At 52.4% G+C, this 144,179-nt stretch overlaps 2 protein-coding genes across 2 annotated transcripts; one reads left to right on the top strand and one right to left on the bottom strand.

The window, feature by feature from the left end:
- The first annotated feature begins 25,024 nt into the window (after window positions 1-25,024).
- Window positions 25,025-136,634, top strand: LOC143219307 (uncharacterized). Its single transcript, XM_076445313.1, has 4 exons — window positions 25,025-28,196; window positions 28,305-28,403; window positions 28,518-28,741; window positions 136,503-136,634. The coding sequence occupies exons 1-4, from the start codon at window positions 25,025-25,027 to the stop codon at window positions 136,632-136,634; spliced, it is 3,627 nt and encodes a 1,208-aa protein (XP_076301428.1).
- Window positions 136,635-136,674: 40 nt separating this feature from the next.
- LOC143219306 (uncharacterized) lies at window positions 136,675-141,960 on the bottom strand. Its single transcript, XM_076445312.1, has one exon. It carries the CDS (start codon window positions 141,958-141,960, stop codon window positions 136,675-136,677), a length of 5,286 nt encoding a protein of 1,761 aa, XP_076301427.1.
- Between the last annotated feature and the right edge of the window lie 2,219 nt (window positions 141,961-144,179).

Below are 144,179 nucleotides of genomic sequence, written 5' to 3'. Positions count from 1 at the left end.
GCCCGAAAGAAAATAACTGATTCAAACGTTCGAATTTAACGCCAATTTCGCGACGCTGACTTCGCATCGGTGGTGAGTGCCGCTACAGTCGCCGCATTTACTCTCCCCTGATAGTTGAGCGAATCGACTTGTAACTTCGAGGTTACGAATCCAATTCTACGTTTAGGTTTACATTTCCCATTAATTTTAAAGGGCGGGGGGGGGTGGTTGGCGATGACAGACCAATCGCGCGCCTCTCCGCCACCATCGTCACTACAGACGACCTCGACCTCGAGCCGAGCCGAGCCCAGCCGGGCGGGGCCGAAGGCCCGACAGGCTCCGGGAAAATTCGGAAAGGCGATATACCTTTAGTTCCCAGTTGGCCGTAACTTTTTCGGTGACGTCAAATTAGTGAAATTTTGCGATTTCTTTGTCGCCGTATAGCTCGAGAACGGGCCGACGGGTGCGGGCGAGAGTAGGCTCGTCGGACGTAGGACGTTGAGACGAAGGTTTACCGCGCGAAAAATTCGAGAAAAATTGCCGAAAGATTTTTTACGTGTGCATCGGTGACGCGTCGACCTCGGCGGAGGATAAGTTACCGACCACCACCGGCAGTGGTCGGTAACGCTCGGGGGATATAAGCTGCCGCGTTAAAAATGAAACCCGAATCTCGGCGCTTCCACGGTTCAGGGCTGAAAAGGGCCCGAAAGAAAAGAACTGATTCAAACGTTCGAATTTAACGCCAATTTCGCGACGCTGACTTCGCATCGGTGGTGAGTGCCGCTACAGTCGCCGCATTTACCTCCCCCCGGATAGTTGAGCGAATCGACTTGTAACTTCGAGGTTACGAATCCAATTCTACGTTTAGGTTTACATTTCCCATTAATTTTAAAGGGCGGGGGGGGGGTGGTTGGCGATGACAGACCAATCGCGCGCCTCTCCGCCACCATCGTCACTACAGACGACCTCGACCTCGAGCCGAGCCGAGCCCAGCCGGGCGGGGCCGAAGGCCCGACAGGCTCCGGGAAAATTCGGAAAGGCGATATACCTTTAGTTCCCAGTTGGCCGTAACTTTTTCGGTGACGTCAAATTAGTGAAATTTTGCGATTTCTTTGTCGCCGTATAGCTCGAGAACGGGCCGACGGGTGCGGGCGAGAGTAGGCTCGTCGGACGTAGGACGCTGAGACGAAGGTTTACCGCGCGAAAAAATCGAGAAAAATTGGCGAAAGATTTTTTACGTGTGCATCGGTGACGCGTCGACCTCGGCGGAGGATAAGTCACCACCGGCAGTGGTCGGTAACGCTCGGGGGATATAAGCTGCCGCGTTAAAAATGAAACCCGAATCTCGGCGCTTCCACGGTTCAGGGCTGAAAAGGGCCCGAAAGAAAATAACTGATTCAAACGTTCGAATTTAACGCCAATTTCGCGACGTTGACTTCGCATCGGTGGTGAGTGCCGCTACAGTCGCCGCATTTACTCTCCCCTGATAGTTGAGCGAATCGACTTGTAACTTCGAGGTTACGAATCCGATTCTACGTTTAGGTTTACATTTCCCATTAATTTTAAAGGGCGGGGGGTGGGGGGGTGATTGGCGATGACAGACCAATCGCGCGCCTCTCCGCCACCATCGTCACTACAGACGACCTCGACCTCGAGCCGAGCCGAGCCCAGCCGGGCGGGGCCGAAGGCCCGATGGGCTCCCGGAAAATTCGGAAGGCGATATACCTTTAATTCCCAGTTAGCCGTAACTTTTTCGATGACGTCAAATTAGTGCAAAATCAAAGTTTCTTTGCCGCCGTATAGCTCGAGAACGGGTCGACGAGTGCGGGCGACAGTAGGCTCGTCGGACGGAGGACGCGGAGACGAAGGTTTAAAAATTCGCGACAATTCTCGAAAAATTTTTTACGTGTGCATCGGTGACGCGTCGACCTCGGCGGAGGATAACTTACCGTCCACCACCGGCAGTGGTCGGTAACGCTCGGGGGGTATAAGCTGCCGCGTTAGAAATGAAATCCGAATCTCGGCGCTTGCACGGTTCAGGGCTGAAAAGGGCCTGAAAGAAAATAACTGATTCAAACGTTCGAATTTAACGCCAATTTCGCGACGTTGACTTCGCATCGGTGGTGAGTGCCGCTACAGTCGCCGCATTTACTCTCCCCTGATAGTTGAGCGAATCGACTTGTAACTTCGAGGTTACGAATCCGATTCTACGTCTAGGTTTACATTTCCCATTAATTTTAAAGGGCGGGGGGTGGGTGGGGGGGGTGGTTGACGAAGACAGACCAATCGCGCGCCTCTCTTCGCCACCATCGTCGCAACAGACGACCTCGACCTCGAGCCGAGCCGAGCCGAGTCCAGCCGGGCGGGGACAAAGGCCCGACGGGCTCCCGGAAAATTCGGGAATGCGATATACCTTTAATTCCCAGGTGGCCGTAACTTTTTCGGTGACGTCAAATTAGTGAAATTTTGAGATTTCTTTGTCGCCGCATAGCTCGAGAACGGGTTAACGCCCGGGGGCGAGAGTAGACTCGTCGGACGGAGGACGCGGAGACGAAGGTTTACAGCGCGAAAAATTCGCGACAATTCGCGAAATATTTTTTACGTGTGCATCGGTAACGCGCGTCGACCTCGGCTCAGGATAAGTTACCGACCACCACCGGCAGTGGTCGGTAACGCTCGGGGGGTATAAACTGCCGCGTTAAAAATGAAACCCGAATCTCGGCGCTTGCACGGTTCAGGGCTGAAAAGGGCCCGAAAGAAAATAACTGATTCAAACGTTCGAATTTAACGCCAATTTCGCGACGCTGACTTCGCATCGGTGGTGAGTGCCGCTACAGTCGCCGCATTTACTCTCCCCTGATAGTTGAGCGAATCGACTTGTAACTTCGAGGTTACGAATCCGATTCTACGTTTAGTTTTACATGTTCCATTCATTTTAAAGGGAGGGGGGTTGGGGGGGGAGGATGGCGATGACAGACCAATCGCGCGCCTCTCTTCGCTACCATCGTCGCGACAGACGACCTCGACCTCGAGCCGAGCCGAGCCCAGCCGGGCGGGGCCAAAGGCCCGATGGGCTCACGGAAAATTCGGGAATGCGATATACCTTTAATTCCCAGGTGGCCGTAACTTTTTCGGTGACGTCAAATTAGTGAAATTTTGAGATTTCTTTGTCGTCGTATAGCTCGAGAACGGGTCGACGGGTGCGGGCGCGAGTAGATTCGTCGGACGGAGGACGCGGAGACGAAGGTTTACCGAGCGAAAAATTCGCGAAAAATTTTTTACGTGTGCATCGGTGACGCGTCGACCTCGGCGGAGGATAAGTTACCGACCACCACCGGCAGTGGTCGGTAACGCTCGGGGGGTATAAGCTGCCGCGTTAAAAATGAAACCCGATTTTCGGCGCTTCCACGGTTCAGGGCTGAAAAGGGCCCGAAAGAAAATAACTGATTCAAACGTTCGAATTTAACGCCAACTTCGCGGCGCTGACTTCGCATCGGGGGCGAGTGCCGCCACAGTCGCCGCGTTTACTCTACCTTGATAGTTGAGCGAATCGACTTGTAACTTCGAGCTTACGAATCCGATTCTACGTTTAGTTTTACATGTTCCATTCATTTTAAAGGGAGGGGGGTTGGGGGGGGAGGATGGCGATGACAGACCAATCGCGCGCCTCCCCGCCACCATCGTCGCTACCGACGACCTCGATCTCGAGCCGAGCCGAGCTGAGCCGAGCGGGGCCGAAGGCCCGATGGGCTCCCGGAAAATTCGGAAGGCGATATACCTTTAATTCCCAGTTGGCCGTAACTTTTTCGATGACGTCAAATTAGTGCTAAATCAAAGTTTCTTTGTCGCCGTATAGCTCGAGAACGGGTCGACGGCTGCGGGCGAGAGTAGGCTCGTCGGACGGAGGACGCGGAGACGAAGGTTTACCGTACGAAAAATTCTCGAAAAATTTTTTACGTGTGCATCGGTGACGCGTCGACCTCGGCGGAGGATAAGTTACCGTCCACCATCGGCAGTGGTCGGTAACGCTCGGGGGGTATAAGCTGCCGCGTTAAAAATGAAATCCGAATCTCGGCGCTTGCACGGTTCAGGGCTGAAAAGGGCCTGAAAGAAAATAACTGATTCAAACGTTCGAATTTAACGCCAATTTCGCGACGCTGACTTCGCATCGGTGGTGAGTGCCGCTACAGTCGCCGCATTTACTCTCCCCTGATAGTTGAGCGAATCGACTTGTAACTTCGAGGTTACGAATCCGATTCTACGTTTAGGTTTACATTTCCCATTAATTTTAAAGTGAGGGGGGTGGGGGGGGGTGGTTGGCGAAGACAGACCAATCGCGCGCCTCTCTTCGCCACCATCGTCGCTACAGACGACCTCGACCTCGAGCCGAGCCGAGCCCAGCCGGGCGGGGCCGAAGGCCCAACGGGCTCCCGGGAAATTCGGAAAGGCGATATACCTTTAGTTCACAGTTGGCCGTAACTTTTTCGGTGACGTCAAATTAGTGAAATTTTGCGATTTCTTTGTCGCCGTATAGCTCGAGAACGGGCCGACGGGTGCGGGCGAGAGTAGGCTCGTCGGACGGAGGACGCGGAGACGAAAGTTTACCGCGCGAAAGTTCGCGAAATATTTTTTACGTGTGCATCGGTAACGCGCGTCGACCTCGGTGGAGGATAACTTACCGACCACCACCGGCAGTGGTCGGTAACGCTCGGGGGGTATAAGCTGCCGCGTTAAAAATGAAACCCGATTATCGGCGCTTCCACGGTTCAGGGCTGAAAAGGGTCCGAAAGAAAATAACTGATTCAAACGTTCGAATTTAACGCCAACTTCGCGACGCTGACTTCGCATCGGGGGCGAGTGCCGCCACAGTGGCCGCGTTTACTCTACCTTGATAGTTGAGCGAATCGACTTGTAACTTCGAGCTTACGAATCCGATTCTACGTTTAGTTTTACATGTTCCATTCATTTTAAAGGGAGGGGGGTTGGGGGGGGAGGATGGCGATGACAGACCAATCGCGCGCCTCCCCGCCACCATCGTCGCTACCGACGACCTCGACCTCGAGCCGAGCCGAGCTGAGCCGAGCGGGGCCGAAGGCCCGATGGGCTCCCGGAAAATTCGGAAGGCGATATACCTTTAATTCCCAGTTGGCCGTAACTTTTTCGATGACGTCAAATTAGTGCTAAATCAAAGTTTCTTTGTCGCCGTATAGCTCGAGAACGGGTCGACGGCTGCGGGCGAGAGTAGGCTCGTCGGACGGAGGACGCGGAGACGAAGGTTTACCGTACGAAAAATTCTCGAAAAATTTTTTACGTGTGCATCGGTGACGCGTCGACCTCGGCGGAGGATAAGTTACCGTCCACCATCGGCAGTTGGTTCGGTAACGCTCGGGGGGTATAAGCTGCCGCGTTAAAAATGAAATCCGAATCTCGGCGCTTGCACGGTTCAGGGCTGAAAAGGGCCTGAAAGAAAATAACTGATTCAAACGTTCGAATTTAACGCCAATTTCGCGACGCTGACTTCGCATCGGTGGTGAGTGCCGCTACAGTCGCCGCATTCTCTCTCCCCTGATAGTTGAGCGAATCGACTTGTAACTTTGAGGTTACGAATCCGATTCTACGTTTAGGTTTACATTTTCCATTAATTTTAAAGGGAGGGGGTGGGGGGGGGGTGGTTGGCGATGACGGACCAATCGCGCGCCTCTCTTCGCCACCATCGTCGCTACAGACGACCTCGACCTCGAGCCGAGCCGAGCCCAGCCGGGCGGGGCCGAAGGCCCAACGGGCTCCCGGAAAATTCGGAAAGGCGATATACCTTTAGTTCACAGTTGGCCGTAACTTTTTCGGTGACGTCAAATTAGTGAAATTTTGCGATTTCTTTGTCGCCGTATAGCTCGAGAACGGGCCGACGGGTGCGGGCGAGAGTAGGCTCGTCGGACGGAGGACGCGGAGACGAAAGTTTACCGCGCGAAAAATTCGCGACAATTCGCGAAAAATTTTTTACGTGTGCTTCGGTGACGCGTCGACCTCGGCGGAGGATAAGTTACCGATCACCACCGGCAGTGGTCGGTAACGCTCGGGGGGTATAAGCTGCCGCGTTAAAAATGAAACCCGAATCTCGGCGCTTGCACGGTTCAGGGCTGAAAAGGGCCCGAAAGAAAATAACTGATTCAAACGTTCGAATTTAACGCCAATTTCGCGACGCTGACTTCGCATCGGTGGTGAGTGCCGCTACAGTCGCCGCATTTCCTCTCCCCTGATAGTTGAGCGAATCGACTTGTAACTTCGAGGTTACGAATCCGATTCTACGTTTAGGTTTACATTTCCCATTAATTTTAAAGGGCGGGGGGGTGGGGGGGTGATTGGCGATGACAGACCAATCGCGCGCCTCTCCGCCACCATCGTCACTACAGACGACCTCGACCTCGAGCCGAGCCGAGCCCAGCCGGGCGGGGCCGAAGGCCCGACAGGCTCCGGGAAAATTCGGAAAGGCGATATACCTTTAGTTCCCAGTTGGCCGTAACTTTTTCGGTGACGTCAAATAGTGAAATTTTGCGATTTCTTTGTCGCCGTATAGCTCGAAAACGGGCCGACGGGTGCGGGCGAGAGTAGGCTCGTCGGACGTAGGACGCTGAGACGAAGGTTTACCGCGCGTAAAATTCGAGGAAAATTGGCGAAAGATTTTTTACGTGTGCATCGGTGACGCGTCGACCTCGGCGGAGGATAAGTTACCGACCACCACCGGCAGTGGTCGGTAACGCTCGGGGGATATAAGCTGCCGCGTTAAAAATGAAACCCGAATCTCGGCGCTTGCACGGTTCAGGGCTGAAAAGGGCCTGAAAGAAAATAACTCATTCAAACGTTCGAATTTAACGCCAATTTCGCGACGCTGACTTCGCATCGGTGGTGAGTGCCGCTACAGTCGCCGCATTTACTCTCCCCTGATAGTTGAGCGAATCGACTTGTAACTTCGAGGTTACGAATCCGATTCTACGTTTAGGTTTACATTTCCCATTAATTTTATAGTGAGGGGGTGGGGGGGGGGGGGTGGTTGGCGAAGACAGACCAATCGCGCGCCTCTCTTCGCCACCATCGTTGCTACAGACGACCTCGACCTCGAGCCGGGCCGAGCCCAGCCGGGCGGGGCCGAAGGCCCGATGGGCTCACGGAAAATTCGGGAATGCGATATACCTTTAATTCCCAGGTGGCCGTAACTTTTTCGGTGACGTCAAATTAGTGAAATTTTGAGATTTCTTTGTCGTCGTATAGCTCGAGAACGGGTCGACGGTTGCGGGTGCGAGTAGATTCGTCGGACGGAGGACGCGGAGACGAAGGTTTACCGCGCGAAAAATTCGCGAAAAATTTTTTACGTGTGCATCGGTGACGCGTCGACCTCGGCGGAGGATAAGTTACCGACCACCACCGGCAGTGGTCGGAGGGTATAAGCTGCCGCGTTAAAAATGAAATCCGAATCTCGGCGCTTCCACGGTTCAGGGCTGAAAAGGGCCCGAAAGAAAATAACTGATTCAAACGTTCGAATTTAACGCCAATTTCGCGACGCTGACTTCGCATCGGTGGTGAGTGCCGCTACAGTCGCCGCATTTACTCTCCCCTGATAGTTGAGCGAATCGACTTGTAACTTCGAGGTTACGAATCCGATTCTACGTTTAGTTTTACATGTTCCATTCATTTTAAAGGGAGGGGGGTTGGGGGGGGAGGATGGCGATGACAGACCAATCGCGCGCCTCTCTTCGCTACCATCGTCGCGACAGACGACCTCGACCTCGAGCCGAGCCGAGCCCAGCCGGGCGGGGCCAAAGGCCCGATGGGCTCACGGAAAATTCGGGAATGCGATATACCTTTAATTCCCAGGTGGCCGTAACTTTTTCGGTGACGTCAAATTAGTGAAATTTTGAGATTTCTTTGTCGTCGTATAGCTCGAGAACGGGTCGACGGGTGCGGGCGCGAGTAGATTCGTCGGACGGAGGACGCGGAGACGAAGGTTTACCGAGCGAAAAATTCGCGAAAAATTTTTTACGTGTGCATCGGTGACGCGTCGACCTCGGCGGAGGATAAGTTACCGACCACCACCGGCAGTGGTCGGTAACGCTCGGGGGGTATAAGCTGCCGCGTTAAAAATGAAACCCGATTTTCGGCGCTTCCACGGTTCAGGGCTGAAAAGGGCCCGAAAGAAAATAACTGATTCAAACGTTCGAATTTAACGCCAACTTCGCGGCGCTGACTTCGCATCGGGGGCGAGTGCCGCCACAGTCGCCGCGTTTACTCTACCTTGATAGTTGAGCGAATCGACTTGTAACTTCGAGCTTACGAATCCGATTCTACGTTTAGTTTTACATGTTCCATTCATTTTAAAGGGAGGGGGGTTGGGGGGGGAGGATGGCGATGACAGACCAATCGCGCGCCTCCCCGCCACCATCGTCGCTACCGACGACCTCGATCTCGAGCCGAGCCGAGCTGAGCCGAGCGGGGCCGAAGGCCCGATGGGCTCCCGGAAAATTCGGAAGGCGATATACCTTTAATTCCCAGTTGGCCGTAACTTTTTCGATGACGTCAAATTAGTGCTAAATCAAAGTTTCTTTGTCGCCGTATAGCTCGAGAACGGGTCGACGGCTGCGGGCGAGAGTAGGCTCGTCGGACGGAGGACGCGGAGACGAAGGTTTACCGTACGAAAAATTCTCGAAAAATTTTTTACGTGTGCATCGGTGACGCGTCGACCTCGGCGGAGGATAAGTTACCGTCCACCATCGGCAGTGGTCGGTAACGCTCGGGGGGTATAAGCTGCCGCGTTAAAAATGAAATCCGAATCTCGGCGCTTGCACGGTTCAGGGCTGAAAAGGGCCTGAAAGAAAATAACTGATTCAAACGTTCGAATTTAACGCCAATTTCGCGACGCTGACTTCGCATCGGTGGTGAGTGCCGCTACAGTCGCCGCATTTACTCTCCCCTGATAGTTGAGCGAATCGACTTGTAACTTCGAGGTTACGAATCCGATTCTACGTTTAGGTTTACATTTCCCATTAATTTTAAAGTGAGGGGGGTGGGGGGGGGGGTGGTTGGCGAAGACAGACCAATCGCGCGCCTCTCTTCGCCACCATCGTCGCTACAGACGACCTCGACCTCGAGCCGAGCCGAGCCCAGCCGGGCGGGGCCGAAGGCCCAACGGGCTCCCGGGAAATTCGGAAAGGCGATATACCTTTAGTTCACAGTTGGCCGTAACTTTTTCGGTGACGTCAAATTAGTGAAATTTTGCGATTTCTTTGTCGCCGTATAGCTCGAGAACGGGCCGACGGGTGCGGGCGAGAGTAGGCTCGTCGGACGGAGGACGCGGAGACGAAAGTTTACCGCGCGAAAGTTCGCGAAATATTTTTTACGTGTGCATCGGTAACGCGCGTCGACCTCGGTGGAGGATAACTTACCGACCACCACCGGCAGTGGTCGGTAACGCTCGGGGGGTATAAGCTGCCGCGTTAAAAATGAAACCCGATTATCGGCGCTTCCACGGTTCAGGGCTGAAAAGGGTCCGAAAGAAAATAACTGATTCAAACGTTCGAATTTAACGCCAACTTCGCGACGCTGACTTCGCATCGGGGGCGAGTGCCGCCACAGTGGCCGCGTTTACTCTACCTTGATAGTTGAGCGAATCGACTTGTAACTTCGAGCTTACGAATCCGATTCTACGTTTAGTTTTACATGTTCCATTCATTTTAAAGGGAGGGGGGTTGGGGGGGGAGGATGGCGATGACAGACCAATCGCGCGCCTCCCCGCCACCATCGTCGCTACCGACGACCTCGACCTCGAGCCGAGCCGAGCTGAGCCGAGCGGGGCCGAAGGCCCGATGGGCTCCCGGAAAATTCGGAAGGCGATATACCTTTAATTCCCAGTTGGCCGTAACTTTTTCGATGACGTCAAATTAGTGCTAAATCAAAGTTTCTTTGTCGCCGTATAGCTCGAGAACGGGTCGACGGCTGCGGGCGAGAGTAGGCTCGTCGGACGGAGGACGCGGAGACGAAGGTTTACCGTACGAAAAATTCTCGAAAAATTTTTTACGTGTGCATCGGTGACGCGTCGACCTCGGCGGAGGATAAGTTACCGTCCACCATCGGCAGTTGGTTCGGTAACGCTCGGGGGGTATAAGCTGCCGCGTTAAAAATGAAATCCGAATCTCGGCGCTTGCACGGTTCAGGGCTGAAAAGGGCCTGAAAGAAAATAACTGATTCAAACGTTCGAATTTAACGCCAATTTCGCGACGCTGACTTCGCATCGGTGGTGAGTGCCGCTACAGTCGCCGCATTCTCTCTCCCCTGATAGTTGAGCGAATCGACTTGTAACTTTGAGGTTACGAATCCGATTCTACGTTTAGGTTTACATTTTCCATTAATTTTAAAGGGAGGGGGTGGGGGGGGGGTGGTTGGCGATGACGGACCAATCGCGCGCCTCTCTTCGCCACCATCGTCGCTACAGACGACCTCGACCTCGAGCCGAGCCGAGCCCAGCCGGGCGGGGCCGAAGGCCCAACGGGCTCCCGGAAAATTCGGAAAGGCGATATACCTTTAGTTCACAGTTGGCCGTAACTTTTTCGGTGACGTCAAATTAGTGAAATTTTGCGATTTCTTTGTCGCCGTATAGCTCGAGAACGGGCCGACGGGTGCGGGCGAGAGTAGGCTCGTCGGACGGAGGACGCGGAGACGAAAGTTTACCGCGCGAAAAATTCGCGACAATTCGCGAAAAATTTTTTACGTGTGCTTCGGTGACGCGTCGACCTCGGCGGAGGATAAGTTACCGATCACCACCGGCAGTGGTCGGTAACGCTCGGGGGGTATAAGCTGCCGCGTTAAAAATGAAACCCGAATCTCGGCGCTTGCACGGTTCAGGGCTGAAAAGGGCCCGAAAGAAAATAACTGATTCAAACGTTCGAATTTAACGCCAATTTCGCGACGCTGACTTCGCATCGGTGGTGAGTGCCGCTACAGTCGCCGCATTTCCTCTCCCCTGATAGTTGAGCGAATCGACTTGTAACTTCGAGGTTACGAATCCGATTCTACGTTTAGGTTTACATTTCCCATTAATTTTAAAGGGCGGGGGGGTGGGGGGGTGATTGGCGATGACAGACCAATCGCGCGCCTCTCCGCCACCATCGTCACTACAGACGACCTCGACCTCGAGCCGAGCCGAGCCCAGCCGGGCGGGGCCGAAGGCCCGACAGGCTCCGGGAAAATTCGGAAAGGCGATATACCTTTAGTTCCCAGTTGGCCGTAACTTTTTCGGTGACGTCAAATAGTGAAATTTTGCGATTTCTTTGTCGCCGTATAGCTCGAAAACGGGCCGACGGGTGCGGGCGAGAGTAGGCTCGTCGGACGTAGGACGCTGAGACGAAGGTTTACCGCGCGTAAAATTCGAGGAAAATTGGCGAAAGATTTTTTACGTGTGCATCGGTGACGCGTCGACCTCGGCGGAGGATAAGTTACCGACCACCACCGGCAGTGGTCGGAGGGTATAAGCTGCCGCGTTAAAAATGAAATCCGAATCTCGGCGCTTCCACGGTTCAGGGCTGAAAAGGGCCCGAAAGAAAATAACTGATTCAAACGTTCGAATTTAACGCCAATTTCGCGACGCTGACTTCGCATCGGTGGTGAGTGCCGCTACAGTCGCCGCATTCTCTCTCCCCTGATAGTTGAGCGAATCGACTTGTAACTTTGAGGTTACGAATCCGATTCTACGTTTAGGTTTACATTTTCCATTAATTTTAAAGGGAGGGGGTGGGGGGGGTGGTTGGCGATGACGGACCAATCGCGCGCCTCTCTTCGCCACCATCGTCGCTACAGACGACCTCGACCTCGAGCCGAGCCGAGCCCAGCCGGGCGGGGCCGAAGGCCCGATGGGCTCAGGGAAAATTCGGGAATGCGATATACCTTTAATTCCCAGGTGGCCGTAACTTTTTCGGTGACGTCAAATTAGTGAAATTTTGAGATTTCTTTGTCGTCGTATAGCTCGAGAACGGGTCGACGGGTGCGGGCGCGAGTAGATTCGTCGGACGGAGGACGCGGAGACGAAGGTTTACCGCGCGAAAAATTCGCGAAAAATTTTTTACGTGTGCATCGGTGACGCGTCGACCTCGGCGGAGGGTAAGTTACCGTCCACCATCGGCAGTGGTCGGTAACGCTCGGGGGGTATAAGCTGCCGCGTTAAAAATGAAATCCGAATCTCGGCGCTTGCACGGTTCAGGGCTGAAAAGGGCCTGAAAGAAAATAACTGATTCAAACGTTCGAATTTAACGCCAATTTCGCGACGCTGACTGCGCATCGGTGGTGAGTGCCGCTACAGTCGCCGCATTTACTCTCCCCTGATAGTTGAGCGAATCGACTTGTAACTTCGAGGTTACGAATCCGATTCTACGATTAGGTTTACATTACCCATTAATTTTAAAATGAGGGGGGTGGGGGGGGGTGGTTGGCGAAGACAGACCAATCGCGCGCCTCTCTTCGCCACCATCGTCGCTACAGACGACCTCGACCTCGAGCCGAGCCGAGCCCAGCCGGGCGGGGCCGAAGGCCCGATGGGCTCACGGAAAATTCGGGAATGCGATATACCTTTAATTCCCAGGTGGCCGTAACTTTTTCGGTGACGTCAAATTAGTGAAATTTTGAGATTTCTTTGTCGTCGTATAGCTCGAGAACGGGTCGACGGGTGCGGGCGCGAGTAGATTCGTCGGACGGAGGACGCGGAGACGAAGGTTTACCGCGCGAAAAATTCGCGAAAAATTTTTTACGTGTGCATCGGTGACGCGTCGACCTCGGCGGAGGTTAAGTTACCGACCACCACCGGCAACCTCGATCTCGAGCCGAGCCGAGCCCAGCCGGGCGGGGCCGAAGGCCCAACGGGCTCCCGGAAAATTCGGAAAGGCGATATACCTTTAGTTCACAGTTGGCCGTAACTTTTTCGGTGACGTTAAATTAGTGAAATTTTGCGATTTCTTTGTCGCCGTATAGCTCGAGAACGGGCCGACGGGTGCGGGCGAGAGTAGGCTCGTCGGACGGAGGACGCGGAGACGAAAGTTTACCGCGCGAAAAATTCGAGAAAAATTGGCGAAAGATTTTTTACGTGTGCATCGGTGACGCGTCGACCTCGGCGGAGGATAAGTTACCGATCACCACCGGCAGTGGTCGGTAACGCTCGGGGGGTATAAGCTGCCGCGTTAAAAATGAAATCCGAATCTCGGCGCTTCCAGGGTTCAGGGCTGAAAAGGGCCCGAAAGAAAATAACTGATTCAAACGTTCGAATTTAACGCCAATTTCGCGACGCTGACTTCGCATCGGTGGTGAGTGCCGCTACATTCGCCGCATTCTCTCTCCCCTGATAGTTGAGCGAATCGACTTGTAACTTTGAGGTTACGAATCCGATTCTACGTTTAGGTTTACATTTTCCATTAATTTTAAAGGGAGGGGGTGGGGGGGGGTGGTTGGCGATGACGGACCAATCGCGCGCCTCTCTTCGCCACCATCGTCGCTACAGACGACCTCGACCTCGAGCCGAGCCGAGCCCAGCCGGGCGGGGCCGAAGGCCCGATGGGCTCAGGGAAAATTCGGGAATGCGATATACCTTTAATTCCCAGGTGGCCGTAACTTTTTCGGTGACGTCAAATTAGTGAAATTTTGAGATTTCTTTGTCGTCGTATAGCTCGAGAACGGGTCGACGGGTGGGGGCGCGAGTAGATTCGTCGGACGGAGGACGCGGAGACGAAGGTTTACCGCGCGAAAAATTCGCGAAAAATTTTTTACGTGTGCATCGGTGACGCGTCGACCTCGGCGGAGGGTAAGTTACCGTCCACCATCGGCAGTGGTCGGTAACGCTCGGGGGGTATAAGCTGCCGCGTTAAAAATGAAATCCGAATCTCGGCGCTTGCACGGTTCAGGGCTGAAAAGGGCCTGAAAGAAAATAACTGATTCAAACGTTCGAATTTAACGCCAATTTCGCGACGCTGACTTCGCATCGGTGGTGAGTGCCGCTACAGTCGCCGCATTTACTCTCCCCTGATAGTTGAGCGAATCGACTTGTAACTTCGAGGTTACGAATCCGATTCTACGATTAGGTTTACATTACCCATTAATTTTAAAATGAGGGGGGTGGGGGGGGTGGTTGGCGAAGACAGACCAATCGCGCGCCTCTCTTCGCCACCATCGTCGCTACAGACGACCTCGACCTCGAGCCGAGCCGAGCCCAGCCGGGCGGGGCCGAAGGCCCGATGGGCTCACGGAAAATTCGGGAATGCGATATACCTTTAATTCCCAGGTGGCCGTAACTTTTTCGGTGACGTCAAATTAGTGAAATTTTGAGATTTCTTTGTCGTCGTATAGCTCGAGAACGGGTCGACGGGTGCGGGCGCGAGTAGATTCGTCGGACGGAGGACGCGGAGACGAAGGTTTACCGCGCGAAAAATTCGCGAAAAATTTTTTACGTGTGCATCGGTGACGCGTCGACCTCGGCGGAGGTTAAGTTACCGACCACCACCGGCAACCTCGATCTCGAGCCGAGCCGAGCCCAGCCGGGCGGGGCCGAAGGCCCAACGGGCTCCCGGAAAATTCGGAAAGGCGATATACCTTTAGTTCACAGTTGGCCGTAACTTTTTCGGTGACGTTAAATTAGTGAAATTTTGCGATTTCTTTGTCGCCGTATAGCTCGAGAACGGGCCGACGGGTGCGGGCGAGAGTAGGCTCGTCGGACGGAGGACGCGGAGACGAAAGTTTACCGCGCGAAAAATTCGAGAAAAATTGGCGAAAGATTTTTTACGTGTGCATCGGTGACGCGTCGACCTCGGCGGAGGATAAGTTACCGATCACCACCGGCAGTGGTCGGTAACGCTCGGGGGGTATAAGCTGCCGCGTTAAAAATGAAATCCGAATCTCGGCGCTTCCACGGTTCAGGGCTGAAAAGGGCCCGAAAGAAAATAACTGATTCAAACGTTCGAATTTAACGCCAATTTCGCGACGCTGACTTCGCATCGGTGGTGAGTGCCGCTACATTCGCCGCATTCTCTCTCCCCTGATAGTTGAGCGAATCGACTTGTAACTTTGAGGTTACGAATCCGATTCTACGTTTAGGTTTACATTTCCCATTAATTTTAAAGGGCGGGGGGGGGTGGGGGGGTGATTGGCGATGACAGACCAATCGCGCGCCTCTCCGCCACCATCGTCACTACAGACGACCTCGACCTCGAGCCGAGCCGAGCCCAGCCGGGCGGGGCCGAAGGCCCGACAGGCTCCGGGAAAATTCGGAAAGGCGATATACCTTTAGTTCCCAGTTGGCCGTTACTTTTTCGGTGACGTCAAATAGTGAAATTTTGCGATTTCTTTGTCGCCGTATAGCTCGAGAACGGGCCGACGGGTGCGGGCGAGAGTAGGCTCGTCGGACGTAGGACGCTGAGACGAAGGTTTACCGCGCGTAAAATTCGAGAAAAATTGGCGAAAGATTTTTTACGTGTGCATCGGTGACGCGTTGACCTCGGCGGAGGATAAGTTACCGACCACCACCGGCAGTGGTCGGTAACGCTCGGGGGATATAAGCTGCCGCGTTAAAAATGAAACCCGAATCTCGGCGCTTGCACGGTTCAGGGCTGAAAAGGGCCTGAAAGAAAATAACTGATTCAAACGTTCGAATTTAACGCCAATTTCGCGACGCTGACTTCGCATCGGTGGTGAGTGCCGCTACAGTCGCCGCATTTACTCTCCCCTGATAGTTGAGCGAATCGACTTGTAACTTCGAGGTTACGAATCCGATTCTACGTTTAGGTTTACATTTCCCATTAATTTTAAAGTGAGGGGGGTGGGGGGGGGGGTGGTTGGCGAAGACAGACCAATCGCGCGCCTCTCTTCGCCACCATCGTTGCTACAGACGACCTCGACCTCGAGCCGAGCCGAGCCCAGCCGGGCGGGGCCGAGGGCCCGATGGGCTCACGGAAAATTCGGGAATGCGATATACCTTTAATTCCCAGGTGGCCGTAACTTTTTCGGTGACGTCAAATTAGTGAAATTTTGAGATTTCTTTGTCGTCGTATAGCTCGAGAACGGGTCGACGGGTGCGGGCGCGAGTAGATTCGTCGGACGGAGGACGCGGAGACGAAGGTTTACCGTGCGAAAAATTCGCGAAAAATTTTTTACGTGTGCATCGGTGACGCGTCGACCTCGGCGGAGGATAAGTTACCGACCACCACCGGCAGTGGTCGGAGGGTATAAGCTGCCGCGTTAAAAATGAAATCCGAATCTCGGCGCTTCCACGGTTCAGGGCTGAAAAGGGCCCGAAAGAAAATAACTGATTCAAACGTTCGAATTTAACGCCAATTTCGCGACGCTGACTTCGCATCGGTGGTGAGTGCCGCTACAGTCGCCGCATTCTCTCTCCCCTGATAGTTGAGCGAATCGACTTGTAACTTTGAGGTTACGAATCCGATTCTACGTTTAGGTTTACATTTTCCATTAATGTTAAAGGGAGGGGGTGGGGGGGGGTGGTTGGCGATGACGGACCAATCGCGCGCCTCTCTTCGCCACCAGCGTCGCTACAGACGACCTCGACCTCGAGCCCAGCCGGGCGGGGCCGAAGGCCCGATGGGCTCACGGAAAATTCGGGAATGCGATATACCTTTAATTCCCAGGTGGCCGTAACTTTTTCGGTGACGTCAAATTAGTGAAATTTTGAGATTTCTTTGTCGTCGTATAGCTCGAGAACGGGTCGACGGGTGCGGGCGCGAGTAGATTCGTCGGACGGAGGACGCGGAGACGAAGGTTTACCGCGCGAAAAATTCGCGAAAAATTTTTTACGTGTGCATCGGTGACGCGTCGACCTCGGCGGAGGATAAGTTACCGTCCACCATCGGCAGTGGTCGGTAACGCTCGGGGGGTATAAGCTGCCGCGTTAAAAATGAAATCCGAATCTCGGCGCTTGCACGGTTCAGGGCTGAAAAGGGCCTGAAAGAAAATAACTGATTCAAACGTTCGAATTTAACGCCAATTTCGCGACGCTGACTTCGCATCGGTGGTGAGTGCCGCTACAGTCGCCGCATTTACTCTCCCCTGATAGTTGAGCGAATCGACTTGTAACTTCGAGGTTACGAATCCGATTCTACGTTTAGGTTTACATTTCCCATCAATTTTAAAGGGCGGGGGGGTGGGGGGGTGATTGGCGATGACAGACCAATCGCGCGCCTCTCCGCCACCATCGTCACTACAGACGACCTCGACCTCGAGTCGAGCCGAGCCCAGCCGGGCGGGGCCGAAGGCCCGACAGGCTCCCGGAAAATTCGGAAAGGCGATATACCTTTAGTTCCCAGTTGGCCGTAACTTTTTCGGTGACGTCAAATTAGTGAAATTTTGCGATTTCTTTGTCGTCGTATAGCTCGAGAACGGGCCGACGGGTGCGGGCGAGAGTAGGCTCGTCGGACGGAGGACGCGGAGACGAAAGTTTACCGCGCGAAAAATTCGCGACAATTCGCGAAAAATTTTTTACGTGTGCATCGGTGACGCGTCGACCTCGGCGGAGGATAAGTTACCGACCACCACCGGCAGTGGTCGGTAACGCTCGGGGGGTATAAGCTGCCGTGTTAAAAATGAAACCCGAATCTCGGCGCTTGCACGGTTCAGGGCTGAAAAGGGCCCGAAAGAAAATAACTGATTCAAACGTTCGAATTTAACGCCAATTTCGCGACGCTGACTTCGCATCGGTGGTGAGTGCCGCTACAGTCGCCGCATTTACTCTCCCCTGATAGTTGAGCGAATCGACTTGTAACTTCGAGGTTACGAATCCAATTCTACGTTTAGGTTTACATTTTCCATTAATTTTAAAGGGAGGGGGTGGGGGGGGTGGTTGGCGATGACGGACCAATCGCGCGCCTCTCTTCGCCACCATCGTCGCTACAGACGACCTCGACCTCGAGCCGAGCCGAGCCCAGCCGGGCGGGGCCGAAGGCCCGACAGGCTCCGGGAAAATTCGGAAAGGCGATATACCTTTAGTTCCCAGTTGGCCGTAACTTTTTCGGAGACGTCAAATTAGTGAAATTTTGCGATTACTTTGTCGCCGTATAGCTCGAGAACGGGCCGACGGGTGCGGGCGAGAGTAGGCTCGTCGGACGTAGGACGCTGAGACGAAGGTTTACCGCGCGAAAAATTCGAGAAAAATTGGCGAAAGATTTTTTACGTGTGCATCGGTGACGCGTCGACCTCGGCGGAGGATAAGTTACCGACCACCACCGGCAGTGGTCGGTAACGCTCGGGGGATATAAGCTGCCGCGTTAAAAATGAAACCCGAATCTCGGCGCTTCCACGGTTCAGGGCTGAAAAGGGCCCGAAAGAAAATAACTGATTCAAACGTTCGAATTTAACGCCAATTTCGCGACGTTGACTTCGCATCGGTGGTGAGTGCCGCTACAGTCGCCGCATTTACTCTCCCCTGATAGTTGAGCGAATCGACTTGTAACTTCGAGGTTACGAATCCGATTCTACGTTTAGGTTTACATTTCCCATTAATTTTAAAGGGCGGGGGGTGGGGGGGGGGTGATTGGCGATGACAGACCAATCGCGCGCCTCTCCGCCACCATCGTCACTACAGACGACCTCGACCTCGAGCCGAGCCGAGCCCAGCCGGGCGGGGCCGAAGGCCCGACAGGCTCCGGGAAAATTCGGAAAGGCGATATACCTTTAGTTCCCAGTTGGCCGTAACTTTTTCGGTGACGTCAAATTAGTGAAATTTTGCGATTTCTTTGTCGCCGTATAGCTCGAGAACGGGCCGACGGGTGCAGGCGAGAGTAGGCTCGTCGGACGGAGGACGCGGAGACGAAAGTTTACCGCGCGAAAATCCGCGAAATATTTTTTACGTGTGCATCGGTAACGCGCGTCGACCTCGGTGGAGGATAACTTACCGACCACCACCGGCAGTGGTCGGTAACGCTCGGGGGGTATAAGCTGCCGCGTTAAAAATGAAACCCGAATTTCGGCGCTTCCACGGTTCAGGGCTGAAAAGGGCCCGAAAGAAAATAACTGATTCAAACGTTCGAATTTAACGCCAACTTCGCGACGCTGACTTCGCATCGGTGGCGAGTGCCGCCACAGTCGCCGCGTTTACTCTACCTTGATAGTTGAGCGAATCGACTTGTAACTTCGAGCTTACGAATCCGATTCTACGTTTAGTTTTACATGTTCCATTCATTTTAAAGGGAGGGGGGTTGGGGGGGAGGATGGCGATGACAGACCAATCGGGCGCCTCCCCGCCACCATCGTCGCTACCGACGACCTCGACCTCGAGCCGAGCCGAGCCGAGCCGAGCGGGGCCGAAGGCCCGATGGGCTCCGGGAAAATTCGGGAAGGCGATATACCTTTAATTCCGAGTTGGCCGTAACTTTTTCGATGACGTCAAATTAGTGCAAAATCAAAGTTTCTTTGTCGCCGTATAGCTCGAGAACGGGTCGACGGCTGCGGGCGAGAGTAGGCTCGTCGGACGGAGGACGCGGAGACGAAGGATTACCGAGCGAAAAATTCTCGAAAAATTTTTTACGTGTGCATCGGTGACGCGTCGACCTCGGCGGAGGATAAGTTACCGTCCACCATCGGCAGTGGTCGGTAACGCTCGGGGGGTATAAGCTGCCGCGTTAAAAATGAAATCCGAATCTCGGCGCTTGCACGGTTCCGGGCTGAAAAGGGCCTGAAAGAAAATAACTGATTCAAACGTTCGAATTTAACGCCAATTTCGCGACGCTGACTTCGCATCGGTGGTGAGTGCCGCTACAGTCGCCTCATTTACTCTCCCCTGATAGTTGAGCGAATCGACTTGTAACTTCGAGATTACGAATCCGATTCTACGTTTAGGTTTACATTTCCCATTAATTTTAAAGGGAGGGGGGGTGGTTGGCGATGACAGACCAATCGCGCGCCTCTCCGCCACCATCGTCACTACAGACGTCCTCGACCTCGAGCCGAGCCGAGCCCAGCCGGGCGGGGCCGAAGGCCCGACAGGCTCCCGGAAAATTCGGAAAGGCGATATACCTTTAGTTCCCAGTTGGCCGTAACTTTTTCGGTGACGTCAAATTAGTGAAATTTTGCGATTTCTTTGTCGCCGTATAGCTCGAGAACGGGCCGACGGGTGCGGGCGAGAGTAGGCTCGTCGGACGGAGGACGCGGAGACGAAAGTTTACCGCGCGAAAATTCGCGAAAAATTTTTTACGTGTGCATCGGTGACGCGTCGTCCTCGGCGGAGGATAAGTTACCGACCACCACCGGCAGTGGTCGGTAACGCTCGGGGGGTATAAGCTGCCGCGTTAAAAATGAAACCCGGATTTCGGCGCTTCCACGGTTCAGGGCTGAAAAGGGCCCGAAAGAAAATAACTGATTCAAACGTTCGAATTTAACGCCAATTTCGCGACGCTGACTTCGCATCGGTGGTGAGTGCCGCTACAGTCGCCGCATTTACTCTCCCCTGATAGTTGAGCGAATCGACTTGTAACTTCGAGGTTACGAATCCGATTCTACGTTTATGTTTACATTTCCCATTAATTTTAAAGTGAGGGGGGTGGGGGGGTGGTTGGCGAAGACAGACCAATCGCGCGCCTCTCTTCGCCACCGTCGTCGCTACAGACGACCTCGACCTCGAGCCGAGCCGAGCCCAGCCGGGCGGGGACGAAGGCCCGACGGGCTCCCGGAAAATTCGGAAAGGCGATATACCTTTAGTTCCCAGTTGGCCGTAACTTTTTCGGTGACGTCAAATTAGTGAAATTTTGCGATTTCTTTGTCGCCGTATAGCTCGAGAACGGGCCGACGGGTGCGGGCGAGAGTAGGCTCGTCGGACGGAGGACGCGGAGACGAAAGTTTACCGCGCGAAAAATTCGCGACAATTCGCGAAAAATTTTTTACGTGTGCATCGGTGACGCGTCGACCTCGGCGGAGGATAAGTTACCGACCACCACCGGCAGTGGTCGGTAACGCTCGGGGGGTATAAGCTGCCGCGTTAAAAATGAAACCCGAATCTCGGCGCTTGCACGGTTCAGGGCTGAAAAGGGCCCGAAAGAAAATAACTGATTCAAACGTTCGAATTTAACGCCAATTTCGCGACGCTGACTTCGCATCGGTGGTGAGTGCCGCTACAGTCGCCGCATTTACTCTCCCCTGATAGTTGAGCGAATCGACTTGTAACTTCGAGGTTACGAATCCAATTCTACGTTTAGGTTTACATTTCCCATTAATTTTAAAGGGCGGGGGGGGTGGTTGGCGATGACAGACCAATCGCGCGCCTCTCCGCCACCATCGTCACTACAGACGACCTCGACCTCGAGCCGAGCCGAGCCCAGCCGGGCGGGGCCGAAGGCCCGACAGGCTCCGGGAAAATTCGGAAAGGCGATATACCTTTAGTTCCCAGTTGGCCGTAACTTTTTCGGTGACGTCAAATTAGTGAAATTTTGCGATTTCTTTGTCGCCGTATAGCTCGAGAACGGGCCGACGGGTGCAGGCGAGAGTAGGCTCGTCGGACGGAGGACGCGGAGACGAAAGTTTACCGCGCGAAAATTCGCGAAATATTTTTTACGTGTGCATCGGTAACGCGCGTCGACCTCGGTGGAGGATAACTTACCGACCACCACCGGCAGTGGTCGGTAACGCTCGGGGGGTATAAGCTGCCGCGTTAAAAATGAAACCCGAATTTCGGCGCTTCCACGGTTCAGGGCTGAAAAGGGCCCGAAAGAAAATAACTGATTCAAACGTTCGAATTTAACGCCAACTTCGCGACGCTGACTTCGCATCGGTGGCGAGTGCCGCCACAGTCGCCGCGTTTACTCTACCTTGATAGTTGAGCGAATCGACTTGTAACTTCGAGCTTACGAATCCGATTCTACGTTTGTAACGCGACGAGGAACGAGACAACCCCAGGGGTGCCAATCCGCCTCGGCACTACCCTGAGATTAAGAAAAGAATCGCGCCGCGACCGAATGTTCTAGAAGACCGCATGTTCGAGAAACTTCTAAAATCCCTAACAACGCCCAAACAAGGGTTAGCAACGACTAGTATAAATACCGGTAGACGATCGCGGAGAAATCACTTTTGCTGCGCCTGTGGGAGAGGACGAGGTAAGACCACGGCCGCCCATAGGTTAGGGAGAGTACGAAGCAATGCTATCGGACGCCCGGCAGCTCAGGAGAGGACAGGGGTTGCACCTGGACGCCTCTCTGGATAAATGGGAGAGGACGGCCATGAAGGCCGGCCGCCCGCCGAGAGGAAAGAACAGGGTAGCTTCCTGGCCGCCTGAAAGTAGGTTCACCAGGTTACTCTGTACGTCTTGGAGAGGACGGCCATGAAGGCCGGCCGCCGAGCTTACAGAGGACACCTGGTGAAACCGAGTCGTCGTCGTTTTTCCCAATAGGAGAGTACGGTTGAGATAAACCGGACGCCTGATGGGAAAACCTTTTATTAGTAAAATTATTTTAATCTTTCGTTGCTAACCTTCTTCAAAGGTTTATTGTAAATTCTACGAAAACTTTCGATGTATGAAACTAATTGGAAAATATATTCTTTGTTCAGAGAGAAATCCCAATTCCTATTCCTTGCGATACGAGAGAGAGAACCTGTTCCTACTAGTATGTCGGATCCTACACGTTTAGTTTTACATGTTCCATTCATTTTAAAGGGAGGGGGGTTGGGGGGGAGGATGGCGATGACAGACCAATCGGGCGCCTCCCCGCCACCATCGTCGCTACCGACGACCTCGACCTCGAGCCGAGCCGAGCCGAGCCGAGCGGGGCCGAAGGCCCGATGGGCTCCGGGAAAATTCGGGAAGGCGATATGCCTTTAATTCCGAGTTGGCCGTAACTTTTTCGATGACGTCAAATTAGTGCAAAATCAAAGTTTCTTTGTCGCCGTATAGCTCGAGAACGGGTCGACGGCTGCGGGCGAGAGTAGGCTCGTCGGACGGAGGACGCGGAGACGAAGGATTACCGAGCGAAAAATTCTCGAAAAATTTTTTACGTGTGCATCGGTGACGCGTCGACCTCGGCGGAGGATAAGTTACCGTCCACCATCGGCAGTGGTCGGTAACGCTCGGGGGGTATAAGCTGCCGCGTTAAAAATGAAATCCGAATCTCGGCGCTTGCACGGTTCCGGGCTGAAAAGGGCCTGAAAGAAAATAACTGATTCAAACGTTCGAATTTAACGCCAATTTCGCGACGCTGACTTCGCATCGGTGGTGAGTGCCGCTACAGTCGCCTCATTTACTCTCCCCTGATAGTTGAGCGAATCGACTTGTAACTTCGAGATTACGAATCCGATTCTACGTTTAGGTTTACATTTCCCATTAATTTTAAAGGGAGGGGGGGTGGTTGGCGATGACAGACCAATCGCGCGCCTCTCCGCCACCATCGTCACTACAGACGTCCTCGACCTCGAGCCGAGCCGAGCCCAGCCGGGCGGGGCCGAAGGCCCGACAGGCTCCCGGAAAATTCGGAAAGGCGATATACCTTTAGTTCCCAGTTGGCCGTAACTTTTTCGGTGACGTCAAATTAGTGAAATTTTGCGATTTCTTTGTCGCCGTATAGCTCGAGAACGGGCCGACGGGTGCGGGCGAGAGTAGGCTCGTCGGACGGAGGACGCGGAGACGAAAGTTTACCGCGCGAAAATTCGCGAAAAATTTTTTACGTGTGCATCGGTGACGCGTCGTCCTCGGCGGAGGATAAGTTACCGACCACCACCGGCAGTGGTCGGTAACGGTCGGGGGGTATAAGCTGCCGCGTTAAAAATGAAACCCGGATTTCGGCGCTTCCACGGTTCAGGGCTGAAAAGGGCCCGAAAGAAAATAACTGATTCAAACGTTCGAATTTAACGCCAATTTCGCGACGCTGACTTCGCATCGGTGGTGAGTGCCGCTACAGTCGCCGCATTTACTCTCCCCTGATAGTTGAGCGAATCGACTTGTAACTTCGAGGTTACGAATCCGATTCTACGTTTATGTTTACATTTCCCATTAATTTTAAAGTGAGGGGGGTGGGGGGGTGGTTGGCGAAGACAGACCAATCGCGCGCCTCTCTTCGCCACCGTCGTCGCTACAGACGACCTCGACCTCGAGCCGAGCCGAGCCCAGCCGGGCGGGGACGAAGGCCCGACGGGCTCCCGGAAAATTCGGAAAGGCGATATACCTTTAGTTCCCAGTTGGCCGTAACTTTTTCGGTGACGTCAAATTAGTGAAATTTTGCGATTTCTTTGTCGCCGTATAGCTCGAGAACGGGCCGACGGGTGCGGGCGAGAGTAGGCTCGTCGGACGGAGGACGCGGAGACGAAAGTTTACCGCGCGAAAAATTTGCGACAATTCGCGAAAAATTTTTTACGTGTGCATCGGTGACGCGTCGACCTCGGCGGAGGATAAGTTACCGACCACCACCGGCAGTGGTCGGTAACGCTCGGGGGGTATAAGCTGCCGCGTTAAAAATGAAACCCGAATCTCGGCGCTTGCACGGTTCAGGGCTGAAAAGGGCCCGAAAGAAAATAACTGATTCAAACGTTCGAATTTAACGCCAATTTCGCGACGCTGACTTCGCATCGGTGGTGAGTGCCGCTACAGTCGCCGCATTTACTCCCCCCGGATAGTTGAGCGAATCGACTTGTAACTTCGAGGTTACGAATCCAATTCTACGTTTAGGTTTACATTTCCCATTTGTAAGAATGATGTAAGTGTGCATGTTATATATGTTTTTATTGATTGCAAGTGTTATATATGTTTTTATTGATTGCAAGTGTTATATATGTTTTTATTGATTGCGTTAATGTTTTGTTAATGTTTACGTTGTGATTTTGTTTAAAAATAAAAAGAGACAGTCCCCTGCGAGCGATCAACGAAATAACACGTCGTGTCGAATCTTTATGAATTCCGTATCGAGCCTGAATTCCGTGTCGAGCCTCCTTATAATTTTCAGAAGTGGGATTGAGACAGTCGTTTTGCAATTTCAATTTCAAGTCGGTTTTACGTGAAGTTACGTGACGGACATTTGTGTGAAATTTCATACCGTGTCGCTTTAAAATGAGTTGTTCTCTTACGGTACCGGAACTGAAAGAGAAGCTGAAAGCCAAGAATTTGCAATCGACTGGTACGAAGGCCGAACTGATAAAACGTTTATTGGGTGCTGGTGTCACAGTGGAAGAATTAGCTATGACAGATGATGGGTGTACGGAAGAACCGGTTGCGGGGACGAGCGACGAGACTCGCCATCGACCCGATACGAGAGGGCTGGTGGACGAGATAACTTTACGCGAATTAGACGTTCTAAGGAGAGAACGAGACGTTGTTGTACGAGAGAACGAACTGTTTAGAAGAGAATTGGCGTTGTTACGGGAGACGCCAAGATCAGAAGCAAGCGCATCTGGACGGACGAGAGTGAAGAAGTGGCAAGAGTTGAAAGAAATAGTGGGTGAATTTGGTGGGAATAGTAAGGACTTTGACCGGTGGGAGAAACAGGTGAGAGGACTCCTGTCGACGTACGAGTTGGACAACCACCAAGCGAAAGCTCTAGTGTGTAGCAGATTGACGGGTCGCGCATTGAAGTGGTATCATTCTAGAATGGACTGTGTGGAATTAGGCACTGATGAGCTTTTGAAAGAGTTGAAGAGGCTGTACGGGCAACGACTAGATCCTTTATGTTTGAGATGCGAGCTTGAAACGAGGAAATGGGCCGTGGAAGAATCTTTCGCCGATTACGTGCATGATAAGACAATCCTTGCAAACCGAGTGCCTGTTTCGGAAACAGAATTACTTAGCTACGTCGTTGACGGTATACCGAATAGGGAATTGCAAATACAAGCTAAGGTGCAGTGTTATAAGTCCGTGGATGAAATACTGACGGCTTTCACAAACGTCAAGTTGCCGGCGGGAAGACCGCGACTATCGGAAGGAGTTTTGTTGTCGGGTAAAGTCACACCGTTGGATGGATCCGGTAGACCACCCATACGCCACCAAACAACAGGCCCTTCAGCTGTCGGATCAGGAAGGCCATTGCCGAGGGAAGGACAAGGATCGGGAAGGCCATCGCCGAGGGAAGGACAAGGATCAGCGAGCACCGGGCGGAGATGTTTTAATTGCAACGAGCCGGGTCACTTCTCAGCTGATTGTACGAAGCCAGCAAGAGAAAGGGGTTCCTGTTTCACGTGCGGACAGATGGGTCATCGAGCAAATCGATGCAGCACACAGACAACGAGGGGCGAAGTCAACTACATTACCCGTGGGCGGAAAGAAGTCGATGACTTTCGGCGTGCGGTAGAATTACAGATAAGTAGCGAGAGCGGTAGTTTCAGTACAAAAGTAAACGCACTAATTGATTCAGGGAGCCCGATTAGTTTTGTTAAAGAGGGTTACATTCCGAGAATGTGTTTTATGACCGATCGCGATTCAGATAGGTTTCATGGAATTAATGGTAGTGACTTGAACGTTTTAGGAAAGATGCGAGCTACGATTATTTATGACGCAGTAAAATATTATGTTACGTTGAGAATTGTACCGGATGAAACGATGAAAAACCCATTAGTTTTAGGACGCGACTTCATGAAAATTGCCAAGTTATCGTTGAGTAGAGAAGAAACGGTAGAATGCAACGATATAGCCGACATTATGAACATTGAGGTAGATCAGGTTAACGCGTGCATTAGTGCCGACGACATGCATTTCGACGAGAGCCTTTCGGCTGAGATTAAGACACGAGCACGCGAGTTGTTTAATAAGACGTACATTAACGCACAGAGACCTGCAGAGCCAAGCGTAGAAAATACGATGAAATTAACGCTTACGAACGACAAACCTTTTTCATTTTCACCTCGTAGATTATCGTATGATGAGAAAAATAAATTACGTTGTATCCTCGACGGATTATTAGAAAGAGGTATAATTAGGGAGAGCACATCCGAGTACGCATCTCCTATCGTTCTGACGAAGAAAAAGAACGGAGAAATTAGAATGTGTGTAGATTTCCGCACATTGAATAAAATCACGGTTCGCGATAACTTTCCTCTGCCATTGATCGAAGATCAATTAGATCTACTGGAGGGAAAAAAATATTTCACGACACTCGATTTAAAAGATGGATTTTTCCATGTTAAGATGGACGAAGCGTCGGTTAAATTTACATCGTTCGTAACGCCTTTCGGGCAATACGAATACACGAGGATGCCATTCGGGTTAAAAGGTGCGCCTCTTAAATTCCAACGCTACGTCACGGAAATCTTTAAAGAACTAATCAATGAGGGCGAAATATCTGTTTATTTGGATGATTTTCTTATCGCGACTGAGACGATAGAACATCATATGGAAGTCCTCGGAAAAGTATTTAAACTACTTACAGCGAATCTTTTGAATTTACGGTTAGATAAATGCAGATTTCTCCAAACAAAACTCGATTATTTGGGTTATACTGTAACGAACGAAGGAATTAGGCCGACGGAACAAGGACTCGAGGCGGTAAAGAAATTTCCTCTCCCGCGAAATGTTCGAGAGGTGCAGGGATTTTTAGGCCTCTGTTCATATTTTCGGAAATTTATTGAGGGTTTTTCTATCCTCGCGAAGCCTTTGTACGATTTGACGAGAAAGGATGCGAAGTTTCAGTTAGGCGAAAAAGAAAAACAAGCGTTCGAGATGCTTAAGAATCGATTGTTAAACGCGCCGATATTAAGTATTTATTCTCCGCGAGACGAGACTGAGTTGCATTGTGACGCGAGCGCGTCAGGGTTTGGTGCTATCCTGTTGCAAAGGAAAGCCGACAAGAAGCTGCATCCAGTATTTTACTTTTCTAAACGAACAACCGAGATTGAATCGCGCTATCATAGTTTCGAGTTAGAAACACTAGCAATCGTTTCTGCCCTCCGCCGTTTCCGAACATATTTACTAGGAATAAAATTTAAGATACTTACGGATTGTCAAGCTCTTAGTTTGACACTAAATAAAAAAGAGACCAATCCTCGAATTGCACGTTGGGTACTTGAAATGCAAAATTACGACTATGTGCTAGAGCATAGGGCTGGTTCGCGTATGCTCCACGTAGACTCGTTAAGTCGTCAGGTTCTCGTGATCGAAGACAATTCGTTCGATAGAAATTTAGCGCTATGCCAACATAATGATAAAGATATCGAGAAAATCCGTACAGAGTTAGAAACCACGGAAAGTAAATTGTACGAAATGAGGAACGGTCTAGTATATCGGAAGTATCAGGGTAAAATTTTGTTTTACGTGCCGAGCAATTTGGAATCGAGCGTTATGTATAAATACCACAATGAGATGGGACACGTCGGAATTGAGAAAACCGCGCGGAACATTGCAGATACTTATTGGTTTCCGGATATGAGATCCAAGATCGAGAAACACATTCGTGGCTGTTTGAAATGTATCGCGTACACGCCAAACTACGGAAAGTTGGAAGGTACCTTGCACTGTATACCGAAAGGGGATGCACCTTTTGATACGCTACACATTGATCATTTGGCTCCTGTTTCGAGATCGCACAAATCGCGTTACAATTATATATTTGTTGTAGTCGACGCGTTCACTAAGTATATTAAAATGTATCCAACTAAAACAACGAACACCGCCGATCTTATAAAGTGTTTAAAATCGTATTTCGAGCATTATAGTCGGCCACTGCGTATCGTTTCGGACCGAGGAAGTTGTTTTACGTCTCGTGAATTTGATGAGTTTACACAAGAGTATAATATACAACACGTTATGATAGCGACCGCTTCCCCTCAGGCGAACGGGCAGGTAGAAAGATATAATCGCACAATTTTGCCGATGATCGCTAAATTGATGAGTGAGCGTGGTGTGGTATGGCACAATGTGTTGCGAGAGGTTGAATTTGCGTGCAATAATACTTTTTGTAAGTCTACCAACAAGAGTCCGAGTATGTTACTGTTTGGGATGCAACAGCGTGGTGAGGTCATAGATGGGTTGCGTGATATGTTGGAAATCAGTGGAAAGATTAGTGTTTCCCGTGATTTAAACAGCCTCCGAAAAGAAGCTAGTGAACAGATTCGGAAGAATCAGGAGTCACAAAAACGCACTTTCGATAAAAGACATAAGGTTTCGAATAAATATAGGGTTGGAAATAAGGTGTTCATCAAGAATTACGATTGCACCCCAGGAGTGTCAACAAAAATGATTCCGCGGTTTAAAGGACCGTACGAGATTGATCGTGTATTGCGAAACGATCGATACGTAATCAAAGATGTAGAGGGGTTCCAGTTGTCGCAAATACCCTACCGTGGAACATGGGAAGCCGCCAACATGCGACCGTGGCGACCGTCACCGTAGATTTAGGTGTTTAATTTTATATTTAGATATTAAATCGAGACGATTTGTCGTCAGGACGGCCGAGAGTTGTAAGCTGTGAATCGACATATATTTGTCATCGGTATATATTTGTTGTTTATATTTCGGTAAATCGGGACGATTTGTCGTCAGGACGGCCGAATTGTAAGAATGATGTAAGTGTGCATGTTATATATGTTTTTATTGATTGCAAGTGTTATATATGTTTTTATTGATTGCAAGTGTTATATATGTTTTTATTGATTGCGTTAATGTTTTGTTAATGTTTACGTTGTGATTTTGTTTAAAAATAAAAAGAGACAGTCCCCTGCGAGCGATCAACGAAATAACACGTCGTGTCGAATCTTTATGAATTCCGTATCGAGCCTGAATTCCGTGTCGAGCCTCCTTATACATTAATTTTAAAGGGCGGGGGGTGGTTGGCGATGACAGACCAATCGCGCGCCTCTCCGCCACCATCGTCACTACAGACGACCTCGACCTCGAGCCGAGCCGAGCCCAGCCGGGCGGGGCCGAAGGCCCGACAGGCTCCGGGAAAATTCGGAAAGGCGATATACCTTTAGTTCCCAGTTGGCCGTAACTTTTTCGGTGACGTCAAATTAGTGAAATTTTGCGATTTCTTTGTCGCCGTATAGCTCGAGAACGGGCCGACGGGTGCGGGCGAGAGTAGGCTCGTCGGACGTAGGACGCTGAGACGAAGGTTTACCGCGCGAAAAATTCGAGAAAAATTGGCGAAAGATTTTTTACGTGTGCATCGGTGACGCGTCGACCTCGGCGGAGGATAAGTTACCGACCACCACCGGCAGTGGTCGGTAACGCTCGGGGGATATAAGCTGCCGCGTTAAAAATGAAACCCGAATCTCGGCGCTTGCACGGTTCAGGGCTGAAAAGGGCCCGAAAGAAAATAACTGATTCAAACGTTCGAATTTAACGCCAATTTCGCGACGCTGACTTCGCATCGGTGGCGAGTGCCGCCTCAGTCGCCGCGTTTACTCTACCTTGATAGTTGAGCGAATCGACTTGTAACTTCGAGCTTACGAATCCGATTCTACGTTTAGTTTTACATGTTCCATTCATTTTAAAGGGAGGGGGGTTGGGGGGGAGGATGGCGATGACAGACCAATCGGGCGCCTCCCCGCCACCATCGTCGCTACCGACGACCTCGACCTCGAGCCGAGCCGAGCCGAGCCGAGCGGGGCCGAAGGCCCGATGGGCTCCGGGAGAATTCGGGAAGGCGATATGCCTTTAATTCCGAGTTGGCCGTAACTTTTTCGATGACGTCAAATTAGTGCAAAATCAAAGTTTCTTTGTCGCCGTATAGCTCGAGAACGGGTCGACGGCTGCGGGCGAGAGTAGGCTCGTCGGACGGAGGACGCGGAGACGAAGGATTACCGAGCGAAAAATTCTCGAAAAATTTTTTACGTGTGCATCGGTGACGCGTCGACCTCGGCGGAGGATAAGTTACCGTCCACCATCGGCAGTGGTCGGTAACGCTCGGGGGGTATAAGCTGCCGCGTTAAAAATGAAATCCGAATCTCGGCGCTTGCACGGTTCCGGGCTGAAAAGGGCCTGAAAGAAAATAACTGATTCAAACGTTCGAATTTAACGCCAATTTCGCGACGCTGACTTCGCATCGGTGGTGAGTGCCGCTACAGTCGCCTCATTTACTCTCCCCTGATAGTTGAGCGAATCGACTTGTAACTTCGAGATTACGAATCCGATTCTACGTTTAGGTTTACATTTCCCATTAATTTTAAAGGGAGGGGGGGTGGTTGGCGATGACAGACCAATCGCGCGCCTCTCCGCCACCATCGTCACTACAGACGTCCTCGACCTCGAGCCGAGCCGAGCCCAGCCGGGCGGGGCCGAAGGCCCGACAGGCTCCGGGAAAATTCGGAAAGGCGATATACCTTTAGTTCCCAGTTGGCCGTAACTTTTTGGTGACGTCAAATTAGTGAAATTTTGCGATTTCTTTGTCGCCGTATAGCTCGAGAACGGGCCGACGGGTGCGGGCGAGAGTAGGCTCGTCGGACGTAGGACGCTGAGACGAAGGTTTACCGCGCGAAAAATTCGAGAAAAATTGGCGAAAGATTTTTTACGTGTGCATCGGTGACGCGTCGACCTCGGCGGAGGATAAGTTATCGACCACCACCGGCAGTGGTCGGTAACGCTCGGGGGATATAAGCTGCCGCGTTAAAAATGAAACCCGAATCTCGGCGCTTGCACGGTTCAGGGCTGAAAAGGGCCCGAAAGAAAATAACTGATTCAAACGTTCGAATTTAACGCCAATTTCGCGACGCTGACTTCGCATCGGTGGTGAGTGCCGCTACAGTCGCCGCATTTACTCTCCCCTGATAGTTGAGCGAATCGACTTGTAACTTCGAGGTTACGAATCCAATTCTACGTTTAGGTTTACATTTCCCATTAATTTTAAAGGGCGGGGGGGTGGTTGGCGATGACAGACCAATCGCGCGCCTCTCCGCCACCATCGTCACTACAGACGACCTCGACCTCGAGCCGAGCCGAGCCCAGCCGGGCGGGGCCGAAGGCCCGACAAGCTCCCGGAAAATTCGGAAAGGCGATATACCTTTAGTTCCCAGTTGGCCGTAACTTTTTCGGTGACGTCAAATTAGTGAAATTTTTCGATTTCTTTGTCGCCGTATAGCTCGAGAACGGGCCGACGGGTGCGGGCGAGAGTAGGCTCGTCGGACGGAGGACGCGAAGACGAAAGTTTACCGCGCGAAAATTCGCGAAATATTTTTTACGTGTGCATCGGTGACGCGTCGACCTCGGCGGAGGATAAGTTACCGACCACCACCGGCAGTGGTCGGAAACTCTCGGGGGATATAAGCTGCCGCGTTAAAAATGAAACCCGAATCTCGGCGCTTCCACGGTCCAGGGCTGAAAAGGGCCCGAAAGAAAATAACTGATTCAAACGTTCGAATTTAACGCCAATTTCGCGACGCTGACTTCGCATCGGTGGTGAGTGCCGCTACAGTCGCCGCATTTACTCTCCCCTGATAGTTGAGCGAATCGACATGTAACTTCGAGGTTACGAATCCGATTCTACGTTTAGGTTTACATTTCCCATTAATTTTAAAGGGCGGGGGGTGGGGGGGGGTGATTGGCGATGATAGACCAATCGCGCGCCTCTCCGCCACCATCGTCACTACAGACGACCTCGACCTCGAGCCGAGCCGAGCCCAGCCGGGCGGGGCCGAAGGCCCGATGGGCTCCCGGAAAATTCGGAAGGCGATATACCTTTAATTCCCAGTTGGCCGTAACTTTTTCGATGACGTCAAATTAGTGCAAAATCAAAGTTTCTTTGCCGCCGTATAGCTCGAGAACGGGTCGACGGGTGCGGGCGAGAGTAGGCACGTCGGACGGAGGACGCGGAGACGAAGGTTTAAAAATTCGCGACAATTCCCGAAAAATTTTTTACGTGTGCATCGGTGACGCGTCGACCTCGGCGGAGGATAACTTACCGACCACCACCGGCAGTGGTCGGTAACGCTCGGGGGGTATAAGCTGCCGCGTTAGAAATGAAACCCGAATCTCGGCGCTTGCACGGTTCAGGGCTGAAAAGGGCCCGAAAGAAAATAACTGATTCAAACGTTCGAATTTAACGCCAATTTCGCGACGCTGACTTCGCATCGGTGGTGAGTGCCGCTACAGTCGCCGCATTTACTCTCCCCTGATAGTTGAGCGAATCGACTTGTAACTTCGAGGTTACGAATCCGATTCTACGTTTAGTTTTACATGTTCCATTCATTTTAAAGGGAGGGGGGTTGGGGGGGAGGACGGCGATGACAGACCAATCGCGCGCCTCCCCGCCACCATCGTTGCTACCGACGACCTCGACCTCGAGCCGAGCCGAGCCGAGCCGAGCGGGGCCGAAGGCCCGACAGGCTCCCCGAAAATTCGGAAAGGCGATATACCTTTAGTTCCCAGTTGGCCGTAACTTTTTCGGTGACGTCAAATTAGTGAAATTTTGCGATTTCTTTGTCGCCGTATAGCTCGAGAATGGGCCGACGGGTGCGGGCGAGAGTAGGCTCGTCGGACGCAGGTCGCGGAGACGAAAGTTTACCGCGCGAAAATTCGCGAAATATTTTTTACGTGTGCATCGGTAACGCGCGTCGACCTCGGTGGAGGATAACTTACCGACCACCACCGGCAGTGGTCGGTAACGCTCGGGGGGTATAAGCTGCCGCGTTAAAAATGAAACCCTAATTTCGGCGCTTCCACGGTTCAGGGCTGAAAAGGGCCCGAAAGAAAATAACTGATTCAAACGTTCGAATTTAACGCCAACTTCGCGACGCTGACTTCGCATCGGTGGCGAGTGCCGCCACAGTCGCCGCGTTTACTCTACCTTGATAGTTGAGCGAATCGACTTGTAACTTCGAGCTTACGAATCCGATTCTATGTTTAGTTTTACATGTTCCATTCATTTTAAAGGGAGGGGGGTTGGGGGGGAGGATGGCGATGACAGACCAATCGGGCGCCTCCCCGCCACCATCGTCGCTACCGACGACCTCGACCTCGAGCCGAGCCGAGCCGAGCCGAGCGGGGCCGAAGGCCCGATGGGCTCCCGGAAAATTCGGAAGGCGATATACCTTTAGTTCCCAGTTGGCCGTAACTATTTCGGTGACGTCAAATTAGTGAAATTTTGCGATTTCTTTGTCGCCGTATAGCTCGAGAACGGGTCGACGGCTGCGGGCGAGAGTAGGCTCGTCGGACGGAGGACGCGGAGACGAAGGATTGCCGAGCGAAAAATTCTCGAAAAATTTTTTACGTGTGCATCGGTGACGCGTCGACCTCGGCGGAGGATAAGTTACCGTCCACCATCGGCAGTGGTCGGTAACGCTCGGGGGGTATAAGCTGCCGCGTTAAAAATGAAACCCGAATCTCGGCGCTTGCACGGTTCAGGGCTGAAAAGGGCCCGAAAGAAAATAACTGATTCAAACGTTCGAATTTAACGCCAATTTCGCGACGCTGACTTCGCATCGGTGGTGAGTGCCGCTACAGTCGCCGCATTTACTCTCCCCTGATAGTTGAGCGAATCGACTTGTAACTTCGAGGTTACGAATCCAATTCTACGTTTAGGTTTACATTTTCCATTAATTTTAAAGGGAGGGGGTGGGGGGGGGGTGGCTGGCGATGACGGACCAATCGCGCGCCTCTCTTCGCCACCATCGTCGCTACAGACGACCTCGACCTCGAGCCGAGCCGAGCCCAGCCGGGCGGGGCCGAAGGCCCGACAGGCTCCGGGAAAATTCGGAAAGGCGATATACCTTTAGTTCCCAGTTGGCCGTAACTTTTTCGGAGACGTCAAATTAGTGAAATTTTGCGATTACTTTGTCGCCGTATAGCTCGAGAACGGGCCGACGGGTGCGGGCGAGAGTAGGCTCGTCGGACGTAGGACGCTGAGACGAAGGTTTACCGCGCGAAAAATTCGAGAAAAATTGGCGAAAGATTTTTTACGTGTGCATCGGTGACGCGTCGACCTCGGCGGAGGATAAGTTACCGACCACCACCGGCAGTGGTCGGTAACGCTCGGGGGGTATAAGCTGCCGCGTTAAAAATGAAATCCGAATCTCGGCGCTTGCACGGTTCCGGGCTGAAAAGGGCCTGAAAGAAAATAACTGATTCAAACGTTCGAATTTAACGCCAATTTCGCGACGCTGACTTCGCATCGGTGGTGAGTGCCGCTACAGTCGCCTCATTTACTCTCCCCTGATAGTTGAGCGAATCGACTTGTAACTTCGAGATTACGAATCCGATTCTACGTTTAGGTTTACATTTCCCATTAATTTTAAAGGGAGGGGGGGTGGTTGGCGATGACAGACCAATCGCGCGCCTCTCCGCCACCATCGTCACTACAGACGTCCTCGACCTCGAGCCGAGCCGAGCCCAGCCGGGCGGGGCCGAAGGCCCGACAGGCTCCGGGAAAATTCGGAAAGGCGATATACCTTTAGTTCCCAGTTGGCCGTAACTTTTTGGTGACGTCAAATTAGTGAAATTTTGCGATTTCTTTGTCGCCGTATAGCTCGAGAACGGGCCGACGGGTGCGGGCGAGAGTAGGCTCGTCGGACGTAGGACGCTGAGACGAAGGTTTACCGCGCGAAAAATTCGAGAAAAATTGGCGAAAGATTTTTTACGTGTGCATCGGTGACGCGTCGACCTCGGCGGAGGATAAGTTATCGACCACCACCGGCAGTGGTCGGTAACGCTCGGGGGATATAAGCTGCCGCGTTAAAAATGAAACCCGAATCTCGGCGCTTGCACGGTTCAGGGCTGAAAAGGGCCCGAAAGAAAATAACTGATTCATACGTTCGAATTTAACGCCAATTTCGCGACGCTGACTTCGCATCGGTGGTGAGTGCCGCTACAGTCGCCGCATTTACGCTCCCCTGATAGTTGAGCGAATCGACTTGTAACTTCGAGGTTACGAATCCAATTCTACGTTTAGGTTTACATTTCCCATTAATTTTAAAGGGCGGGGGGGGTGGTTGGCGATGACAGACCAATCGCGCGCCTCTCCGCCACCATCGTCACTACAGACGACCTCGACCTCGAGCCGAGCCGAGCCCAGCCGGGCGGGGCCGAAGGCCCGACAGGCTCCCGGAAAATTCGGAAAGGCGATATACCTTTAGTTCCCAGTTGGCCGTAACTTTTTCGGTGACGTCAAATTAGTGAAATTTTTCGATTTCTTTGTCGCCGTATAGCTCGAGAACGGGCCGACGGGTGCGGGCGAGAGTAGGCTCGTCGGACGGAGGACGCGAAGACGAAAGTTTACCGCGCGAAAATTCGCGAAATATTTTTTACGTGTGCATCGGTGACGCGTCGACCTCGGCGGAGGATAAGTTACCGACCACCACCGGCAGTGGTCGGTAACTCTCGGGGGATATAAGCTGCCGCGTTAAAAATGAAACCCGAATCTCGGCGCTTCCACGGTCCAGGGCTGAAAAGGGCCCGAAAGAAAATAACTGATTCAAACGTTCGAATTTAACGCCAATTTCGCGACGCTGACTTCGCATCGGTGGTGAGTGCCGCTACAGTCGCCGCATTTACTCTCCCCTGATAGTTGAGCGAATCGACATGTAACTTCGAGGTTACGAATCCGATTCTACGTTTAGGTTTACATTTCCCATTAATTTTAAAGGGCGGGGGGTGGGGGGGGGTGATTGGCGATGATAGACCAATCGCGCGCCTCTCCGCCACCATCGTCACTACAGACGACCTCGACCTCGAGCCGAGCCGAGCCCAGCCGGGCGGGGCCGAAGGCCCGATGGGCTCCCGGAAAATTCGGAAGGCGATATACCTTTAATTCCCAGTTGGCCGTAACTTTTTCGATGACGTCAAATTAGTGCAAAATCAAAGTTTCTTTGCCGCCGTATAGCTCGAGAACGGGTCGACGGGTGCGGGCGAGAGTAGGCACGTCGGACGGAGGACGCGGAGACGAAGGTTTAAAAATTCGCGACAATTCCCGAAAAATTTTTTACGTGTGCATCGGTGACGCGTCGACCTCGGCGGAGGATAACTTACCGACCACCACCGGCAGTGGTCGGTAACGCTCGGGGGGTATAAGCTGCCGCGTTAGAAATGAAACCCGAATCTCGGCGCTTGCACGGTTCAGGGCTGAAAAGGGCCCGAAAGAAAATAACTGATTCAAACGTTCGAATTTAACGCCAATTTCGCGACGCTGACTTCGCATCGGTGGTGAGTGCCGCTACAGTCGCCGCATTTACTCTCCCCTGATAGTTGAGCGAATCGACTTGTAACTTCGAGGTTACGAATCCGATTCTACGTTTAGTTTTACATGTTCCATTCATTTTAAAGGGAGGGGGGTTGGGGGGGAGGACGGCGATGACAGACCAATCGCGCGCCTCCCCGCCACCATCGTTGCTACCGACGACCTCGACCTCGAGCCGAGCCGAGCCGAGCCGAGCGGGGCCGAAGGCCCGACAGGCTCCCCGAAAATTCGGAAAGGCGATATACCTTTAGTTCCCAGTTGGCCGTAACTTTTTCGGTGACGTCAAATTAGTGAAATTTTGCGATTTCTTTGTCGCCGTATAGCTCGAGAATGGGCCGACGGGTGCGGGCGAGAGTAGGCTCGTCGGACGCAGGTCGCGGAGACGAAAGTTTACCGCGCGAAAATTCGCGAAATATTTTTTACGTGTGCATCGGTAACGCGCGTCGACCTCGGTGGAGGATAACTTACCGACCACCACCGGCAGTGGTCGGTAACGCTCGGGGGGTATAAGCTGCCGCGTTAAAAATGAAACCCTAATTTCGGCGCTTCCACGGTTCAGGGCTGAAAAGGGCCCGAAAGAAAATAACTGATTCAAACGTTCGAATTTAACGCCAACTTCGCGACGCTGACTTCGCATCGGTGGCGAGTGCCGCCACAGTCGCCGCGTTTACTCTACCTTGATAGTTGAGCGAATCGACTTGTAACTTCGAGCTTACGAATCCGATTCTATGTTTAGTTTTACATGTTCCATTCATTTTAAAGGGAGGGGGGTTGGGGGGGAGGATGGCGATGACAGACCAATCGGGCGCCTCCCCGCCACCATCGTCGCTACCGACGACCTCGACCTCGAGCCGAGCCGAGCCGAGCCGAGCGGGGCCGAAGGCCCGATGGGCTCCCGGAAAATTCGGAAGGCGATATACCTTTAGTTCCCAGTTGGCCGTAACTATTTCGGTGACGTCAAATTAGTGAAATTTTGCGATTTCTTTGTCGCCGTATAGCTCGAGAACGGGTCGACGGCTGCGGGCGAGAGTAGGCTCGTCGGACGGAGGACGCGGAGACGAAGGATTGCCGAGCGAAAAATTCTCGAAAAATTTTTTACGTGTGCATCGGTGACGCGTCGACCTCGGCGGAGGATAAGTTACCGTCCACCATCGGCAGTGGTCGGTAACGCTCGGGGGGTATAAGCTGCCGCGTTAAAAATGAAACCCGAATCTCGGCGCTTGCACGGTTCAGGGCTGAAAAGGGCCCGAAAGAAAATAACTGATTCAAACGTTCGAATTTAACGCCAATTTCGCGACGCTGACTTCGCATCGGTGGTGAGTGCCGCTACAGTCGCCGCATTTACTCTCCCCTGATAGTTGAGCGAATCGACTTGTAACTTCGAGGTTACGAATCCAATTCTACGTTTAGGTTTACATTTTCCATTAATTTTAAAGGGAGGGGGTGGGGGGGGGGGGGTGGCTGGCGATGACGGACCAATCGCGCGCCTCTCTTCGCCACCATCGTCGCTACAGACGACCTCGACCTCGAGCCGAGCCGAGCCCAGCCGGGCGGGGCCGAAGGCCCGACAGGCTCCGGGAAAATTCGGAAAGGCGATATACCTTTAGTTCCCAGTTGGCCGTAACTTTTTCGGAGACGTCAAATTAGTGAAATTTTGCGATTACTTTGTCGCCGTATAGCTCGAGAACGGGCCGACGGGTGCGGGCGAGAGTAGGCTCGTCGGACGTAGGACGCTGAGACGAAGGTTTACCGCGCGAAAAATTCGAGAAAAATTGGCGAAAGATTTTTTACGTGTGCATCGGTGACGCGTCGACCTCGGCGGAGGATAAGTTACCGACCACCACCGGCAGTGGTCGGTAACGCTCGGGGGATATAAGCTGCCGCGTTAAAAATGAAACCCGAATCTCGGCGCTTCCACGGTTCAGGGCTGAAAAGGGCCCGAAAGAAAATAACTGATTCAAACGTTCGAATTTAACGCCAATTTCGCGACGTTGACTTCGCATCGGTGGTGAGTGCCGCTACAGTCGCCGCATTTACTCTCCCCTGATAGTTGAGCGAATCGACTTGTAACTTCGAGGTTACGAATCCGATTCTACGTTTAGGTTTACATTTCCCATTAATTTTAAAGGGCGGGGGGGTGGGGGGGGGTGATTGGCGATGACAGACCAATCGCGCGCCTCTCCGCCACCATCGTCACTACAGACGACCTCGACCTCGAGCCGAGCCGAGCCCAGCCGGGCGGGGCCGAAGGCCCGATGGGCTCCCGGAAAATTCGGAAGGCGATATACCTTTAATTCCCAGTTGGCTGTAACTTTTTCGATGACGTCAAATTAGTGCAAAATCAAAGTTTCTTTGCCGCCGTATAGCTCGAGAACGGGTCGACGGGTGCGGGCGAGAGTAGGCTCGTCGGACGGAGGACGCGGAGACGAAGGTTTAAAAATTCGCGACGATTCTCGAAATATTTTTTACGTGTGCATCGGTGACGCGTCGACCTCGGCGGAGGATAACTTACCGACCACCACCGGCAGTGGTCGGTAACGCTCGGGGGGTATAAGCTGCCGCGTTAAAAATGAAACCCGAATCTCGGCGCTTGCACGGTTCAGGGCTGAAAAGGGCCCGAAAGAAAATAACTGATTCAAACGTTCGAATTTAACGCCAATTTCGCGACGCTGACTTCGCATCGGTGGTGAGTGCCGCTACAGTCGCCGCATTTACTCTCCCCTGATAGTTGAGCGAATCGACTTGTAACTTCGAGGTTACGAATCCAATTCTACGTTTAGGTTTACATTTCCCATTAATTTTAAAGGGAGGGGGGGTGGTTGGCGATGACAGACCAATCGCGCGCCTCTCCGCCACCATCGTCACTACAGACGACCTCGACCTCGAGCCGAGCCGAGCCCAGCCGGGCGGGGCCGAAGGCCCGACAGGCTCCGGGAAAATTCGGAAAGGCGATATACCTTTAGTTCCCAGTTGGCCGTAACTTTTTCGGTGACGTCAAATTAGTGAAATTTTGCGATTTCTTTGTCGCCGTACAGCTCGAGAACGGGCCGACGGGTGCAGGCGAGAGTAGGCTCGTCGGACGGAGGACGCGGAGACGAAAGTTTACCGCGCGAAAATTCGCGAAATATTTTTTACGTGTGCATCGGTAACGCGCGTCGACCTCGGTGGAGGATAACTTACCGACCACCACCGGCAGTGGTCGGTAACGCTCGGGGGGTATAAGCTGCCGCGTTAAAAATGAAACCCGAATTTCGGCGCTTCCACGGTTCAGGGCTGAAAAGGGCCCGAAAGAAAATAACTGATTCAAACGTTCGAATTTAACGCCAACTTCGCGACTCTGACTTCGCATCGGTGGCGAGTGCCGCCACAGTCGCCGCGTTTACTCTACCTTGATAGTTGAGCGAATCGACTTGTAACTTCGAGCTTACGAATCCGATTCTACGTTTAGTTTTACATGTTCCATTCATTTTAAAGGGAGGGGGGTTGGGGGGGAGGATGGCGATGACAGACCAATCGGGCGCCTCCCCGCCACCATCGTCGCTACCGACGACCTCGACCTCGAGCCGAGCCGAGCCGAGCCGAGCGGGGCCGAAGGCCCGATGGGCTCCGGGAAAATTCGGGAAGGCGATATACCTTTAATTCCGAGTTGGCCGTAACTTTTTCGATGACGTCAAATTAGTGCAAAATCAAAGTTTCTTTGTCGCCGTATAGCTCGAGAACGGGTCGACGGCTGCGGGCGAGAGTAGGCTCGTCGGACGGAGGACGCGGAGACGAAGGATTACCGAGCGAAAAATTCTCGAAAAATTTTTTACGTGTGCATCGGTGACGCGTCGACCTCGGCGGAGGATAAGTTACCGTCCACCATCGGCAGTGGTCGGTAACGCTCGGGGGGTATAAGCTGCCGCGTTAAAAATGAAATCCGAATCTCGGCGCTTGCACGGTTCCGGGCTGAAAAGGGCCTGAAAGAAAATAACTGATTCAAACGTTCGAATTTAACGCCAATTTCGCGACGCTGACTTCGCATCGGTGGTGAGTGCCGCTACAGTCGCCTCATTTACTCTCCCCTGATAGTTGAGCGAATCGACTTGTAACTTCGAGATTACGAATCCGATTCTACGTTTAGGTTTATATTTCCCATTAATTTTAAAGGGAGGGGGGGTGGTTGGCGATGACAGACCAATCGCGCGCCTCTCCGCCACCATCGTCACTACAGACGTCCTCGACCTCGAGCCGAGCCGAGCCCAGCCGGGCGGGGCCGAAGGCCCGACAGGCTCCCGGAAAATTCGGAAAGGCGATATACCTTTAGTTCCCAGTTGGCCGTAACTTTTTCGGTGACGTCAAATTAGTGAAATTTTGCGATTTCTTTGTCGCCGTATAGCTCGAGAACGGGCCGACGGGTGCGGGCGAGAGTAGGCTCGTCGGACGGAGGACGCGGAGACGAAAGTTTACCGCGCGAAAATTCGCGAAATATTTTTTACGTGTGCATCGGTAACGCGCGTCGACCTCGGTGGAGGATAACTTACCGACCACCACCGGCAGTGGTCGGTAACGCTCGGGGGGTATAAGCTGCCGCGTTAAAAATGAAACCCGAATTTCGGCGCTTCCACGGTTCAGGGCTGAAAAGGGCCCGAAAGAAAATAACTGATTCAAACGTTCGAATTTAACGCCAACTTCGCGACTCTGACTTCGCATCGGTGGCGAGTGCCGCCACAGTCGCCGCGTTTACTCTACCTTGATAGTTGAGCGAATCGACTTGTAACTTCGAGCTTACGAATCCGATTCTACGTTTAGTTTTACATGTTCCATTCATTTTAAAGGGAGGGGGGTTGGGGGGGAGGATGGCGATGACAGACCAATCGGGCGCCTCCCCGCCACCATCGTCGCTACCGACGACCTCGACCTCGAGCCGAGCCGAGCCGAGCCGAGCGGGGCCGAAGGCCCGATGGGCTCCGGGAAAATTCGGGAAGGCGATATACCTTTAATTCCGAGTTGGCCGTAACTTTTTCGATGACGTCAAATTAGTGCAAAATCAAAGTTTCTTTGTCGCCGTATAGCTCGAGAACGGGTCGACGGCTGCGGGCGAGAGTAGGCTCGTCGGACGGAGGACGCGGAGACGAAGGATTACCGAGCGAAAAATTCTCGAAAAATTTTTTACGTGTGCATCGGTGACGCGTCGACCTCGGCGGAGGATAAGTTACCGTCCACCATCGGCAGTGGTCGGTAACGCTCGGGGGGTATAAGCTGCCGCGTTAAAAATGAAATCCGAATCTCGGCGCTTGCACGGTTCCGGGCTGAAAAGGGCCTGAAAGAAAATAACTGATTCAAACGTTCGAATTTAACGCCAATTTCGCGACGCTGACTTCGCATCGGTGGTGAGTGCCGCTACAGTCGCCTCATTTACTCTCCCCTGATAGTTGAGCGAATCGACTTGTAACTTCGAGATTACGAATCCGATTCTACGTTTAGGTTTATATTTCCCATTAATTTTAAAGGGAGGGGGGGTGGTTGGCGATGACAGACCAATCGCGCGCCTCTCCGCCACCATCGTCACTACAGACGTCCTCGACCTCGAGCCGAGCCGAGCCCAGCCGGGCGGGGCCGAAGGCCCGACAGGCTCCCGGAAAATTCGGAAAGGCGATATACCTTTAGTTCCCAGTTGGCCGTAACTTTTTCGGTGACGTCAAATTAGTGAAATTTTGCGATTTCTTTGTCGCCGTATAGCTCGAGAACGGGCCGACGGGTGCGGGCGAGAGTAGGCTCGTCGGACGGAGGACGCGGAGACGAAAGTTTACCGCGCGAAAATTCGCGAAAAATTTTTTACGTGTGCATCGGTGACGCGTCGTCCTCGGCGGAGGATAAGTTACCGACCACCACCGGCAGTGGTCGGTAACGCTCGGGGGGTATAAGCTGCCGCGTTAAAAATGAAACCCGGATTTCGGCGCTTCCACGGTTCAGGGCTGAAAAGGGCCCGAAAGAAAATAACTGATTCAAACGTTCGAATTTAACGCCAATTTCGCGACGCTGACTTCGCATCGGTGGTGAGTGCCGCTACAGTCGCCGCATTTACTCTCCCCTGATAGTTGAGCGAATCGACTTGTAACTTCGAGGTTACGAATCCGATTCTACGTTTATGTTTACATTTCCCATTAATTTTAAAGTGAGGGGGGTGGGGGGGTGGTTGGCGAAGACAGACCAATCGCGCGCCTCTCTTCGCCACCGTCGTCGCTACAGACGACCTCGACCTCGAGCCGAGCCGAGCCCAGCCGGGCGGGGACGAAGGCCCGACGGGCTCCCGGAAAATTCGGAAAGGCGATATACCTTTAGTTCCCAGTTGGCCGTAACTTTTTCGGTGACGTCAAATTAGTGAAATTTTGCGATTTCTTTGTCGCCGTATAGCTCGAGAACGGGCCGACGGGTGCGGGCGAGAGTAGGCTCGTCGGACGGAGGACGCAGAGACGAAAGTTTACCGCGCGAAAAATTCGCGACAATTCGCGAAAAATTTTTTACGTGTGCATCGGTGACGCGTCGACCTCGGCGGAGGATAAGTTACCGACCACCACCGGCAGTGGTCGGTAACGCTCGGGGGGTATAAGCTGCCGCGTTAAAAATGAAATCCGAATCTCGGCGCTTGCACGGTTCCGGGCTGAAAAGGGCCTGAAAGAAAATAACTGATTCAAACGTTCGAATTTAACGCCAACTTCGCGACGCTGACTTCGCATCGGTGGCGAGTGCCGCCTCAGTCGCCGCGTTTACTCTACTGTAACGTCGTACCGACGTCTTGCGTCGGCCTCCTTCATACGAGCAAATTCTCGCCGTATATACATATATATACATATCCCCGTGAGCGTGAACATAGGGAATCGGAAAAGACGCAATAGCCACCGGTACAAGCGGACGCCAGCATGGCAACCGCGAGTACAGGTGTACGTACATCTAAACCGTCGCCTCGTTCAAACAGCGAAAAGTATACATCGACGACAACATATTCGTCCGTACCTCGTACGATTTAGACAAAGGACTTCACGGTTCACCGAATCCCTATGGTCCGCGCTCTCATTATAAATAAGACGAAATCGCGCGAATCACTCTCTTCTAGTTCAAACTCTCTTCTAGTTCAAACTCTCTTCTAGTTCAAACTCTCTTCTAGTTCAGACCCGCTTCCAGTTCAGACTCTCTTCTAGTTCACTCTCTTCCAGTTTCGGAATTCTACTAATTCAGTTCTCTCGCGTCTTCAATCGAATTCAGTTCGACTCAGTCTTTTCTCGCGTTTTCGGACTCTATTTCAGATCGTTCACGATATTCAGGTCGTATTGCTCCTTACCATTTACACTATTTCTTTATATATCATTTGGTTCTAAATTGTTATTCGAGTCTGCTCGTAGATTATTATTACGTATTTACAGATATTATTCTGGTTTATTGGTTGCACGAGGTTACTCGTAAACCGTCACCGTTATTTTGTTGTACGAGCTTACTCGCATTATCATTTCAAATTTGTAATTACTATTTTCGTGCTATCTTGTTTATGCGATCTTGCTCGCTTTATTATTCACATTTCAATTGTTAATTTTGTGTTATTTGGCTTATACGAGCTTGCTCGCATTACTATTCGTATTGCAATTGCTATTTTTGTTAATTTGGCGCTATTTTTGTTTGAACGAGCTTGCTCGCATTACTATTCGTATTGCAATTGCTATTTTTGTTAATTTGGCGCTATTTTTGTTTGAACGAGCTTGCTCGCATTACTATTCGTATTGCAATTGCTATTTTTGTTAATTTGGCGCTATTTTTGTTTGAACGAGCTTGCTCGCATTACTATTCGTATTGATAACTATTATCTAGTGCTATTTTGTTGTACGAGCTTGCTCGCATTATAATTAAGGCTGATAATTCTTATTTTTGTGCCATTTTGCTTTGTATGAGCTCGCTCGTAACCTGCTTGTTACTATTCTGTGCTATATATCTCGTTCGAGCTCGCTAGCGAACCGACATTGTATTTGGTTCACGAGTTCTGCTCGCAAGTCTTATTCTTGTACATATTCTGATTCATTATATTCTGTCTGTTTAAACCATCTATTTCGCAGCTTATTCAGCAACACCTTGCTCCTCGATATCTTCCACTTCTAAAGTGTCGTTCCCAGTGACCGGTTAAAGTGATCGCGAGTGTGTGCGTGTGTGTGTGCGCGTCTCCGGGTTGTTCAATCCCGATCGGTCCGTCGATCGATTCCTCACATCCCTCACATTCCTCACATTCGTTCCTATAACCCCTAAAATTGGTGTATCAATCGTGTACGTCTGAGCCCAGAGGGTGCTCGGTACCGAGAGAACACTAATTTCCCTTCGGTCGAGAATCCTGTCACGAATCGAACAACCCACGCGTTCGGACGAGTCACACACAACACGCCCACATAGTGACACTATGATCGCAGGGAGCTGTCACCGTCATCGCGCAGTTCGTCGCTCCGTCGCGACATCCCCGCCGGACGACGTCCATTCATTTCCCTCTTCGCCCCTTTTCAACAACGACGAACGCCGGTATCGGGTCCCTGATCAGACGTGGACGTTACGCGCCACGTGGATCTAAGATCGTCTTAAATAAATTGGTCGGTTACGTCCCCGCCCCGTCTGGGCGTCGTTTCGTCGGATCATATCCGACCCGGGACGTAACACTACCTTGATAGTTGAGCGAATCGACTTGTAACTTCGAGCTTACGAATCCGATTCTACGTTTAGTTTTACATGTTCCATTCATTTTAAAGGGAGGGGGGTTGGGGGGGAGGATGGCGATGACAGACCAATCGGGCGCCTCCCCGCCACCATCGTCGCTACCGACGACCTCGACCTCGAGCCGAGCCGAGCCGAGCCGAGCGGGGCCGAAGGCCCGATGGGCTCCGGGAAAATTCGGGAAGGCGATATGCCTTTAATTCCGAGTTGGCCGTAACTTTTTCGATGACGTCAAATTAGTGCAAAATCAAAGTTTCTTTGTCGCCGTATAGCTCGAGAACGGGTCGACGGCTGCGGGCGAGAGTAGGCTCGTCGGACGGAGGACGCGGAGACGAAGGATTACCGAGCGAAAAATTCTCGAAAAATTTTTTACGTGTGCATCGGTGACGCGTCGACCTCGGCGGAGGATAAGTTACCGTCCACCATCGGCAGTGGTCGGTAACGCTCGGGGGGTATAAGCTGCCGCGTTAAAAATGAAATCCGAATCTCGGCGCTTGCACGGTTCCGGGCTGAAAAGGGCCTGAAAGAAAATAACTGATTCAAACGTTCGAATTTAACGCCAATTTCGCGACGCTGACTTCGCATCGGTGGTGAGTGCCGCTACAGTCGCCTCATTTACTCTCCCCTGATAGTTGAGCGAATCGACTTGTAACTTCGAGGTTACGAATCCAATTCTACGTTTAGGTTTACATTTCCCATTAATTTTAAAGGGAGGGGGGGTGGTTGGCGATGACAGACCAATCGCGCGCCTCGCCGCCACCATCGTCACTACAGACGACCTCGACCTCGAGCCGAGCCGAGCCCAGCCGGGCGGGGCCGAAGGCCCGATGGGCTCCCGGAAAATTCGGAAGGCGATATACCTTTAATTCCCAGTTGGCCGTAACTTTTTCGATGACGTCAAATTAGTGCAAAATCAAAGTTTCTTTGCCGCCGTATAGCTCGAGAACGGGTCGACGGGTGCGGGCGAGAGTAGGCTCGTCGGACGGAGGACGAAGAGACGAAGGTTTAAAAATTCGCGACAATTCTCGAAAAATTTTTTACGTGTGCATCGGTGACGCGTCGACCTCGGCGGAGGATAAGTTACCGACCACCACCGGCAGTGGTCGGTAACGCTCGGGGGGTATAAGCTGCCGCGTTAGAAATGAAACCCGAATCTCGGCGCTTGCACGGTTCAGGGCTGAAAAGGGCCCGAAAGAAAATAACTGATTCAAACGTTCGAATTTAACGCCAATTTCGCGACGTTGACTTCGCATCGGTGGTGAGTGCCGCTACAGTCGCCGCATTTACTCTCCCCTGATAGTTGAGCGAATCGACTTGTAACTTCGAGGTTACGAATCCGATTCTACGTTTAGGTATACATTTCCCATTAATTTTAAAGGGAGGGGGGGTGGTTGGCGATGACAGACCAATCGCGCGCCTCTCCGCCACCATCGTCACTACAGACGACCTCGACCTCGAGCCGAGCCGAGCCCAGCCGGGCGGGGCCGAAGGCCCGACAGGCTCCGGGAAAATTCGGAAAGGCGATATACCTTTAGTTCCCAGTTGGCCGTAACTTTTTCGGTGACGTCAAATTAGTGAAATTTTGCGATTTCTTTGTCGCCGTATAGCTCGAGAACGGGCCGACGGGTGCGAGCGAGAGTAGGCTCGTCGGACGTAGGACGCTGAGACGAAGGTTTACCGCGCGAAAAATTCGAGAAAAATTGGCGAAAGATTTTTTACGTGTGCATCGGTGACGCGTCGACCTCGGCGGAGGATAAGTTACCGACCACCACCGGCAGTGGTCGGTAACGCTCGGGGGATATAAGCTGCCGCGTTAAAAATGAAACCCGAATCTCGGCGCTTGCACGGTTCAGGGCTGAAAAGGGCCCGAAAGAAAATAACTGATTCAAACGTTCGAATTTAACGCCAATTTCGCGACGCTGACTTCGCATCGGTGGTGAGTGCCGCTACAGTCGCCGCATTTACTCTCCCCTGATAGTTGAGCGAATCGACTTGTAACTTCGAGGTTACGAATCCAATTCTACGTTTAGGTTTACATTTCCCATTAATTTTAAAGGGCGGGGGGGGTGGTTGGCGATGACAGACCAATCGCGCGCCTCTCCGCCACCATCGTCACTACAGACGACCTCGACCTCGAGCCGAGCCGAGCCCAGCCGGGCGGGGCCGAAGGCCCGATGGGCTCCCGGAAAATTCGGAAGGCGATATACCTTTAATTCCCAGTTGGCCGTAACTTTTTCGATGACGTCAAATTAGTGCAAAATCAAAGTTTCTTTGCCGCCGTATAGCTCGAGAACGGGTCGACGGGTGCGGGCGAGAGTAGGCTCGTCGGACGGAGGACGAAGAGACGAAGGTTTAAAAATTCGCGACAATTCTCGAAAAATTTTTTACGTGTGCATCGGTGACGCGTCGACCTCGGCGGAGGATAACTTACCGACCACCACCGGCAGTGGTCGGTAACGCTCGGGGGGTATAAGCTGCCGCGTTAGAAATGAAACCCGAATCTCGGCGCTTGCACGGTTCAGGGCTGAAAAGGGCCCGAAAGAAAATAACTGATTCACACGTTCGAATTTAACGCCAATTTCGCGACGTTGACTTCGCATCGGTGGTGAGTGCCGCTACAGTCGCCGCATTTACTCTCCCCTGATAGTTGAGCGAATCGACTTGTAACTTCGAGGTTACGAATCCGATTCTACGTTTAGGTATACATTTCCCATTAATTTTAAAGGGAGGGGGGTGGTTGGCGATGACAGACCAATCGCGCGCCTCTCCGCCACCATCGTCACTACAGACGACCTCGACCTCGAGCCGAGCCGAGCCCAGCCGGGCGGGGCCGAAGGCCCGACAGGCTCCGGGAAAATTCGGAAAGGCGATATACCTTTAGTTCCCAGTTGGCCGTAACTTTTTCGGTGACGTCAAATTAGTGAAATTTTGCGATTTCTTTGTCGCCGTATAGCTCGAGAACGGGCCGACGGGTGCGGGCGAGAGTAGGCTCGTCGGACGTAGGACGCTGAGACGAAGGTTTACCGCGCGAAAAATTCGAGAAAAATTGGCGAAAGATTTTTTACGTGTGCATCGGTGACGCGTCGACCTCGGCGGAGGATAAGTTACCGACCACCACCGGCAGTGGTCGGTAACGCTCGGGGGATATAAGCTGCCGCGTTAAAAATGAAACCCGAATCTCGGCGCTTGCACGGTTCAGGGCTGAAAAGGGCCCGAAAGAAAATAACTGATTCAAACGTTCGAATTTAACGCCAATTTCGCGACGCTGACTTCGCATCGGTGGTGAGTGCCGCTACAGTCGCCGCATTTACTCTCCCCTGATAGTTGAGCGAATCGACTTGTAACTTCGAGGTTACGAATCCAATTCTACGTTTAGGTTTACATTTCCCATTAATTTTAAAGGGCGGGGGGGTGGTTGGCGATGACAGACCAATCGCGCGCCTCTCCGCCACCATCGTCACTACAGACGACCTCGACCTCGAGCCGAGCCGAGCCCAGCCGGGCGGGGCCGAAGGCCCGACAGGCTCCGGGAAAATTCGGAAAGGCGATATACCTTTAGTTCCCAGTTGGCCGTAACTTTTTCGGTGACGTCAAATTAGTGAAATTTTGCGATTTCTTTGTCGCCGTATAGCTCGAGAACGGGCCGACGGGTGCGGGCGAGAGTAGGCTCGTCGGACGTAGGACGCTGAGACGAAGGTTTACCGCGCGAAAAATTCGAGAAAAATTGGCGAAAGATTTTTTACGTGTGCATCGGTGACGCGTCGACCTCGGCGGAGGATAAGTTACCGACCACCACCGGCAGTGGTCGGTAACGCTCGGGGGATATAAGCTGCCGCGTTAAAAATGAAACCCGAATCTCGGCGCTTGCACGGTTCAGGGCTGAAAAGGGCCCGAAAGAAAATAACTGATTCAAACGTTCGAATTTAACGCCAATTTCGCGACGCTGACTTCGCATCGGTGGTGAGTGCCGCTACAGTCGCCGCATTTACTCTCCCCTGATAGTTGAGCGAATCGACTTGTAACTTCGAGGTTACGAATCCAATTCTACGTTTAGGTTTACATTTCCCATTAATTTTAAAGGGCGGGGGGGGTGGTTGGCGATGACAGACCAATCGCGCGCCTCTCCGCCACCATCGTCACTACAGACGACCTCGACCTCGAGCCGAGCCGAGCCCAGCCGGGCGGGGCCGAAGGCCCGATGGGCTCCCGGAAAATTCGGAAGGCGATATACCTTTAATTCCCAGTTGGCCGTAACTTTTTCGATGACGTCAAATTAGTGCAAAATCAAAGTTTCTTTGCCGCCGTATAGCTCGAGAACGGGTCGACGGGTGCGGGCGAGAGTAGGCTCGTCGGACGGAGGACGAAGAGACGAAGGTTTAAAAATTCGCGACAATTCTCGAAAAATTTTTTACGTGTGCATCGGTGACGCGTCGACCTCGGCGGAGGATAACTTACCGACCACCACCGGCAGTGGTCGGTAACGCTCGGGGGGTATAAGCTGCCGCGTTAGAAATGAAACCCGAATCTCGGCGCTTGCACGGTTCAGGGCTGAAAAGGGCCCGAAAGAAAATAACTGATTCAAACGTTCGAATTTAACGCCAATTTCGCGACGTTGACTTCGCATCGGTGGTGAGTGCCGCTACAGTCGCCGCATTTACTCTCCCCTGATAGTTGAGCGAATCGACTTGTAACTTCGAGGTTACGAATCCGATTCTACGTTTAGGTATACATTTCCCATTAATTTTAAAGGGAGGGGGGTGGTTGGCGATGACAGACCAATCGCGCGCCTCTCCGCCACCATCGTCACTACAGACGACCTCGACCTCGAGCCGAGCCGAGCCCAGCCGGGCGGGGCCGAAGGCCCGACAGGCTCCGGGAAAATTCGGAAAGGCGATATACCTTTAGTTCCCAGTTGGCCGTAACTTTTTCGGTGACGTCAAATTAGTGAAATTTTGCGATTTCTTTGTCGCCGTATAGCTCGAGAACGGGCCGACGGGTGCGGGCGAGAGTAGGCTCGTCGGACGTAGGACGCTGAGACGAAGGTTTACCGCGCGAAAAATTCGAGAAAAATTGGCGAAAGATTTTTTACGTGTGCATCGGTGACGCGTCGACCTCGGCGGAGGATAAGTTACCGACCACCACCGGCAGTGGTCGGTAACGCTCGGGGGATATAAGCTGCCGCGTTAAAAATGAAACCCGAATCTCGGCGCTTGCACGGTTCAGGGCTGAAAAGGGCCCGAAAGAAAATAACTGATTCAAACGTTCGAATTTAACGCCAATTTCGCGACGCTGACTTCGCATCGGTGGTGAGTGCCGCTACAGTCGCCGCATTTACTCTCCCCTGATAGTTGAGCGAATCGACTTGTAACTTCGAGGTTACGAATCCAATTCTACGTTTAGGTTTACATTTCCCATTAATTTTAAAGGGCGGGGGGGTGGTTGGCGATGACAGACCAATCGCGCGCCTCTCCGCCACCATCGTCACTACAGACGACCTCGACCTCGAGCCGAGCCGAGCCCAGCCGGGCGGGGCCGAAGGCCCGACAGGCTCCGGGAAAATTCGGAAAGGCGATATACCTTTAGTTCCCAGTTGGCCGTAACTTTTTCGGTGACGTCAAATTAGTGAAATTTTGCGATTTCTTTGTCGCCGTATAGCTCGAGAACGGGCCGACGGGTGCGGGCGAGAGTAGGCTCGTCGGACGTAGGACGCTGAGACGAAGGTTTACCGCGCGAAAAATTCGAGAAAAATTGGCGAAAGATTTTTTACGTGTGCATCGGTGACGCGTCGACCTCGGCGGAGGATAAGTTACCGACCACCACCGGCAGTGGTCGGTAACGCTCGGGGGATATAAGCTGCCGCGTTAAAAATGAAACCCGAATCTCGGCGCTTGCACGGTTCAGGGCTGAAAAGGGCCCGAAAGAAAATAACTGATTCAAACGTTCGAATTTAACGCCAATTTCGCGACGCTGACTTCGCATCGGTGGTGAGTGCCGCTACAGTCGCCGCATTTACTCTCCCCTGATAGTTGAGCGAATCGACTTGTAACTTCGAGGTTACGAATCCAATTCTACGTTTAGGTTTACATTTCCCATTAATTTTAAAGGGCGGGGGGGGTGGTTGGCGATGACAGACCAATCGCGCGCCTCTCCGCCACCATCGTCACTACAGACGACCTCGACCTCGAGCCGAGCCGAGCCCAGCCGGGCGGGGCCGAAGGCCCGATGGGCTCCCGGAAAATTCGGAAGGCGATATACCTTTAATTCCCAGTTGGCCGTAACTTTTTCGATGACGTCAAATTAGTGCAAAATCAAAGTTTCTTTGCCGCCGTATAGCTCGAGAACGGGTCGACGGGTGCGGGCGAGAGTAGGCTCGTCGGACGGAGGACGAAGAGACGAAGGTTTAAAAATTCGCGACAATTCTCGAAAAATTTTTTACGTGTGCATCGGTGACGCGTCGACCTCGGCGGAGGATAACTTACCGACCACCACCGGCAGTGGTCGGTAACGCTCGGGGGGTATAAGCTGCCGCGTTAGAAATGAAACCCGAATCTCGGCGCTTGCACGGTTCAGGGCTGAAAAGGGCCCGAAAGAAAATAACTGATTCAAACGTTCGAATTTAACGCCAATTTCGCGACGTTGACTTCGCATCGGTGGTGAGTGCCGCTACAGTCGCCGCATTTACTCTCCCCTGATAGTTGAGCGAATCGACTTGTAACTTCGAGGTTACGAATCCGATTCTACGTTTAGGTATACATTTCCCATTAATTTTAAAGGGAGGGGGGTGGTTGGCGATGACAGACCAATCGCGCGCCTCTCCGCCACCATCGTCACTACAGACGACCTCGACCTCGAGCCGAGCCGAGCCCAGCCGGGCGGGGCCGAAGGCCCGACAGGCTCCGGGAAAATTCGGAAAGGCGATATACCTTTAGTTCCCAGTTGGCCGTAACTTTTTCGGTGACGTCAAATTAGTGAAATTTTGCGATTTCTTTGTCGCCGTATAGCTCGAGAACGGGCCGACGGGTGCGGGCGAGAGTAGGCTCGTCGGACGTAGGACGCTGAGACGAAGGTTTACCGCGCGAAAAATTCGAGAAAAATTGGCGAAAGATTTTTTACGTGTGCATCGGTGACGCGTCGACCTCGGCGGAGGATAAGTTACCGACCACCACCGGCAGTGGTCGGTAACGCTCGGGGGATATAAGCTGCCGCGTTAAAAATGAAACCCGAATCTCGGCGCTTGCACGGTTCAGGGCTGAAAAGGGCCCGAAAGAAAATAACTGATTCAAACGTTCGAATTTAACGCCAATTTCGCGACGCTGACTTCGTATCGGTGGTGAGTGCCGCTACAGTCGCCGCATTTACTCTCCCCTGATAGTTGAGCGAATCGACTTGTAACTTCGAGGTTACGAATCCAATTCTACGTTTAGGTTTACATTTCCCATTAATTTTAAAGGGCGGGGGGGTGGTTGGCGATGACAGACCAATCGCGCGCCTCTCCGCCACCATCGTCACTACAGACGACCTCGACCTCGAGCCGAGCCGAGCCCAGCCGGGCGGGGCCGAAGGCCCGACAGGCTCCGGGAAAATTCGGAAAGGCGATATACCTTTAGTTCCCAGTTGGCCGTAACTTTTTCGGTGACGTCAAATTAGTGAAATTTTGCGATTTCTTTGTCGCCGTATAGCTCGAGAACGGGCCGACGGGTGCGGGCGAGAGTAGGCTCGTCGGACGTAGGACGCTGAGACGAAGGTTTACCGCGCGAAAAATTCGAGAAAAATTGGCGGAAGATTTTTTACGTGTGCATCGGTGACGCGTCGACCTCGGCGGAGGATAAGTTACCGACCACCACCGGCAGTGGTCGGTAACGCTCGGGGGATATAAGCTGCCGCGTTAAAAATGAAACCCGAATCTCGGCGCTTGCACGGTTCAGGGCTGAAAAGGGCCCGAAAGAAAATAACTGATTCAAACGTTCGAATTTAACGCCAATTTCGCGACGCTGACTTCGCATCGGTGGTGAGTGCCGCTACAGTCGCCGCATTTACTCTCCCCTGATAGTTGAGCGAATCGACTTGTAACTTCGAGGTTACGAATCCAATTCTACGTTTAGGTTTACATTTCCCATTAATTTTAAAGGGCGGGGGGGGGTGGTTGGCGATGACAGACCAATCGCGCGCCTCTCCGCCACCATCGTCACTACAGACGACCTCGACCTCGAGCCGAGCCGAGCCCAGCCGGGCGGGGCCGAAGGCCCGATGGGCTCCCGGAAAATTCGGAAGGCGATATACCTTTAATTCCCAGTTGGCCGTAACTTTTTCGATGACGTCAAATTAGTGCAAAATCAAAGTTTCTTTGCCGCCGTATAGCTCGAGAACGGGTCGACGGGTGCGGGCGAGAGTAGGCTCGTCGGACGGAGGACGAAGAGACGAAGGTTTAAAAATTCGCGACAATTCTCGAAAAATTTTTTACGTGTGCATCGGTGACGCGTCGACCTCGGCGGAGGATAACTTACCGACCACCACCGGCAGTGGTCGGTAACGCTCGGGGGGTATAAGCTGCCGCGTTAGAAATGAAACCCGAATCTCGGCGCTTGCACGGTTCAGGGCTGAAAAGGGCCCGAAAGAAAATAACTGATTCAAACGTTCGAATTTAACGCCAATTTCGCGACGTTGACTTCGCATCGGTGGTGAGTGCCGCTACAGTCGCCGCATTTACTCTCCCCTGATAGTTGAGCGAATCGACTTGTAACTTCGAGGTTACGAATCCGATTCTACGTTTAGGTATACATTTCCCATTAATTTTAAAGGGAGGGGGGGTGGTTGGCGATGACAGACCAATCGCGCGCCTCTCCGCCACCATCGTCACTACAGACGACCTCGACCTCGAGCCGAGCCGAGCCCAGCCGGGCGGGGCCGAAGGCCCGACAGGCTCCGGGAAAATTCGGAAAGGCGATATACCTTTAGTTCCCAGTTGGCCGTAACTTTTTCGGTGACGTCAAATTAGTGAAATTTTGCGATTTCTTTGTCGCCGTATAGCTCGAGAACGGGCCGACGGGTGCGGGCGAGAGTAGGCTCGTCGGACGTAGGACGCTGAGACGAAGGTTTACCGCGCGAAAAATTCGAGAAAAATTGGCGAAAGATTTTTTACGTGTGCATCGGTGACGCGTCGACCTCGGCGGAGGATAAGTTACCGACCACCACCGGCAGTGGTCGGTAACGCTCGGGGGATATAAGCTGCCGCGTTAAAAATGAAACCCGAATCTCGGCGCTTGCACGGTTCAGGGCTGAAAAGGGCCCGAAAGAAAATAACTGATTCAAACGTTCGAATTTAACGCCAATTTCGCGACGCTGACTTCGCATCGGTGGTGAGTGCCGCTACAGTCGCCGCATTTACTCTCCCCTGATAGTTGAGCGAATCGACTTGTAACTTCGAGGTTACGAATCCAATTCTACGTTTAGGTTTACATTTCCCATTAATTTTAAAGGGCGGGGGGGTGGTTGGCGATGACAGACCAATCGCGCGCCTCTCCGCCACCATCGTCACTACAGACGACCTCGACCTCGAGCCGAGCCGAGCCCAGCCGGGCGGGGCCGAAGGCCCGACAGGCTCCGGGAAAATTCGGAAAGGCGATATACCTTTAGTTCCCAGTTGGCCGTAACTTTTTCGGTGACGTCAAATTAGTGAAATTTTGCGATTTCTTTGTCGCCGTATAGCTCGAGAACGGGCCGACGGGTGCGGGCGAGAGTAGGCTCGTCGGACGTAGGACGCTGAGACGAAGGTTTACCGCGCGAAAAATTCGAGAAAAATTGGCGAAAGATTTTTTACGTGTGCATCGGTGACGCGTCGACCTCGGCGGAGGATAAGTTACCGACCACCACCGGCAGTGGTCGGTAACGCTCGGGGGATATAAGCTGCACGCGTTAAAAATGAAACCCGAATCTCGGCGCTTGCACGGTTCAGGGCTGAAAAGGGCCCGAAAGAAAATAACTGATTCAAACGTTCGAATTTAACGCCAATTTCGCGACGCTGACTTCGCATCGGTGGTGAGTGCCGCTACAGTCGCCGCATTTACTCTCCCCTGATAGTTGAGCGAATCGACTTGTAACTTCGAGGTTACGAATCCAATTCTACGTTTAGGTTTACATTTCCCATTAATTTTAAAGGGCGAGGGGGGGGTGGTTGGCGATGACAGACCAATCGCGCGCCTCTCCGCCACCATCGTCACTACAGACGACCTCGACCTCGAGCCGAGCCGAGCCCAGCCGGGCGGGGCCGAAGGCCCGATGGGCTCCCGGAAAATTCGGAAGGCGATATACCTTTAATTCCCAGTTGGCCGTAACTTTTTCGATGACGTCAAATTAGTGAAATTTTTCGATTTCTTTGTCGCCGTATAGCTCGAGAACGGGCCGACGGGTGCGGGCGAGAGTAGGCTCGTCGGACGGAGGACGCGAAGACGAAAGTTTACCGCGCGAAAATTCGCGAAATATTTTTTACGTGTGCATCGGTAACGCGCGTCGACCTCGGTGTAGGATAACTTACCGACCACCACCGGCAGTGGTCGGTAACGCTCGGGGGGTATAAGCTGCCGCGTTAAAAATGAAACCCGAATTTCGGCGCTTCCACGGTTCAGGGCTGAAAAGGGCCCGAAAGAAAATAACTGATTCAAACGTTCGAATTTAACGCCAACTTCGCGACGCTGACTTCGCATCGGTGGCGAGTGCCGCCTCAGTCGCCGCGTTTACTCTACTGTAACGTCGTACCGACGTCTTGCGTCGGCCTCCTTCATACGAGCAAATTCTCGCCGTATATACATATATATACATATCCCCGTGAGCGTGAACATAGGGAATCGGAAAAGACGCAATAGCCACCGGTACAAGCGGACGCCAGCATGGCAACCGCGAGTACAGGTGTACGTACATCTAAACCGTCGCCTCGTTCAAACAGCGAAAAGTATACATCGACGACAACATATTCGTCCGTACCTCGTACGATTTAGACAAAGGACTTCACGGTTCACCGAATCCCTATGGTCCGCGCTCTCATTATAAATAAGACGAAATCGCGCGAATCACTCTCTTCTAGTTCAAACTCTCTTCTAGTTCAAACTCTCTTCTAGTTCAAACTCTCTTCTAGTTCAGACCCGCTTCCAGTTCAGACTCTCTTCTAGTTCACTCTCTTCCAGTTTCGGAATTCTACTAATTCAGTTCTCTCGCGTCTTCAATCGAATTCAGTTCGACTCAGTCTTTTCTCGCGTTTTCGGACTCTATTTCAGATCGTTCACGATATTCAGGTCGTATTGCTCCTTACCATTTACACTATTTCTTTATATATCATTTGGTTCTAAATTGTTATTCGAGTCTGCTCGTAGATTATTATTACGTATTTACAGATATTATTCTGGTTTATTGGTTGCACGAGGTTACTCGTAAACCGTCACCGTTATTTTGTTGTACGAGCTTACTCGCATTATCATTTCAAATTTGTAATTACTATTTTCGTGCTATCTTGTTTATGCGATCTTGCTCGCTTTATTATTCACATTTCAATTGTTAATTTTGTGTTATTTGGCTTATACGAGCTTGCTCGCATTACTATTCGTATTGCAATTGCTATTTTTGTTAATTTGGCGCTATTTTTGTTTGAACGAGCTTGCTCGCATTACTATTCGTATTGCAATTGCTATTTTTGTTAATTTGGCGCTATTTTTGTTTGAACGAGCTTGCTCGCATTACTATTCGTATTGCAATTGCTATTTTTGTTAATTTGGCGCTATTTTTGTTTGAACGAGCTTGCTCGCATTACTATTCGTATTGATAACTATTATCTAGTGCTATTTTGTTGTACGAGCTTGCTCGCATTATAATTAAGGCTGATAATTCTTATTTTTGTGCCATTTTGCTTTGTATGAGCTCGCTCGTAACCTGCTTGTTACTATTCTGTGCTATATATCTCGTTCGAGCTCGCTAGCGAACCGACATTGTATTTGGTTCACGAGTTCTGCTCGCAAGTCTTATTCTTGTACATATTCTGATTCATTATATTCTGTCTGTTTAAACCATCTATTTCGCAGCTTATTCAGCAACACCTTGCTCCTCGATATCTTCCACTTCTAAAGTGTCGTTCCCAGTGACCGGTTAAAGTGATCGCGAGTGTGTGCGTGTGTGTGTGCGCGTCTCCGGGTTGTTCAATCCCGATCGGTCCGTCGATCGATTCCTCACATCCCTCACATTCCTCACATTCGTTCCTATAACCCCTAAAATTGGTGTATCAATCGTGTACGTCTGAGCCCAGAGGGTGCTCGGTACCGAGAGAACACTAATTTCCCTTCGGTCGAGAATCCTGTCACGAATCGAACAACCCACGCGTTCGGACGAGTCACACACCACACGCCCACATAGTGACACTCTGATCGCAGGGAGCTGTCACCGTCATCGCGCAGTTCGTCGCTCCGTCGCGACATCCCCGCCGGACGACGTCCATTCATTTCCCTCTTCGCCCCTTTTCAACAACGACGAACGCCGGTATCGGGTCCCTGATCAGACGTGGACGTTACGCGCCACGTGGATCTAAGATCGTCTTAAATAAATTGGTCGGTTACGTCCCCGCCCCGTCTGGGCGTCGTTTCGTCGGATCATATCCGACCCGGGACGTAACACTACCTTGATAGTTGAGCGAATCGACTTGTAACTTCGAGCTTACGAATCCGATTCTACGTTTAGTTTTACATGTTCCATTCATTTTAAAGGGAGGGGGGTTGGGGGGGAGGATGGCGATGACAGACCAATCGGGCGCCTCCCCGCCACCATCGTCGCTACCGACGACCTCGACCTCGAGCCGAGCCGAGCCGAGCCGAGCGGGGCCGAAGGCCCGATGGGCTCCGGGAAAATTCGGGAAGGCGATATGCCTTTAATTCCGAGTTGGCCGTAACTTTTTCGATGACGTCAAATTAGTGCAAAATCAAAGTTTCTTTGTCGCCGTATAGCTCGAGAACGGGTCGACGGCTGCGGGCGAGAGTAGGCTCGTCGGACGGAGGACGCGGAGACGAAGGATTACCGAGCGAAAAATTCTCGAAAAATTTTTTACGTGTGCATCGGTGACGCGTCGACCTCGGCGGAGGATAAGTTACCGTCCACCATCGGCAGTGGTCGGTAACGCTCGGGGGGTATAAGCTGCCGCGTTAAAAATGAAATCCGAATCTCGGCGCTTGCACGGTTCCGGGCTGAAAAGGGCCTGAAAGAAAATAACTGATTCAAACGTTCGAATTTAACGCCAATTTCGCGACGCTGACTTCGCATCGGTGGTGAGTGCCGCTACAGTCGCCTCATTTACTCTCCCCTGATAGTTGAGCGAATCGACTTGTAACTTCGAGATTACGAATCCGATTCTACGTTTAGGTTTACATTTCCCATTAATTTTAAAGGGAGGGGGGGTGGTTGGCGATGACAGACCAATCGCGCGCCTCGCCGCCACCATCGTCACTACAGACGTCCTCGACCTCGAGCCGAGCCGAGCCCAGCCGGGCGGGGCCGAAGGCCCGACAGGCTCCCGGAAAATTCGGAAAGGCGATATACCTTTAGTTCCCAGTTGGCCGTAACTTTTTCGGTGACGTCAAATTAGTGAAATTTTGCGATTTCTTTGTCGCCGTATAGCTCGAGAACGGGCCGACGGGTGCGGGCGAGAGTAGGCTCGTCGGACGTAGGACGCTGAGACGAAGGTTTACCGCGCGAAAAATTCGAGAAAAATTGGCGAAAGATTTTTTACGTGTGCATCGGTGACGCGTCGACCTCGGCGGAGGATAAGTTACCGACCACCACCGGCAGTGGTCGGTAACGCACGGGGGGTATAAGCTGCCGCGTTAAAAATGAAACCCGAATCTCGGCGCTTGCACGGTTCAGGGCTGAAAAGAGCCCGAAAGAAAATAACTGATTCAAACGTTCGAATTTAACGCCAATTTCGCGACGCTGACTTCGCATCGGTGGTGAGTGCCGCTACAGTCGCCGCATTTACTCCCCCCGGATAGTTGAGCGAATCGACTTGTAACTTCGAGGTTACGAATCCAATTCTACGTTTAGGTTTACATTTCCCATTAATTTTAAAGGGCGGGGGGGTGGTTGGCGATGACAGACCAATCGCGCGCCTCTCCGCCACCATCGTCACTACAGACGACCTCGACCTCGAGCCGAGCCGAGCCCAGCCGGGCGGGGCCGAAGGCCCGACAGGCTCCGGGAAAATTCGGAAAGGCGATATACCTTTAGTTCCCAGTTGGCCGTAACTTTTTCGGTGACGTCAAATTAGTGAAATTTTGCGATTTCTTTGTCGCCGTATAGCTCGAGAACGGGCCGACGGGTGCGAGCGAGAGTAGGCTCGTCGGACGTAGGACGCTGAGACGAAGGTTTACCGCGCGAAAAATTCGAGAAAAATTGGCGAAAGATTTTTTACGTGTGCATCGGTGACGCGTCGACCTCGGCGGAGGATAAGTTACCGACCACCACCGGCAGTGGTCGGTAACGCTCGGGGGATATAAGCTGCCGCGTTAAAAATGAAACCCGAATCTCGGCGCTTGCACGGTTCAGGGCTGAAAAGGGCCCGAAAGAAAATAACTGATTCAAACGTTCGAATTTAACGCCAATTTCGCGACGCTGACTTCGCATCGGTGGTGAGTGCCGCTACAGTCGCCGCATTTACTCTCCCCTGATAGTTGAGCGAATCGACTTGTAACTTCGAGGTTACGAATCCAATTCTACGTTTAGGTTTACATTTCCCATTAATTTTAAAGGGCGGGGGGGGTGGTTGGCGATGACAGACCAATCGCGCGCCTCTCCGCCACCATCGTCACTACAGACGACCTCGACCTCGAGCCGAGCCGAGCCCAGCCGGGCGGGGCCGAAGGCCCGATGGGCTGCCGGAAAATTCGGAAGGCGATATACCTTTAATTCCCAGTTGGCCGTAACTTTTTCGATGACGTCAAATTAGTGCAAAATCAAAGTTTCTTTGCCGCCGTATAGCTCGAGAACGGGTCGACGGGTGCGGGCGAGAGTAGGCTCGTCGGACGGAGGACGAAGAGACGAAGGTTTAAAAATTCGCGACAATTCTCGAAAAATTTTTTACGTGTGCATCGGTGACGCGTCGACCTCGGCGGAGGATAACTTACCGACCACCACCGGCAGTGGTCGGTAACGCTCGGGGGGTATAAGCTGCCGCGTTAGAAATGAAACCCGAATCTCGGCGCTTGCACGGTTCAGGGCTGAAAAGGGCCCGAAAGAAAATAACTGATTCAAACGTTCGAATTTAACGCCAATTTCGCGACGTTGACTTCGCATCGGTGGTGAGTGCCGCTACAGTCGCCGCATTTACTCTCCCCTGATAGTTGAGCGAATCGACTTGTAACTTCGAGGTTACGAATCCGATTCTACGTTTAGGTATACATTTCCCATTAATTTTAAAGGGAGGGGGGTGGTTGGCGATGACAGACCAATCGCGCGCCTCTCCACCACCATCGTCACTACAGACGACCTCGACCTCGAGCCGAGCCGAGCCCAGCCGGGCGGGGCCGAAGGCCCGACAGGCTCCGGGAAAATTCGGAAAGGCGATATACCTTTAGTTCCCAGTTGGCCGTAACTTTTTCGGTGACGTCAAATTAGTGAAATTTTGCGATTTCTTTGTCGCCGTATAGCTCGAGAACGGGCCGACGGGTGCGGGCGAGAGTAGGCTCGTCGGACGTAGGACGCTGAGACGAAGGTTTACCGCGCGAAAAATTCGAGAAAAATTGGCGAAAGATTTTTTACGTGTGCATCGGTGACGCGTCGACCTCGGCGGAGGATAAGTTACCGACCACCACCGGCAGTGGTCGGTAACGCTCGGGGGATATAAGCTGCCGCGTTAAAAATGAAACCCGAATCTCGGCGCTTGCACGGTTCAGGGCTGAAAAGGGCCCGAAAGAAAATAACTGATTCAAACGTTCGAATTTAACGCCAATTTCGCGACGCTGACTTCGCATCGGTGGTGAGTGCCGCTACAGTCGCCGCATTTACTCTCCCCTGATAGTTGAGCGAATCGACTTGTAACTTCGAGGTTACGAATCCAATTCTACGTTTAGGTTTACATTTCCCATTAATTTTAAAGGGCGGGGGGGTGGTTGGCGATGACAGACCAATCGCGCGCCTCTCCGCCACCATCGTCACTACAGACGACCTCGACCTCGAGCCGAGCCGAGCCCAGCCGGGCGGGGCCGAAGGCCCGACAGGCTCCGGGAAAATTCGGAAAGGCGATATACCTTTAGTTCCCAGTTGGCCGTAACTTTTTCGGTGACGTCAAATTAGTGAAATTTTGCGATTTCTTTGTCGCCGTATAGCTCGAGAACGGGCCGACGGGTGCGGGCGAGAGTAGGCTCGTCGGACGTAGGACGCTGAGACGAAGGTTTACCGCGCGAAAAATTCGAGAAAAATTGGCGAAAGATTTTTTACGTGTGCATCGGTGACGCGTCGACCTCGGCGGAGGATAAGTTACCGACCACCACCGGCAGTGGTCGGTAACGCTCGGGGGATATAAGCTGCCGCGTTAAAAATGAAACCCGAATCTCGGCGCTTGCACGGTTCAGGGCTGAAAAGGGCCCGAAAGAAAATAACTGATTCAAACGTTCGAATTTAACGCCAATTTCGCGACGCTGACTTCGCATCGGTGGTGAGTGCCGCTACAGTCGCCGCATTTACTCTCCCCTGATAGTTGAGCGAATCGACTTGTAACTTCGAGGTTACGAATCCAATTCTACGTTTAGGTTTACATTTCCCATTAATTTTAAAGGGCGGGGGGGGTGGTTGGCGATGACAGACCAATCGCGCGCCTCTCCGCCACCATCGTCACTACAGACGACCTCGACCTCGAGCCGAGCCGAGCCCAGCCGGGCGGGGCCGAAGGCCCGATGGGCTCCCGGAAAATTCGGAAGGCGATATACCTTTAATTCCCAGTTGGCCGTAACTTTTTCGATGACGTCAAATTAGTGCAAAATCAAAGTTTCTTTGCCGCCGTATAGCTCGAGAACGGGTCGACGGGTGCGGGCGAGAGTAGGCTCGTCGGACGGAGGACGAAGAGACGAAGGTTTAAAAATTCGCGACAATTCTCGAAAAATTTTTTACGTGTGCATCGGTGACGCGTCGACCTCGGCGGAGGATAACTTACCGACCACCACCGGCAGTGGTCGGTAACGCTCGGGGGGTATAAGCTGCCGCGTTAGAAATGAAACCCGAATCTCGGCGCTTGCACGGTTCAGGGCTGAAAAGGGCCCGAAAGAAAATAACTGATTCAAACGTTCGAATTTAACGCCAATTTCGCGACGTTGACTTCGCATCGGTGGTGAGTGCCGCTACAGTCGCCGCATTTACTCTCCCCTGATAGTTGAGCGAATCGACTTGTAACTTCGAGGTTACGAATCCGATTCTACGTTTAGGTATACATTTCCCATTAATTTTAAAGGGAGGGGGGTGGTTGGCGATGACAGACCAATCGCGCGCCTCTCCGCCACCATCGTCACTACAGACGACCTCGACCTCGAGCCGAGCCGAGCCCAGCCGGGCGGGGCCGAAGGCCCGACAGGCTCCGGGAAAATTCGGAAAGGCGATATACCTTTAGTTCCCAGTTGGCCGTAACTTTTTCGGTGACGTCAAATTAGTGAAATTTTGCGATTTCTTTGTCGCCGTATAGCTCGAGAACGGGCCGACGGGTGCGGGCGAGAGTAGGCTCGTCGGACGTAGGACGCTGAGACGAAGGTTTACCGCGCGAAAAATTCGAGAAAAATTGGCGAAAGATTTTTTACGTGTGCATCGGTGACGCGTCGACCTCGGCGGAGGATAAGTTACCGACCACCACCGGCAGTGGTCGGTAACGCTCGGGGGATATAAGCTGCCGCGTTAAAAATGAAACCCGAATCTCGGCGCTTGCACGGTTCAGGGCTGAAAAGGGCCCGAAAGAAAATAACTGATTCAAACGTTCGAATTTAACGCCAATTTCGCGACGCTGACTTCGCATCGGTGGTGAGTGCCGCTACAGTCGCCGCATTTACTCTCCCCTGATAGTTGAGCGAATCGACTTGTAACTTCGAGGTTACGAATCCAATTCTACGTTTAGGTTTACATTTCCCATTAATTTTAAAGGGCGGGGGGGTGGTTGGCGATGACAGACCAATCGCGCGCCTCTCCGCCACCATCGTCACTACAGACGACCTCGACCTCGAGCCGAGCCGAGCCCAGCCGGGCGGGGCCGAAGGCCCGACAGGCTCCGGGAAAATTCGGAAAGGCGATATACCTTTAGTTCCCAGTTGGCCGTAACTTTTTCGGTGACGTCAAATTAGTGAAATTTTGCGATTTCTTTGTCGCCGTATAGCTCGAGAACGGGCCGACGGGTGCGGGCGAGAGTAGGCTCGTCGGACGTAGGACGCTGAGACGAAGGTTTACCGCGCGAAAAATTCGAGAAAAATTGGCGAAAGATTTTTTACGTGTGCATCGGTGACGCGTCGACCTCGGCGGAGGATAAGTTACCGACCACCACCGGCAGTGGTCGGTAACGCTCGGGGGATATAAGCTGCCGCGTTAAAAATGAAACCCGAATCTCGGCGCTTGCACGGTTCAGGGCTGAAAAGGGCCCGAAAGAAAATAACTGATTCAAACGTTCGAATTTAACGCCAATTTCGCGACGCTGACTTCGCATCGGTGGTGAGTGCCGCTACAGTCGCCGCATTTACTCTCCCCTGATAGTTGAGCGAATCGACTTGTAACTTCGAGGTTACGAATCCAATTCTACGTTTAGGTTTACATTTCCCATTAATTTTAAAGGGCGGGGGGGGTGGTTGGCGATGACAGACCAATCGCGCGCCTCTCCGCCACCATCGTCACTACAGACGACCTCGACCTCGAGCCGAGCCGAGCCCAGCCGGGCGGGGCCGAAGGCCCGACAGGCTCCGGGAAAATTCGGAAAGGCGATATACCTTTAGTTCCCAGTTGGCCGTAACTTTTTCGGTGACGTCAAATTAGTGAAATTTTGCGATTTCTTTGTCGCCGTATAGCTCGAGAACGGGCCGACGGGTGCGGGCGAGAGTAGGCTCGTCGGACGTAGGACGCTGAGACGAAGGTTTACCGCGCGAAAAATTCGAGAAAAATTGGCGAAAGATTTTTTACGTGTGCATCGGTGACGCGTCGACCTCGGCGGAGGATAAGTTACCGACCACCACCGGCAGTGGTCGGTAACGCTCGGGGGATATAAGCTGCCGCGTTAAAAATGAAACCCGAATCTCGGCGCTTGCACGGTTCAGGGCTGAAAAGGGCCCGAAAGAAAATAACTGATTCAAACGTTCGAATTTAACGCCAATTTCGCGACGCTGACTTCGCATCGGTGGTGAGTGCCGCTACAGTCGCCGCATTTACTCTCCCCTGATAGTTGAGCGAATCGACTTGTAACTTCGAGGTTACGAATCCAATTCTACGTTTAGGTTTACATTTCCCATTAATTTTAAAGGGCGGGGGGGGTGGTTGGCGATGACAGACCAATCGCGCGCCTCTCCGCCACCATCGTCACTACAGACGACCTCGACCTCGAGCCGAGCCGAGCCCAGCCGGGCGGGGCCGAAGGCCCGACAGGCTCCGGGAAAATTCGGAAAGGCGATATACCTTTAGTTCCCAGTTGGCCGTAACTTTTTCGGTGACGTCAAATTAGTGAAATTTTGCGATTTCTTTGTCGCCGTATAGCTCGAGAACGGGCCGACGGGTGCGGGCGAGAGTAGGCTCGTCGGACGTAGGACGCTGAGACGAAGGTTTACCGCGCGAAAAATTCGAGAAAAATTGGCGAAAGATTTTTTACGTGTGCATCGGTGACGCGTCGACCTCGGCGGAGGATAAGTTACCGACCACCACCGGCAGTGGTCGGTAACGCTCGGGGGATATAAGCTGCCGCGTTAAAAATGAAACCCGAATCTCGGCGCTTGCACGGTTCAGGGCTGAAAAGGGCCCGAAAGAAAATAACTGATTCAAACGTTCGAATTTAACGCCAATTTCGCGACGCTGACTTCGCATCGGTGGTGAGTGCCGCTACAGTCGCCGCATTTACTCTCCCCTGATAGTTGAGCGAATCGACTTGTAACTTCGAGGTTACGAATCCAATTCTACGTTTAGGTTTACATTTCCCATTAATTTTAAAGGGCGGGGGGGGTGGTTGGCGATGACAGACCAATCGCGCGCCTCTCCGCCACCATCGTCACTACAGACGACCTCGACCTCGAGCCGAGCCGAGCCCAGCCGGGCGGGGCCGAAGGCCCGATGGGCTCCCGGAAAATTCGGAAGGCGATATACCTTTAATTCCCAGTTGGCCGTAACTTTTTCGATGACGTCAAATTAGTGCAAAATCAAAGTTTCTTTGCCGCCGTATAGCTCGAGAACGGGTCGACGGGTGCGGGCGAGAGTAGGCTCGTCGGACGGAGGACGAAGAGACGAAGGTTTAAAAATTCGCGACAATTCTCGAAAAATTTTTTACGTGTGCATCGGTGACGCGTCGACCTCGGCGGAGGATAACTTACCGACCACCACCGGCAGTGGTCGGTAACGCTCGGGGGGTATAAGCTGCCGCGTTAGAAATGAAACCCGAATCTCGGCGCTTGCACGGTTCAGGGCTGAAAAGGGCCCGAAAGAAAATAACTGATTCAAACGTTCGAATTTAACGCCAATTTCGCGACGTTGACTTCGCATCGGTGGTGAGTGCCGCTACAGTCGCCGCATTTACTCTCCCCTGATAGTTGAGCGAATCGACTTGTAACTTCGAGGTTACGAATCCGATTCTACGTTTAGGTATACATTTCCCATTAATTTTAAAGGGAGGGGGGTGGTTGGCGATGACAGACCAATCGCGCGCCTCTCCGCCACCATCGTCACTACAGACGACCTCGACCTCGAGCCGAGCCGAGCCCAGCCGGGCGGGGCCGAAGGCCCGACAGGCTCCGGGAAAATTCGGAAAGGCGATATACCTTTAGTTCCCAGTTGGCCGTAACTTTTTCGGTGACGTCAAATTAGTGAAATTTTGCGATTTCTTTGTCGCCGTATAGCTCGAGAACGGGCCGACGGGTGCGGGCGAGAGTAGGCTCGTCGGACGTAGGACGCTGAGACGAAGGTTTACCGCGCGAAAAATTCGAGAAAAATTGGCGAAAGATTTTTTACGTGTGCATCGGTGACGCGTCGACCTCGGCGGAGGATAAGTTACCGACCACCACCGGCAGTGGTCGGTAACGCTCGGGGGATATAAGCTGCCGCGTTAAAAATGAAACCCGAATCTCGGCGCTTGCACGGTTCAGGGCTGAAAAGGGCCCGAAAGAAAATAACTGATTCAAACGTTCGAATTTAACGCCAATTTCGCGACGCTGACTTCGCATCGGTGGTGAGTGCCGCTACAGTCGCCGCATTTACTCTCCCCTGATAGTTGAGCGAATCGACTTGTAACTTCGAGGTTACGAATCCAATTCTACGTTTAGGTTTACATTTCCCATTAATTTTAAAGGGCGGGGGGGTGGTTGGCGATGACAGACCAATCGCGCGCCTCTCCGCCACCATCGTCACTACAGACGACCTCGACCTCGAGCCGAGCCGAGCCCAGCCGGGCGGGGCCGAAGGCCCGACAGGCTCCGGGAAAATTCGGAAAGGCGATATACCTTTAGTTCCCAGTTGGCCGTAACTTTTTCGGTGACGTCAAATTAGTGAAATTTTGCGATTTCTTTGTCGCCGTATAGCTCGAGAACGGGCCGACGGGTGCGGGCGAGAGTAGGCTCGTCGGACGTAGGACGCTGAGACGAAGGTTTACCGCGCGAAAAATTCGAGAAAAATTGGCGAAAGATTTTTTACGTGTGCATCGGTGACGCGTCGACCTCGGCGGAGGATAAGTTACCGACCACCACCGGCAGTGGTCGGTAACGCTCGGGGGATATAAGCTGCCGCGTTAAAAATGAAACCCGAATCTCGGCGCTTGCACGGTTCAGGGCTGAAAAGGGCCCGAAAGAAAATAACTGATTCAAACGTTCGAATTTAACGCCAATTTCGCGACGCTGACTTCGCATCGGTGGTGAGTGCCGCTACAGTCGCCGCATTTACTCTCCCCTGATAGTTGAGCGAATCGACTTGTAACTTCGAGGTTACGAATCCAATTCTACGTTTAGGTTTACATTTCCCATTAATTTTAAAGGGCGGGGGGGGTGGTTGGCGATGACAGACCAATCGCGCGCCTCTCCGCCACCATCGTCACTACAGACGACCTCGACCTCGAGCCGAGCCGAGCCCAGCCGGGCGGGGCCGAAGGCCCGACAGGCTCCGGGAAAATTCGGAAAGGCGATATACCTTTAGTTCCCAGTTGGCCGTAACTTTTTCGGTGACGTCAAATTAGTGAAATTTTGCGATTTCTTTGTCGCCGTATAGCTCGAGAACGGGCCGACGGGTGCGGGCGAGAGTAGGCTCGTCGGACGTAGGACGCTGAGACGAAGGTTTACCGCGCGAAAAATTCGAGAAAAATTGGCGAAAGATTTTTTACGTGTGCATCGGTGACGCGTCGACCTCGGCGGAGGATAAGTTACCGACCACCACCGGCAGTGGTCGGTAACGCTCGGGGGATATAAGCTGCCGCGTTAAAAATGAAACCCGAATCTCGGCGCTTGCACGGTTCAGGGCTGAAAAGGGCCCGAAAGAAAATAACTGATTCAAACGTTCGAATTTAACGCCAATTTCGCGACGCTGACTTCGCATCGGTGGTGAGTGCCGCTACAGTCGCCGCATTTACTCTCCCCTGATAGTTGAGCGAATCGACTTGTAACTTCGAGGTTACGAATCCAATTCTACGTTTAGGTTTACATTTCCCATTAATTTTAAAGGGCGGGGGGGTGGTTGGCGATGACAGACCAATCGCGCGCCTCTCCGCCACCATCGTCACTACAGACGACCTCGACCTCGAGCCGAGCCGAGCCCAGCCGGGCGGGGCCGAAGGCCCGACAGGCTCCGGGAAAATTCGGAAAGGCGATATACCTTTAGTTCCCAGTTGGCCGTAACTTTTTCGGTGACGTCAAATTAGTGAAATTTTGCGATTTCTTTGTCGCCGTATAGCTCGAGAACGGGCCGACGGGTGCGGGCGAGAGTAGGCTCGTCGGACGTAGGACGCTGAGACGAAGGTTTACCGCGCGAAAAATTCGAGAAAAATTGGCGAAAGATTTTTTACGTGTGCATCGGTGACGCGTCGACCTCGGCGGAGGATAAGTTACCGACCACCACCGGCAGTGGTCGGTAACGCTCGGGGGATATAAGCTGCCGCGTTAAAAATGAAACCCGAATCTCGGCGCTTGCACGGTTCAGGGCTGAAAAGGGCCCGAAAGAAAATAACTGATTCAAACGTTCGAATTTAACGCCAATTTCGCGACGCTGACTTCGCATCGGTGGTGAGTGCCGCTACAGTCGCCGCATTTACTCTCCCCTGATAGTTGAGCGAATCGACTTGTAACTTCGAGGTTACGAATCCAATTCTACGTTTAGGTTTACATTTCCCATTAATTTTAAAGGGCGGGGGGGGTGGTTGGCGATGACAGACCAATCGCGCGCCTCTCCGCCACCATCGTCACTACAGACGACCTCGACCTCGAGCCGAGCCGAGCCCAGCCGGGCGGGGCCGAAGGCCCGATGGGCTCCCGGAAAATTCGGAAGGCGATATACCTTTAATTCCCAGTTGGCCGTAACTTTTTCGATGACGTCAAATTAGTGCAAAATCAAAGTTTCTTTGCCGCCGTATAGCTCGAGAACGGGTCGACGGGTGCGGGCGAGAGTAGGCTCGTCGGACGGAGGACGAAGAGACGAAGGTTTAAAAATTCGCGACAATTCTCGAAAAATTTTTTACGTGTGCATCGGTGACGCGTCGACCTCGGCGGAGGATAACTTACCGACCACCACCGGCAGTGGTCGGTAACGCTCGGGGGGTATAAGCTGCCGCGTTAGAAATGAAACCCGAATCTCGGCGCTTGCACGGTTCAGGGCTGAAAAGGGCCCGAAAGAAAATAACTGATTCAAACGTTCGAATTTAACGCCAATTTCGCGACGTTGACTTCGCATCGGTGGTGAGTGCCGCTACAGTCGCCGCATTTACTCTCCCCTGATAGTTGAGCGAATCGACTTGTAACTTCGAGGTTACGAATCCGATTCTACGTTTAGGTATACATTTCCCATTAATTTTAAAGGGAGGGGGGGTGGTTGGCGATGACAGACCAATCGCGCGCCTCTCCGCCACCATCGTCACTACAGACGACCTCGACCTCGAGCCGAGCCGAGCCCAGCCGGGCGGGGCCGAAGGCCCGACAGGCTCCGGGAAAATTCGGAAAGGCGATATACCTTTAGTTCCCAGTTGGCCGTAACTTTTTCGGTGACGTCAAATTAGTGAAATTTTGCGATTTCTTTGTCGCCGTATAGCTCGAGAACGGGCCGACGGGTGCGGGCGAGAGTAGGCTCGTCGGACGTAGGACGCTGAGACGAAGGTTTACCGCGCGAAAAATTCGAGAAAAATTGGCGAAAGATTTTTTACGTGTGCATCGGTGACGCGTCGACCTCGGCGGAGGATAAGTTACCGACCACCACCGGCAGTGGTCGGTAACGCTCGGGGGATATAAGCTGCCGCGTTAAAAATGAAACCCGAATCTCGGCGCTTGCACGGTTCAGGGCTGAAAAGGGCCCGAAAGAAAATAACTGATTCAAACGTTCGAATTTAACGCCAATTTCGCGACGCTGACTTCGCATCGGTGGTGAGTGCCGCTACAGTCGCCGCATTTACTCTCCCCTGATAGTTGAGCGAATCGACTTGTAACTTCGAGGTTACGAATCCAATTCTACGTTTAGGTTTACATTTCCCATTAATTTTAAAGGGCGGGGGGGTGGTTGGCGATGACAGACCAATCGCGCGCCTCTCCGCCACCATCGTCACTACAGACGACCTCGACCTCGAGCCGAGCCGAGCCCAGCCGGGCGGGGCCGAAGGCCCGACAGGCTCCGGGAAAATTCGGAAAGGCGATATACCTTTAGTTCCCAGTTGGCCGTAACTTTTTCGGTGACGTCAAATTAGTGAAATTTTGCGATTTCTTTGTCGCCGTATAGCTCGAGAACGGGCCGACGGGTGCGGGCGAGAGTAGGCTCGTCGGACGTAGGACGCTGAGACGAAGGTTTACCGCGCGAAAAATTCGAGAAAAATTGGCGAAAGATTTTTTACGTGTGCATCGGTGACGCGTCGACCTCGGCGGAGGATAAGTTACCGACCACCACCGGCAGTGGTCGGTAACGCTCGGGGGATATAAGCTGCCGCGTTAAAAATGAAACCCGAATCTCGGCGCTTGCACGGTTCAGGGCTGAAAAGGGCCCGAAAGAAAATAACTGATTCAAACGTTCGAATTTAACGCCAATTTCGCGACGCTGACTTCGCATCGGTGGTGAGTGCCGCTACAGTCGCCGCATTTACTCTCCCCTGATAGTTGAGCGAATCGACTTGTAACTTCGAGGTTACGAATCCAATTCTACGTTTAGGTTTACATTTCCCATTAATTTTAAAGGGCGAGGGGGGGGTGGTTGGCGATGACAGACCAATCGCGCGCCTCTCTTCGCCACCGTCGTCGCTACAGACGACCTCGACCTCGAGCCGAGCCGAGCCCAGCCGGGCGGGGACGAAGGCCCGACGGGCTCCCGGAAAATTCGGAAAGGCGATATACCTTTAGTTCCCAGTTGGCCGTAACTTTTTCGGTGACGTCAAATTAGTGAAATTTTGCGATTTCTTTGTCGCCGTATAGCTCGAGAACGGGCCGACGGGTGCGGGCGAGAGTAGGCTCGTCGGACGTAGGACGCTGAGACGAAGGTTTACCGCGCGAAAAATTCGAGAAAAATTGGCGAAAGATTTTTTACGTGTGCATCGGTGACGCGTCGACCTCGGCGGAGGATAAGTTACCGACCACCACCGGCAGTGGTCGGTAACGCACGGGGGGTATAAGCTGCCGCGTTAAAAATGAAACCCGAATCTCGGCGCTTGCACGGTTCAGGGCTGAAAAGGGCCCGAAAGAAAATAACTGATTCAAACGTTCGAATTTAACGCCAATTTCGCGACGCTGACTTCGCATCGGTGGTGAGTGCCGCTACAGTCGCCGCATTTACTCCCCCCGGATAGTTGAGCGAATCGACTTGTAACTTCGAGGTTACGAATCCAATTCTACGTTTAGGTTTACATTTCCCATTAATTTTAAAGGGCGGGGGGGTGGTTGGCGATGACAGACCAATCGCGCGCCTCTCCGCCACCATCGTCACTACAGACGACCTCGACCTCGAGCCGAGCCGAGCCCAGCCGGGCGGGGCCGAAGGCCCGACAGGCTCCGGGAAAATTCGGAAGGGCGATATACCTTTAGTTCCCAGTTGGCCGTAACTTTTTCGGTGACGTCAAATTAGTGAAATTTTGCGATTTCTTTGTCGCCGTATAGCTCGAGAACGGGCCGACGGGTGCGGGCGAGAGTAGGCTCGCCGGACGTAGGACGCTGAGACGAAGGTTTACCGCGCGAAAAATTCGAGAAAAATTGGCGAAAGATTTTTTACGTGTGCATCGGTGACGCGTCGACCTCGGCGGAGGATAAGTTACCGACCACCACCGGCAGTGGTCGGTAACGCTCGGGGGATATAAGCTGCCGCGTTAAAAATGAAACCCGAATCTCGGCGCTTCCACGGTTCAGGGCTGAAAAGGGCCCGAAAGAAAATAACTGATTCAAACGTTCGAATTTAAGGCCAATTTCGCGACGTTGACTTCGCATCGGTGGTGAGTGCCGCTACAGTCGCCGCATTTACTCTCCCCTGATAGTTGAGCGAATCGACTTGTAACTTCGAGGTTACGAATCCGATTCTACGTTTAGGTTTACATTTCCCATTAATTTTAAAGGGCGGGGGGGTGGGGGGGTGATTGGCGATGACAGACCAATCGCGCGCCTCTCCGCCACCATCGTCACTACAGACGACCTCGACCTCGAGCCGAGCCGAGCCCAGCCGGGCGGGGCCGAAGGCCCGATGGGCTCCCGGAAAATTCGGAAGGCGATATACCTTTAATTCCCAGTTGGCCGTAACTTTTTCGATGACGTCAAATTAGTGCAAAATCAAAGTTTCTTTGCCGCCGTATAGCTCGAGAACGGGTCGACGGGTGCGGGCGAGAGTAGGCTCGTCGGACGGAGGACGAAGAGACGAAGGTTTAAAAATTCGCGACAATTCTCGAAAAATTTTTTACGTGTGCATCGGTGACGCGTCGACCTCGGCGGAGGATAACTTACCGACCACCACCGGCAGTGGTCGGTAACGCTCGGGGGGTATAAGCTGCCGCGTTAGAAATGAAACCCGAATCTCGGCGCTTGCACGGTTCAGGGCTGAAAAGGGCCCGAAAGAAAATAACTGACTCAAACGTTCGAATTTAACGCCAATTTCGCGACGTTGACTTCGCATCGGTGGTGAGTGCCGCTACAGTCGCCGCATTTACTCTCCCCTGATAGTTGAGCGAATCGACTTGTAACTTCGAGGTTACGAATCCGATTCTACGTTTAGGTATACATTTCCCATTAATTTTAAAGGGAGGGGGGGTGGTTGGCGATGACAGACCAATCGCGCGCCTCTCCGCCACCATCGTCACTACAGACGACCTCGACCTCGAGCTGAGCCGAGCCCAGCCGGGCGGGGCCGAAGGCCCGACAGGCTCCCGGAAAATTCGGAAAGGCGATATACCTTTAGTTCCCAGTTGGCCGTAACTTTTTCGGTGACGTCAAATTAGTGAAATTTTTCGATTTCTTTGTCGCCGTATAGCTCGAGAACGGGCCGACGGGTGCGGGCGAGAGTAGGCTCGTCGGACGGAGGACGCGAAGACAAAAGTTTACCGCGCGAAAATTCGCGAAATATTTTTTACGTGTGCATCGGTGACGCGTCGACCTCGGCGGAGGATAAGTTACCGACCACCACCGGCAGTGGTCGGTAACTCTCGGGGGATATAAGCTGCCGCGTTAAAAATGAAACCCGAATCTCGGCGCTTCCACGGTCCAGGGCTGAAAAGGGCCCGAAAGAAAATAACTGATTCAAACGTTCGAATTTAACGCCAATTTCGCGACGCTGACTTCGCATCGGTGGTGAGTGCCGCTACAGTCGCCGCATTTACTCTCCCCTGATAGTTGAGCGAATCGACTTGTAACTTCGAGGTTACGAATCCAATTCTACGTTTAGGTTTACATTTCCCATTAATTTTAAAGGGCGGGGGGGGTGGTTGGCGATGACAGACCAATCGCGCGCCTCTCCGCCACCATCGTCACTACAGACGACCTCGACCTCGAGCAGAGCCGAGCCCAGCCGGACGGGGCCGAAGGCCCGACAGGCTCCGGGAAAATTCGGAAAGGCGATATACCTTTAGTTCCCAGTTGGCCGTAACTTTTTCGGTGACGTCAAATTAGTGAAATTTTGCGATTTCTTTGTCGCCGTATAGCTCGAGAACGGGCCGACGGGTGCGGGCGAGAGTAGGCTCGTCGGACGTAGGACGCTGAGACGAAGGTTTACCGCGCGAAAAATTCGAGAAAAATTGGCGAAAGATTTTTTACGTGTGCATCGGTGACGCGTCGACCTCGGCGGAGGATAAGTTACCGACCACCACCGGCAGTGGTCGGTAACGCTCGGGGGATATAAGCTGCCGCGTTAAAAATGAAACCCGAATCTCGGCGCTTCCACGGTTCAGGGCTGAAAAGGGCCCGAAAGAAAATAACTGATTCAAACGTTCGAATTTAACGCCAATTTCGCGACGCTGACTTCGCATCGGTGGTGAGTGCCGCTACAGTCGCCGCATTTACTCTCCCCTGATAGTTGAGCGAATCGACTTGTAACTTCGAGGTTACGAATCCAATTCTACGTTTAGGTTTACATTTCCCATTAATTTTAAAGGGCGGGGGGGGTGGTTGGCGATGACAGACCAATCGCGCGCCTCTCCGCCACCATCGTCACTACAGACGACCTCGACCTCGAGCCGAGCCGAGCCCAGCCGGGCGGGGCCGAAGGCCCGATGGGCTCCCGGAAAATTCGGAAGGCGATATACCTTTAATTCCCAGTTGGCCGTAACTTTTTCGATGACGTCAAATTAGTGCAAAATCAAAGTTTCTTTGCCGCCGTATAGCTCGAGAACGGGTCGACGGGTGCGGGCGAGAGTAGGCTCGTCGGACGGAGGACGAAGAGACGAAGGTTTAAAAATTCGCGACAATTCTCGAAAAATTTTTTACGTGTGCATCGGTGACGCGTCGACCTCGGCGGAGGATAACTTACCGACCACCACCGGCAGTGGTCGGTAACGCTCGGGGGGTATAAGCTGCCGCGTTAGAAATGAAACCCGAATCTCGGCGCTTGCACGGTTCAGGGCTGAAAAGGGCCCGAAAGAAAATAACTGATTCAAACGTTCGAATTTAACGCCAATTTCGCGACGTTGACTTCGCATCGGTGGTGAGTGCCGCTACAGTCGCCGCATTTACTCTCCCCTGATAGTTGAGCGAATCGACTTGTAACTTCGAGGTTACGAATCCGATTCTACGTTTAGGTTTACATTTCCCATTAATTTTAAAGGGCGGGGGGGTGGGGGGCGATGACAGACCAATCGCGCGCCTCCCCGCCACCATCGTCACTACAGACGACCTCGACCTCGAGCCGAGCCGAGCCCAGCCGGGCGGGGCCGAAGGCCCGATGGGCTCCCGGAAAATTCGGGAAGGCGATATACCTTTAATTCCGAGTTGGCCGTAACTTTTTCGATGACGTCAAATTAGTGCAAAATCAAAGTTTCTTTGTCGCCGTATAGCTCGAGAACGGGTCGACGGCTGCGGGCGAGAGTAGGCTCGTCGGACGGAGGACGCGGAGACGAAGGTTTACCGAGCGAAAAATTCTCGAAAAATTTTTTACGTGTGCATCGGTGACGCGTCGACCTCGGCGGAGGATAAGTTACCGTCCACCATCGGCAGTGGTCGGTAACGCTCGGGGGGTATAAGCTGCCGCGTTAAAAATGAAATCCGAATCTCGGCGCTTGCACGGTTCCGGGCTGAAAAGGGCCTGAAAGAAAATAACTGATTCAAACGTTCGAATTTAACGCCAATTTCGCGACGCTGACTTCGCATCGGTGGTGAGTGCCGCTACAGTCGCCGCATTTACTCTCCCCTGATAGTTGAGCGAATCGACTTGTAACTTCGAGGTTACGAATCCGATTCTACGTTTAGGTTTACATTTCCCATTAATTTTAAAAGGAGGGGGGGTGGTTGGCGATGACAGACCAATCGCGCGCCTCTCCGCCACCATCGTCACTACAGACGACCTCGACCTCGAGCCGAGCCGAGCCCAGCCGGGCGGGGCCGAAGGCCCGACAGGCTCCCGGAAAATTCGGAAAGGCGATATACCTTTAGTTCCCAGTTGGCCGTAACTTTTTCGGTGACGTCAAATTAGTGAAATTTTGCGATTTCTTTGTCGCCGTATAGCTCGAGAACGGGCCGACGGGTGCGGGCGAGAGTAGGCTCGTCGCACGGAGGACGCGGAGACGAAAGTTTACCGCGCGAAAATTCGCGAAATATTTTTTACGTGTGCATCGGTAACGCGCGTCGACCTCGGTGGAGGATAACTTACCGACCACCACCGGCAGTGGTCGGTAACGCTCGGGGGGTATAAGCTGCCGCGTTAAAAATGAAACCCGAATTTCGGCGCCTCCACGGTTCAGGGCTGAAAAGGGCCCGAAAGAAAATAACTGATTCAAACGTTCGAATTTAACGCCAATTTCGCGACGCTGACTTCGCATCGGTGGTGAGTGCCGCTACAGTCGCCGCATTTACTCTCTCCTGATAGTTGAGCGAATCGACATGTAACTTCGAGGTTACGAATCCGATTCTACGTTTAGGTTTACATTTCCCATTAATTTTAAAGGGCGGGGGGTGGGGGGGTGATTGGCGACGACAGACCAATCGCGCGCCTCTCTGCCACCATCGTCACTACAGACGACCTCGACCTCGAGCCGAGCCGAGCCCAGCCGGGCGGGGCCGAAGGCCCGATGGGCTCCCGGAAAATTCGGAAGGCGATATACCTTTAATTCCCAGTTGGCCGTAACTTTTTCGATGACGTCAAATTAGTGCAAAATCAAAGTTTCTTTGCCGCCGTATAGCTCGAGAACGGGTCGACGGGTGCGGGCGAGAGTAGGCTCGTCGGACGGAGGACGCGGAGACGAAGGTTTAAAAATTCGCGACAATTCCCGAAAAATTTTTTACGTGTGCATCGGTGACGCGTCGACCTCGGCGGAGGATAACTTACCGACCACCACCGGCAGTGGTCGGTAACGCTCGGAGGGTATAAGCTGCCGCGTTAGAAATGAAACCCGAATCTCGGCGCTTGCACGGTTCAGGGCTGAAAAGGGCCCGAAAGAAAATAACTGATTCAAACGTTCGAATTTAACGCCAATTTCGCGACGCTGACTTCGCATCGGTGGTGAGTGCCGCTAGAGTCGCCGCATTTACTCTCCCCTGATAGTTGAGCGAATCGACTTGTAACTTCGAGGTTACGAATCCGATTCTACGTTTAGTTTTACATGTTCCATTCATTTTAAAGGGAGGGGGGTTGGGGGGGAGGATGGCGATGACAGACCAATCGCGCGCCTCCCCGCCACCATCGTCGCTACCGACGACCTCGACCTCGAGCCGAGCCGAGCCGAGCCGAGCGGGGCCGAAGGCCCGACAGGCTCCCGGAAAATTCGGAAAGGCGATATACCTTTAGTTCCCAGTTGGCCGTAACTTTTTCGGTGACGTCAAATTAGTGAAATTTTGCGATTTCTTTGTCGCCGTATAGTTCGAGAACGGGCCGACGGGTGCGGGCGAGAGTAGGCTCGTCGGACGGAGGACGCGAAGACGAAAGTTTACAGCGCGAAAATTCGCGAAATATTTTTTACGTGTGCATCGGTAACGCGCGTCGACCTCGGTGGAGGATAACTTACCGACCACCACCGGCAGTGGTCGGTAACGCTCGGGGGGAATAAGCTGCCGCGTTAAAAATGAAACCCGAATTTCGGCGCTTCCACGGTTCAGGGCTGAAAAGGGCCCGAAAGAAAATAACTGATTCAAACGTTCGAATTTAACGCCAACTTCGCGACGCTGACTTCGCATCGGTGGCGAGTGCCGCCACAGTCGCCGCGTTTACTCTACCTTGATAGTTGAGCGAATCGACTTGTAACTTCGAGCTTACGAATCCGATTCTACGTTTAGTTTTACATGTTCCATTCATTTTAAAGGGAGGGGGGTTGGGGGGGAGGATGGAGATGACAGACCAATCGGGCGCCTCCCCGCCACCATCGTCGCTACCGACGACCTCGACCTCGAGCCGAGCCGAGCCGAGCCGAGCGGGGCCGAAGGCCCGATGGGCTCCCGGAAAATTCGGAAGGCGATATACCTTTAATTCCCAGTTGGCCGTAACTTTTTCGATGACGTCAAATTAGTGCAAAATCAAAGTTTCTTTGCCGCCGTATAGCTCGAGAACGGGTCGACGGGTGCGGGCGAGAGTAGGCTCGTCGGACGGAGGACGCGGAGACGAAGGTTTAGAAATTCGCGACAATTCCCGAAAAATTTTTTACGTGTGCATCGGTGACGCGTCGACCTCGGCGGAGGATAACTTACCGACCACCACCGGCAGTGGTCGGTAACGCTCGGAGGGTATAAGCTGCCGCGTTAGAAATGAAACCCGAATCTCGGCGCTTGCACGGTTCAGGGCTGAAAAGGGCCCGAAAGAAAATAACTGATTCAAACGTTCGAATTTAACGCCAATTTCGCGACGCTGACTTCGCATCGGTGGTGAGTGCCGCTAGAGTCGCCGCATTTACTCTCCCCTGATAGTTGAGCGAATCGACTTGTAACTTCGAGGTTACGAATCCGATTCTACGTTTAGTTTTACATGTTCCATTCATTTTAAAGGGAGGGGGGTTGGGGGGAGGATGGCGATGACAGACCAATCGCGCGCCTCCCCGCCACCATCGTCGCTACCGACGACCTCGACATCGAGCCGAGCCGAGCCGAGCCGAGCGGGGCCGAAGGCCCGACAGGCTCCCGGAAAATTCGGAAAGGCGATATACCTTTAGTTCCCAGTTGGCCGTAACTTTTTCGGTGACGTCAAATTAGTGAAATTTTGCGATTTCTTTGTCGCCGTATAGTTCGAGAACGGGCCGACGGGTGCGGGCGAGAGTAGGCTCGTCGGACGGAGGACGCGAAGACGAAAGTTTACAGCGCGAAAATTCGCGAAATATTTTTTACGTGTGCATCGGTAACGCGCGTCGACCTCGGTGGAGGATAACTTACCGACCACCACCGGCAGTGGTCGGTAACGCTCGGGGGGAATAAGCTGCCGCGTTAAAAATGAAACCCGAATTTCGGCGCTTCCACGGTTCAGGGCTGAAAAGGGCCCGAAAGAAAATAACTGATTCAAACGTTCGAATTTAACGCCAACTTCGCGACGCTGACTTCGCATCGGTGGCGAGTGCCGCCACAGTCGCCGCGTTTACTCTACCTTGATAGTTGAGCGAATCGACTTGTAACTTCGAGCTTACGAATCCGATTCTACGTTTAGTTTTACATGTTCCATTCATTTTAAAGGGAGGGGGGTTGGGGGGGAGGATGGCGATGACAGACCAATCGGGCGCCTCCCCGCCACCATCGTCGCTACCGACGACCTCGACCTCGAGCCGAGCCGAGCCGAGCCGAGCGGGGCCGAAGGCCCGATGGGCTCCCGGAAAATTCGGGAAGGCGATATACCTTTAATTCCGAGTTGGCCGTAACTTTTTCGATGATGTCAAATTAGTGCAAAATCAAAGTTTCTTTGTCGCCGTATAGCTCGAGAACGGGTCGACGGCTGCGGGCGAGAGTAGGCTCGTCGGACGGAGGACGCGGAGACGAAGGTTTACCGAGCGAAAAATTCTCGAAAAATTTTTTACGTGTGCATCGGTGACGCGTCGACCTCGGCGGAGGATAAGTTACCGTCCACCATCGGCAGTGGTCGGTAACGCTCGGGGGGTATAAGCTGCCGCGTTAAAAATGAAATCCGAATCTCGGCGCTTGCACGGTTCCGGGCTGAAAAGGGCCTGAAAGAAAATAACTGATTCAAACGTTCGAATTTAACGCCAATTTCGCGACGCTGACTTCGCATCGGTGGTGAGTGCCGCTACAGTCGCCGCATTTACTCTCCCCTGATAGTTGAGCGAATCGACTTGTAACTTCGAGGTTACGAATCCGATTCTACGTTTAGGTTTACATTTCCCATTAATTTTAAAGGGAGGGGGGTGGGGGGGTGGTTGGCGAAGACAGACCAATCGCGCGCCTCTCTTCGCCACCATCGTCGCTACAGACGACCTCGACCTCGAGCCGAGCCGAGCCCAGCCGAGCGGGGCCGAAGGCCCGATGGGCTCACGGAAAATTCGGGAATGCGATATACCTTTAATTCCCAGGTGGCCGTAACTTTTTCGGTGACGTCAAATTAGTGAAATTTTGCGATTTCTTTGTCGCCGTATAGCTCGAGAATGGGCCGACGGGTGCGGGCGAGAGTAGGCTCGTCGGACGCAGGTCGCGGAGACGAAAGTTTACCGCGCGAAAATTCGCGAAATATTTTTTACGTGTGCATCGGTAACGCGCGTCGACCTCGGTGGAGGATAACTTACCGACCACCACCGGCAGTGGTCGGTAACGCTCGGGGGGTATAAGCTGCCGCGTTAAAAATGAAACCCGAATTTCGGCGCTTCCACAGTTCAGGGCTGAAAAGGGCCCGAAAGAAAATAACTGATTCAAACGTTCGAATTTAACGCCAACTTCGCGACGCTGACTTCGCATCGGTGGCGAGTGCCGCCACAGTCGCCGCGTTTACTCTACCTTGATAGTTGAGCGAATCGACTTGTAACTTCGAGCTTACGAATCCGATTCTATGTTTAGTTTTACATGTTCCATTCATTTTAAAGGGAGGGGGGTTGGGGGGGAGGATGGCGATGACAGACCAATCGGGCGCCTCCCCGCCACCATCGTCGCTACCGACGACCTCGACCTCGAGCCGAGCCGAGCCGAGCCGAGCGGGGCCGAAGGCCCGATGGGCTCCCGGAAAATTCGGGAAGGCGATATACCTTTAATTCCGAGTTGGCCGTAACTTTTTCGATGACGTCAAATTAGTGCAAAATCAAAGTTTCTTTGTCGCCGTATAGCTCGAGAACGGGTCGACGGCTGCGGGCGAGAGTAGGCTCGTCGGACGGAGGACGCGGAGACGAAGGTTTACCGAGCGAAAAATTCTCGAAAAATTTTTTACGTGTGCATCGGTGACGCGTCGACCTCGGCGGAGGATAAGTTACCGTCCACCATCGGCAGTGGTCGGTAACGCTCGGGGGGTATAAGCTGCCGCGTTAAAAATGAAATCCGAATCTCGGCGCTTGCACGGTTCAGGGCTGAAATGGGCCTGAAAGAAAATAACTGATTCAAACGTTCGAATTTAACGCCAATTTCGCGACGCTGACTTCGCATCGGTGGTGAGTGCCGCTACAGTCGCCGCATTTACTCTCCCCTGATAGTTGAGCGAATCGACTTGTAACTTCGAGGTTACGAATCCGATTCTACGTTTAGGTTTACATTTCCCATTAATTTTAAAGGGAGGGGGGTGGGGGGGTGGTTGGCGAAGACAGACCAATCGCGCGCCTCTCTTCGCCACCATCGTCGCTACAGTCGACCTCGACCTCGAGCCGAGCCGAGCCCAGCCGGGCGGGGCCGAAGGCCCGATGGGCTCACGGAAAATTCGGGAATGCGATATACCTTTAATTCCCAGGTGGCCGTAACTTTTTCGGTGACGTTAAATTAGTGAAATTTTGCGATTTCTTTGTCGCCGTATAGCTCGAGAACGGGTCGACGGGTGCGGGCGAGAGTAGGCTCTCGGACGGAGGACGCGGAGACGAAGGTTTAAAAATTCGCAACAATTCTCGAAAAATTTTTTACGTGTGCATCGGTGACGCGTCGACCTATGCGGAGGATTACTTACCGACCACCACCGGCAGTGGTCGGTAACGCTCGGGGGGTATAAGCTGCCGCGTTAAAAATGAAACCCGTATCTCGGCGCTTGCACGGTTCAGGGCTGAAAAGGGCCCGAAAGAAAATAACTGATTCAAACGTTCGAATTTAACGCCAATTTCCGCGACGCTGACTTCGCATCGGTGGTGAGTGCCGCTACAGTCGCCGCATTTACTCTCCCCTGATAGTTGAGCGAATCGACTTGTAACTTCGAGGTTACGAATCCGATTCTACGTTTAGGTTTACATTTCCCATTAATTTTAAAGGGAGGGGGGGTGGTTGGCGATGACAGACCAGTCGCGCGCCTCTCCGCCACCATCGTCACTACAGACGACCTCGACCTCGAGCCGAGCCGAGCCCAGCCGGGCGGGGCCGAAGGCCCGACAGGCTCCCGGAAAATTCGGAAAGGCGATATACCTTTAGTTCCCAGTTGGCCGTAACTTTTTCGGTGACGTCAAATTAGTGAAATTTTGCGATTTCTTTGTCGCCGTATAGCTCGAGAACGGGCCGACGGGTGCAGGCGAGAGTAGGCTCGTCGGACGGAGGACGCGGAGACGAAAGTTTACCGCGCAAAAATTCGCGAAAAATTTTTTACGTGTGCATCGGTGACGCGTCGACCTCGGCGGAGGATAAGTTACCGTCCACCGTCGGCAGTGGTCGGTAACGCTCGGGGGGTATAAGCTGCCGCGTTAAAAATGAAATCCGAATCTCGGCGCTTGCACGGTTCAGGGCTGAAATGGGCCTGAAAGAAAATAACTGATTCAAACGTTCGAATTTAACGCCAATTTCGCGACGCTGACTTCGCATCGGTGGTGAGTGCCGCTACAGTCGCCGCATTTACTCTCCCCTGATAGTTGAGCGAATCGACTTGTAACTTCGAGGTTACGAATCCGATTCTACGTTTAGGTTTACATTTCCCATTAATTTTAAAGGGAGGGGGGGGGTGGTTGGCGATGACAGACCAATCGCGCGCCTCTCCGCCACCATCGTCACTACAGACGACCTCGACCTCGAGCCGAGCCGAGCCCAGCCGGGCGGGGCCGAAGGCCCGATGGGCTCACGGAAAATTCGGGAATGCGATATACCTTTAATTCCCAGGTGGCCGTAACTTTTTCGGTGACGTTAAATTAGTGAAATTTTGCGATTTCTTTGTCGCCGTATAGCTCGAGAACGGGTCGACGGGTGCGGGCGAGAGTAGGCTCTCGGACGGAGGACGCGGAGACGAAAGTTTACCGCGCGAAAATTCGCGAAATATTTTTTACGTGTGCATCGGTAACGCGCGTCGACCTCGGTGGAGGATAACTTACCGACCACCACCGGCAGTGATCGGTAACGCTCGGGGGGTATAAGCTGCCGCGTTAAAAATGAAACCCGAATTTCGGCGCTTCCACGGTTCAGGGCTGAAAAGGGCCCTAAAGAAAATAACTGATTCAAACGTTCGAATTTAACGCCAACTTCGCGACGCTGACTTCGCATCGGTGGCGAGTGCCGCCACAGTCGCCGCGTTTACTCTACCTTGATAGTTGAGCGAATCGACTTGTAACTTCGAGCTTACGAATCCGATTCTACGTTTAGTTTTACATGTTCCATTCATTTTAAAGGGAGGGGGGTTGGGGGGGAGGATGGCGATGACAGACCAATCGGGCGCCTCCCCGCCACCATCGTCGCTACCGACGACCTCGACCTCGAGCCGAGCCGAGCCGAGCCGAGCGGGGCCGAAGGGCCGATGGGCTCCCGGAAAATTCGGGAAGGCGATATACCTTTAGTTCCCAGTTGGCCGTAACTTTTTCGATGACGTCAAATTAGTGCAAAATCAAAGTTTCTTTGTCGCCGTATAGCTCGAGAACGGGTCGACGGCTGCGGGCGAGAGTAGGCTCGTCGGACGGAGGACGCGGAGACGAAGGTTTACCGCGCGAAAAATTCGCGAAAAATTTTTTACGTGTGCATCGGTGACGCGTCGACCTCGGCGGAGGATAAGTTACCGTCCACCATCGGCAGTGGTCGGTAACGCTCGGGGGGTATAAGCTGCCGCGTTAAAAATGAAACCCGTGTAACGTCGTACCGACGTGTTGCGTCGGTTTTGTTCATATGAGCAAATTCTCGCCGTATATACATATATATAAATATATATATGGTATACTTATACATGCTTATACCTCCTTCGTAAAATCCAAACCGAAATCGCGTTTAAATCCGTACACAGCGATATGTATGTATATCTTACGCGTATTTATATATATATACATATCCCCGTGAGCGTGAACATAGGGAATCGGAAAAGACGCGATAGTCACCGGTACAAGCGGACGCCAGCATGGCAACCGCGAGTACAGGTGTACGTACATCTAAACCGTCGTCTCGTTCAAACTGCGAAAAGTATACATTGACGACAACATATTCGTCCGTACCTCGAACGATTTAGACAAAGGACTTCACGGTTCACCGAATCCCTATGGTCCGCGCTCTCATTATAAATAAGACGAAATCGCGCGAATCGCTCTCTTCTAGTTCAGACTCTCTTCTAGTTCAGACGCTCTTCTAGTTCCGAATTTCATACAGTTCAGAATCCTCCTTCCAGTTTTGGAATTCATACCATTCAGTTCTCTAGCGTCTTCAGTCGAGTTCAGTTAATCGCGTTTTCGGACTTTGTTCTAAATCGCTCACAATATTCAGGTCGTATTGCACCTTACCATTTCTACCATTTCCATTTCAATTATATTTCAATTGTTTCTAAATTATCTGTCGAGTTTGCTCGTGAATTCTTATACCATACTTACAGACATTATTTCTGCGCTATTTTGTTCGAACGAGCTCGCTCGCTTTATAATTCTTATTACGATTGCTATTTCTGTGCTATTTTGTTTGTACGAGCTCGCTCGCTTTATAATTCATATCACAATTGCTATTACTGTGCTATTTTGTTCACACGAGCTCGCTCGCACTATCTTTCATATTACCATTGCTATTCCTGCGCTATTTCGTTCATATGAGCTTGCTCGCATCATTATTCAAATTACAATTGGTATTTTGCGCTATTTTGTTGCACGAGCTTGCTCGCATTATAATTCAAAGCTATAATTGTTATTTTGTGCTATTCTGTTGTACGAGCTTGCTCGCACTATAATTCAAGTTCGTAATTCTTATTTTTGTGCTCTTTTGCTTTGTACGAGCTCGCTCGCAAACTACTGAATTTTATTCTGTGCTATATATTTCGTTCGAGCTTGCTCGCAAGCCGTCACTATATTTTGTTTCACGAGTTCTGCTCGCAAATCATCACTTTGTATCTATTCTGGTTCATTATACTTTGTTTGTTTAAACCTATTACTTCGCAGCTTTTATTCAGCAACATCCTGCTCCTCGATATCTTCCACTTCTAAAGTGTCGTTCCAAGTGACCGGTTAAAGTGATCGCGAAAGTGAGTGTGCGCGCGGTGTTTCATAGGGTTGTTCGACTCCGACCTGTTCCGCAAATTCCTTAGACTTCCTACGTCCGTTCTTCTAACCCAAAAATTGGTGTATCAATCGTGTACGTCTGAGCCCAGAGGGTGCTCGGTACCGAGAGAACACTTATTCCCCTTCGATCGAAATCTCCTGTCACAAATCGAGCAAACCCACGCGTTCGGACGAGTTGCACACACCCGCATAGTGACACTTCGACCACTGGGAACCATCTCTACTACCGCGACGCGTGTTAGTTCTACGCGGTGTTCACGACGGACGACGTCCCTCTCGGTTCGCATTTTATTCCCCTCTTCGCCTTTTCAACAACGACGAACACCGGTATCGGGTCCCTGATCAGACGTGGACGTTACGCGCCACGTGGATCTAAGATCGTCTTAAATAAATTGGTCGGTTACGTCCCCGCCCCGTCTGGGCTCGTTTCGTCGGATCATATCCGACCCGGGACGTAACACCCGAATTTCGGCGGTTCCACGGTTCAGGGCTGAAAAGGGCCAGAAAGAAAATAACTGATTCAAACGTTCGAATTTAACGCAAATTTCGCGACGCTGACTTCGCATCGGTGGTGAGTGCCGCTACAGTCGCCGCATTTACTCTCCCCTGATAGTTGAGCGAATCGACTTGTAACTTCGAGGTTACGAATCCGATTCTACGTTTAGTTTTACATGTTCCATTCATTTTAAAGGGAGGGGGGTTGGGGGGAGGATGACGATGACAGACCAATCGCGCGCCTCTCTTCGCCACCATCGTCGCTACAGACGACCTCGACCTCGAGCCGAGCCGAGCCCAGCCGGGCGGAGCCGAAGGCCCGACGGGCTCCCGGAAAATTCGGAAAGGCGATATACCTTTAGTTCCCAGTTGGCCGTAACTTTTTCGGTGACGTCAAATTAGTGCAATTTTGCGATTTCTTTGTCGCCGCATAGCTCGAGAACGGGTTAACGCCCCGGGGCGAGAGTAGACTCGTTGGACGGAGGACGCAGAGACGAAGGTTTACCGCGCGAAAAATTCGCGACAATTCGCGAAAAATTTTTTACGTGTGTATCGGTAACGTGCGTCGACCTCGGCGGAGGATAACTTACAGACCACCACCGGCAGTGGTCGGTAACGCTCGGGGGGTATAAGCTGCCGCGTTAAAAATGAAACCCGAATTTCGGCGCTTCCACGGTTCAGGGCTGAAAAGGGCCCGAAAGAAAATAACTGATTCAAACGTTCGAATTTAACGCAAATTTCGCGACGCTGACTTCGCATCGGTGGTGAGTGCCGCTACAGTCGCCGCATTTACTCTCCCCTGATAGTTGAGCGAATCGACTTGTAACTCCGAGCTTACGAATCCGATTCTACGTTTAGGTTTACATGTTCCATTCATTTTAAAGGGAGGGGGGTTGGGGGGGAGGATAGCGATGACAGACCAATCGCGCGCCTCCCCGCCACCATCGTCGCTACCGACGACCTCGACCTCGAGCCGAGCCGAGCCGAGCCGAGCGGGGCCGAAGGCCCGATGGGCTCCGGGAAAATTCGGGAAGGCGATATACCTTTAATTCCGAGTTGGCCGTAACTTTTTCGATGACGTCAAATTAGTGCAAAATCAAAGTTTCTTTGTCGCCGTATAGCTCGAGAACGGGTCGACGGCTGCGGGCGAGAGTAGGCTCGTCGGACGGAGGACGCGGAGACGACGGATTACCGAGCGAAAAATTCTCGAAAAATTTTTTACGTGTGCATCGGTGACGCGTCGACCTCGGCGGAGGATAAGTTACCGTCCACCATCGGCAGTGGTCGGTAACGCTCGGGGGGTATAAGCTGCCGCGTTAAAAATGAAATCCGAATCTCGGCGCTTGCACGGTTCCGGGCTGAAAAGGGCCTGAAAGAAAATAACTGATTCAAACGTTCGAATTTAACGCCAACTTCGCGACGCTGACTTCGCATCGGTGGCGAGTGCCGCCTCAGTCGCCGCGTTTACTCTACTGTAACGTCGTACCGACGTCTTGCGTCGGCCTCCTTCATACGAGCAAATTCTCGCCGTATATACATATATATACATATCCCCGTGAGCGTGAACATAGGGAATCGGAAAAGACGCAATAGCCACCGGTACAAGCGGACGCCAGCATGGCAACCGCGAGTACAGGTGTACGTACATCTAAACCGTCGCCTCGTTCAAACAGCGAAAAGTATACATCGACGACAACATATTCGTCCGTACCTCGTACGATTTAGACAAAGGACTTCACGGTTCACCGAATCCCTATGGTCCGCGCTCTCATTATAAATAAGACGAAATCGCGCGAATCACTCTCTTCTAGTTCAAACTCTCTTCTAGTTCAAACTCTCTTCTAGTTCAAACTCTCTTCTAGTTCAGACCCGCTTCCAGTTCAGACTCTCTTCTAGTTCACTCTCTTCCAGTTTCGGAATTCTACTAATTCAGTTCTCTCGCGTCTTCAATCGAATTCAGTTCGACTCAGTCTTTTCTCGCGTTTTCGGACTCTATTTCAGATCGTTCACGATATTCAGGTCGTATTGCTCCTTACCATTTACACTATTTCTTTATATATCATTTGGTTCTAAATTGTTATTCGAGTCTGCTCGTAGATTATTATTACGTATTTACAGATATTATTCTGGTTTATTGGTTGCACGAGGTTACTCGTAAACCGTCACCGTTATTTTGTTGTACGAGCTTACTCGCATTATCATTTCAAATTTGTAATTACTATTTTCGTGCTATCTTGTTTATGCGATCTTGCTCGCTTTATTATTCACATTTCAATTGTTAATTTTGTGTTATTTGGCTTATACGAGCTTGCTCGCATTACTATTCGTATTGCAATTGCTATTTTTGTTAATTTGGCGCTATTTTTGTTTGAACGAGCTTTGCTCGCATTACTATTCGTATTGCAATTGCTATTTTTGTTAATTTGGCGCTATTTTTGTTTGAACGAGCTTGCTCGCATTACTATTCGTATTGCAATTGCTATTTTTGTTAATTGGGCGCTATTTTTGTTTGAACGAGCTTGCTCGCATTACTATTCGTATTGATAACTATTATCTAGTGCTATTTTGTTGTACGAGCTTGCTCGCATTATAATTAAGGCTGATAATTCTTATTTTTGTGCCATTTTGCTTTGTATGAGCTCGCTCGTAACCTGCTTGTTACTATTCTGTGCTATATATCTCGTTCGAGCTCGCTAGCGAACCGACATTGTATTTGGTTCACGAGTTCTGCTCGCAAGTCTTATTCTTGTACATATTCTGATTCATTATATTCTGTCTGTTTAAACCATCTATTTCGCAGCTTATTCAGCAACACCTTGCTCCTCGATATCTTCCACTTCTAAAGTGTCGTTCCCAGTGACCGGTTAAAGTGATCGCGAGTGTGTGCGTGTGTGTGTGCGCGTCTCCGGGTTGTTCAATCCCGATCGGTCCGTCGATCGATTCCTCACATCCCTCACATTCCTCACATTCGTTCCTATAACCCCTAAAATTGGTGTATCAATCGTGTACGTCTGAGCCCAGAGGGTGCTCGGTACCGAGAGAACACTAATTTCCCTTCGGTCGAGAATCCTGTCACGAATCGAACAACCCACGCGTTCGGACGAGTCACACACAACACGCCCACATAGTGACACTCTGATCGCAGGGAGCTGTCACCGTCATCGCGCAGTTCGTCGCTCCGTCGCGACATCCCCGCCGGACGACGTCCATTCATTTCCCTCTTCGCCCCTTTTCAACAACGACGAACGCCGGTATCGGGTCCCTGATCAGACGTGGACGTTACGCGCCACGTGGATCTAAGATCGTCTTAAATAAATTGGTCGGTTACGTCCCCGCCCCGTCTGGGCGTCGTTTCGTCGGATCATATCCGACCCGGGACGTAACACTACCTTGATAGTTGAGCGAATCGACTTGTAACTTCGAGCTTACGAATCCGATTCTACGTTTAGTTTTACATGTTCCATTCATTTTAAAGGGAGGGGGGTTGGGGGGGAGGATGGCGATGACAGACCAATCGGGCGCCTCCCCGCCACCATCGTCGCTACCGACGACCTCGACCTCGAGCCGAGCCGAGCGGGGCCGAAGGCCCGATGGGCTCCGGGAAAATTCGGGAAGGCGATATGCCTTTAATTCCGAGTTGGCCGTAACTTTTTCGATGACGTCAAATTAGTGCAAAATCAAAGTTTCTTTGTCGCCGTATAGCTCGAGAACGGGTCGACGGCTGCGGGCGAGAGTAGGCTCGTCGGACGGAGGACGCGGAGACGAAGGATTACCGAGCGAAAAATTCTCGAAAAATTTTTTACGTGTGCATCGGTGACGCGTCGACCTCGGCGGAGGATAAGTTACCGTCCACCATCGGCAGTGGTCGGTAACGCTCGGGGGGTATAAGCTGCCGCGTTAAAAATGAAATCCGAATCTCGGCGCTTGCACGGTTCCGGGCTGAAAAGGGCCTGAAAGAAAATAACTGATTCAAACGTTCGAATTTAACGCCAATTTCGCGACGCTGACTTCGCATCGGTGGTGAGTGCCGCTACAGTCGCCTCATTTACTCTCCCCTGATAGTTGAGCGAATCGACTTGTAACTTCGAGATTACGAATCCGATTCTACGTTTAGGTTTACATTTCCCATTAATTTTAAAGGGAGGGGGGGTGGTTGGCGATGACAGACCAATCGCGCGCCTCGCCGCCACCATCGTCACTACAGACGTCCTCGACCTCGAGCCGAGCCGAGCCCAGCCGGGCGGGGCCGAAGGCCCGACAGGCTCCCGGAAAATTCGGAAAGGCGATATACCTTTAGTTCCCAGTTGGCCGTAACTTTTTCGGTGACGTCAAATTAGTGAAATTTTGCGATTTCTTTGTCGCCGTATAGCTCGAGAACGGGCCGACGGGTGCGGGCGAGAGTAGGCTCGTCGGACGTAGGACGCTGAGACGAAGGTTTACCGCGCGAAAAATTCGAGAAAAATTGGCGAAAGATTTTTTACGTGTGCATCGGTGACGCGTCGACCTCGGCGGAGGATAAGTTACCGACCACCACCGGCAGTGGTCGGTAACGCACGGGGGGTATAAGCTGCCGCGTTAAAAATGAAACCCGAATCTCGGCGCTTGCACGGTTCAGGGCTGAAAAGAGCCCGAAAGAAAATAACTGATTCAAACGTTCGAATTTAACGCCAATTTCGCGACGCTGACTTCGCATCGGTGGTGAGTGCCGCTACAGTCGCCGCATTTACTCCCCCCGGATAGTTGAGCGAATCGACTTGTAACTTCGAGGTTACGAATCCAATTCTACGTTTAGGTTTACATTTCCCATTAATTTTAAAGGGCGGGGGGGTGGTTGGCGATGACAGACCAATCGCGCGCCTCTCCGCCACCATCGTCACTACAGACGACCTCGACCTCGAGCCGAGCCGAGCCCAGCCGGGCGGGGCCGAAGGCCCGACAGGCTCCGGGAAAATTCGGAAAGGCGATATACCTTTAGTTCCCAGTTGGCCGTAACTTTTTCGGTGACGTCAAATTAGTGAAATTTTGCGATTTCTTTGTCGCCGTATAGCTCGAGAACGGGCCGACGGGTGCGAGCGAGAGTAGGCTCGTCGGACGTAGGACGCTGAGACGAAGGTTTACCGCGCGAAAAATTCGAGAAAAATTGGCGAAAGATTTTTTACGTGTGCATCGGTGACGCGTCGACCTCGGCGGAGGATAAGTTACCGACCACCACCGGCAGTGGTCGGTAACGCTCGGGGGATATAAGCTGCCGCGTTAAAAATGAAACCCGAATCTCGGCGCTTGCACGGTTCAGGGCTGAAAAGGGCCCGAAAGAAAATAACTGATTCAAACGTTCGAATTTAACGCCAATTTCGCGACGCTGACTTCGCATCGGTGGTGAGTGCCGCTACAGTCGCCGCATTTACTCTCCCCTGATAGTTGAGCGAATCGACTTGTAACTTCGAGGTTACGAATCCAATTCTACGTTTAGGTTTACATTTCCCATTAATTTTAAAGGGCGGGGGGGGTGGTTGGCGATGACAGACCAATCGCGCGCCTCTCCGCCACCATCGTCACTACAGACGACCTCGACCTCGAGCCGAGCCGAGCCCAGCCGGGCGGGGCCGAAGGCCCGATGGGCTGCCGGAAAATTCGGAAGGCGATATACCTTTAATTCCCAGTTGGCCGTAACTTTTTCGATGACGTCAAATTAGTGCAAAATCAAAGTTTCTTTGCCGCCGTATAGCTCGAGAACGGGTCGACGGGTGCGGGCGAGAGTAGGCTCGTCGGACGGAGGACGAAGAGACGAAGGTTTAAAAATTCGCGACAATTCTCGAAAAATTTTTTACGTGTGCATCGGTGACGCGTCGACCTCGGCGGAGGATAACTTACCGACCACCACCGGCAGTGGTCGGTAACGCTCGGGGGGTATAAGCTGCCGCGTTAGAAATGAAACCCGAATCTCGGCGCTTGCACGGTTCAGGGCTGAAAAGGGCCCGAAAGAAAATAACTGATTCAAACGTTCGAATTTAACGCCAATTTCGCGACGTTGACTTCGCATCGGTGGTGAGTGCCGCTACAGTCGCCGCATTTACTCTCCCCTGATAGTTGAGCGAATCGACTTGTAACTTCGAGGTTACGAATCCGATTCTACGTTTAGGTATACATTTCCCATTAATTTTAAAGGGAGGGGGGTGGTTGGCGATGACAGACCAATCGCGCGCCTCTCCGCCACCATCGTCACTACAGACGACCTCGACCTCGAGCCGAGCCGAGCCCAGCCGGGCGGGGCCGAAGGCCCGACAGGCTCCGGGAAAATTCGGAAAGGCGATATACCTTTAGTTCCCAGTTGGCCGTAACTTTTTCGGTGACGTCAAATTAGTGAAATTTTGCGATTTCTTTGTCGCCGTATAGCTCGAGAACGGGCCGACGGGTGCGGGCGAGAGTAGGCTCGTCGGACGTAGGACGCTGAGACGAAGGTTTACCGCGCGAAAAATTCGAGAAAAATTGGCGAAAGATTTTTTACGTGTGCATCGGTGACGCGTCGACCTCGGCGGAGGATAAGTTACCGACCACCACCGGCAGTGGTCGGTAACGCTCGGGGGATATAAGCTGCCGCGTTAAAAATGAAACCCGAATCTCGGCGCTTGCACGGTTCAGGGCTGAAAAGGGCCCGAAAGAAAATAACTGATTCAAACGTTCGAATTTAACGCCAATTTCGCGACGCTGACTTCGCATCGGTGGTGAGTGCCGCTACAGTCGCCGCATTTACTCTCCCCTGATAGTTGAGCGAATCGACTTGTAACTTCGAGGTTACGAATCCAATTCTACGTTTAGGTTTACATTTCCCATTAATTTTAAAGGGCGGGGGGGTGGTTGGCGATGACAGACCAATCGCGCGCCTCTCCGCCACCATCGTCACTACAGACGACCTCGACCTCGAGCCGAGCCGAGCCCAGCCGGGCGGGGCCGAAGGCCCGACAGGCTCCGGGAAAATTCGGAAAGGCGATATACCTTTAGTTCCCAGTTGGCCGTAACTTTTTCGGTGACGTCAAATTAGTGAAATTTTGCGATTTCTTTGTCGCCGTATAGCTCGAGAACGGGCCGACGGGTGCGGGCGAGAGTAGGCTCGTCGGACGTAGGACGCTGAGACGAAGGTTTACCGCGCGAAAAATTCGAGAAAAATTGGCGAAAGATTTTTTACGTGTGCATCGGTGACGCGTCGACCTCGGCGGAGGATAAGTTACCGACCACCACCGGCAGTGGTCGGTAACGCTCGGGGGATATAAGCTGCCGCGTTAAAAATGAAACCCGAATCTCGGCGCTTGCACGGTTCAGGGCTGAAAAGGGCCCGAAAGAAAATAACTGATTCAAACGTTCGAATTTAACGCCAATTTCGCGACGCTGACTTCGCATCGGTGGTGAGTGCCGCTACAGTCGCCGCATTTACTCTCCCCTGATAGTTGAGCGAATCGACTTGTAACTTCGAGGTTACGAATCCAATTCTACGTTTAGGTTTACATTTCCCATTAATTTTAAAGGGCGGGGGGGGGTGGTTGGCGATGACAGACCAATCGCGCGCCTCTCCGCCACCATCGTCACTACAGACGACCTCGACCTCGAGCCGAGCCGAGCCCAGCCGGGCGGGGCCGAAGGCCCGATGGGCTCCCGGAAAATTCGGAAGGCGATATACCTTTAATTCCCAGTTGGCCGTAACTTTTTCGATGACGTCAAATTAGTGCAAAATCAAAGTTTCTTTGCCGCCGTATAGCTCGAGAACGGGTCGACGGGTGCGGGCGAGAGTAGGCTCGTCGGACGGAGGACGAAGAGACGAAGGTTTAAAAATTCGCGACAATTCTCGAAAAATTTTTTACGTGTGCATCGGTGACGCGTCGACCTCGGCGGAGGATAACTTACCGACCACCACCGGCAGTGGTCGGTAACGCTCGGGGGGTATAAGCTGCCGCGTTAGAAATGAAACCCGAATCTCGGCGCTTGCACGGTTCAGGGCTGAAAAGGGCCCGAAAGAAAATAACTGATTCAAACGTTCGAATTTAACGCCAATTTCGCGACGTTGACTTCGCATCGGTGGTGAGTGCCGCTACAGTCGCCGCATTTACTCTCCCCTGATAGTTGAGCGAATCGACTTGTAACTTCGAGGTTACGAATCCGATTCTACGTTTAGGTATACATTTCCCATTAATTTTAAAGGGAGGGGGGTGGTTGGCGATGACAGACCAATCGCGCGCCTCTCCGCCACCATCGTCACTACAGACGACCTCGACCTCGAGCCGAGCCGAGCCCAGCCGGGCGGGGCCGAAGGCCCGACAGGCTCCGGGAAAATTCGGAAAGGCGATATACCTTTAGTTCCCAGTTGGCCGTAACTTTTTCGGTGACGTCAAATTAGTGAAATTTTGCGATTTCTTTGTCGCCGTATAGCTCGAGAACGGGCCGACGGGTGCGGGCGAGAGTAGGCTCGTCGGACGTAGGACGCTGAGACGAAGGTTTACCGCGCGAAAAATTCGAGAAAAATTGGCGAAAGATTTTTTACGTGTGCATCGGTGACGCGTCGACCTCGGCGGAGGATAAGTTACCGACCACCACCGGCAGTGGTCGGTAACGCTCGGGGGATATAAGCTGCCGCGTTAAAAATGAAACCCGAATCTCGGCGCTTGCACGGTTCAGGGCTGAAAAGGGCCCGAAAGAAAATAACTGATTCAAACGTTCGAATTTAACGCCAATTTCGCGACGCTGACTTCGCATCGGTGGTGAGTGCCGCTACAGTCGCCGCATTTACTCTCCCCTGATAGTTGAGGGAATCGACTTGTAACTTCGAGGTTACGAATCCAATTCTACGTTTAGGTTTACATTTCCCATTAATTTTAAAGGGCGGGGGGGTGGTTGGCGATGACAGACCAATCGCGCGCCTCTCCGCCACCATCGTCACTACAGACGACCTCGACCTCGAGCCGAGCCGAGCCCAGCCGGGCGGGGCCGAAGGCCCGACAGGCTCCGGGAAAATTCGGAAAGGCGATATACCTTTAGTTCCCAGTTGGCCGTAACTTTTTCGGTGACGTCAAATTAGTGAAATTTTGCGATTTCTTTGTCGCCGTATAGCTCGAGAACGGGCCGACGGGTGCGGGCGAGAGTAGGCTCGTCGGACGTAGGACGCTGAGACGAAGGTTTACCGCGCGAAAAATTCGAGAAAAATTGGCGAAAGATTTTTTACGTGTGCATCGGTGACGCGTCGACCTCGGCGGAGGATAAGTTACCGACCACCACCGGCAGTGGTCGGTAACGCTCGGGGGATATAAGCTGCCGCGTTAAAAATGAAACCCGAATCTCGGCGCTTGCACGGTTCAGGGCTGAAAAGGGCCCGAAAGAAAATAACTGATTCAAACGTTCGAATTTAACGCCAATTTCGCGACGCTGACTTCGCATCGGTGGTGAGTGCCGCTACAGTCGCCGCATTTACTCTCCCCTGATAGTTGAGCGAATCGACTTGTAACTTCGAGGTTACGAATCCAATTCTACGTTTAGGTTTACATTTCCCATTAATTTTAAAGGGCGGGGGGGTGGTTGGCGATGACAGACCAATCGCGCGCCTCTCCGCCACCATCGTCACTACAGACGACCTCGACCTCGAGCCGAGCCGAGCCCAGCCGGGCGGGGCCGAAGGCCCGATGGGCTCCCGGAAAATTCGGAAGGCGATATACCTTTAATTCCCAGTTGGCCGTAACTTTTTCGATGACGTCAAATTAGTGCAAAATCAAAGTTTCTTTGCCGCCGTATAGCTCGAGAACGGGTCGACGGGTGCGGGCGAGAGTAGGCTCGTCGGACGGAGGACGAAGAGACGAAGGTTTAAAAATTCGCGACAATTCTCGAAAAATTTTTTACGTGTGCATCGGTGACGCGTCGACCTCGGCGGAGGATAACTTACCGACCACCACCGGCAGTGGTCGGTAACGCTCGGGGGGTATAAGCTGCCGCGTTAGAAATGAAACCCGAATCTCGGCGCTTGCACGGTTCAGGGCTGAAAAGGGCCCGAAAGAAAATAACTGATTCAAACGTTCGAATTTAACGCCAATTTCGCGACGTTGACTTCGCATCGGTGGTGAGTGCCGCTACAGTCGCCGCATTTACTCTCCCCTGATAGTTGAGCGAATCGACTTGTAACTTCGAGGTTACGAATCCGATTCTACGTTTAGGTATACATTTCCCATTAATTTTAAAGGGAGGGGGGGTGGTTGGCGATGACAGACCAATCGCGCGCCTCTCCGCCACCATCGTCACTACAGACGACCTCGACCTCGAGCCGAGCCGAGCCCAGCCGGGCGGGGCCGAAGGCCCGACAGGCTCCGGGAAAATTCGGAAAGGCGATATACCTTTAGTTCCCAGTTGGCCGTAACTTTTTCGGTGACGTCAAATTAGTGAAATTTTGCGATTTCTTTGTCGCCGTATAGCTCGAGAACGGGCCGACGGGTGCGGGCGAGAGTAGGCTCGTCGGACGTAGGACGCTGAGACGAAGGTTTACCGCGCGAAAAATTCGAGAAAAATTGGCGAAAGATTTTTTACGTGTGCATCGGTGACGCGTCGACCTCGGCGGAGGATAAGTTACCGACCACCACCGGCAGTGGTCGGTAACGCTCGGGGGATATAAGCTGCCGCGTTAAAAATGAAACCCGAATCTCGGCGCTTGCACGGTTCAGGGCTGAAAAGGGCCCGAAAGAAAATAACTGATTCAAACGTTCGAATTTAACGCCAATTTCGCGACGCTGACTTCGCATCGGTGGTGAGTGCCGCTACAGTCGCCGCATTTACTCTCCCCTGATAGTTGAGCGAATCGACTTGTAACTTCGAGGTTACGAATCCAATTCTACGTTTAGGTTTACATTTCCCATTAATTTTAAAGGGCGGGGGGGTGGTTGGCGATGACAGACCAATCGCGCGCCTCTCCGCCACCATCGTCACTACAGACGACCTCGACCTCGAGCCGAGCCGAGCCCAGCCGGGCGGGGCCGAAGGCCCGACAGGCTCCGGGAAAATTCGGAAAGGCGATATACCTTTAGTTCCCAGTTGGCCGTAACTTTTTCGGTGACGTCAAATTAGTGAAATTTTGCGATTTCTTTGTCGCCGTATAGCTCGAGAACGGGCCGACGGGTGCGGGCGAGAGTAGGCTCGTCGGACGTAGGACGCTGAGACGAAGGTTTACCGCGCGAAAAATTCGAGAAAAATTGGCGAAAGATTTTTTACGTGTGCATCGGTGACGCGTCGACCTCGGCGGAGGATAAGTTACCGACCACCACCGGCAGTGGTCGGTAACGCTCGGGGGATATAAGCTGCCGCGTTAAAAATGAAACCCGAATCTCGGCGCTTGCACGGTTCAGGGCTGAAAAGGGCCCGAAAGAAAATAACTGATTCAAACGTTCGAATTTAACGCCAATTTCGCGACGCTGACTTCGCATCGGTGGTGAGTGCCGCTACAGTCGCCGCATTTACTCTCCCCTGATAGTTGAGCGAATCGACTTGTAACTTCGAGGTTACGAATCCAATTCTACGTTTAGGTTTACATTTCCCATTAATTTTAAAGGGCGAGGGGGGGGTGGTTGGCGATGACAGACCAATCGCGCGCCTCTCCGCCACCATCGTCACTACAGACGACCTCGACCTCGAGCCGAGCCGAGCCCAGCCGGGCGGGGCCGAAGGCCCGATGGGCTCCCGGAAAATTCGGAAGGCGATATACCTTTAATTCCCAGTTGGCCGTAACTTTTTCGATGACGTCAAATTAGTGAAATTTTTCGATTTCTTTGTCGCCGTATAGCTCGAGAACGGGCCGACGGGTGCGGGCGAGAGTAGGCTCGTCGGACGGAGGACGCGAAGACGAAAGTTTACCGCGCGAAAATTCGCGAAATATTTTTTACGTGTGCATCGGTAACGCGCGTCGACCTCGGTGTAGGATAACTTACCGACCACCACCGGCAGTGGTCGGTAACGCTCGGGGGGTATAAGGTGCCGCGTTAAAAATGAAACCCGAATTTCGGCGCTTCCACGGTTCAGGGCTGAAAAGGGCCCGAAAGAAAATAACTGATTCAAACGTTCGAATTTAACGCCAACTTCGCGACGCTGACTTCGCATCGGTGGCGAGTGCCGCCACAGTCGCCGCGTTTACTCTACCTTGATAGTTGAGCGAATCGACTTGTAACTACGAGCTTACGAATCCGATTCTACGTTTAGTTTTACATGTTCCATTCATTTTAAAGGGAGGGGGGTTGGGGGGGAGGATGGCGATGACAGACCAATCGGGCGCCTCCCCGCCACCATCGTCGCTACCAACGACCTCGACCTCGAGCCGAGCCGAGCCGAGCCGAGCGGGGCCGAAGGCCCGATGGGCTCCGGGAAAATTCGGGAAGGCGATATACCTTTAATTCCGAGTTGGCCGTAACTTTTTCGGTGACGTCAAATTAGTGAAATTTTGCGATTTCTTTGTCGCCGTATAGCTCGAGAACGGGCCGACGGGTGCGGGCGAGAGTAGGCTCGTCGGACGGAGGACGCGGAGACGAAAGCTTACCGCGCGAAAATTCGCGAAAAATTTTTTACGTGTGCATCGGTGACGCGTCGTCCTCGGCGGAGGATAAGTTACCGACCACCACCGGCAGTGGTCGGTAACGCTCGGGGGGTATAAGCTGCCGCGTTAAAAATGAAACCCGGATTTCGGCGCTTCCACGGTTCCGGGCTGAAAAGGGCCCGAAAGAAAATAACTGATTCAAACGTTCGAATTTAACGCCAATTTCGCGACGCTGACTTCGCATCGGTGGTGAGTGCCGCTACAGTCGCCGCATTTACTCTCCCCTGATAGTTGAGCGAATCGACTTGTAACTTCGAGGTTACGAATCCGATTCTACGTTTAAGTTTACATTTCCCATTAATTTTAAAGTGAGGGGGGTGGGGGGGTGGTTGGCGAAGACAGACCAATCGCGCGCCTCTCTTCGCCACCGTCGTCGCTACAGACGACCTCGACCTCGAGCCGAGCCGAGCCCAGCCGGGCGGGGACGAAGGCCCGACGGGCTCCCGGAAAATTCGGAAAGGCGATATACCTTTAGTTCCCAGTTGGCCGTAACTTTTTCGGTGACGTCAAATTAGTGAAATTTTGCGATTTCTTTGTCGCCGTATAGCTCGAGAACGGGCCGACGGTTGCGGGCGAGAGTAGGCTCGTCGGACGTAGGACGCTGAGACGAAGGTTTACCGCGCGAAAAATTCGAGAAAAATTGGCGAAAGATTTTTTACGTGTGCATCGGTGACGCGTCGACCTCGGCGGAGGATAAGTTACCGACCACCACCGGCAGTGGTCGGTAACGCACGGGGGGTATAAGCTGCCGCGTTAAAAATGAAACCCGAATCTCGGCGCTTGCACGGTTCAGGGCTGAAAAGGGCCCGAAAGAAAATAACTGATTCAAACGTTCGAATTTAACGCCAATTTCGCGACGCTGACTTCGCATCGGTGGTGAGTGCCGCTACAGTCGCCGCATTTACTCCCCCCGGATAGTTGAGCGAATCGACTTGTAACTTCGAGGTTACGAATCCAATTCTACGTTTAGGTTTACATTTCCCATTAATTTTAAAGGGCGGGGGGGTGGTTGGCGATGACAGACCAATCGCGCGCCTCTCCGCCACCATCGTCACTACAGACGACCTCGACCTCGAGCCGAGCCGAGCCCAGCCGGGCGGGGCCGAAGGCCCGACAGGCTCCGGGAAAATTCGGAAGGGCGATATACCTTTAGTTCCCAGTTGGCCGTAACTTTTTCGGTGACGTCAAATTAGTGAAATTTTGCGATTTCTTTGTCGCCGTATAGCTCGAGAACGGGCCGACGGGTGCGGGCGAGAGTAGGCTCGTCGGACGTAGGACGCTGAGACGAAGGTTTACCGCGCGAAAAATTCGAGAAAAATTGGCGAAAGATTTTTTACGTGTGCATCGGTGACGCGTCGACCTCGGCGGAGGATAAGTTACCGACCACCACCGGCAGTGGTCGGTAACGCTCGGGGGATATAAGCTGCCGCGTTAAAAATGAAACCCGAATCTCGGCGCTTCCACGGTTCAGGGCTGAAAAGGGCCCGAAAGAAAATAACTGATTCAAACGTTCGAATTTAAGGCCAATTTCGCGACGTTGACTTCGCATCGGTGGTGAGTGCCGCTACAGTCGCCGCATTTACTCTCCCCTGATAGTTGAGCGAATCGACTTGTAACTTCGAGGTTACGAATCCGATTCTACGTTTAGGTTTACATTTCCCATTAATTTTAAAGGGCGGGGGGGTGGGGGGGTGATTGGCGATGACAGACCAATCGCGCGCCTCTCCGCCACCATCGTCACTACAGACGACCTCGACCTCGAGCCGAGCCGAGCCCAGCCGGGCGGGGCCGAAGGCCCGATGGGCTCCCGGAAAATTCGGAAGGCGATATACCTTTAATTCCCAGTTGGCCGTAACTTTTTCGATGACGTCAAATTAGTGCAAAATCAAAGTTTCTTTGCCGCCGTATAGCTCGAGAACGGGTCGACGGGTGCGGGCGAGAGTAGGCTCGTCGGACGGAGGACGAAGAGACGAAGGTTTAAAAATTCGCGACAATTCTCGAAAAATTTTTTACGTGTGCATCGGTGACGCGTCGACCTCGGCGGAGGATAAGTTACCGACCACCACCGGCAGTGGTCGGTAACTCTCGGGGGATATAAGCTGCCGCGTTAAAAATGAAACCCGAATCTCGGCGCTTCCACGGTCCAGGGCTGAAAAGGGCCCGAAAGAAAATAACTGATTCAAACGTTCGAATTTAACGCCAATTTCGCGACGCTGACTTCGCATCGGTGGTGAGTGCCGCTACAGTCGCCGCATTTACTCTCCCCTGATAGTTGAGCGAATCGACTTGTAACTTCGAGGTTACGAATCCAATTCTACGTTTAGGTTTACATTTCCCATTAATTTTAAAGGGCGGGGGGGGTGGTTGGCGATGACAGACCAATCGCGCGCCTCTCCGCCACCATCGTCACTACAGACGACCTCGACCTCGAGCAGAGCCGAGCCCAGCCGGACGGGGCCGAAGGCCCGACAGGCTCCGGGAAAATTCGGAAAGGCGATATACCTTTAGTTCCCAGTTGGCCGTAACTTTTTCGGTGACGTCAAATTAGTGAAATTTTGCGATTTCTTTGTCGCCGTATAGCTCGAGAACGGGCCGACGGGTGCGGGCGAGAGTAGGCTCGTCGGACGTAGGACGCTGAGACGAAGGTTTACCGCGCGAAAAATTCGAGAAAAATTGGCGAAAGATTTTTTACGTGTGCATCGGTGACGCGTCGACCTCGGCGGAGGATAAGTTACCGACCACCACCGGCAGTGGTCGGTAACGCTCGGGGGATATAAGCTGCCGCGTTAAAAATGAAACCCGAATCTCGGCGCTTCCACGGTTCAGGGCTGAAAAGGGCCCGAAAGAAAATAACTGATTCAAACGTTCGAATTTAACGCCAATTTCCCGACGCTGACTTCGCATCGGTGGTGAGTGCCGCTACAGTCGCCGCATTTACTCTCCCCTGATAGTTGAGCGAATCGACTTGTAACTTCGAGGTTACGAATCCAATTCTACGTTTAGGTTTACATTTCCCATTAATTTTAAAGGGCGGGGGGGGTGGTTGGCGATGACAGACCAATCGCGCGCCTCTCCGCCACCATCGTCACTACAGACGACCTCGACCTCGAGCCGAGCCGAGCCCAGCCGGGCGGGGCCGAAGGCCCGATGGGCTCCCGGAAAATTCGGAAGGCGATATACCTTTAATTCCCAGTTGGCCGTAACTTTTTCGATGACGTCAAATTAGTGCAAAATCAAAGTTTCTTTGCCGCCGTATAGCTCGAGAACGGGTCGACGGGTGCGGGCGAGAGTAGGCTCGTCGGACGGAGGACGAAGAGACGAAGGTTTAAAAATTCGCGACAATTCTCGAAAAATTTTTTACGTGTGCATCGGTGACGCGTCGACCTCGGCGGAGGATAACTTACCGACCACCACCGGCAGTGGTCGGTAACGCTCGGGGGGTATAAGCTGCCGCGTTAGAAATGAAACCCGAATCTCGGCGCTTGCACGGTTCAGGGCTGAAAAGGGCCCGAAAGAAAATAACTGATTCAAACGTTCGAATTTAACGCCAATTTCGCGACGTTGACTTCGCATCGGTGGTGAGTGCCGCTACAGTCGCCGCATTTACTCTCCCCTGATAGTTGAGCGAATCGACTTGTAACTTCGAGGTTACGAATCCGATTCTACGTTTAGGTTTACATTTCCCATTAATTTTAAAGGGCGGGGGGGTGGGGGGCGATGACAGACCAATCGCGCGCCTCCCCGCCACCATCGTCACTACAGACGACCTCGACCTCGAGCCGAGCCGAGCCCAGCCGGGCGGGGCCGAAGGCCCGATGGGCTCCCGGAAAATTCGGGAAGGCGATATACCTTTAATTCCGAGTTGGCCGTAACTTTTTCGATGACGTCAAATTAGTGCAAAATCAAAGTTTCTTTGTCGCCGTATAGCTCGAGAACGGGTCGACGGCTGCGGGCGAGAGTAGGCTCGTCGGACGGAGGACGCGGAGACGAAGGTTTACCGAGCGAAAAATTCTCGAAAAATTTTTTACGTGTGCTTCGGTGACGCGTCGACCTCGGCGGAGGATAAGTTACCGTCCACCATCGGCAGTGGTCGGTAACGCTCGGGGGGTATAAGCTGCCGCGTTAAAAATGAAATCCGAATCTCGGCGCTTGCACGGTTCCGGGCTGCAAAGGGCCTGAAAGAAAATAACTGATTCAAACGTTCGAATTTAACGCCAATTTCGCGACGCTGACTTCGCATCGGTGGTGAGTGCCGCTACAGTCGCCGCATTTACTCTCCCCTGATAGTTGAGCGAATCGACTTGTAACTTCGAGGTTACGAATCCGATTCTACGTTTAGGTTTACATTTCCCATTAATTTTAAAAGGAGGGGGGGTGGTTGGCGATGACAGACCAATCGCGCGCCTCTCCGCCACCATCGTCACTACAGACGACCTCGACCTCGAGCCGAGCCGAGCCCAGCCGGGCGGGGCCGAAGGCCCGACAGGCTCCCGGAAAATTCGGAAAGGCGATATACCTTTAGTTCCCAGTTGGCCGTAACTTTTTCGGTGACGTCAAATTAGTGAAATTTTGCGATTTCTTTGTCGCCGTATAGCTCGAGAACGGGCCGACGGGTGCGGGCGAGAGTAGGCTCGTCGCACGGAGGACGCGGAGACGAAAGTTTACCGCGCGAAAATTCGCGAAATATTTTTTACGTGTGCATCGGTAACGCGCGTCGACCTCGGTGGAGGATAACTTACCGACCACCACCGGCAGTGGTCGGTAACGCTCGGGGGGTATAAGCTGCCGCGTTAAAAATGAAACCCGAATTTCGGCGCCTCCACGGTTCAGGGCTGAAAAGGGCCCGAAAGAAAATAACTGATTCAAACGTTCGAATTTAACGCCAATTTCGCGACGTTGACTTCGCATCGGTGGTGAGTGCCGCTACAGTCGCCGCATTTACTCTCCCCTGATAGTTGAGCGAATCGACTTGTAACTTCGAGGTTACGAATCCGATTCTACGTTTAGGTTTACATTTCCCATTAATTTTAAAGGGCGGGGGGGTGGGGGGCGATGACAGACCAATCGCGCGCCTCCCCGCCACCATCGTCACTACAGACGACCTCGACCTCGAGCCGAGCCGAGCCCAGCCGGGCGGGGCCGAAGGCCCGATGGGCTCCCGGAAAATTCGGGAAGGCGATATACCTTTAATTCCGAGTTGGCCGTAACTTTTTCGATGACGTCAAATTAGTGCAAAATCAAAGTTTCTTTGTCGCCGTATAGCTCGAGAACGGGTCGACGGCTGCGGGCGAGAGTAGGCTCGTCGGACGGAGGACGCGGAGACGAAGGTTTACCGAGCGAAAAATTCTCGAAAAATTTTTTACGTGTGCTTCGGTGACGCGTCGACCTCGGCGGAGGATAAGTTACCGTCCACCATCGGCAGTGGTCGGTAACGCTCGGGGGGTATAAGCTGCCGCGTTAAAAATGAAATCCGAATCTCGGCGCTTGCACGGTTCCGGGCTGAAAAGGGCCTGAAAGAAAATAACTGATTCAAACGTTCGAATTTAACGCCAATTTCGCGACGCTGACTTCGCATCGGTGGTGAGTGCCGCTACAGTCGCCGCATTTACTCTCCCCTGATAGTTGAGCGAATCGACTTGTAACTTCGAGGTTACGAATCCGATTCTACGTTTAGGTTTACATTTCCCATTAATTTTAAAAGGAGGGGGGGTGGTTGGCGATGACAGACCAATCGCGCGCCTCTCCGCCACCATCGTCACTACAGACGACCTCGACCTCGAGCCGAGCCGAGCCCAGCCGGGCGGGGCCGAAGGCCCGACAGGCTCCCGGAAAATTCGGAAAGGCGATATACCTTTAGTTCCCAGTTGGCCGTAACTTTTTCGGTGACGTCAAATTAGTGAAATTTTGCGATTTCTTTGTCGCCGTATAGCTCGAGAACGGGCCGACGGGTGCGGGCGAGAGTAGGCTCGTCGCACGGAGGACGCGGAGACGAAAGTTTACCGCGCGAAAATTCGCGAAATATTTTTTACGTGTGCATCGGTAACGCGCGTCGACCTCGGTGGAGGATAACTTACCGACCACCACCGGCAGTGGTCGGTAACGCTCGGGGGGTATAAGCTGCCGCGTTAAAAATGAAACCCGAATTTCGGCGCCTCCACGGTTCAGGGCTGAAAAGGGCCCGAAAGAAAATAACTGATTCAAACGTTCGAATTTAACGCCAATTTCGCGACGCTGACTTCGCATCGGTGGTGAGTGCCGCTACAGTCGCCGCATTTACTCTCCCCTGATAGTTGAGCGAATCGACTTGTAACTTCGAGGTTACGAATCCAATTCTACGTTTAGGTTTACATTTCCCATTAATTTTAAAGGGCGGGGGGGGTGGTTGGCGATGACAGACCAATCGCGCGCCTCTCCGCCACCATCGTCACTACAGACGACCTCGACCTCGAGCAGAGCCGAGCCCAGCCGGACGGGGCCGAAGGCCCGACAGGCTCCGGGAAAATTCGGAAAGGCGATATACCTTTAGTTCCCAGTTGGCCGTAACTTTTTCGGTGACGTCAAATTAGTGAAATTTTGCGATTTCTTTGTCGCCGTATAGCTCGAGAACGGGCCGACGGGTGCGGGCGAGAGTAGGCTCGTCGGACGTAGGACGCTGAGACGAAGGTTTACCGCGCGAAAAATTCGAGAAAAATTGGCGAAAGATTTTTTACGTGTGCATCGGTGACGCGTCGACCTCGGCGGAGGATAAGTTACCGACCACCACCGGCAGTGGTCGGTAACGCTCGGGGGATATAAGCTGCCGCGTTAAAAATGAAACCCGAATCTCGGCGCTTCCACGGTTCAGGGCTGAAAAGGGCCCGAAAGAAAATAACTGATTCAAACGTTCGAATTTAACGCCAATTTCGCGACGCTGACTTCGCATCGGTGGTGAGTGCCGCTACAGTCGCCGCATTTACTCTCCCCTGATAGTTGAGCGAATCGACTTGTAACTTCGAGGTTACGAATCCAATTCTACGTTTAGGTTTACATTTCCCATTAATTTTAAAGGGCGGGGGGGGTGGTTGGCGATGACAGACCAATCGCGCGCCTCTCCGCCACCATCGTCACTACAGACGACCTCGACCTCGAGCCGAGCCGAGCCCAGCCGGGCGGGGCCGAAGGCCCGATGGGCTCCCGGAAAATTCGGAAGGCGATATACCTTTAATTCCCAGTTGGCCGTAACTTTTTCGATGACGTCAAATTAGTGCAAAATCAAAGTTTCTTTGCCGCCGTATAGCTCGAGAACGGGTCGACGGGTGCGGGCGAGAGTAGGCTCGTCGGACGGAGGACGAAGAGACGAAGGTTTAAAAATTCGCGACAATTCTCGAAAAATTTTTTACGTGTGCATCGGTGACGCGTCGACCTCGGCGGAGGATAACTTACCGACCACCACCGGCAGTGGTCGGTAACGCTCGGGGGGTATAAGCTGCCGCGTTAGAAATGAAACCCGAATCTCGGCGCTTGCACGGTTCAGGGCTGAAAAGGGCCCGAAAGAAAATAACTGATTCAAACGTTCGAATTTAACGCCAATTTCGCGACGTTGACTTCGCATCGGTGGTGAGTGCCGCTACAGTCGCCGCATTTACTCTCCCCTGATAGTTGAGCGAATCGACTTGTAACTTCGAGGTTACGAATCCGATTCTACGTTTAGGTTTACATTTCCCATTAATTTTAAAGGGCGGGGGGGTGGGGGGCGATGACAGACCAATCGCGCGCCTCCCCGCCACCATCGTCACTACAGACGACCTCGACCTCGAGCCGAGCCGAGCCCAGCCGGGCGGGGCCGAAGGCCCGATGGGCTCCCGGAAAATTCGGGAAGGCGATATACCTTTAATTCCGAGTTGGCCGTAACTTTTTCGATGACGTCAAATTAGTGCAAAATCAAAGTTTCTTTGTCGCCGTATAGCTCGAGAACGGGTCGACGGCTGCGGGCGAGAGTAGGCTCGTCGGACGGAGGACGCGGAGACGAAGGTTTACCGAGCGAAAAATTCTCGAAAAATTTTTTACGTGTGCTTCGGTGACGCGTCGACCTCGGCGGAGGATAAGTTACCGTCCACCATCGGCAGTGGTCGGTAACGCTCGGGGGGTATAAGCTGCCGCGTTAAAAATGAAATCCGAATCTCGGCGCTTGCACGGTTCCGGGCTGCAAAGGGCCTGAAAGAAAATAACTGATTCAAACGTTCGAATTTAACGCCAATTTCGCGACGCTGACTTCGCATCGGTGGTGAGTGCCGCTACAGTCGCCGCATTTACTCTCCCCTGATAGTTGAGCGAATCGACTTGTAACTTCGAGGTTACGAATCCGATTCTACGTTTAGGTTTACATTTCCCATTAATTTTAAAAGGAGGGGGGGTGGTTGGCGATGACAGACCAATCGCGCGCCTCTCCGCCACCATCGTCACTACAGACGACCTCGACCTCGAGCCGAGCCGAGCCCAGCCGGGCGGGGCCGAAGGCCCGACAGGCTCCCGGAAAATTCGGAAAGGCGATATACCTTTAGTTCCCAGTTGGCCGTAACTTTTTCGGTGACGTCAAATTAGTGAAATTTTGCGATTTCTTTGTCGCCGTATAGCTCGAGAACGGGCCGACGGGTGCGGGCGAGAGTAGGCTCGTCGCACGGAGGACGCGGAGACGAAAGTTTACCGCGCGAAAATTCGCGAAATATTTTTTACGTGTGCATCGGTAACGCGCGTCGACCTCGGTGGAGGATAACTTACCGACCACCACCGGCAGTGGTCGGTAACGCTCGGGGGGTATAAGCTGCCGCGTTAAAAATGAAACCCGAATTTCGGCGCCTCCACGGTTCAGGGCTGAAAAGGGCCCGAAAGAAAATAACTGATTCAAACGTTCGAATTTAACGCCAATTTCGCGACGTTGACTTCGCATCGGTGGTGAGTGCCGCTACAGTCGCCGCATTTACTCTCCCCTGATAGTTGAGCGAATCGACTTGTAACTTCGAGGTTACGAATCCGATTCTACGTTTAGGTTTACATTTCCCATTAATTTTAAAGGGCGGGGGGGTGGGGGGCGATGACAGACCAATCGCGCGCCTCCCCGCCACCATCGTCACTACAGACGACCTCGACCTCGAGCCGAGCCGAGCCCAGCCGGGCGGGGCCGAAGGCCCGATGGGCTCCCGGAAAATTCGGGAAGGCGATATACCTTTAATTCCGAGTTGGCCGTAACTTTTTCGATGACGTCAAATTAGTGCAAAATCAAAGTTTCTTTGTCGCCGTATAGCTCGAGAACGGGTCGACGGCTGCGGGCGAGAGTAGGCTCGTCGGACGGAGGACGCGGAGACGAAGGTTTACCGAGCGAAAAATTCTCGAAAAATTTTTTACGTGTGCTTCGGTGACGCGTCGACCTCGGCGGAGGATAAGTTACCGTCCACCATCGGCAGTGGTCGGTAACGCTCGGGGGGTATAAGCTGCCGCGTTAAAAATGAAATCCGAATCTCGGCGCTTGCACGGTTCCGGGCTGAAAAGGGCCTGAAAGAAAATAACTGATTCAAACGTTCGAATTTAACGCCAATTTCGCGACGCTGACTTCGCATCGGTGGTGAGTGCCGCTACAGTCGCCGCATTTACTCTCCCCTGATAGTTGAGCGAATCGACTTGTAACTTCGAGGTTACGAATCCGATTCTACGTTTAGGTTTACATTTCCCATTAATTTTAAAAGGAGGGGGGGTGGTTGGCGATGACAGACCAATCGCGCGCCTCTCCGCCACCATCGTCACTACAGACGACCTCGACCTCGAGCCGAGCCGAGCCCAGCCGGGCGGGGCCGAAGGCCCGACAGGCTCCCGGAAAATTCGGAAAGGCGATATACCTTTAGTTCCCAGTTGGCCGTAACTTTTTCGGTGACGTCAAATTAGTGAAATTTTGCGATTTCTTTGTCGCCGTATAGCTCGAGAACGGGCCGACGGGTGCGGGCGAGAGTAGGCTCGTCGCACGGAGGACGCGGAGACGAAAGTTTACCGCGCGAAAATTCGCGAAATATTTTTTACGTGTGCATCGGTAACGCGCGTCGACCTCGGTGGAGGATAACTTACCGACCACCACCGGCAGTGGTCGGTAACGCTCGGGGGGTATAAGCTGCCGCGTTAAAAATGAAACCCGAATTTCGGCGCCTCCACGGTTCAGGGCTGAAAAGGGCCCGAAAGAAAATAACTGATTCAAACGTTCGAATTTAACGCCAATTTCGCGACGCTGACTTCGCATCGGTGGTGAGTGCCGCTACAGTCGCCGCATTTACTCTCTCCTGATAGTTGAGCGAATCGACATGTAACTTCGAGGTTACGAATCCGATTCTACGTTTAGGTTTACATTTCCCATTAATTTTAAAGGGCGGGGGGTGGGGGGGTGATTGGCGACGACAGACCAATCGCGCGCCTCTCCGCCACCATCGTCACTACAGACGACCTCGACCTCGAGCCGAGCCGAGCCCAGCCGGGCGGGGCCGAAGGCCCGATGGGCTCCCGGAAAATTCGGAAGGCGATATACCTTTAATTCCCAGTTGGCCGTAACTTTTTCGATGACGTCAAATTAGTGCAAAATCAAAGTTTCTTTGCCGCCGTATAGCTCGAGAACGGGTCGACGGGTGCGGGCGAGAGTAGGCTCGTCGGACGGAGGACGCGGAGACGAAGGTTTAAAAATTCGCGACAATTCCCGAAAAATTTTTTACGTGTGCATCGGTGACGCGTCGACCTCGGCGGAGGATAACTTACCGACCACCACCGGCAGTGGTCGGTAACGCTCGGAGGGTATAAGCTGCCGCGTTAGAAATGAAACCCGAATCTCGGCGCTTGCACGGTTCAGGGCTGAAAAGGGCCCGAAAGAAAATAACTGATTCAAACGTTCGAATTTAACGCCAATTTCGCGACGCTGACTTCGCATCGGTGGTGAGTGCCGCTAGAGTCGCCGCATTTACTCTCCCCTGATAGTTGAGCGAATCGACTTGTAACTTCGAGGTTACGAATCCGATTCTACGTTTAGTTTTACATGTTCCATTCATTTTAAAGGGAGGGGGGTTGGGGGGGAGGATGGCGATGACAGACCAATCGCGCGCCTCCCCGCCACCATCGTCGCTACCGACGACCTCGACCTCGAGCCGAGCCGAGCCGAGCCGAGCGGGGCCGAAGGCCCGACAGGCTCCCGGAAAATTCGGAAAGGCGATATACCTTTAGTTCCCAGTTGGCCGTAACTTTTTCGGTGACGTCAAATTAGTGAAATTTTGCGATTTCTTTGTCGCCGTATAGTTCGAGAACGGGCCGACGGGTGCGGGCGAGAGTAGGCTCGTCGGACGGAGGACGCGAAGACGAAAGTTTACAGCGCGAAAATTCGCGAAATATTTTTTACGTGTGCATCGGTAACGCGCGTCGACCTCGGTGGAGGATAACTTACCGACCACCACCGGCAGTGGTCGGTAACGCTCGGGGGGAATAAGCTGCCGCGTTAAAAATGAAACCCGAATTTCGGCGCTTCCACGGTTCAGGGCTGAAAAGGGCCCGAAAGAAAATAACTGATTCAAACGTTCGAATTTAACGCCAACTTCGCGACGCTGACTTCGCATCGGTGGCGAGTGCCGCCACAGTCGCCGCGTTTACTCTACCTTGATAGTTGAGCGAATCGACTTGTAACTTCGAGCTTACGAATCCGATTCTACGTTTAGTTTTACATGTTCCATTCATTTTAAAGGGAGGGGGGTTGGGGGGGAGGATGGAGATGACAGACCAATCGGGCGCCTCCCCGCCACCATCGTCGCTACCGACGACCTCGACCTCGAGCCGAGCCGAGCCGAGCCGAGCGGGGCCGAAGGCCCGATGGGCTCCCGGAAAATTCGGAAGGCGATATACCTTTAATTCTCAGTTGGCCGTAACTTTTTCGATGACGTCAAATTAGTGCAAAATCAAAGTTTCTTTGCCGCCGTATAGCTCGAGAACGGGTCGACGGGTGCGGGCGAGAGTAGGCTCGTCGGACGGAGGACGCGGAGACGAAGGTTTAGAAATTCGCGACAATTCCCGAAAAATTTTTTACGTGTGCATCGGTGACGCGTCGACCTCGGCGGAGGATAACTTACCGACCACCACCGGCAGTGGTCGGTAACGCTCGGAGGGTATAAGCTGCCGCGTTAGAAATGAAACCCGAATCTCGGCGCTTGCACGGTTCAGGGCTGAAAAGGGCCCGAAAGAAAATAACTGATTCAAACGTTCGAATTTAACGCCAATTTCGCGACGCTGACTTCGCATCGGTGGTGAGTGCCGCTAGAGTCGCCGCATTTACTCTCCCCTGATAGTTGAGCGAATCGACTTGTAACTTCGAGGTTACGAATCCGATTCTACGTTTAGTTTTACATGTTCCATTCATTTTAAAGGGAGGGGGGTTGGGGGGGAGGATGGCGATGACAGACCAATCGCGCGCCTCCCCGCCACCATCGTCGCTACCGACGACCTCGACATCGAGCCGAGCCGAGCGGGGCCGAAGGCCCGACAGGCTCCCGGAAAATTCGGAAAGGCGATATACCTTTAGTTCCCAGTTGGCCGTAACTTTTTCGGTGACGTCAAATTAGTGAAATTTTGCGATTTCTTTGTCGCCGTATAGTTCGAGAACGGGCCGACGGGTGCGGGCGAGAGTAGGCTCGTCGGACGGAGGACGCGAAGACGAAAGTTTACAGCGCGAAAATTCGCGAAATATTTTTTACGTGTGCATCGGTAACGCGCGTCGACCTCGGTGGAGGATAACTTACCGACCACCACCGGCAGTGGTCGGTAACGCTCGGGGGGAATAAGCTGCCGCGTTAAAAATGAAACCCGAATTTCGGCGCTTCCACGGTTCAGGGCTGAAAAGGGCCCGAAAGAAAATAACTGATTCAAACGTTCGAATTTAACGCCAACTTCGCGACGCTGACTTCGCATCGGTGGCGAGTGCCGCCACAGTCGCCGCGTTTACTCTACCTTGATAGTTGAGCGAATCGACTTGTAACTTCGAGCTTACGAATCCGATTCTACGTTTAGTTTTACATGTTCCATTCATTTTAAAGGGAGGGGGGTTGGGGGGGAGGATGGCGATGACAGACCAATCGGGCGCCTCCCCGCCACCATCGTCGCTACCGACGACCTCGACCTCGAGCCGAGCCGAGCCGAGCCGAGCGGGGCCGAAGGCCCGATGGGCTCCCGGAAAATTCGGGAAGGCGATATACCTTTAATTCCGAGTTGGCCGTAACTTTTTCGATGATGTCAAATTAGTGCAAAATCAAAGTTTCTTTGTCGCCGTATAGCTCGAGAACGGGTCGACGGCTGCGGGCGAGAGTAGGCTCGTCGGACGGAGGACGCGGAGACGAAGGTTTACCGAGCGAAAAATTCTCGAAAAATTTTTTACGTGTGCATCGGTGACGCGTCGACCTCGGCGGAGGATAAGTTACCGTCCACCATCGGCAGTGGTCGGTAACGCTCGGGGGGTATAAGCTGCCGCGTTAAAAATGAAATCCGAATCTCGGCGCTTGCACGGTTCCGGGCTGAAAAGGGCCTGAAAGAAAATAACTGATTCAAACGTTCGAATTTAACGCCAATTTCGCGACGCTGACTTCGCATCGGTGGTGAGTGCCGCTACAGTCGCCGCATTTACTCTCCCCTGGTAGTTGAGCGAATCGACTTGTAACTTCGAGGTTACGAATCCGATTCTACGTTTAGGTTTACATTTCCCATTAATTTTAAAGGGAGGGGGGTGGGGGGGTGGTTGGCGAAGACAGACCAATCGCGCGCCTCTCTTCGCCACCATCGTCGCTACAGACGACCTCGACCTCGAGCCGAGCCGAGCCCAGCCGAGCGGGGCCGAAGGCCCGATGGGCTCCCGGAAAATTCGGAAAGGCGATATACCTTTAGTTCCCAGTTGGCCGTAACTTTTTCGGTGACGTCAAATTAGTGAAATTTTGCGATTTCTTTGTCGCCGTATAGCTCGAGAATGGGCCGACGGGTGCGGGCGAGAGTAGGCTCGTCGGACGCAGGTCGCGGAGACGAAAGTTTACCGCGCGAAAATTCGCGAAATATTTTTTACGTGTGCATCGGTAACGCGCGTCGACCTCGGTGGAGGATAACTTACCGACCACCACCGGCAGTGGTCGGTAACGCTCGGGGGGTATAAGCTGCCGCGTTAAAAATGAAACCCGAATTTCGGCGCTTCCACAGTTTAGGGCTGAAAAGGGCCCGAAAGAAAATAACTGATTCAAACGTTCGAATTTAACGCCAATTTCGCGACGCTGACTTCGCATCGGTGGTGAGTGCCGCTAGAGTCGCCGCATTTACTCTCCCCTGATAGTTGAGCGAATCGACTTGTAACTTCGAGGTTACGAATCCGATTCTACGTTTAGTTTTACATGTTCCATTCATTTTAAAGGGAGGGGGGTTGGGGGGGAGGATGGCGATGACAGACCAATCGCGCGCCTCCCCGCCACCATCGTCGCTACCGACGACCTCGACCTCGAGCCGAGCCGAGCCGAGCCGAGCGGGGCCGAAGGCCCGACAGGCTCCCGGAAAATTCGGAAAGGCGATATACCTTTAGTTCCCAGTTGGCCGTAACTTTTTCGGTGACGTCAAATTAGTGAAATTTTGCGATTTCTTTGTCGCCGTATAGTTCGAGAACGGGCCGACGGGTGCGGGCGAGAGTAGGCTCGTCGGACGGAGGACGCGAAGACGAAAGTTTACAGCGCGAAAATTCGCGAAATATTTTTTACGTGTGCATCGGTAACGCGCGTCGACCTCGGTGGAGGATAACTTACCGACCACCACCGGCAGTGGTCGGTAACGCTCGGGGGGAATAAGCTGCCGCGTTAAAAATGAAACCCGAATTTCGGCGCTTCCACGGTTCAGGGCTGAAAAGGGCCCGAAAGAAAATAACTGATTCAAACGTTCGAATTTAACGCCAACTTCGCGACGCTGACTTCGCATCGGTGGCGAGTGCCGCCACAGTCGCCGCGTTTACTCTACCTTGATAGTTGAGCGAATCGACTTGTAACTTCGAGCTTACGAATCCGATTCTACGTTTAGTTTTACATGTTCCATTCATTTTAAAGGGAGGGGGGTTGGGGGGGAGGATGGAGATGACAGACCAATCGGGCGCCTCCCCGCCACCATCGTCGCTACCGACGACCTCGACCTCGAGCCGAGCCGAGCCGAGCCGAGCGGGGCCGAAGGCCCGATGGGCTCCCGGAAAATTCGGAAGGCGATATACCTTTAATTCTCAGTTGGCCGTAACTTTTTCGATGACGTCAAATTAGTGCAAAATCAAAGTTTCTTTGCCGCCGTATAGCTCGAGAACGGGTCGACGGGTGCGGGCGAGAGTAGGCTCGTCGGACGGAGGACGCGGAGACGAAGGTTTAGAAATTCGCGACAATTCCCGAAAAATTTTTTACGTGTGCATCGGTGACGCGTCGACCTCGGCGGAGGATAACTTACCGACCACCACCGGCAGTGGTCGGTAACGCTCGGAGGGTATAAGCTGCCGCGTTAGAAATGAAACCCGAATCTCGGCGCTTGCACGGTTCAGGGCTGAAAAGGGCCCGAAAGAAAATAACTGATTCAAACGTTCGAATTTAACGCCAATTTCGCGACGCTGACTTCGCATCGGTGGTGAGTGCCGCTAGAGTCGCCGCATTTACTCTCCCCTGATAGTTGAGCGAATCGACTTGTAACTTCGAGGTTACGAATCCGATTCTACGTTTAGTTTTACATGTTCCATTCATTTTAAAGGGAGGGGGGTTGGGGGGGAGGATGGCGATGACAGACCAATCGCGCGCCTCCCCGCCACCATCGTCGCTACCGACGACCTCGACATCGAGCCGAGCCGAGCGGGGCCGAAGGCCCGACAGGCTCCCGGAAAATTCGGAAAGGCGATATACCTTTAGTTCCCAGTTGGCCGTAACTTTTTCGGTGACGTCAAATTAGTGAAATTTTGCGATTTCTTTGTCGCCGTATAGTTCGAGAACGGGCCGACGGGTGCGGGCGAGAGTAGGCTCGTCGGACGGAGGACGCGAAGACGAAAGTTTACAGCGCGAAAATTCGCGAAATATTTTTTACGTGTGCATCGGTAACGCGCGTCGACCTCGGTGGAGGATAACTTACCGACCACCACCGGCAGTGGTCGGTAACGCTCGGGGGGAATAAGCTGCCGCGTTAAAAATGAAACCCGAATTTCGGCGCTTCCACGGTTCAGGGCTGAAAAGGGCCCGAAAGAAAATAACTGATTCAAACGTTCGAATTTAACGCCAACTTCGCGACGCTGACTTCGCATCGGTGGCGAGTGCCGCCACAGTCGCCGCGTTTACTCTACCTTGATAGTTGAGCGAATCGACTTGTAACTTCGAGCTTACGAATCCGATTCTACGTTTAGTTTTACATGTTCCATTCATTTTAAAGGGAGGGGGGTTGGGGGGGAGGATGGCGATGACAGACCAATCGGGCGCCTCCCCGCCACCATCGTCGCTACCGACGACCTCGACCTCGAGCCGAGCCGAGCCGAGCCGAGCGGGGCCGAAGGCCCGATGGGCTCCCGGAAAATTCGGGAAGGCGATATACCTTTAATTCCGAGTTGGCCGTAACTTTTTCGATGATGTCAAATTAGTGCAAAATCAAAGTTTCTTTGTCGCCGTATAACTCGAGAACGGGTCGACGGCTGCGGGCGAGAGTAGGCTCGTCGGACGGAGGACGCGGAGACGAAGGTTTACCGAGCGAAAAATTCTCGAAAAATTTTTTACGTGTGCATCGGTGACGCGTCGACCTCGGCGGAGGATAAGTTACCGTCCACCATCGGCAGTGGTCGGTAACGCTCGGGGGGTATAAGCTGCCGCGTTAAAAATGAAATCCGAATCTCGGCGCTTGCACGGTTCCGGGCTGAAAAGGGCCTGAAAGAAAATAACTGATTCAAACGTTCGAATTTAACGCCAATTTCGCGACGCTGACTTCGCATCGGTGGTGAGTGCCGCTACAGTCGCCGCATTTACTCTCCCCTGATAGTTGAGCGAATCGACTTGTAACTTCGAGGTTACGAATCCGATTCTACGTTTAGGTTTACATTTCCCATTAATTTTAAAGGGAGGGGGGTGGGGGGGTGGTTGGCGAAGACAGACCAATCGCGCGCCTCTCTTCGCCACCATCGTCGCTACAGACGACCTCGACCTCGAGCCGAGCCGAGCCCAGCCGAGCGGGGCCGAAGGCCCGATGGGCTCCCGGAAAATTCGGAAAGGCGATATACCTTTAGTTCCCAGTTGGCCGTAACTTTTTCGGTGACGTCAAATTAGTGAAATTTTGCGATTTCTTTGTCGCCGTATAGCTCGAGAATGGGCCGACGGGTGCGGGCGAGAGTAGGCTCGTCGGACGCAGGTCGCGGAGACGAAAGTTTACCGCGCGAAAATTCGCGAAATATTTTTTACGTGTGCATCGGTAACGCGCGTCGACCTCGGTGGAGGATAACTTACCGACCACCACCGGCAGTGGTCGGTAACGCTCGGGGGGTATAAGCTGCCGCGTTAAAAATGAAACCCGAATTTCGGCGCTTCCACAGTTCAGGGCTGAAAAGGGCCCGAAAGAAAATAACTGATTCAAACGTTCGAATTTAACGCCAACTTCGCGACGCTGACTTCGCATCGGTGGCGAGTGCCGCCACAGTCGCCGCGTTTACTCTACCTTGATAGTTGAGCGAATCGACTTGTAACTTCGAGCTTACGAATCCGATTCTATGTTTAGTTTTACATGTTCCATTCATTTTAAAGGGAGGGGGGTTGGGGGGGAGGATGGCGATGACAGACCAATCGGGCGCCTCCCCGCCACCATCGTCGCTACCGACGACCTCGACCTCGAGCCGAGCCGAGCCGAGCCGAGCGGGGCCGAAGGCCCGATGGGCTCCCGGAAAATTCGGGAAGGCGATATACCTTTAATTCCGAGTTGGCCGTAACTTTTTCGATGACGTCAAATTAGTGCAAAATCAAAGTTTCTTTGTCGCCGTATAGCTCGAGAACGGGTCGACGGCTGCGGGCGAGAGTAGGCTCGTCGGACGGAGGACGCGGAGACGAAGGTTTACCGAGCGAAAAATTCTCGAAAAATTTTTTACGTGTGCATCGGTGACGCGTCGACCTCGGCGGAGGATAAGTTACCGTCCACCATCGGCAGTGGTCGGTAACGCTCGGGGGGTATAAGCTGCCGCGTTAAAAATGAAATCCGAATCTCGGCGCTTGCACGGTTCAGGGCTGAAATGGGCCTGAAAGAAAATAACTGATTCAAACGTTCGAATTTAACGCCAATTTCGCGACGCTGACTTCGCATCGGTGGTGAGTGCCGCTACAGTCGCCGCATTTACTCTCCCCTGATAGTTGAGCGAATCGACTTGTAACTTCGAGGTTACGAATCCGATTCTACGTTTAGGTTTACATTTCCCATTAATTTTAAAGGGAGGGGGGTGGGGGGGTGGTTGGCGAAGACAGACCAATCGCGCGCCTCTCTTCGCCACCATCGTCGCTACAGTCGACCTCGACCTCGAGCCGAGCCGAGCCCAGCCGGGCGGGGCCGAAGGCCCGATGGGCTCACGGAAAATTCGGGAATGCGATATACCTTTAATTCCCAGGTGGCCGTAACTTTTTCGGTGACGTTAAATTAGTGAAATTTTGCGATTTCTTTGTCGCCGTATAGCTCGAGAACGGGTCGACGGGTGCGGGCGAGAGTAGGCTCTCGGACGGAGGACGCGGAGACGAAGGTTTAAAAATTCGCAACAATTCTCGAAAAATTTTTTACGTGTGCATCGGTGACGCGTCGACCTATGCGGAGGATTACTTACCGACCACCACCGGCAGTGGTCGGTAACGCTCGGGGGGTATAAGCTGCCGCGTTAAAAATGAAACCCGTATCTCGGCGCTTGCACGGTTCAGGGCTGAAAAGGGCCCGAAAGAAAATAACTGATTCAAACGTTCGAATTTAACGCCAATTTCCGCGACGCTGACTTCGCATCGGTGGTGAGTGCCGCTACAGTCGCCGCATTTACTCTCCCCTGATAGTTGAGCGAATCGACTTGTAACTTCGAGGTTACGAATCCGATTCTACGTTTAGGTTTACATTTCCCATTAATTTTAAAGGGAGGGGGGGTGGTTGGCGATGACAGACCAGTCGCGCGCCTCTCCGCCACCATCGTCACTACAGACGACCTCGACCTCGAGCCGAGCCGAGCCCAGCCGGGCGGGGCCGAAGGCCCGACAGGCTCCCGGAAAATTCGGAAAGGCGATATACCTTTAGTTCCCAGTTGGCCGTAACTTTTTCGGTGACGTCAAATTAGTGAAATTTTGCGATTTCTTTGTCGCCGTATAGCTCGAGAACGGGCCGACGGGTGCAGGCGAGAGTAGGCTCGTCGGACGGAGGACGCGGAGACGAAAGTTTACCGCGCAAAAATTCGCGAAAAATTTTTTACGTGTGCATCGGTGACACGTCGACCTCGGCGGAGGATAAGTTACCGTCCACCGTCGGCAGTGGTCGGTAACGCTCGGGGGGTATAAGCTGCCGCGTTAAAAATGAAATCCGAATCTCGGCGCTTGCACGGTTCAGGGCTGAAATGGGCCTGAAAGAAAATAACTGATTCAAACGTTCGAATTTAACGCCAATTTCGCGACGCTGACTTCGCATCGGTGGTGAGTGCCGCTACAGTCGCCGCATTTACTCTCCCCTGATAGTTGAGCGAATCGACTTGTAACTTCGAGGTTACGAATCCGATTCTACGTTTAGGTTTACATTTCCCATTAATTTTAAAGGGAGGGGGGGGGGTGGTTGGCGATGACAGACCAATCGCGCGCCTCTCCGCCACCATCGTCACTACAGACGACCTCGACCTCGAGCCGAGCCGAGCCCAGCCGGGCGGGGCCGAAGGCCCGATGGGCTCCCGGAAAATTCGGGAAGGCGATATACCTTTAATTCCGAGTTGGCCGTAACTTTTTCGATGACGTCAAATTAGTGCAAAATCAAAGTTTCTTTGTCGCCGTATAGCTCGAGAACGGGTCGACGGCTGCGGGCGAGAGTAGGCTCGTCGGACGGAGGACGCGGAGACGAAGGTTTACCGAGCGAAAAATTCTCGAAAAATTTTTTACGTGTGCTTCGGTGACGCGTCGACCTCGGCGGAGGATAAGTTACCGTCCACCATCGGCAGTGGTCGGTAACGCTCGGGGGGTATAAGCTGCCGCGTTAAAAATGAAATCCGAATCTCGGCGCTTGCACGGTTCCGGGCTGAAAAGGGCCTGAAAGAAAATAACTGATTCAAACGTTCGAATTTAACGCCAATTTCGCGACGCTGACTTCGCATCGGTGGTGAGTGCCGCTACAGTCGCCGCATTTACTCTCCCCTGATAGTTGAGCGAATCGACTTGTAACTTCGAGGTTACGAATCCGATTCTACGTTTAGGTTTACATTTCCCATTAATTTTAAAAGGAGGGGGGGTGGTTGGCGATGACAGACCAATCGCGCGCCTCTCCGCCACCATCGTCACTACAGACGACCTCGACCTCGAGCCGAGCCGAGCCCAGCCGGGCGGGGCCGAAGGCCCGACAGGCTCCCGGAAAATTCGGAAAGGCGATATACCTTTAGTTCCCAGTTGGCCGTAACTTTTTCGGTGACGTCAAATTAGTGAAATTTTGCGATTTCTTTGTCGCCGTATAGCTCGAGAACGGGCCGACGGGTGCGGGCGAGAGTAGGCTCGTCGCACGGAGGACGCGGAGACGAAAGTTTACCGCGCGAAAATTCGCGAAATATTTTTTACGTGTGCATCGGTAACGCGCGTCGACCTCGGTGGAGGATAACTTACCGACCACCACCGGCAGTGGTCGGTAACGCTCGGGGGGTATAAGCTGCCGCGTTAAAAATGAAACCCGAATTTCGGCGCCTCCACGGTTCAGGGCTGAAAAGGGCCCGAAAGAAAATAACTGATTCAAACGTTCGAATTTAACGCCAATTTCGCGACGCTGACTTCGCATCGGTGGTGAGTGCCGCTACAGTCGCCGCATTTACTCTCTCCTGATAGTTGAGCGAATCGACATGTAACTTCGAGGTTACGAATCCGATTCTACGTTTAGGTTTACATTTCCCATTAATTTTAAAGGGCGGGGGGTGGGGGGGTGATTGGCGACGACAGACCAATCGCGCGCCTCTCCGCCACCATCGTCACTACAGACGACCTCGACCTCGAGCCGAGCCGAGCCCAGCCGGGCGGGGCCGAAGGCCCGATGGGCTCCCGGAAAATTCGGAAGGCGATATACCTTTAATTCCCAGTTGGCCGTAACTTTTTCGATGACGTCAAATTAGTGCAAAATCAAAGTTTCTTTGCCGCCGTATAGCTCGAGAACGGGTCGACGGGTGCGGGCGAGAGTAGGCTCGTCGGACGGAGGACGCGGAGACGAAGGTTTAAAAATTCGCGACAATTCCCGAAAAATTTTTTACGTGTGCATCGGTGACGCGTCGACCTCGGCGGAGGATAACTTACCGACCACCACCGGCAGTGGTCGGTAACGCTCGGAGGGTATAAGCTGCCGCGTTAGAAATGAAACCCGAATCTCGGCGCTTGCACGGTTCAGGGCTGAAAAGGGCCCGAAAGAAAATAACTGATTCAAACGTTCGAATTTAACGCCAATTTCGCGACGCTGACTTCGCATCGGTGGTGAGTGCCGCTAGAGTCGCCGCATTTACTCTCCCCTGATAGTTGAGCGAATCGACTTGTAACTTCGAGGTTACGAATCCGATTCTACGTTTAGTTTTACATGTTCCATTCATTTTAAAGGGAGGGGGGTTGGGGGGGAGGATGGCGATGACAGACCAATCGCGCGCCTCCCCGCCACCATCGTCGCTACCGACGACCTCGACCTCGAGCCGAGCCGAGCCGAGCCGAGCGGGGCCGAAGGCCCGACAGGCTCCCGGAAAATTCGGAAAGGCGATATACCTTTAGTTCCCAGTTGGCCGTAACTTTTTCGGTGACGTCAAATTAGTGAAATTTTGCGATTTCTTTGTCGCCGTATAGTTCGAGAACGGGCCGACGGGTGCGGGCGAGAGTAGGCTCGTCGGACGGAGGACGCGAAGACGAAAGTTTACAGCGCGAAAATTCGCGAAATATTTTTTACGTGTGCATCGGTAACGCGCGTCGACCTCGGTGGAGGATAACTTACCGACCACCACCGGCAGTGGTCGGTAACGCTCGGGGGGAATAAGCTGCCGCGTTAAAAATGAAACCCGAATTTCGGCGCTTCCACGGTTCAGGGCTGAAAAGGGCCCGAAAGAAAATAACTGATTCAAACGTTCGAATTTAACGCCAACTTCGCGACGCTGACTTCGCATCGGTGGCGAGTGCCGCCACAGTCGCCGCGTTTACTCTACCTTGATAGTTGAGCGAATCGACTTGTAACTTCGAGCTTACGAATCCGATTCTACGTTTAGTTTTACATGTTCCATTCATTTTAAAGGGAGGGGGGTTGGGGGGGAGGATGGCGATGACAGACCAATCGGGCGCCTCCCCGCCACCATCGTCGCTACCGACGACCTCGACCTCGAGCCGAGCCGAGCCGAGCCGAGCGGGGCCGAAGGCCCGATGGGCTCCCGGAAAATTCGGGAAGGCGATATACCTTTAATTCCGAGTTGGCCGTAACTTTTTCGATGATGTCAAATTAGTGCAAAATCAAAGTTTCTTTGTCGCCGTATAGCTCGAGAACGGGTCGACGGCTGCGGGCGAGAGTAGGCTCGTCGGACGGAGGACGCGGAGACGAAGGTTTACCGAGCGAAAAATTCTCGAAAAATTTTTTACGTGTGCATCGGTGACGCGTCGACCTCGGCGGAGGATAAGTTACCGTCCACCATCGGCAGTGGTCGGTAACGCTCGGGGGGTATAAGCTGCCGCGTTAAAAATGAAATCCGAATCTCGGCGCTTGCACGGTTCCGGGCTGAAAAGGGCCTGAAAGAAAATAACTGATTCAAACGTTCGAATTTAACGCCAATTTCGCGACGCTGACTTCGCATCGGTGGTGAGTGCCGCTACAGTCGCCGCATTTACTCTCCCCTGGTAGTTGAGCGAATCGACTTGTAACTTCGAGGTTACGAATCCGATTCTACGTTTAGGTTTACATTTCCCATTAATTTTAAAGGGAGGGGGGTGGGGGGGTGGTTGGCGAAGACAGACCAATCGCGCGCCTCTCTTCGCCACCATCGTCGCTACAGACGACCTCGACCTCGAGCCGAGCCGAGCCCAGCCGAGCGGGGCCGAAGGCCCGATGGGCTCCCGGAAAATTCGGAAAGGCGATATACCTTTAGTTCCCAGTTGGCCGTAACTTTTTCGGTGACGTCAAATTAGTGAAATTTTGCGATTTCTTTGTCGCCGTATAGCTCGAGAATGGGCCGACGGGTGCGGGCGAGAGTAGGCTCGTCGGACGCAGGTCGCGGAGACGAAAGTTTACCGCGCGAAAATTCGCGAAATATTTTTTACGTGTGCATCGGTAACGCGCGTCGACCTCGGTGGAGGATAACTTACCGACCACCACCGGCAGTGGTCGGTAACGCTCGGGGGGTATAAGCTGCCGCGTTAAAAATGAAACCCGAATTTCGGCGCTTCCACAGTTTAGGGCTGAAAAGGGCCCGAAAGAAAATAACTGATTCAAACGTTCGAATTTAACGCCAATTTCGCGACGCTGACTTCGCATCGGTGGTGAGTGCCGCTAGAGTCGCCGCATTTACTCTCCCCTGATAGTTGAGCGAATCGACTTGTAACTTCGAGGTTACGAATCCGATTCTACGTTTAGTTTTACATGTTCCATTCATTTTAAAGGGAGGGGGGTTGGGGGGGAGGATGGCGATGACAGACCAATCGCGCGCCTCCCCGCCACCATCGTCGCTACCGACGACCTCGACCTCGAGCCGAGCCGAGCCGAGCCGAGCGGGGCCGAAGGCCCGACAGGCTCCCGGAAAATTCGGAAAGGCGATATACCTTTAGTTCCCAGTTGGCCGTAACTTTTTCGGTGACGTCAAATTAGTGAAATTTTGCGATTTCTTTGTCGCCGTATAGTTCGAGAACGGGCCGACGGGTGCGGGCGAGAGTAGGCTCGTCGGACGGAGGACGCGAAGACGAAAGTTTACAGCGCGAAAATTCGCGAAATATTTTTTACGTGTGCATCGGTAACGCGCGTCGACCTCGGTGGAGGATAACTTACCGACCACCACCGGCAGTGGTCGGTAACGCTCGGGGGGAATAAGCTGCCGCGTTAAAAATGAAACCCGAATTTCGGCGCTTCCACGGTTCAGGGCTGAAAAGGGCCCGAAAGAAAATAACTGATTCAAACGTTCGAATTTAACGCCAACTTCGCGACGCTGACTTCGCATCGGTGGCGAGTGCCGCCACAGTCGCCGCGTTTACTCTACCTTGATAGTTGAGCGAATCGACTTGTAACTTCGAGCTTACGAATCCGATTCTACGTTTAGTTTTACATGTTCCATTCATTTTAAAGGGAGGGGGGTTGGGGGGGAGGATGGAGATGACAGACCAATCGGGCGCCTCCCCGCCACCATCGTCGCTACCGACGACCTCGACCTCGAGCCGAGCCGAGCCGAGCCGAGCGGGGCCGAAGGCCCGATGGGCTCCCGGAAAATTCGGAAGGCGATATACCTTTAATTCTCAGTTGGCCGTAACTTTTTCGATGACGTCAAATTAGTGCAAAATCAAAGTTTCTTTGCCGCCGTATAGCTCGAGAACGGGTCGACGGGTGCGGGCGAGAGTAGGCTCGTCGGACGGAGGACGCGGAGACGAAGGTTTAGAAATTCGCGACAATTCCCGAAAAATTTTTTACGTGTGCATCGGTGACGCGTCGACCTCGGCGGAGGATAACTTACCGACCACCACCGGCAGTGGTCGGTAACGCTCGGAGGGTATAAGCTGCCGCGTTAGAAATGAAACCCGAATCTCGGCGCTTGCACGGTTCAGGGCTGAAAAGGGCCCGAAAGAAAATAACTGATTCAAACGTTCGAATTTAACGCCAATTTCGCGACGCTGACTTCGCATCGGTGGTGAGTGCCGCTAGAGTCGCCGCATTTACTCTCCCCTGATAGTTGAGCGAATCGACTTGTAACTTCGAGGTTACGAATCCGATTCTACGTTTAGTTTTACATGTTCCATTCATTTTAAAGGGAGGGGGGTTGGGGGGGAGGATGGCGATGACAGACCAATCGCGCGCCTCCCCGCCACCATCGTCGCTACCGACGACCTCGACATCGAGCCGAGCCGAGCGGGGCCGAAGGCCCGACAGGCTCCCGGAAAATTCGGAAAGGCGATATACCTTTAGTTCCCAGTTGGCCGTAACTTTTTCGGTGACGTCAAATTAGTGAAATTTTGCGATTTCTTTGTCGCCGTATAGTTCGAGAACGGGCCGACGGGTGCGGGCGAGAGTAGGCTCGTCGGACGGAGGACGCGAAGACGAAAGTTTACAGCGCGAAAATTCGCGAAATATTTTTTACGTGTGCATCGGTAACGCGCGTCGACCTCGGTGGAGGATAACTTACCGACCACCACCGGCAGTGGTCGGTAACGCTCGGGGGGAATAAGCTGCCGCGTTAAAAATGAAACCCGAATTTCGGCGCTTCCACGGTTCAGGGCTGAAAAGGGCCCGAAAGAAAATAACTGATTCAAACGTTCGAATTTAACGCCAACTTCGCGACGCTGACTTCGCATCGGTGGCGAGTGCCGCCACAGTCGCCGCGTTTACTCTACCTTGATAGTTGAGCGAATCGACTTGTAACTTCGAGCTTACGAATCCGATTCTACGTTTAGTTTTACATGTTCCATTCATTTTAAAGGGAGGGGGGTTGGGGGGGAGGATGGCGATGACAGACCAATCGGGCGCCTCCCCGCCACCATCGTCGCTACCGACGACCTCGACCTCGAGCCGAGCCGAGCCGAGCCGAGCGGGGCCGAAGGCCCGATGGGCTCCCGGAAAATTCGGGAAGGCGATATACCTTTAATTCCGAGTTGGCCGTAACTTTTTCGATGATGTCAAATTAGTGCAAAATCAAAGTTTCTTTGTCGCCGTATAACTCGAGAACGGGTCGACGGCTGCGGGCGAGAGTAGGCTCGTCGGACGGAGGACGCGGAGACGAAGGTTTACCGAGCGAAAAATTCTCGAAAAATTTTTTACGTGTGCATCGGTGACGCGTCGACCTCGGCGGAGGATAAGTTACCGTCCACCATCGGCAGTGGTCGGTAACGCTCGGGGGGTATAAGCTGCCGCGTTAAAAATGAAATCCGAATCTCGGCGCTTGCACGGTTCCGGGCTGAAAAGGGCCTGAAAGAAAATAACTGATTCAAACGTTCGAATTTAACGCCAATTTCGCGACGCTGACTTCGCATCGGTGGTGAGTGCCGCTACAGTCGCCGCATTTACTCTCCCCTGATAGTTGAGCGAATCGACTTGTAACTTCGAGGTTACGAATCCGATTCTACGTTTAGGTTTACATTTCCCATTAATTTTAAAGGGAGGGGGGTGGGGGGGTGGTTGGCGAAGACAGACCAATCGCGCGCCTCTCTTCGCCACCATCGTCGCTACAGACGACCTCGACCTCGAGCCGAGCCGAGCCCAGCCGAGCGGGGCCGAAGGCCCGATGGGCTCCCGGAAAATTCGGAAAGGCGATATACCTTTAGTTCCCAGTTGGCCGTAACTTTTTCGGTGACGTCAAATTAGTGAAATTTTGCGATTTCTTTGTCGCCGTATAGCTCGAGAATGGGCCGACGGGTGCGGGCGAGAGTAGGCTCGTCGGACGCAGGTCGCGGAGACGAAAGTTTACCGCGCGAAAATTCGCGAAATATTTTTTACGTGTGCATCGGTAACGCGCGTCGACCTCGGTGGAGGATAACTTACCGACCACCACCGGCAGTGGTCGGTAACGCTCGGGGGGTATAAGCTGCCGCGTTAAAAATGAAACCCGAATTTCGGCGCTTCCACAGTTCAGGGCTGAAAAGGGCCCGAAAGAAAATAACTGATTCAAACGTTCGAATTTAACGCCAACTTCGCGACGCTGACTTCGCATCGGTGGCGAGTGCCGCCACAGTCGCCGCGTTTACTCTACCTTGATAGTTGAGCGAATCGACTTGTAACTTCGAGCTTACGAATCCGATTCTACGTTTAGTTTTACATGTTCCATTCATTTTAAAGGGAGGGGGGTTGGGGGGGAGGATGGCGATGACAGACCAATCGGGCGCCTCCCCGCCACCATCGTCGCTACCGACGACCTCGACCTCGAGCCGAGCCGAGCCGAGCCGAGCGGGGCCGAAGGCCCGATGGGCTCCCGGAAAATTCGGGAAGGCGATATACCTTTAATTCCGAGTTGGCCGTAACTTTTTCGATGATGTCAAATTAGTGCAAAATCAAAGTTTCTTTGTCGCCGTATAACTCGAGAACGGGTCGACGGCTGCGGGCGAGAGTAGGCTCGTCGGACGGAGGACGCGGAGACGAAGGTTTACCGAGCGAAAAATTCTCGAAAAATTTTTTACGTGTGCATCGGTGACGCGTCGACCTCGGCGGAGGATAAGTTACCGTCCACCATCGGCAGTGGTCGGTAACGCTCGGGGGGTATAAGCTGCCGCGTTAAAAATGAAATCCGAATCTCGGCGCTTGCACGGTTCCGGGCTGAAAAGGGCCTGAAAGAAAATAACTGATTCAAACGTTCGAATTTAACGCCAATTTCGCGACGCTGACTTCGCATCGGTGGTGAGTGCCGCTACAGTCGCCGCATTTACTCTCCCCTGATAGTTGAGCGAATCGACTTGTAACTTCGAGGTTACGAATCCGATTCTACGTTTAGGTTTACATTTCCCATTAATTTTAAAGGGAGGGGGGTGGGGGGGTGGTTGGCGAAGACAGACCAATCGCGCGCCTCTCTTCGCCACCATCGTCGCTACAGACGACCTCGACCTCGAGCCGAGCCGAGCCCAGCCGAGCGGGGCCGAAGGCCCGATGGGCTCCCGGAAAATTCGGAAAGGCGATATACCTTTAGTTCCCAGTTGGCCGTAACTTTTTCGGTGACGTCAAATTAGTGAAATTTTGCGATTTCTTTGTCGCCGTATAGCTCGAGAATGGGCCGACGGGTGCGGGCGAGAGTAGGCTCGTCGGACGCAGGTCGCGGAGACGAAAGTTTACCGCGCGAAAATTCGCGAAATATTTTTTACGTGTGCATCGGTAACGCGCGTCGACCTCGGTGGAGGATAACTTACCGACCACCACCGGCAGTGGTCGGTAACGCTCGGGGGGTATAAGCTGCCGCGTTAAAAATGAAACCCGAATTTCGGCGCTTCCACAGTTCAGGGCTGAAAAGGGCCCGAAAGAAAATAACTGATTCAAACGTTCGAATTTAACGCCAACTTCGCGACGCTGACTTCGCATCGGTGGCGAGTGCCGCCACAGTCGCCGCGTTTACTCTACCTTGATAGTTGAGCGAATCGACTTGTAACTTCGAGCTTACGAATCCGATTCTATGTTTAGTTTTACATGTTCCATTCATTTTAAAGGGAGGGGGGTTGGGGGGGAGGATGGCGATGACAGACCAATCGGGCGCCTCCCCGCCACCATCGTCGCTACCGACGACCTCGACCTCGAGCCGAGCCGAGCCGAGCCGAGCGGGGCCGAAGGCCCGATGGGCTCCCGGAAAATTCGGGAAGGCGATATACCTTTAATTCCGAGTTGGCCGTAACTTTTTCGATGACGTCAAATTAGTGCAAAATCAAAGTTTCTTTGTCGCCGTATAGCTCGAGAACGGGTCGACGGCTGCGGGCGAGAGTAGGCTCGTCGGACGGAGGACGCGGAGACGAAGGTTTACCGAGCGAAAAATTCTCGAAAAATTTTTTACGTGTGCATCGGTGACGCGTCGACCTCGGCGGAGGATAAGTTACCGTCCACCATCGGCAGTGGTCGGTAACGCTCGGGGGGTATAAGCTGCCGCGTTAAAAATGAAATCCGAATCTCGGCGCTTGCACGGTTCAGGGCTGAAATGGGCCTGAAAGAAAATAACTGATTCAAACGTTCGAATTTAACGCCAATTTCGCGACGCTGACTTCGCATCGGTGGTGAGTGCCGCTACAGTCGCCGCATTTACTCTCCCCTGATAGTTGAGCGAATCGACTTGTAACTTCGAGGTTACGAATCCGATTCTACGTTTAGGTTTACATTTCCCATTAATTTTAAAGGGAGGGGGGTGGGGGGGTGGTTGGCGAAGACAGACCAATCGCGCGCCTCTCTTCGCCACCATCGTCGCTACAGTCGACCTCGACCTCGAGCCGAGCCGAGCCCAGCCGGGCGGGGCCGAAGGCCCGATGGGCTCACGGAAAATTCGGGAATGCGATATACCTTTAATTCCCAGGTGGCCGTAACTTTTTCGGTGACGTTAAATTAGTGAAATTTTGCGATTTCTTTGTCGCCGTATAGCTCGAGAACGGGTCGACGGGTGCGGGCGAGAGTAGGCTCTCGGACGGAGGACGCGGAGACGAAGGTTTAAAAATTCGCAACAATTCTCGAAAAATTTTTTACGTGTGCATCGGTGACGCGTCGACCTATGCGGAGGATTACTTACCGACCACCACCGGCAGTGGTCGGTAACGCTCGGGGGGTATAAGCTGCCGCGTTAAAAATGAAACCCGTATCTCGGCGCTTGCACGGTTCAGGGCTGAAAAGGGCCCGAAAGAAAATAACTGATTCAAACGTTCGAATTTAACGCCAATTTCCGCGACGCTGACTTCGCATCGGTGGTGAGTGCCGCTACAGTCGCCGCATTTACTCTCCCCTGATAGTTGAGCGAATCGACTTGTAACTTCGAGGTTACGAATCCGATTCTACGTTTAGGTTTACATTTCCCATTAATTTTAAAGGGAGGGGGGGTGGTTGGCGATGACAGACCAGTCGCGCGCCTCTCCGCCACCATCGTCACTACAGACGACCTCGACCTCGAGCCGAGCCGAGCCCAGCCGGGCGGGGCCGAAGGCCCGACAGGCTCCCGGAAAATTCGGAAAGGCGATATACCTTTAGTTCCCAGTTGGCCGTAACTTTTTCGGTGACGTCAAATTAGTGAAATTTTGCGATTTCTTTGTCGCCGTATAGCTCGAGAACGGGCCGACGGGTGCAGGCGAGAGTAGGCTCGTCGGACGGAGGACGCGGAGACGAAAGTTTACCGCGCAAAAATTCGCGAAAAATTTTTTACGTGTGCATCGGTGACACGTCGACCTCGGCGGAGGATAAGTTACCGTCCACCGTCGGCAGTGGTCGGTAACGCTCGGGGGGTATAAGCTGCCGCGTTAAAAATGAAATCCGAATCTCGGCGCTTGCACGGTTCAGGGCTGAAATGGGCCTGAAAGAAAATAACTGATTCAAACGTTCGAATTTAACGCCAATTTCGCGACGCTGACTTCGCATCGGTGGTGAGTGCCGCTACAGTCGCCGCATTTACTCTCCCCTGATAGTTGAGCGAATCGACTTGTAACTTCGAGGTTACGAATCCGATTCTACGTTTAGGTTTACATTTCCCATTAATTTTAAAGGGAGGGGGGGGGGTGGTTGGCGATGACAGACCAATCGCGCGCCTCTCCGCCACCATCGTCACTACAGACGACCTCGACCTCGAGCCGAGCCGAGCCCAGCCGGGCGGGGCCGAAGGCCCGATGGGCTCACGGAAAATTCGGGAATGCGATATACCTTTAATTCCCAGGTGGCCGTAACTTTTTCGGTGACGTTAAATTAGTGAAATTTTGCGATTTCTTTGTCGCCGTATAGCTCGAGAACGGGTCGACGGGTGCGGGCGAGAGTAGGCTCTCGGACGGAGGACGCGGAGACGAAAGTTTACCGCGCGAAAATTCGCGAAATATTTTTTACGTGTGCATCGGTAACGCGCGTCGACCTCGGTGGAGGATAACTTACCGACCACCACCGGCAGTGATCGGTAACGCTCGGGGGGTATAAGCTGCCGCGTTAAAAATGAAACCCGAATTTCGGCGCTTCCACGGTTCAGGGCTGAAAAGGGCCCTAAAGAAAATAACTGATTCAAACGTTCGAATTTAACGCCAACTTCGCGACGCTGACTTCGCATCGGTGGCGAGTGCCGCCACAGTCGCCGCGTTTACTCTACCTTGATAGTTGAGCGAATCGACTTGTAACTTCGAGCTTACGAATCCGATTCTACGTTTAGTTTTACATGTTCCATTCATTTTAAAGGGAGGGGGGTTGGGGGGGAGGATGGCGATGACAGACCAATCGGGCGCCTCCCCGCCACCATCGTCGCTACCGACGACCTCGACCTCGAGCCGAGCCGAGCCGAGCCGAGCGGGGCCGAAGGGCCGATGGGCTCCCGGAAAATTCGGGAAGGCGATATACCTTTAGTTCCCAGTTGGCCGTAACTTTTTCGATGACGTCAAATTAGTGCAAAATCAAAGTTTCTTTGTCGCCGTATAGCTCGAGAACGGGTCGACGGCTGCGGGCGAGAGTAGGCTCGTCGGACGGAGGACGCGGAGACGAAGGTTTACCGCGCGAAAAATTCGCGAAAAATTTTTTACGTGTGCATCGGTGACGCGTCGACCTCGGCGGAGGATAAGTTACCGTCCACCATCGGCAGTGGTCGGTAACGCTCGGGGGGTATAAGCTGCCGCGTTAAAAATGAAACCCGTGTAACGTCGTACCGACGTGTTGCGTCGGTTTTGTTCATATGAGCAAATTCTCGCCGTATATACATATATATAAATATATATATGGTATACTTATACATGCTTATACCTCCTTCGTAAAATCCAAACCGAAATCGCGTTTAAATCCGTACACAGCGATATGTATGTATATCTTACGCGTATTTATATATATATACATATCCCCGTGAGCGTGAACATAGGGAATCGGAAAAGACGCGATAGTCACCGGTACAAGCGGACGCCAGCATGGCAACCGCGAGTACAGGTGTACGTACATCTAAACCGTCGTCTCGTTCAAACTGCGAAAAGTATACATTGACGACAACATATTCGTCCGTACCTCGAACGATTTAGACAAAGGACTTCACGGTTCACCGAATCCCTATGGTCCGCGCTCTCATTATAAATAAGACGAAATCGCGCGAATCGCTCTCTTCTAGTTCAGACTCTCTTCTAGTTCAGACGCTCTTCTAGTTCCGAATTTCATACAGTTCAGAATCCTCCTTCCAGTTTTGGAATTCATACCATTCAGTTCTCTAGCGTCTTCAGTCGAGTTCAGTTAATCGCGTTTTCGGACTTTGTTCTAAATCGCTCACAATATTCAGGTCGTATTGCACCTTACCATTTCTACCATTTCCATTTCAATTATATTTCAATTGTTTCTAAATTATCTGTCGAGTTTGCTCGTGAATTCTTATACCATACTTACAGACATTATTTCTGCGCTATTTTGTTCGAACGAGCTCGCTCGCTTTATAATTCTTATTACGATTGCTATTTCTGTGCTATTTTGTTTGTACGAGCTCGCTCGCTTTATAATTCATATCACAATTGCTATTACTGTGCTATTTTGTTCACACGAGCTCGCTCGCACTATCTTTCATATTACCATTGCTATTCCTGCGCTATTTCGTTCATATGAGCTTGCTCGCATCATTATTCAAATTACAATTGGTATTTTGCGCTATTTTGTTGCACGAGCTTGCTCGCATTATAATTCAAAGCTATAATTGTTATTTTGTGCTATTCTGTTGTACGAGCTTGCTCGCACTATAATTCAAGTTCGTAATTCTTATTTTTGTGCTCTTTTGCTTTGTACGAGCTCGCTCGCAAACTACTGAATTTTATTCTGTGCTATATATTTCGTTCGAGCTTGCTCGCAAGCCGTCACTATATTTTGTTTCACGAGTTCTGCTCGCAAATCATCACTTTGTATCTATTCTGGTTCATTATACTTTGTTTGTTTAAACCTATTACTTCGCAGCTTTTATTCAGCAACATCCTGCTCCTCGATATCTTCCACTTCTAAAGTGTCGTTCCCAGTGACCGGTTAAAGTGATCGCGAAAGTGAGTGTGCGCGCGGTGTTTCATAGGGTTGTTCGACTCCGACCTGTTCCGCAAATTCCTTAGACTTCCTACGTCCGTTCTTCTAACCCAAAAATTGGTGTATCAATCGTGTACGTCTGAGCCCAGAGGGTGCTCGGTACCGAGAGAACACTTATTCCCCTTCGATCGAAATCTCCTGTCACAAATCGAGCAAACCCACGCGTTCGGACGAGTTGCACACACCCGCATAGTGACACTTCGACCACTGGGAACCATCTCTACTACCGCGACGCGTGTTAGTTCTACGCGGTGTTCACGACGGACGACGTCCCTCTCGGTTCGCATTTTATTCCCCTCTTCGCCTTTTCAACAACGACGAACACCGGTATCGGGTCCCTGATCAGACGTGGACGTTACGCGCCACGTGGATCTAAGATCGTCTTAAATAAATTGGTCGGTTACGTCCCCGCCCCGTCTGGGCTCGTTTCGTCGGATCATATCCGACCCGGGACGTAACACCCGAATTTCGGCGGTTCCACGGTTCAGGGCTGAAAAGGGCCAGAAAGAAAATAACTGATTCAAACGTTCGAATTTAACGCAAATTTCGCGACGCTGACTTCGCATCGGTGGTGAGTGCCGCTACAGTCGCCGCATTTACTCTCCCCTGATAGTTGAGCGAATCGACTTGTAACTTCGAGGTTACGAATCCGATTCTACGTTTAGTTTTACATGTTCCATTCATTTTAAAGGGAGGGGGGTTGGGGGGAGGATGACGATGACAGACCAATCGCGCGCCTCTCTTCGCCACCATCGTCGCTACAGACGACCTCGACCTCGAGCCGAGCCGAGCCCAGCCGGGCGGAGCCGAAGGCCCGACGGGCTCCCGGAAAATTCGGAAAGGCGATATACCTTTAGTTCCCAGTTGGCCGTAACTTTTTCGGTGACGTCAAATTAGTGCAATTTTGCGATTTCTTTGTCGCCGCATAGCTCGAGAACGGGTTAACGCCCCGGGGCGAGAGTAGACTCGTTGGACGGAGGACGCAGAGACGAAGGTTTACCGCGCGAAAAATTCGCGACAATTCGCGAAAAATTTTTTACGTGTGTATCGGTAACGTGCGTCGACCTCGGCGGAGGATAACTTACAGACCACCACCGGCAGTGGTCGGTAACGCTCGGGGGGTATAAGCTGCCGCGTTAAAAATGAAACCCGAATTTCGGCGCTTCCACGGTTCAGGGCTGAAAAGGGCCCGAAAGAAAATAACTGATTCAAACGTTCGAATTTAACGCAAATTTCGCGACGCTGACTTCGCATCGGTGGTGAGTGCCGCTACAGTCGCCGCATTTACTCTCCCCTGATAGTTGAGCGAATCGACTTGTAACTCCGAGCTTACGAATCCGATTCTACGTTTAGGTTTACATGTTCCATTCATTTTAAAGGGAGGGGGGTTGGGGGGGAGGATAGCGATGACAGACCAATCGCGCGCCTCCCCGCCACCATCGTCGCTACCGACGACCTCGACCTCGAGCCGAGCCGAGCCGAGCCGAGCGGGGCCGAAGGCCAGATGGGCTCCCGGAAAATTCGGGAAGGCGATATACCTTTAATTCCCAGTTGGACGTAACTTTTTCGATGACGTCAAATTAGTGCAAAATCATAGTTTCTTTGTCGCCGTATAGCTCGAGAACGGGTCGACGGGTGCGGGCGAGAGTGGGCTCGACGGACGGAGGACGCGGAGACGAAGGTTTACCGCCCGAAAAATTCGCGAAAAATTTTTTACGTGTGCATCGGTGACGCGTCGACCTCGGCGGAGGATAAGTTACCGACCACCACCGGCAGTGGTCGGGGGGTATAAGCTGCCGCGTTAAAAATGAAATCCGAATCTCGGCGCTTCCACGGTCCAGGGCTGAAAAGGGCCCGAAAGAAAATAACTGATTCAAACGTTCGAATTTAACGCCAATTTCGCGACGCTAACTTCGCATCGGTGGTGAGTGCCGCTACAGTCGCCGCATTCTCTCTCCCATGATAGTTGAGCGAATCGACTTGTAACTTCGAGGTTACGAAACCGATTCTACGTTTAGGTTTACATTTTCCATTAATTTTAAAGGGAGGGGGTGGGGGGGGTGGTTGGCGATGACAGACCAATCGCGCGCCTCTCTTCGCCACCATCGTTGCTACAGACGACCTCGACCTCGAGCCGAGCCGAGCCCAGCCGGGCGGGGCCGAAGGCCCGACGGGCTCCCGGAAAATTCGGAAAGGCGATATACCTTTAGTTCACAGTTGGCCGTAACTTTTTCGGTGACGTCAAATTAGTGAAATTTTGCGATTTCTTTGTCGCCGTATAGCTCGAGAACGGGCCGACGGGTGCGGGCGAGAGTAGGCTCGTCGGACGGAGGACGCGGAGACGAAAGTTTACCGCGCGAAAAATTCGCGACAATTCGCGAAAAATTTTTTACGTGTGCATCGGTGACGCGTCGACCTCGGCGGAGGATAAGTTACCGACCACCACGGGCAGTGGTCGGTAACGCTCGGGGGGTATAAGCTCCCGCTTTAGAAATGAAACCCGAAATTCGGCGCTTCCACGGTTCAGGGCTGAAGTGGGCCCGAAAGAAAATAACTGATTGAAACGTTCGAATTTAACGCCAACTTCGCGACGCTGACTTCGCATCGGTGGCGAGTGCCGCCACAGTCGCCGCGTTTACTCTCCCTTGATAGTTGAGCGAATCGACTCGTAACTTCGAGGTTACGAATCCGACTCTACGTTTAGGTTTACATTTTCCATTAATTTTAAAGGGAGGGGGGTGGGGGGGTTGGCTATGCCAGACCAATCGCGTGCCTCCCCGCCACCATCGTCGCTACCGACGACCTCGACCTCGAGCCGAGCCGAGCCGAGCGGGGTCGAAGGCCCGATGGGCTCCCGGAAAATTCGTGAAGGCGATATACCTTTAATTCCCAGTTGGCCGTAACTTTTTCGATGACCTCAAATTAGTGCAAAATCAAAGTTTCTTTGTCGCCGTATAGCTCGAGAACGGGTCGACGGGTGCGGGCGAGAGTAGGCTCGACGGACGGAGGACGCGGCGACGAAGGTTTACCGCCCGAAAAATTCGCGAAAATTCGCGAAAGATTTTTTACGTGTGCATCGGTGACGCGTCGACCTCGGCGGAGGATTAGTTACCGTCCACCATCGGCAGTGGTCGGTAACGCTCGGGGGGTATAAGCTGCCGCGTTAAAAATGAAACCAGAATCTCGGCGCTTGCACGGTTCAGGGCTGAAAAGGGCCCGAAAGAATATAACTGATTCAAACGTTCGAATTTAACGACAATTTGGCGACGCTGACTTCGCATCGGTGGTGAGTGCCGCTACAGTCGCCGCATTTACTATCCCCTGATAGTTGAGCGAATCGACTTGTAACTTCGAGGTTACGAATCCGATTCTACATTTAGGTTTACATTTTCCATTAATTTTAAAGGGAGGGGGGTGGGGGGAGGATGACGATGACAGACCAATCGCGCGCCTCTCTTCGCCACCATCGTCGCTACAGACGACCTCGACCTCGAGCCGAGCCGAGCCGAGCCCAGCCGGGCGGGGCGAAGGCCCGATGGGCTCCCGGAAAATTCGGAAAGGCGATATACCTTTCGTTCCCAGTTGGCCGTAACTTTTTCGGTGACGTCAAATTAGTGAAATTTTGCGATTTCTTTGTCGCCGCATAGCTCGAGAACGGGTTAACGCCCCCGGGGCGAGAGTAGACTCGTTGGACGGAGGACGCAGAGACGAAGGTTTACCGCGCGAAAAATTCGCGACAATTCGCGAAAAATTTTTTACGTGTGTATCGGTAACGCGCGTCGACCTCGGCGGAGGATAACTTACAGTCCACCACCGGCAGTGGTCGGTAACGCTCGGGGGGTATAAGCTGCCGCGTTAAAAATGAAACCCGAATTTCGGCGCTTCCACGGTTCAGGGCTGAAAAGGGCCCGAAAGAAAATAACTGATTCAAACGTTCGAATTTAACGACAATTTCGCGACGCTGACTTCGCATCGGTGGTGAGTGCCGCTACAGTCGCCGCATTTACTCTCCCCTGATAGTTGAGCGAATCGACTTGTAACTCTGAGCTTACGAATCCGATTCTACGTTTAGGTTTACATGTTCCATTCATTTTAAAGGGAGGGGGGTTGGGGGGGAGGATGGCGATGACAGACCAATCGCGCGCCTCCCCGCCACCATCGTCGCTACCGACGACCTCGACCTCGAGCCGAGCCGAGCCGAGCCGAGCCGAGCCGAGCCGAGCCGAGCCGAGCCGAGCGGGGCCGAAGGCCCGATGGGCTCCCGGAAAATTCGGGAAGGCGATATACCTTTAATTCCCAGTTGGACGTAACTTTTTCGATGACGTTAAATTAGTGAAATTATGCGATTTCTTTGTCGCCGTATAGCTCGAGTGTTTAACCTGGAGCCTCGCGAAAGATCGAAGGAGATAAATGATTTTTTTGAAATCGCAAGGTGGTTGAGGGTTGCTCTAGGAATTCCTCTCTTAGTAGGAGATTCGGTTGAATGAACGGTATTGCGTGAATGATACTAATTTGTTATCGAAAGTATCTCGATTGAGTAGTCCAAATATATTCTCAAATATAATTACAGCAAACGAAATGAATTGAATACACGTATACGTTTATTACGTAGTATCTTGTAACAAAACGAGGGTATTATTAACGGTATCGCGGAATCGGTAATATGTTGAATATCGAAATTAAATGCACTGAATCGAAAATGATCGGAGACTAAATCTTATGCCTCGCTAGACCTAACGCGTGCTGTTCGTTCTACGTATAATAAACGACTCGCTGTTCCGCGGTAACGTTCTGCCACAAGCATCGCAGACTAGATGACGTCACAGGTCACCTGTACGGCTCCCGAATTTGCCCGTTCGCTCAGATTCAAAACATTTTCATCGGCTGAACGTACAAGGTGCTTTTTTTTAATAACCGATTTTCAACTCCCAAGGATTCCGTGTCGAAACCGTTACGGCCGTGTCACGCAAGTACACAGTGTCTAACAACACCGCCCACCTTGCGGGGACACGCAACATCATGCTTACGAAAAAAAAAACTAACAGCAAAGAAATTAAATATGTAACAACCGTTGGTTAACGCTTATAACTATCGGAAAGTCAACGTCATTTGTCGATTGGTAGTTTACAAATACGGGTGATGGGCCGTCGGTATGTCGATGTCTTCGTCCGCACGTCCACCACTCGAGTGTTCCCGTCCTTCCCGGGATAGGTTGCGACGATTCGTCCTAATTCCCACCGATTAGGCGGTAGCAAGGGATTCTCGACGAGTACAATGTCGTTCTCCCTTATCTGCTCTTTCTCCGTATTCCACTTGTATCGGGTTTGCAGTTCCTGCAAGTATTCGCGAGACCAATGCTTCCAGAGTAGTTCCTGGAATTTTTGCAACGTTCGCCAGCGAGTAAGACGCGATATCGGTATGTCCACGACTGACGAAGTTGGTCGCATGTCTAATGGAATACCCGTTAAGAAGTGTCCGGGAGTCAGTATTTCGAGACAGTCAGCATCGTCTCGAATCCGTGTGAGTGGCCGAGAATTTAGCGTTGCCTCGACCTTGCACAGCAACGTCTCCATCTCCTCGGCGGTAGGTGTGAAAGTGCCTATTATCCGACGAAGGTGATATTTGACGGAACGAACGGCTGCTTCCTGCATCCCTCCGTGATGCGGTGCGCCCGGTGGATAAAAGGACCAGTTGATATTTAGCTCCGCGCAACGGTCACGTAATTCCGGAGATTGACAAGCCTCGCTAAAATCGCGCGCGAGCTCTCGAGCAGCCCCAACGAAATTCGTCCCGTTGTCGCTGGTGACCGTAGATGGAATCCCGCGACGAGCAATAAATCTGTCGAAGGTTGCCAGAAATCCCTCTGTCGAATAAGAATGGACGAGTTCAACGTGTACCGCATGGGTCGCGAAGCAAATGAAGACCGCGATATACGTTTTGTGAGCTCGTCTCCCTCGACCCACTGCTTCTCGAACTTGGTATGGTCCCGCGTAGTCCACGCCGACGTTCTCGAAAGGTCGCGATGGTCGACATCGGGAAGGTACCAGATTCTGCATCAGTTGAGTCGCCGTTTTCGCTCGCCATCGCGCGCATTGAACGCATTTATGTATAATTCTGCGCGTGGTGTTCCGAATTCCAAGTATCCAGAATCGTTGGCGTACGGTATGGATCGTGATCTGCGTACCGCCATGCAACGATATGCGATGCGTAAAAGTGATTATTAGATCGGATACGATATGTTTCGGTAATACTATGGGATGTTTCGTATCCCACGCGAGAAAAGAGTTTTGAAGCCTACCGCCCACTCGCAGAATCCCTTCTGTGTCGATGAAAGGGTTGAGCGGTGGGAGGGGAGAGTGTTTGTTGACGGACTTACCCTCTGAGAGCATACTAATTTCCGCCGCGAAAAATTGATTCTGAATATAGCGGAATATAGATCGTTCCGCGTCTTTTAATTCTGACGCGGTAAGAGAAGAACGCGCTGACTCGGCTTTCGAACGTACTATGTTTATAAACCGTTTGCAGTGTGCGATTACCCGGACTAGTGTGGTCCATCGTGAGATTCTCGAAAATACATCCCAAGTGACGACATTTGTTGTCACGTGAGACGCGCTCGACCTATATTCTTCGTTTGTGTCAACGATTCTTTGCACTGGCCAATGTTCTTCGCTATCGCGAAGCCATGACGGTCCCTCGATCCAAAATTGTGAGGAAAGTAAGTCATCCGCATTCACGCCTCGAGAATTCAAATCCGCGGGGTTATCGCTAGTCGGAACGTGTCGCCAATTCGCCTGCGGTAGGTTAGTATGAATTTTTGAAGTTCTATTCGCTACGGTGATTTTCCATGTAGACGGGTGCTTTCGTAGCCACGCGATTACAATCGTTGAATCAGTCCAACAAAACGTTTGTTCTGCCGGGGCCGAGAGCGCAGTTTTCACGTGTAACATTAATTCCGAGAGCATTACCGCCCCGTTCAGTTCAAGGATCGGTATGGACAACGTCTTGATGGGCGCAACGCGTGTTTTTGCCGCCAATAATGTAGTATACGTGACACCGCTAATCCTCGTGACTCTAGCGTATATGGCGCAGGAAAACGCAGCACGTGAGGCATCGCTAAAACCGTGTAATTGCAACGATATACAATCGGGTCCATAACGGATCCATCGCGGGATTCTCATCGCGTTCAGCGCACGCCAATCAATACAAAATGCATTCCAGGAGTCCTGCGTGGATTCTGAGACCTGATCATCCCAGCCTAGTTGCTCAAGCCATTGTTGTTGCATGAGAATTTTTGCCCGTACAACTAGAGGGGATAACCATCCGAGGGGGTCGAACAGTTTCGCAATCTCCGTCAATAACTCTCGTTTAGTCATTCGGTCCGTTCGTGGGATGAATTGTTGTAAACTAAAGTAGAAGGCGTCTTCTGACGGTATCCAACGAATTCCTAATACTTTTAATTCGGATTCATTAAAAATACGCAAATCAATGGCGTGTGAATGCTCACATTCGGGAATATTGTACAGCGTTTCGGGATTGTTTCCGGCCCATTTCCTCAAATTGAATCCCCCACAAGCTAATAACGTGCATAGTTGAACACGAGTTTGTTCTAACAATTTTTTATCAGGCGATCCAAAAAAAACATCGTCGACGTATACCTGATTGCTTAGAACCGGCGACGCGAGGGGATAATCGGCACCGTCGAGAGTATTTAGCTCGCGGATTACACGCATTGACAAATACGGTGCGCACGCTGTTCCGTATGTTATAGTATTTAATTCGTACGCTTCCAACTCGTCTGTAATTTCGTTCATCCATAATATACATTGGAAATGACGATCGGCTGGATGGACAAGAATTTGGCGGAACATTTTTTCTATGTCGGCGACCATCACGTATTCATGTATGCGCCAATTTAATAATATACTCGTTATGTCAAGCTGCAACTTAGGCCCGACATGTAATAAGTCATTCAATGAGTATCCGCTAGAACTCTTGTTTGTCGCGTTGAAAACGACTCGGAGTTTAGTGGTTTTACTTTCATTACGTATAACGGCCCTATGCGGTATGTACGTACAATTTCGATCGACGGTTCCGAGTCGCGACATGTGTCCGAGGGACTCATATTCCCGTAGGAATTCGGTATATTCGCTTTTAACATTAATATCGTTTTGCAGTTTGTTGGTTAATCGCGTCAAGGCCGAAACCGCTCCCCGAAGTGTATCGCCTAAGAAGTCACTTGGCTTCGGCTTGTTAAACGGTAATCGCACGATAAAACGACCGGTATCGTCGCGACTGTACGTATCGGTGAAATGGTTTTCGCATTGTTTCTCCTCTTGAGTGACGAGCGAACACGACGGAATCGCTTCGCTTTCCCAAAACCTGCACAGTGCTTTCTCAAGCGGGTCGTCGTTGATGCTCGTATGATGAGCAAGAATTGTTGGACTGTTCTGGTTAGCATCGGATGCTTGACCGGACAGAATCCACCCGAACACGGTATTCTGCGTTATTGGCCCCGCATTTCGAGTCCGTCGAAGTCCCGGTTTGAGAATCTGGCCGAAAAGTTCAGCGCCGATTAACATATCGATGCGGTGATTCGACGTGGGATCTTGATCCGCGAGCGTTAAATGTTTGAATTCGTGGTATTTCTCGACATTGATCCGCGGCGGTGCGTATTGTGATATGTTTCGTACAATATATGCGCGTGTTGCCGCTATCGGCTTATCTCCGTCGGTGTGACCTATTCTAATATGTGAACTATAATCGATGCTATTGACATTGTTGCCACCGAGCCCCGTTACCGACACTGGGGTTCGCGATTTTTGTAATCGAAGATCTTGAACCAGGTTCATCGTGACGAACGACGATTGAGACCCTTGGTCAAGTAACGCACGTGCTAGCCTGGTACGTCCGTCGGGTGCGTACACTTTTACTATAGCTGTCGCGAGAAGGACAGTTTTGCCGTCGTTTGGAACTGTGTCAGAAGAATGCAGCGCGACATTTTTAGACGTCTCGCCGGGAGACTGGTCGGTTGTGCCGTCAGACTTGACAGGTGATGACCGGTTATTAACGAATGGAGCTCTCGCAGAGTTCGAATTGATCTGAGATGCACTATTAGAGACGGCGCGTACGTTATTACCGTTGCTTCCTTTATCTCCTCGGTGGAGGAGCGTATGATGCTTCCCTCCGCATTCTCGACATACGTTTGTACTTTTACATAGTGACACGGTGTGATTTTGATTCAAACAATTAATACATACGCGACGCGGTTTCAAGAAATCGAACCGAGCGCGTGGGTTGAGTTTACGGAACGCCGTGCAATCGCGAATCGTATGTGGCGCGGTACAAAAAACGCACGGTATGAATTGAGCTTTCGTTTCTTCCACGACATGCGTGCTAGTCTTCACGCGCGCTTGACCGGTAGTTTTTCCGATATTCTCGCACTTGGATGGAGATTCGCCCGCTAACTCGACGGCCGTCGCTTTCGTTACTAGGAATTCTTCGACCGTATCGTACGATGGATACACTCTCGTTTTGCCGAGAAGTTTATACCAGTCTTTGTTTAATTCGGAGTCGAATTTACTGGTTAGTAAATAAACTAAATGATCCTCAGCGCTTCCGCGACCCAATTTCTTTAACGCTTCTAGAGTATTGCGAAACTTCAACGTAAATTGTTGCATTGACTCTAAACTGTCGCTTCGTATTGTAGAAAACGAATGAAGCTGTTTGAGCAGAGAACCTACTATAACACGTTCATTGTCGTACGTATCCTTTAATCTGTCCCACGCGATTTGAAAATTATTTTCGGTAACATCTAAATGTTCGACCGCGGATAGTGCTTTTCCGGACAGGCAACTAAATAAATATTGCAGGCGAACATCATCGCTTAACGTTACATTTTTTATGATACCGGAGTTAAATCGCGCCTCGAACGGTTTCCACTTGGTGTAATCGCCGTCGAATTTCGGCAAATCCACTTTCGGCAATTTGACAGAATTCACTTGACTCACCGGCTTGTTTGAATTTGGAACCGTGGTATTTTCTACTAGTGGCGCATTAAGTCGCGGACGTAAATTTGCCAGATGAGTGCTGATGTACATCCAAGTGTCGTCATACGTCTCTGTGGCACTGTCCATCGTCGCTTCTTTGAAGTAAGGATGTTCCCATTTATCCTTATCGTCTTGTGAACAGGCGTTCAAGAAACCATCTTGCTGCTTGATATTTGCCCAAGTCTCTTGTAGTAGAGCCATCCGCTGCTCCAGGTACAGGACCGTAAAGTTATTCTCTCCCTTTTTCTTTAAATTCGTCAGGAACTTCGTTAAGTATTCACACTCGTGTTGTTGCCGATAAAACACGCTGTCGAATGTATCGATCGTTGCTGACTTGGAAGTCATGTTTGGTAACGGCTTTGCGTCTTAGTCACTACAATTTCAAACGATTTCTACTCGCCCGTCAATTCGGACCGAACAAACCACCAAGAAAAAGAATCCGGCTCGAAGGACCAAATTGTTTAACCTGGAGCCTCGCGAAAGATCGAAGGAGATAAATGATTTTTTTGAAATCGCAAGGTGGTTGAGGGTTGCTCTAGGAATTCCTCTCTTAGTAGGAGATTCGGTTGAATGAACGGTATTGCGTGAATGATACTAATTTGTTATCGAAAGTATCTCGATTGAGTAGTCCAAATATATTCTCAAATATAATTACAGCAAACGAAATGAATTGAATACACGTATACGTTTATTACGTAGTATCTTGTAACAAAACGAGGGTATTATTAACGGTATCGCGGAATCGGTAATATGTTGAATATCGAAATTAAATGCACTGAATCGAAAATGATCGGAGACTAAATCTTATGCCTCGCTAGACCTAACGCGTGCTGTTCGTTCTACGTATAATAAACGACTCGCTGTTCCGCGGTAACGTTCTGCCACAAGCATCGCAGACTAGATGACGTCACAGGTCACCTGTACGGCTCCCGAATTTGCCCGTTCGCTCAGATTCAAAACATTTTCATCGGCTGAACGTACAAGGTGCTTTTTTTTAATAACCGATTTTCAACTCCCAAGGATTCCGTGTCGAAACCGTTACGGCCGTGTCACGCAAGTACACAGTGTCTAACATCGAGAAAGGGTCGACGGGTGCGGGCGAGAGTAGGCTCGTCGGACGGAGGACGTGGAGACGAAGGTTTACCGCGCGAAAAATTCGCGAAAAATTTTTTACGTGTGCATCGGTGACGCGTCGACCTCGGCGGAGGATAAGTTACCGACCACCACCGGCAGTGGTCGGGGGGTATAAGCTGCCGCGTTAAAAATGAAATCCGAATCTCGGCGATTCCACGGTCCAGGGCTGAAAAGGGCCCGAAAGAAAATAACTGATTCAAACGTTCGAATTTAACGCCAATTTCGCGACGCTGACTTCGCATCGGTGGTGAGTGCCGCTACAGTCGCCGCATTCTCTCTCCCATGATAGTTGAGCGAATCGACTTGTAACTTCGAGGTTACGAATCCGATTCTACGTTTAGGTTTACATTTTCCATTAATTTTAAAGGGAGGGGGTGGGGGGGGGGTGGTTGGCGATGACAGACCAATCGCGCGCCTCTCTTCGCCACCATCGTCGCTACAGACGACCTCGACCTCGAGCCGAGCCGAGCCCAGCCGGGCGGGGCCGAAGGCCCGACGGGCTCCCGGAAAATTCGGAAAGGCGATATACCTTTAGTTCACAGTTGGCCGTAACTTTTTCGGTGACGTCAAATTAGTGAAATTTTGCGATTTCTTTGTCGCCGTATAGCTCGAGAACGGGCCGACGGGTGCGGGCGAGAGTAGGCTCGTCGGACGGAGGACGCGGAGACGAAAGTTTACCGCGCGAAAATTCGCGAAATATTTTTTACGTGTGCATCGGTAACGCGCGTCGACCTCGGTGGAGGATAACTTACCGACCACCACCGGCAGTGGTCGGTAACGCTCGGGGGGTATAAGCTGTCGCGTTAAAAATGAAACCCGAATTTCGGCGCTTCCACGGTTCAGGGCTGAAAAGGGCCCGAAAGAAAATAACTGATTCAAACGTTCGAATTTAACGCAAATTTCGCGACGCTGACTTCGCATCGGTGGTGAGTGCCGCTACAGTCGCCGCATTTACTCCCCCCTGATAGTTGAGCGAATCGACTTGTAACTTCGAGGTTACGAATCCGATTCTACGTTTAGGTTTACATTTTCCATTAATTTTAAAGGGTGGGGGGGTGGGGGCGTAGTTGGCGATGACAGACCAATCGCGTGCCTCTCCGCCACCATCGTCGATACAGACGACCTCGACCTCGAGCCGAGCCGAGCCCAGCCGGGCGGGTCGAAGGCCCGACGGGCTGCCGGAAAATTCGGAAAGCCGATATACCTTTAGTTCCCAGTTGGCCGTAACTTTTTCGGTGACGTCAAATTAGTGAAATTTTGCGATTTCTTTGTCGCCGTATAGCTCGAGAACGGGTTAACGCCCGGGGGCGAGAGTAGACTCGTCGGACGGAGGACGCGGAGACGAAGGTTTATCGCGCGAAAAATTCGCGACAATTCGCGAAAAATTTTTTACTTGTGCATCGGTAACGCGCGTCGACCACGGCGGAGGA

Source organism: Lasioglossum baleicum, unplaced genomic scaffold (genome assembly GCF_051020765.1).
Source record: "Lasioglossum baleicum unplaced genomic scaffold, iyLasBale1 scaffold0022, whole genome shotgun sequence".
In the NCBI taxonomy this organism is placed as follows: domain Eukaryota; kingdom Metazoa; phylum Arthropoda; class Insecta; order Hymenoptera; family Halictidae; genus Lasioglossum; species Lasioglossum baleicum.
This window is presented reverse-complemented; position numbering and strand designations above follow the sequence as displayed.

Bases quoted from the DNA above. Each gene is read 5' to 3' on its own strand.
- LOC143219306 (XM_076445312.1), bottom strand. From the start codon at position 141,960: ATGACTTCCAAGTCAGCAACGATCGATACATTCGACAGCGTGTTTTAT.
- LOC143219307 (XM_076445313.1), top strand. From the start codon at position 25,025: ATGAGTTGTTCTCTTACGGTACCGGAACTGAAAGAGAAGCTGAAAGCC. The intron at 28,404-28,517 runs GTACCTTGCACT...TATTTGTTGTAG, and splicing joins AAACTACGGAAAGTTGGAAG to TCGACGCGTTCACTAAGTAT. The intron at 28,742-136,502 runs GTAGAAAGATAT...TCAACTCCCAAG, and splicing joins CCCCTCAGGCGAACGGGCAG to GATTCCGTGTCGAAACCGTT.